The sequence below is a fragment of the Girardinichthys multiradiatus genome, chromosome 6, assembly GCF_021462225.1.
Source record: "Girardinichthys multiradiatus isolate DD_20200921_A chromosome 6, DD_fGirMul_XY1, whole genome shotgun sequence".
NCBI lineage: Eukaryota > Metazoa > Chordata > Actinopteri > Cyprinodontiformes > Goodeidae > Girardinichthys > Girardinichthys multiradiatus.
This window is the reverse complement of record NC_061799.1, coordinates 3,120,923-3,237,300: the sequence shown is the minus strand read 5'-3', so window position 1 is coordinate 3,237,300 and position 116,378 is coordinate 3,120,923. Positions and strand designations below refer to the sequence as shown.

General features: G+C 42.5%; 2 protein-coding genes across 12 annotated transcripts; one reads left to right on the top strand and one right to left on the bottom strand.

The window, feature by feature from the left end:
• Positions 1–18,922: 18,922 nt before the first annotated feature.
• Positions 18,923–77,292, bottom strand: tmem68 (transmembrane protein 68). 11 transcript variants are annotated; one of them, XM_047367880.1, is made up of 10 exons: positions 77,216–77,292; positions 62,481–62,626; positions 61,858–62,007; positions 57,070–57,243; positions 46,176–46,275; positions 39,769–39,936; positions 38,871–39,064; positions 34,047–34,107; positions 31,564–31,703; positions 18,923–20,514 (listed from the first exon to the last, which is right to left on the bottom strand). In XM_047367880.1, exons 3-10 carry the CDS (start codon positions 61,915–61,917, stop codon positions 20,398–20,400), a joined length of 1,014 nt encoding a protein of 337 aa, XP_047223836.1. In that variant the 5' UTR covers positions 61,918–62,007; positions 62,481–62,626; positions 77,216–77,292; the 3' UTR covers positions 18,923–20,397. The 11 variants fall into 11 exon arrangements, with proteins under 11 accessions (XP_047223836.1, XP_047223835.1, XP_047223842.1 ...); XM_047367879.1 differs by lacking the exon at positions 77,216–77,292 and adding an exon at positions 71,079–71,219; XM_047367883.1 differs by lacking the exons at positions 31,564–31,703; positions 77,216–77,292 and adding exons at positions 36,853–37,027; positions 71,079–71,221 and having other exon boundaries at positions 20,326–20,514.
• A 4,874-nt stretch (positions 77,293–82,166) lies between these two features.
• Positions 82,167–97,734, top strand: tyw3 (tRNA-yW synthesizing protein 3 homolog (S. cerevisiae)). Its single transcript, XM_047367891.1, has 6 exons — positions 82,167–82,490; positions 87,107–87,187; positions 87,288–87,386; positions 93,838–93,909; positions 97,062–97,195; positions 97,277–97,734. Exons 1-6 carry the CDS (start codon positions 82,323–82,325, stop codon positions 97,530–97,532), a joined length of 810 nt encoding a protein of 269 aa, XP_047223847.1. The 5' UTR covers positions 82,167–82,322; the 3' UTR covers positions 97,533–97,734.
• Positions 97,735–116,378: the final 18,644 nt, after the last annotated feature.

The following is a 116,378-nucleotide window of genomic DNA, read 5'->3' as shown; positions in this document are numbered from 1 at the left end:
ACCTACACTATAGTCATTATTTTATACAGAAGTCTGTTTTACAAGTTAGTTGAACAAGGTGGTGGTGTTGGTGGGGAGGGTTCTTATCAACTGCTTGCCTGTAAATACATGTATGCAAAGTGTAAATGTTACAAAAACAAAACAAAAAAAACATTCCTGTCTTCTAAAGTTCAGACTGTGAAAAGTGTCTTTAGAGGTTTTATGCCACCATATTTTCTGTAACTATGACAATATATTACAAACAAAACAGATACATGTAATGTATGTGGTAACTAAAAATAAGTCTTGTTAAAGAGAAAAAAGCTTTTATTCCTCTAGGTTGCAGGCTGTGTGAGTAAAGTCAAAAGTGCTGTAACATTCAATAAAAGTATAAAAGCCCTATTGTTTATATTCAATTTTTGTATATTATTGCTTGAATCTAATTAGTCACCCGAAGTCGTTTAATAAAGTTCACTGTGGTCACTTTCTGGCCTTGACATTGCTTGTTCTTTCATTTGCACTGTCAGGTCTGTCAGAGACTGTGGTAAATTGAAGTGGAAAAACAACATTATGCAAAAGTTTTAAATCAGCTATATTTTATGGAGCTCAATTAGTATCAAAAAGATCCACAAGCATACAAGTTTTGCAAGTGTACAACACAATTCACAAATGTGTTAAAAGTTCCTCGAATGTCAACTATTCAAACTGTGCAAGAGGTTATACACTATGCATACAAATAGGCAAATCTCTCTCCCACAACATCTGCTGTTTTAGTTTCTGACAGACTGCTCCAAGAGGGTGAGAATAGGATCCCACCTGTCTTCAGCACTGACCACCAGCACTGGCTCTCCACAGGGCTGTGTGCTAAGCGCCCTACTCTAACCACAACTGTATCCCCACACACCCGAACAACACCATCATACATTTTGCAGATGATACCATGGTGGTGGGGCTACTTACAGCATAGAGGTGGAGTGATTGTCTGTCTGGTGCACTACCAACCACCTCATCTTGAACACCTACAAGTCAAAGGAACTGATTATCGATTTTAGGAGGTGGAAAATGGACATTCAGCCCATCACCATAACTGAGGACAGGGTGCAGATGGTGACAGACTTCAGGTTCCTGGGCACTTACATCAGTGAAGACCTGACCTGGACTACAAACTCCACCTCAATCCTGAAGAAGGCACAGCAGAGACTCTGCTTCATGAGGGTTCTCCAAAAAAACAACCTGAGATGTGAGCTCTTGATGACCTTCTACCGCTGCCCGGTGGAGTTGGTGTTAAGCCACAGCATTTCGCTGTGGTTTCCCAGCTGCACTGCGCCAATGAGGAAGCAAAGGAAGGAGCTCCAGTGGGTCATAAACACTGCCCAGTGATTAGCTGCTCTCTTCCATCTCTGGAGGGGATCTGCAATACCCGCTGCCTCTGGAGAGCCCACAGCATCATCATGGACCCCTCACACCCTGGTTTGAACTCTTACCTTCAGTGAGGCATTCCAGGGCAATAAAGACAAGATCAAACAGACTGAAAAACAGATTTTACCCAAAAGCTGTTGTTGCCCTGAATGCCGCAAATTCATCCAAAACCTAAAAAATTATCATTTGCAATACCAATACATACAAGTGTAATATTCTAACATCTTGAACATGACATTCCGGTTTCTTTATTATTTCCTGTATTATGTGTATGTACAGGAGTTAGACAATGAAACTGAAACACCTGATTTAGACCACAATAATTTATTAGTATGGTGTAGCGCCTCCTTTTGCGGGCAATACAGCATCAATTCGTCGTGGGAATGACATATGCAAGTCCTGCACAGTGGTCAGAGGGATTTTAAGCCATTCTTCTTGCAGGATAGTGGCCAGGTCACTACGTGATACTGGTGGAGGAAAACATTTCCTGATTTGCTCCTCCAAAACACCCCAAAGTGCTTCAATAATATTTAGATCTGGTGACTGTGCAGGCCATGGGAGATGTTCAACTTCACTTTCATGTTCATCAAACCAATCTTTCACCAGTCTTGCTGTGTGTATTGGTGCGTTGTCATCCTGATACACGGCACCGCCTTCAGGATACAATGTTTGGACCATTGGATGCACATGGTTCTCAAGAATGGTTCGGTAGTCCTTGGCAGTGACGCGCCCATCTAGCACAAGTATTGGGCCAAGGGACAGCCCAAACCCTCACTGATCCACCCCCATGCTTCAATCTGGGCATGCGACAGTCTGGGTGGTACGGTTCTTTGGGGCTTCTCCACACCGTAACTCTCCCGGATGTGGGGAAAACAGTAAAGGTGGACTCATCGGAGAACAATACATGTTTCACATTGTCCACAGCTCAAGATTTGCGCTCCTTGCACCATTGAAACCGACGTTTGGCATTGACATGAGTGACCAAAGGTTTGGCTATAGTAGCCCGGCCGTGTATATTGACCCTGTGGAGCTCCCGACGGACAGTTCTGGTGGAAACAGGAGAGTTGAGATGCACATTTAATTCTGCCGTGATTTGGGCAGCCGTGGTTTTATGTTTTTTGGATAAAATCCGGGTTAGCACCCGAACATCCCTTTCAGACAGCTTCCTCTTGCGTCCACAGTTAATCCTGTTGGATGTGGTTTGTCCTTCTTGGTGGTATGCTGACATTACCCTGGATACCATGGCTCTTGATACATCACAAAGACTTGCTGTCTTGGTCACTGATGCGCCAGCAAGACATGCACCAACAATTTGTCCTCTTTTGAACTCTGGTATGTATATATAAATATATGTATATACATTATATACACTCACCGGCCACTTTATTAGCTACACCTGCCCAACTACTCGTTAACGCAAATTTCTAATCAGCCAATCATATGGCAGCAACTCAATGCATTTAGGCATGTAGACATGGTCAAGTCAATTTGCTGCAGTTCACACCGAGCATCAGAATGCGGGAGGAAGGTGATTTAAGTGACTTTAAACGTGGCATGGTTGTTGGTGCCAGACGGGCTGGTCTGAGTATTTCAAAAACTGTTGATCTACTGGGATTTTCACGCACTACCATCTCTAGTGTTTACAGAGAATGGGTCAAAAAAGAGAAAATATCCAGTGAGTTCTGTGGGTGCAAATGCCTTGTTTATACCAGAAGTCAGAGGAGAATGGCCAGACTGATTTGAGCTGATAGAAAGGCAACAGTAACTCAAATAGCCACTTGTTACAACCAAGGCATGCAAAAGAACATCTTTGAATGCACAACACGTCAAACCTTGAGGTGGATGGGCTACAGCAGCAGAAGACCACACCAGATGCCAATCCTGTCAGCTAAGAACAGGAAACTGAGGCTACAATTCACACAGGCTCACCAAAATTGGACAATAGAAGATTGGAAAAACATTGCCACGCCAAATTTCTGCTATGACATTCGGATGGTAGGGTCAAAATTTGGCGTCAGCAACATGAAAGCATGGATCCATCCTACCTTGTATCAACGGTTCAGGCTGGTGGTGGTGGTGTAATGGTGTGGGGGATATTTTCTTGGCACACTTTGGGCTCCTTAGTACCAATTGAGCATTGTGTCAAAGCCACAGCCTACCTAAGTATTGTTGCTGACCATGTCCATCCCTTTATGACCACAGTGTACCCATCTTTTGATGGTTACTGATAACGCGCCATGTCATAAAGCACGAATCATCTCAGACTGGTTTCTTGAACATCACAATGAGTTCACTGTACTCAAATAGCCTCCATAGTCACCAGATCTCAATCCAAAATAGAGAACCTTTGGGATGTGGTGTAATGGGAGATTCCCATCATGGATGTGTAGCCAACAAATCTGCAGCATCTGTGAGATGCTATCATGTTAATATGGACCAAGCTCTCTGAGGAATGTTTCCAGTACCTTGTTGAATCTATGCCACGAACGATTAAGGCAGTTCTGAAGGCAAAAAGGGGTCCAACCCAGTACTAGCAAGGTGTACCTAATAAAGTGGCTGGTGAATGTATATTCATAGCATATGTATACAGTTATAAATAACTGTAATATTAATACTAATAACAGAACAAAAGATGACAGTCCAAGAAAGGTCCAGGATGAGGCTATATCTTGTGTTTCAAACACCATAACCTCAGGAGTGAAACATTTGGATGAGAGTGTAACGTTTAAAAAGGTCATTTACATTGATGAGAAAGGAAGCACATTTATTTGGCCTATGTGTTTAAGAACACATTTTGTCAGCAAAAATTTAGATTAGTTTTTTTTGTAAATACAACAAAATGTGTCATTATCTGCTTCAGCAAAATGTTTTTAATCAATCCTAAACTCTGTTTCTCCTTCAATCAGCTTCTAACAAAAAATAAAAACCAAATCAAATTATTGCAAACCTTCTTTGTTTGATTCACAATAAGTTACATTCAATCAAAACACGGTCTAGACAGAGAACTGGTAAAACATGTCATATGTTATTTTAACTTTAAATGACCAAGAAACTTGGCCGCTCTCTTATAAAAATTCAAATATTTGAGGTCTGGACAAAAGCCTCCAATGTTTGAAGAGCCTAAAAATGCCCCTGATGAGAGCAATATGTTAAAGTTTTAAAGTTTAAAAGTATTGCGTAGAAATGTACTGAAATGGCCTGCAGAAAAATCTTTTCAATTTATATTAAAACTTTTGTCAAACCTCTCTTTTCCCCTGATATTTCAAAGTGTTAAATTAACATGTTTAGTCCACTTGAATGTAGGCTCTATGTAACCACTGTAAATGCAGATAAATGTTAAATAAATCCAGAAGTGCATTTAAAGTAAATCATTCTGATTCAAGTAACAAAGCCTACATCAGCCATTACTACCATTTAATGCCTTGTATACTAAAATATAGATAAATGCTGTCCTTTCAAAAACTGGCAACCAATGCAATATTCAAGGACTACTTTGATGCAATGTCTCTTACAGCAGCATTTTGAACAAGTGATAAATCAGAAGAGAATCTCATATGGAGCAGATTTTTAAATCTCTAAAACACCCCAACAGGAAACATAAAACAAATATATAAAAAGATAAAGAACCAGTTAAAGATTTAAAGTGTTTTTATTCAGCTACTCAGCACATAATCAGTTTGACACTATTACAGCAAACAGCATAGTTTAAATCTATACAAATGTGTATGATTTTTCACAAGAACTTTAGCTTGTCCTTATGTGTGTTAGGATTTATGATTATTGGTTATAAATATTTATCAAAAATTATCTTTAAAAATAATATTCAGAAGAAATACATTTTAACCAAAAATCATTTCTTACAAATAAATATCAGAGATACACTCTGGTGGTGTGATTATTGGACTCACAGCACTTAATAATTACCATAAGTTAATTATCATTAATAATTATTAACCAAAACTACGCCAAATGTCACTGTGTTATCCACCATTTAACTGAATGGTGAAATTCTAACCTTCTCTTGACAGATAATCACTCTTACACAAAAATAAATACAAACACTGTCTCTTTATCTATGTGAAAATTGATTAAACCATTAGTCCCTCTAACAATCAAACTATTTTGGTCCAACAACATTTTGTTGGACCACTTGTTTGCTGAATATTGGACCATTTGCACATTGTTGGACACCACAATGCCTTTCCAACGTCATCAGCCATTCTGTACCACAGGATAGTCTGTCCTACAAAACCCAGCGGCCACTGCGGCTGATATGACGGGGCCGTCCCAGGTCTGATGTCACAGGAGGCGATATAGGAAGGCGAACATTTGAAAGAAGCTGCTTTTCAGCTGGAGACCGGACCAGCAACTGAAGCGCATCACTTCTGGAGAAGAGTCCCAAGTTGATTTCATTTGTTCTCCTTTGTTGGCCAACAAAAAATTCCTGAAAGAGGTTTCTGGAATGAGAAGGCCAGAAATTTTACTTTGCCGATCGAAGACGTGAGTTTAACACGTAACCAAAACCACGGAGTTTCAAGGAGACGCAACTTTCCCTCCTTGCTTGGTTCTAGTGGACTGCTGATGGTCAGATCATATTTTTCCTTTTCGCCAAGGAGGCCAAAGGACGAAGAATGACCGCTCTTCCCGAAGTTAACTGTGGACGCACATTATCTTCCAACTTTCCCCCTCCCCCTCTCTCCCTCTGCTCAGAAGTAAGACTTCAACAAAGTAAAACCCATCCTTTAATTTTATTTCTCTCTTAGAAATAGTCTGGGCAGGGTAGAGGAAATTTTAGTGCGATTAGAGTCGCCATTTAGAGTCTAATGTGTTCTGAATTGTATGTGCATGCCATTGTTTTGAAACTTGCTGGTACTCGGAGGCCGTGTCTCGCAAGTGTGTCTTTACCGTGCGGACACCTGCGCGCAGGTGCGCTGTGAAACTGGACCGCTATAATAACCTTATGGTGAAAACAACCATTTTCTTTGTCTTAAACTTCATGTTTTACTGGTTTGCCGCCAAAGGGGCAATAGGGGAGATAACTTTGTCACCTCTGAACCCGAGGAGGGTCTAGGGCTATAAAACACAGACTCTTTGAAGTTGAGATAACACTGTCATGTTTGGTATAAATACTGTGTGTAAATGTTGATCGGGGCTCTGCTTCACTGACTAACCTCAGTGACAGGGTCTTCAAACGTTTAATGCCTTTGAATAAAACTTATAAAGACAAAGCCCGGATTTTCTCTTGTTGTGAGTCAACTTCTGTCACACTTTGATAAGAAAATTCCACTACAATTTTAGCATCACGAACAGGATCTAACGTGCCAGAGGAAACCGCAGGAGGGGACATGGACGCCTGGCCAGCCTGGAGACTAAGTTGTCCTCAGTCCACCTCCATTTTATGAGGGGAGACCTCGTGCCCGCCTGCGGCTTCTGGCCGATTGGATCCGAACTATTTGTCTTCAAATATATCTGGGTGAGAAGTTGCTCTGTATGATATAATGTATATTATTTTTTATTACACATTAACCATCATCTCCTAACTAATTAATTAGGTCCCGGAGTTGCGAGAGGGAGGACATCAGCTGAGGGCCAGGTCACCCTGCAAGGATACAGGGAGGTTCTTATTGGTAACAATAAGATAAAACACAGGGTTTTGCGGGTGGTTTTTTGCAATTTTCTACACCTCATAAAGGAGAAAAGCCAGACGGCAGACGTGCTGCTGAACGGGTAAAGGAAAAAGAAAATGGGTTCCGGAACCTCAAAGGCATCAGGGTGCCTCCTTCTCCAGACTCTGCAATTTATAAAATAATGAAAGAAAAAAGGTGGAGATGATTGTGTTAAATGTGCTTTAATTTGGGAGGATAAGTTTGAGTGTAAATCAGTTGAATAAAATAAAAGAGTTGATGAATTGTGATTGGGAGAAAATAAAAAAAAATAAAAAAAGGATTACAAAACAAGATTTAGATCAGAGAGAAATATGGGTAAAGTGTTGGAATTAATGGATTACGGAGGCTATGCGTAGGGAAGGAAAGTCCGAATTGAAACAGATGGCAGGGGGAAAAGATTTGTCCGGGGACGTGGGAAACAGGTATGACAATGCTGGTCGTGCCGTTGATCACCCCATGTTTCCACCCCCATATAGACCTAATGATGCTTCACCCTCCTGTCTATATCCATCTTTACAAACGGAGTTGCGGGCTCTCCAAATGGCAGACCTCGATCTAGACTGCCATCTTCCTCCAGAGGCAAGTCAGCCAAGACAACTCGCCAGCCGCTTCGGCATCAGCCCATGAGTCAACCCACACATCCACCTGCAGTGCAGGCTGACTTCACCGAACACAGCGGCCCCAGCGGAGCGGAAGGTGTTATCATGCACCAGCCTACAGATGAGCAGCGACCGGGATCATCAAAGGACCAAAAAATACCTTTCCTCTCCTCTCCTGTTAGCTTCATGAGTTTACATGGCTACGAAGTGGAAGACAACGAGGAGAAGATAAAAAAGAGGAAGAAGAGTAAGTTAAACAACGTCCTGATGAGACTGTCGCTGATTTTCTTTACCAGATGGAAGAAGCGTTCAATAAACATTCAGGTATGGAACGTCCCACTGACTTTACTGTTTTGAGCCCCTGGGAAAAGATGCTGTGTGGATATATTATGGAAGGACTTCTCCCTGAGATCGCAGCACAAACTAAGATTCTTTATGTTGGTTGGAGACACGGGATGCGTTTTGAGGAGCTGAAAAGACATGCTTTACACAGCGATGATGTCATCAACGACAGGAAGAAGAAAAAGTGGACAAAAGAGAAACTGATTTGCATAATGCTGCCTTGACCCTGTACTGCAGTACAAATCAACGTGGTTCTTTTCCTCGAGGACGAGGCCGGGGACGCCGGGGCAGAGGTCGGGGAAGGGGACAGTGGTCCCGCTCCGATTCTTGCCATAACTGTGGAAAGTTGGGACACTGGAGGAATGAATGTCCAGAGAAACTGCAGCGGCCTGACAGCGGTAACTGATGGAGGGAGGACGGGACGCTGGATCTGGCTGTCACTCACATTGAGGAGGGGTCTCTTAAGGAGCGTGAGGTTTCACAAACACACACACAGTTGCATGATGACACTGATTCACATAGGTTGCTTACAGAGGCCATACTACACTTAGAAGGTGCCTCCGTAGTTTTACCAGGCACGTATTTCCATACACAGAACCCTGCTTTTAAAAGAATGCCTATGTTTTCTATGATGGTGATGGGTGAAGAAATTTCTTTTGTTGTAGATTCAGGAGCGACACACTCTGTTTTATCAGCTAAATGTATCAAAGAGCAGCCAAAACTGAGTGGTCGATATGTTCATTCTGTTTCTGCTTCGGGTGAAACAGTTAGGGAAAGTTTTTCTGTTCCTCTAAAGTGTTGCACTAATGGGTAGAGACCTCATTAAAACAGGCTTAGTTCTACTGCACATGGTCTTCATACAGTCTCTGACAGAGTACTTACAATGGAGTGCAGTTTTTGTCCGCAACTGCTAACTTAAGCTTATGGAAAGTACAAATTCATTGTTTTTCACAGCAGCTGCTGGGAAGAGGTTATATTAGTTTTTTCCTTCCCTCTTCTGATTCATGCAGCGTGTTGATTTACACTGTACCTTATATCAGGTCTGGACAAAAACTGTGAAAGGCTTAGTTCTGCAGGTTCTTTTGTCTCCCTTTGGGGAAGGAAAAGAAACCTAATCAGTTCTGTGCTGCACAGGAATATTAAAACACTTGTTGTTTTCTAAGATATCACCAGCTAAAACTTTTAAAACTTTTGAGAGTAATTTGTTTTGTTAAACACATTTTCCTTGGCAAAACAAACCTTTAATGAGAAGAATTGGGTGATTTTTGAAGGTAAGAAAGAATCTGATTGGACAGTGGTACCACACAAAATTAAACTAATCTCATGTTCCCTAAAAGACTCTGCATAGAAAAGGCCTTCAGAACTGTGGAATTATTTCCCACCGCAGTACCAATTTTTTTAAGCATGCTTTTTCTTTATTTTAATACAGATCTGTGTTTTTGTTTTGTTTTTTTTTTGTTTTTTTTAGCATAATGTTTGTCTGAAGCTTCTTATGAACTGGGTTAGGAGCAAATATGATCTGAGGAAAATTAGGGATTGTGAACTAGTGATTTTTAAATCTGATTATTGTCCAAGCAGAAATAACACACTAACAGGTCTGGGGGTATTTAGCCAATCCTCTCTTCAATCTGCAGAAAGTTAACATCATTGTTCAATGCAGTAGTACTCAACCTGTGGTTCCTGGACTCCTGAAGCCTGTAAGCCATAGATTTTGGGTCCATAAAATTATAATACTTAATTAAAGGTATACCGATTACCTATTAAAATAGATCTAAGCCAATGATGGGTGTCAAAATAAGGTGAGATCTTTCCATGTAATCCATGCAACATTTAGTAACTGCTCACAGTTAACTCCATAAAAGTTACAATAAATATCCTTATATCCTTATGTGTAATCCATGCAATAATTAGTAAAACACACAGTAGAGGCAGTGAGGAGGGAAGCAAGCATGTTCTCATATTCTGGAGCTGAGAGACTGGAGAGGCCTGTATGGAGCCACGTATTATCTGCCACATGTTATCTGTATTATCTTTTGCAAAAATATAAACAAGTATATCTAAAGAAATGATGTATGATGATTTTATATTCTTTCACATGTATTGAATAAAATTAGTAGTCTTTGATTAACAAGTTAAAATATGTATGATTGAAATGTGGTTAAGAACTGAGAATTAGAGGAAAAACATTAAGGTTTGACATTCTCAATCAGCTATATATGAAAGAAATATAACATGAATCATTTGTAAAGCATGAATAAAAAGAATGAAGTGATGGTTTTGCAACAGTGTTTTAAAGTGAATGCTGAAAGCTGAAGAATGAAATGTGTAATACTGTGTAAAGTTTAAAACTGAGCAGATTGGGGAAAGAACTGGAGGATGACAAGGAGTGAAGAGAGCCGGCTGCATGCTGACAGCAACGGGAGGATGCGACTACAGACCAGCGTGGCTATTTTTGGCATCTCCAAGGCTGAGAAGCAGAATCAGTAGGTCACAATGACCATGACTAAAGTATTGAGCAATGATCAAGAAGCTGAGCTGAATAGGTTGTGCAATAACTAAGAAGCCTAAGAAGGGCCTGACCGGTGAAGGCATCAAGCGCTATAAAAACAATGCTGAGAGCAGAAACGGGGTTGTTTCCTCGCAGAACACCAGCGAACAAGTCCGGACGGAGAAGATAAGCTTGGATGGAAAAGGAACAGAGACACAGCCCCACTGATCGACTGCATTAAAGAAGAGGATCAACCCGTGAGCCCAGAAAGGACTGTGCCTCAAAATTAAGAATCTGATTTCATCTAAAGCCTTTTTATCCAGACAACAGAAGTGAACTTGATCGGTGAACAGCTGATTGCTCTAAGTTTCAGGCTTCTGGAAGTCCTGAATCAACCTCATTTATGTCTCCGGGTTTCCTTCAACTTTTCAGCCTCTGGAAACTACTGTCTTCGGAGACATATGACAACAAAGATCCTGTTTAACCATCAAAGCCTGGAGCATCAGTGCCTGCCACTTAAAGGAAGAAAACTGAAGATTAAGTCGTATCCCCTTCAAGAAACCACTCGTTGTTACCAGAAGAATTCTTCTCCATCAGGTGCATGGATGAGCCTCCGTCTTCAAAGCCTCTCCAAACCCACTAGTTTCAGCATCAGGGAAAGACAGGTTGAGTTGATTGATTCATTTCTATTATTGAAATTATTTTGTGTTGCCAAATTTAAGCTGTTACTGACCCCTGCAAAAGCATTACTGATTAAAGAAAACATATAAAATTCTAGTTAAATCGTGGACATTCAATTATTTGAGTCACCGTATTTTTGGTTTTTCATTGGTGGTAAAAAGTCTTGTTGCCTGGTTCTAAGACATTTTAGGAGGTTTTTATAGGTTGCCTTAGTCAAGTTTGTTAAAACAGCGCTCTTGGGGCGCGTGCTGAGCTACTAAAATTAACCTAGCCCATATACCAAGAGTCAGTTGTAAAATTAGGGAATGAGCAGCCGTGAACAAAAGTGACTGTCGAAGGTGTGGATGACTGCGAGAGGCTACTCGGTCACCCGGACCTCCAGTTGAAGAAAGGCGAGACTTTTGGATGAAGGCTGTCAGAGGCTAGGCGAGTCATTTCCCGACACCAGCTTAAACAGAACTTTCAGTAAACCTGCTTAGTAAGACCTTTCAGGTTTAGGGAAGTCCGGACCCGTTGGATGGAGAGCTGGATTGAGCAATCCCTTTAGACATGGGGAAGTAGGAGGGAGGGCTTAGCTCATCAGACAACGAAATGGGTTCCAGTCATTTGGTGGCTTTGAAATGCAATAATACTCAGAATTTCTACTCTGGGGAACACAGATTGGGGTTGAAGAGTTTTGTTTTGGAACCAAGGTTAGGATTTTTATAACGGAATAAAGACAAGTAAAATCCTTTATTTTAGAGGGGAAAAAAAAAGACAAAAGAAATAAAGGCCCTCTTAACAGTAAGAGGATGGTCAGCTCAAACTCGAGTCTCCTTGTTTGATTTCTTAGGGTTTAAAGATTAAAAGAATACCTAGGAGTACAAAGGTACACAAGGTAATTTCAGATTACTAAGAGATAAAATATTGGAACATTTATCAGCATTTGGATTGTAAAAGAGGGGTTCTAGTAATAAGTTTCTCCCCAACTCTCAAAATTTAAATAGCCAAATTAAAGAAAATGATATTTGTTCTCCTTTTGAAACACTATGTGGGAACAAAGTCCAGTTTGGAGTCAAGCTTCTTATTTTAATTTCTGATTAAGTCAAAGACTGCAGTTTTTGTTTTGTTTGGGTATACCATAAAAATGTCAACGCCGGCTTAAAATACTTCTTTGCATTTAACCTGAGCAGAGAAATTCTTGAATGCAGCTGTGATCAAATTGAGCCAAACAAAAAGAGAATTATAACAATAACCCTCAGGGTTGTAGTTATTATTACAGTTACAGTACAAAGAATTGGCAAAGGTTTCAGCATCAGTAAATTTGGATTCATGTTAATGAAAACTGTTCCTGTGCTTCTAAATAGTTTGAGATCTCTTTGGATTATGTGCACTCATCTTAAAACGGATCCTCAAGATTGTCATAACAAAATTGATCAATTATAGCATTAAAAGATATGGCTGAGAAAACATATTTTGAAAAGAGATTGTTAAAAAGTTCTTTGAATTCTTGAAGCTTCAAATTTGGCCATTTGTCTGTCTTTGATGTTTTGTGTTTGTTTTGTTGGAATGAATGTTTGTTTATATGTTGCATGACAAAATAATCCATGTTTAGAATAATGTTTCTAAATCCCAGATTGATTAAAACCTTGAGTTTTCAGGAGAGTTAAGAAGCAGCTTGTTTCTGAGGTAGGTGCATATTAACAGTTTTGCAGTTTAAGGTACACTATGATGGGTTGGAATGAAGAAACTGTAGGCTTTTTTTTTTTTTTGGGATGTAGCATGACTTTTAGATTTATGTGTTTTACTATTAAAAGGTTAATTAAATAGTTTAAACTAGTTTGAATAATTAGTTTTGCATGCAGAATCATTGGTGATTTATTAGAATGAAAGTTTTCCCTGGGGCCATTAAGCTAGCTGACAGTTCAAGATATGCCAAAAGTAAGGCATATATTTTTGATAAAGAATCTGAGTCCTGACTTCATACTTGGTGGAATTATTTATTAGATTCAATTTGTAGGGTATATGCATCCGAATTACGTTAGATGTCCATTAATCTAATACTCATCTTCATACAAGACAAATCAGGATGATATGTGACTAATTTCTAAGTGAGACATTGATGAACTGACTAATTAAAGTTTGCGTTTTGTTGTTAATGGAACTGAATTACAGTTGAAAACATCTGGATTTTCTTTATGTTGCTTTCGTTAAATTCATAGTGACACATAGTTATGTCAGAATTCATTTATTTGGTTCTATGTAATGTGATCTTGGTTACTAGACTATTTTTGTACAAACTTTTTGCTGGATTGTCGCATGGGTTGGACCCGGCACCAGAAGAGGGGAATGTCAGAATAAAGTAACATGGGGTTCCAAAGGTTTTAGCACTCATGGGAAAAAAGGGTAGCTCATACCTGCAGTGAGGACTTAGTGACAATGCGAAAGAGACGTTGTACTTTGTTTATATAAATGGTGCATAGCTCCCTGAGACCACATTCTGAAAACCTGTCTGAAAGTATGGTGTTGATTCTTTTGTGAAATTTTACATCTCCACCGATTAGACCATTTTTGAAATTCTCTTTGGGTATTCTGAAACTATGGAAATATTGACCTGTAATCAAACCTTCCACAAACATCATGTCACCCTTTTGGATATTCAGAATATTTAGCTGATTGTCACTGCTAGTATGCTAGGTGGAGTCAGAAGATTAATTCTATTGATTTTGTTGGATGTTTTGATGAAGTTCATGTAGTTAAGCACTTAGGCTTGAGAATGGGACTTTGAATTGAAAATTAGCCAAGCGTTGTGAAGGCCCTGTTGTCACTTATATGAGATTGAGACAAAGGACACAGGCAAATCTCAGTTCTTTTGAAGTGCTGTGTGTCAGGTCTCCTAATTTGGGCATGGGGATATTGCCAAGATCATTTCTTCCACATCTTTGTGTGAAGATAGGATGTTGTTTTATTGTCAAAACCTGTCCACTGTGTTTTCTCAAGTTTCACAGATGGTGAAGGCTGCATTACCAGAAACAGCCACTTCCACCCTCCAGTCCTTTATTCCTGGCAACTGGATTCTGGTCAGAAAATCTAGGAGAAAACACTGGAAGTCCAGGAGCTGGAGTAGCCCATATCAGATCCTACTAGTTACACAGGAAAGCTGCAGGAAGGCTCCAGCTCTTCCAGCTTCATCTGGCTTCCAGGACACAAGTCATCTTCCAACTGGATCATCCACGGCCTGAAAGGTGTGAGGACAGCGGACCACCACAAGACAAAGAACTGTAAGCTGATCACTGGCGAGTGATTGAAGAGGTGGTTGAAGAACACTGTTCTTACAAGGGCACAATAATCCCTTGGGCAGTGCAACGTTATTTCAGAATCTACTTAAGGCCATCGCATTGCCTGAAAGTTAGAAATCATAAGGTCATTTGCCTCACTGCACACACACCACAGTGAGAGACACATAGGAAACATACAGGGAAGACCTCTACACATTGCACATAACCTTTCTCTGGATGATGGACTGGTGACGTCTGCAACAGAGACAGTCAAACATGCGCCATGATGCTTATTCTCCTTAATTTCTTAACATTTGGTGGCTACTAGGCGCTCCTTTGCCTGGACAGCAAGGGTCAGCCAAATTCTTTTCTCCCACTTTGACAGCGAAACTGACTCTGAGGAGGAAATCTTGGATGCTTTTATCTAACTTTCATGTTTATTGCTTGATATCTATTATTATGGTATTATTACAAATTTGAAATGTGTTCATTTCCACCGTTGTTTAGTTGGACTTTGGAAGCCTAACTTCCAGGAGGTTAGAGTTCCTGTTTCTAAACATATTTCTAGAGGAGCTTCCTACGACCGCCCACCTGTACCAGACTGGTAACAGGGCAACTTGAAGCGCAGAAGCCACTCAGGAGAGGCAGCAGGATTTTTGAGTTTTGTTTATGATTTGTTTTCTTTGAAAAAAACTGTTTGCTTTCAGTACCAGAAGAAAGGACATTCCACTTCAAAGTCACGATGCAGTTATATGGAAGATGGTCTGTTCTGATGCTAATGATTGGTATTGCAAGTATTTTATTACGCCTGTGTTCATTTGGGAAAAGGTACAGCAAAGATCATGTGTGGCTAATCTGAGTAATTACGCCAATAATACTCATCAGCTGATTCGAAGAGAGATTCATCACTTTTCTGACTACCATGTTCATACTGATAATGTCTGGTGGCAACTGATGCGTCAAACTGTGAGGAAGATAAGAAATGACCGTTGCTATGTTTGTTGTTTGATTCCACGTGCTATTAATGATCAACCATTTTTAGTACTTGTTCCTATTGATACTACTTTCTTTCCAGATAGGCAACATAACCAGCTGGTGGAGGTTATTTTTCCTTGGGTGAGGAATTATATTGTAAGGCAAAGCAGAAATGCTAGTAGATTTTCTAGTGAGCCTAATTTAATATGTATTACTACAGGAATTCTTTTTTTGGGGTAATAGGAATCAATAAGATATCCAGATATAGAGATATTTGTATTGCACAGGAGGAAAACACACCTTATTTCCTTGGGAAGACAGAAGGTTGCAAAACTATTATATCTGTTTCATGTGCTTTAATCAACAGACATAAATTTGAGTCATGTCCTATCAGTACGGCTGCTTATACTATTTCAGGATCTTTGGTCCCAGATCCCTTTGTGTTAACTCTTAATCTTACAGCCTTACCGAATGGAAGAAAATTGTACGGCCAGGCAGGTAAATTAACCAGGGTTCTTGTTACTTTTCCTAGTAGAGCTGGGTACTCATGTCCTAAGAACATGGTTTGGATATGTGGAAATAGATCATATCTGTATCTGCCTGCTAATTGGTCTGGAGTATGTTATCTAGCTCACTTACTACCTACAGTCACAACTTCTAATTCAATCAGCCCATTATTAGAGAGGAAGGTTTCACTGTTCTGACTAAGGAGCAGCAAGCTCTTAGAATGATGAGTTTGCAAAATAGGATGGCTTTGGATTATCTGTTAGCTGAGAGGGGTGATGGTTTCGAAGAATTTTCCTTTAGTTGTGATTATCTTGTAATCAGAAGAAAGGAGTTGTAATGGAAATTCTTTTAAGTGTTCCAAAGTGTATGACCTTTAGGTTACCTCACTCCTCAGAACATCTGTGTTAGAGGAGGAAACTGTAAAAGCCATTATCAGAAGTTTAATGGTTAAAACCCATCATTTAGGGTGATGCCTCAGGAAGAGCCGATGGTTTGTTCCTAGATAACTTTGTCACCTCTGAACCCGAGGAGGGTCTAGGGCCATAAAACACAGACTCTTTAAAGTTGAGATAACACTGTCATGTTTGGTATAAATACTGTGTGTAAATGTTGATCGGGGCTCTGCTTCACTGACTAACCTCAGTGACAGGGTCTTCAAATGCTTAATGCCTTTGAATAAAACTTATAAAGACAAAGCCAGAGATTTTCTCTTGTTGTGAGTCAACTTCTCTCACACTTTGATAAGAAAATTCCACTACAAGGGTTTATGATCCTTTGTGTGGACTGAGTTTTACAACCTTGCTGGGGTAAGGTTTATGACTGCCCGTGTCCCGCTGAGCTACACTTTGGGAGGGGCGCACCCAAAGCTTAGTTCAACCATATTCCCCTTTTATTTTGCCATAACTGCTGGTTTGATCTCATATACCCCCCACTGCTGTTTTGTTTTATTTTGTTTAGTTAGATATTTTGCCCTTTTGTGTAGAACTTTGCATGTTTGAGTAGGTGAAGTTTATTAAATCGGAAGAGCGGATTGTATCAGGTTGTGATTTAATAAATATTCACATAGATAAGAGAAGGCATTTTGTGTTTATTTTGTGCAACTGTGATTTGTCAGTCAAAATAAGGTTAAAGTTCCCCACGTTTCGGCAGAAACCGTTGATTAAACAGTGACATCTCTGGTAATAGTTATCAATTATTACTGACTATTTAACGGTTGTAATTATCAAAGGCGTTGAGCCACAATTACAACACCAGAGGACATCTCTGGCTTTAATTCATAAATGAGGATTTTGGTTAAGAAATTAATTTTGTAAAATTATGATTGTTAATTATAATTCTTGATAAATATTAATGAATCAATAATCATAATTCCAACAGTTTACCTAACTAAGCATGCAGTATTCTACAAAAAAGGTATATGATAATGATCAAAAATAATATATGTGTTAGGATAGGTGGAGATCAAACCAGCAGTTTATGGACAAATGAGAATAACCCAATTTGGAGTAACTTGGGAAGATGATCAAAAACCACTAAGCTGTGAAGCCTTTCTCCGTGTGTGTTTTGGCAGCAACCATCAGCTGGTAGAACGGTAGAGCCACGCCCCTTAGCCACTAGCAGCTGATGGGCCCAAATCTCAAACAAAGGGTCATAAAAACTCTAAGGCGGGATCTCGGTGGAAAAACGTCAAGGGTAATAAAATGATGGAACGAACAATGGAGTGGCCAGGCCACGAGGTCCAGACTACAGTCTGTTTCGAATGAAAAACTTCCAAAGATTAACTTTTCCAGGCTGATTGGCGATCAGAACACTGGGATCATCACATTCGAGGCAACTTTTTTTGCAAAGATCTGTTTGAGCTTTTTGTTTGTGAAATGAGTAAAATTCTGACCCAGTTATTTATATAAAATCCTTTTAAGAACAGGTTGGCACAAGATGCAGTCAGACTGTCGGTAGAAAACTTAATCCTGTCTCTGAAATTGCTGCATTCACACAGGTGCTGGCTTTACTTACCATCAAAATCAAACTTCCACCTGTGTTGCCAGATTCTATCTCTTGTCAAGTTTTCACAAGCTGGTTAGGGATCAAGACAAAAACAAATTATGAACTCTTACTGTCAGAGACCTGCTGCTTGAGTCTAAAACCCAGCTTCCAAAAGAAAGCAACCCCATAGAAAGCAGCTATGCAGTAGCTAAGTTGTGCCACTGCTAAGGGTGGCACAACTAATTATTAGGTTTAGGGTGTAATTACTGTTTTCCAAGGTGACAGATTAGTTTGTATAGCTTTTTCCCTTAATAAATGAAATCAGAATATCAAAACTACTTTCGGTATTTACTTAGGTTGTCTTCATCCAATATTAAAATTGCTTTGATTATCTGAAAGACTAAAGTGGGATAATGTGAATATAAATTGGATCTGTTGTGAAATGCAGGGGGTTGAAGGCACAATCAATGCCTCAGTCGATTGGTAAATGGCCTGCACTTTTATAGCGCTTTATCAAGTCCGAGGACCCCAAAGTGGTTTATACTACAACCAGTCATCCACCCAGTCATACACGCATTCACACACTGACAGTGGTAGGCTACATCGTGGCCACAGCTACTCTGGGGCAGGCTGCCACACAATCGGTGACACAATCGGTGACGGACGGAGCAGGGGCTCAAACTGGCAACCCACCGGGTACAGGACCAACCCCTACCTGTACCACCGTCACCCAGTCTTCACCTGGTTTCCTGGATTCAATTTGAAGAGTTCAATGGCTGTCCAAACAGGTGAGATAATTTTATTTCTCTTGGTCTGAGTCCTTCAAGTCCAAACTCACCGACATGCACCGTCAACTGTGGGACCGTTTATAGACAACTGTGTGCCTTTCCAAACTCTGTGCAAACTGAATTTACTACAGATGGAATCCAATAAAGCTGCAGAAACATCTCTGGGATGATCAATGGATACAGGATGCAGCAGAGTTCAACTAGCGCTTCATGGCAAAGACCGAGAATACTGATGAACTTGTGATTTCTTAGCATTTTATTTTTAATATATTCACAAAGAACAATTATTTGTAGAACTTTGAGGAAAGCGTGTATTTAATCTATTTTGTAATAAGGTTGCAACATAACAAAATGTGTAAAAAGTGAAGAGCTGTAACGTTCTGTATGTTAAAAGAATGTTCAGAGAGGTTTGCTTAATAGTTTTGCTGTATATTAGGAAAAACTATCTGAATATTCTTTTAAAAGAACTAAGTATTTAATGGGGTTTCCAAATTTTTTCATGACTGTATGTTATTTCCTGTTTGCTTCAGCTAAATTAGAGCTACACTTTCCTCCTCCAAGTCCGGAATTGCTCCAACTGGTCTTAGGGGCCTTACCATAGTCAAAATCAGTGTCAGCAACATGTTTACAATGTATTTTGCAATTATGGCATGCCACAAGGCTAGTAAACTGAATGCATGTTATTCAAATAAATAATAAAAAAACTAAAAGAATGCATAATCTAATGTGCAATACAGACATGTTGTACACAGAAATATATCAAGAAACTGCAAAAACAAATTAACTTTAGGCCTGTGGTATTTTGTAAAACGTGGTTTATAAACAGAACACAAAGAAAGCAATTTACCACATTTAAAGGCAGTTTCCAAAGGTATGTCTGTCGTTTTGCTTAAAACAGTACTATGAACCACAAAAAAATAATAAAATAATGTGAACTCTTAAAGACAACACAGCAGCTAAAAGGTATAAGAAGGAAAAAAGTTGTTATTATGTCTGTACAACATGTTCAGCCAAAGAAAAACAAAATCTGTGCTGTTTTTATAATCCTGGTGCTGAGAATAGAAACCTCGTTTAAAATTTAGGGACAGCTAGTTAAAAAGGATATTAGAAATTGTCTGGATGGTTTGTTCAGTTAGCTGAAATAGGACAGCACCATTGCTAAACAACAGGGTGACAGACGATCATTGTGTACCATCAAATGTAAATACACACGTGTGTGTATAGATATACATATTTTTAGATAGATAGATAGATAGATATAAACACACACGTGTGTGTGTGTGTGTAATATATATATATATATATATATATATATACACACACACACACGCGCACACACACACCAGACACTTATATATTTATTTTTTAAGTAAAACACTACATATAGACATTTCATGCTGACGCATGTACTCTCCATAAATACAATTCTCATATTCTTTCAAGTAATACCACCTTTAATTATATCGCTAATGTTTTTGCAAATAAATTGTATTTTACATCCCATTAGAAGTATAGGTGTTGTAAAAAGTAATATCATTTGCGGAAATCAGCAAATGACAAATACAAACAGCCAACAGTGTGCATGCGGATTGCAGTCAGTTGTGTCTGGGGGCCTCAAAGAAAACTGAAAATACTCCAATATGTAAGGCCACCAAGAATGTATTGAGTCAATCATACGTGCACATTTGGTCAAAAAATGGAAACTTGTCATTTTTAATTCTGATGTTGCTGGCCTTTGTGTTTAGTGTAGAATCTCTCGAACAAGGCCCTCAAGATGCTCCCAGGGATCTGCTGGTGTTTGTCTATCAAAGACTGGACCGCTTGCTGCACCTGCATAACACAAACAGTTGCAAGGCAATAGCTATATTAAACATGCATTTTTTTATTTTTATGAAATGACTTGCATCAATGCAAACATAAAAAAGTCTATACATTCACAGTGGTTGTGACAAACAAATACAGGAAACATTTAATCTGTTTATTCCAGGGCTGCAACGACGAATCGATAAAAATCATTAAAAGTGTTGGCAACAAATTTTATTATCGATTTGTTGTGTCCCGTGATTAATGCATCACTAGCCATGTTGCAACGCTTTTTACAACACCTGCAGAGCTTTGTCAATACTGGCTGACTGAAAGACCAAAAGGTCATGGCTATTGGTGAGGGTAGGAACGTAGACCGACCGTTAAATCGAGAGCTTCGCTTTTCGGGTCAGCTCTCTCTTTACCACAACGGACCGGCACAGCATCCCCAATACTGCGGCAGCCACACTGATCAGTCTGGCAATCTCCCGCTCCATTCTCCCCTCACTCGTAAACAAGACCCCAAGTTACTTGAACTCCACAACTTGAGGTAGGAACTCCCCTACAACCTGTAGAGGGCCAGCTACCCTTTTCCCGTCGAGAACCATGGCCTCGGACTTGGAGGAGCTGATCTTCATCCCAGCCACTTCACACTTGGCTGCGAACAGCCCCAGTCCATGCTGTAGGTTTGAAATACCTTCTAGTAAAATTATCACCATAGTGCAAGACAATGGTGCCAATATTGTGGCTGCAGCAAACATCCTGGTGAAGAAGCATGGGTGGCCCTCTGTGCGTTGCACTGGCCGTACCTTGCAACTTGTGATCAATGCCTTGAAGCATTGAAAAAGGTATGGAACTGCAAGTCTAGTTGATCATTTTAAGAAAATTGAGCTGGCCTGTACGAAGCTAAAAGAGAAACAACAAATGACCACACCTGAGCAAAGCCCTGTTCAAGACATTTGCCCTATGATAATCCGAATGAGGGGTAAAAGGTACCTGGATTTTGAAACCAGAACAGTGGAGCCTGCGAGAAGAGCTTTCAGCAGCTCTCAGACTTTTTGAATGTGCCACTGCGTTCATGAGTTGACAGAGAAACAACATCTGCCATACTTGTGAAGGGGCTATTGAAGTCCACTCATAGTGCAAAATTCCTGAAGAAAGGGAGTGGGTGAGTGCATCTCTGAGTGTGTGTGAGTATGTGTCATTGTGCCATGAAAGGTCACGTTAACTTGTTCTCTACATTTATAGTAATGCAAAGTATTAATTATGAAACAGTTCGTGTTACTGGGTTTTCTGATTGCATTACTTTATTTATCATTTATATACAGTTCCAACAGCTTAGGGCCTTTAAACAAGAAAATGTATTTTTTTGGCATTTTATTAAAAAAAAGTGGCCAACATATTTTGGTGGTATATAGAATACATGTTCTATTTTGGAATAAAGAAGGAGAAATTGAAAGTGGTTGTTTTTGTCCGATTCATTGATTAATCAAAAAAATAATCGACTGATTAATAAATTATTAAAATAATCGTTACTGGCAGCCCTAGTTTATTCTTCTGTCAGGTCAATGTTTTTCTCAATATCAGGCCACCGATAATTACATGAGGTAAACTAACTGACTGCGGCTCCCAGCATGCATTGCAGCTCTGACATCATCGGCAGAGGTGATAAATAGCTAGCTCAAGCTAATCCTAACTGCCATTTCCAGTCGTAGTGTGCCAATACTGTGTGAAGAGGTGATGTCTGGAAAAATAGAAGCTTGTGGGCGGTTTTACTCTTTTCCTTTACACTGGCCATCCCCAGAAGAGCTTGACAAAACTGAAAATCCGTCTGAGAATATAGGAAGATCAAAAGATTCATATTCCTATTGGTTTAATAAATTTTCAAATAGATAAAGAGACATTAGTGTTATTTGTTTGTGTTTATTTTGTGTAAGAGTGATTATCTGCCAAAATTAGGTTAGTGTTCCACACCATTTGGTAAAAATGGTTGATAACACTGACATTTAGCGTGGTTTTGGTTAACAATTATCAATTATTGATGACAATTAACTAACTGTCATTATTAAGTGCTGCAAGCCCAATAATCACAATACCAAAGTGTATCGCTGATTGTAAGAAATTATTTTTGGTTAGAATTTATTACTTCTGAATTATAAATTTGTTATTATAATTTAATAAGTACTTATAATCAATAATCATAAATCCTTACACTCAATGAGAAATCTAGAAGGCCTGAACTAGTTCATCGCTAGCTTTAATCATTAACAATGATAGTGTCACATGTCTATTGGGAATAAATCCATTCATCTACACAGTGAGACTGTTCAAGTGTCCAATTTGACTGATCACACTAATATCTGCTTTAGTGTAACCTAGACAACCTGAAATGCTTGACAGCTGTACCAAGGACATTGGCAGCTTTGTGCCGACTTTCCTTATTTCTCTTATTTAAGGGCTCTGTGGCTCTGTCAGTGAACCAAAAGTGAGATCCAAAGCAGGCACACAGAAGACTCACAAATACGATGCACACACCACCAAAACTGACACCTATCAATAAGAAAGAGCAGAGGCTCAACTTTAAGGCCATACACCACCTTTCACTGACCTGAATGACCAAACTCCTCACCCTATCTCTAAAGGCCCCCACATAGTTGGGCATATTGTAAGGGGCATGGAATCCACACGCAATGTCCACGGATGTCTGAGGTTTCATAGTCTAACCAATTTTCTACATTTCGCACACTTTCTGCTATAGTGCATTGGACAAAGAGGAAGAGCTAATTGGCCTTGTAGCTTTGGAAAAACAAAAGGAAAAGAAGGTGGTATATATAAGGCCATTAAAGCACAATAGGGACAAAGAAAGGGAATACACATGTTAGTGTGGAGCACAGAGTGACAATGACACTGCGTGTCCTCACACCTAGCTAGTCGAAGCAGTTCGACGTGGAGACCTTTTTCCCGTTGAGCACTTTATTGCGTGAAATCTGAGCTTTGCATGGACATGTCTGGAAGACATCTGGTTTGATTCTGCATTGAGTCTGCCTTGAGTATGGGCGGATGTCCGCAAAGTCAAGTACACCTTATTAAGGTTGATTCCGGACCCCCTGTAGTGGAACCTAATTTCAGCTGCTAGTATCTGGGATCTCGTTCTTTTGGACATGATATATACAGGTGTTGGACAATGAAACTGAAACTCCTGTCATTTTAGTGTGGGAGGTTTCATGGTTAAATTGGACCAGCCTGGTAGCCAGTCTTCATTGATTGCACATTGCACCAGTAAGATCAGAGTGTGAAGGTTCAATTAGCAGGGTAAGAGCACAGTTTTGCTCAAAATATTGAAATGCACACAACATTATGGGTGACATACCAGAGTTCAAAAGAGGACAATTTGTTGGTGCACGTCTTGCTGGCGCATCTGTGACCAAGACAGCAAGTCTTTGTGATGTATCAAGAGCCACGTTATCCAGGATAATGTCAGCATATAACCAGGAAGGACGAACCACATCCAACAGGATTAACTGTGGACGCAAGAGGAAGCTGTCTGAAAGGGATGTTCGGGTGCTAACCCGGATTGTATCCAAAAAACATATAACCACGGCTGCCCAAATCACGGCAGAATTAAATGTGCACCTCAACTCTCCTGTTTCCACCAGAACTGTCCGTCGGGAGCTCCACAGGGTCAATATACACAGCCGGGCTGCTACAGCCAAACCTTTGTTCACTCATGCCAATGCCAAGCGTCGGTTTCAATGGTGCAAGGAGCGCAAATCTTGGGCTGTGGACAATGTGAAACATGTATTGTTCTCTAATGAGTCCACCTTTACTGTTTTCCCCACATCCGGGAGAGTTACGGTGTGGAGAAGCCCCAAAGAAGCGTACCACCCAGACTGTTGCATGCCCAGAGTGAAGCATGGGGGTGGATCAGTGATGGTTTGGGCTGCCATATCATGGCATTCCCTTGGCCCAATACTTGTGCTAGATGGACTCATCACTGCCAAGGACTACCGAACCATTCTTGAGGACCATGTGCATCCAATGGTTCAAACATTGTATCCTGAAGGCGGTGCTGTGTATCAGGATGACAATGCACCAATACACACAGCAAGACTGGTGAAAGATTGGTTTGATGAACATGAAAATGAAGTTGAACATCTCCCATGGCCTGCACAGTCACCAGATCTACATATTATTGTGCCACTTTGAGGTGTTTTGGAGGAGCGAGTCAGGAAACGTTTTCCTCCACCATTATCATGTAGTGACCTGGCCACTATCCTACAAGAAGAATGGCTTAAAATCCTTCTGACCACTGTGCAGGACTTGTATATGTCATTCCCAAGACGAATTGACGCTGTATTGGCCGCAAAAGGAAGCTCTACACAATACTAATAAATTATTGTGGTCTAAAACCAGGTGTTTCAGTTTCCTTGTCCAACCCCTGTATATCTCATGAGCATAGGTGATGGTGTAATGGAGTCAGACCAGTAAATTAAGAGCTCAGCTTTTTCAGACTGAAGCAGTGCCTGCATTACTCCATACATGGAGTAATCTATCAATCCCCTGCTACAATATTTCAAGAATCATGAACAGAACTGGCCTCAGCAGATAAAACAGATGAAGCAAGACAGTAAAACAAGTTACAAAGGTGGCAAAGCACCAGCACATGGAGCAGTACAACGCCCAGCCAGAAATGCAGAATGCTATAACTGTGAAAAAAGGTGGATACTATTGTAGAATATGTAGGTCCAACCCAACTGTGAACAAAGTTGCAGATAGTGCAGATCGACTGTTTCTGGGTGTAGTGGATTCTGGTGAGTCTTCTGGAATGACAAGCCTTGAAAGTGTTTCTGCCGCAGATACATTGATTTTGCGTCTCACCACAGCTGACATACTCTCACCCTTACCGCTCACAAACCCACACGGACGCAGATCTTCTGGAAGAAACTAATGTTTATGTTGAATGTGTGCTAGAGGGTCTCCCCAGAAGTCATCCCTCAAGTCATGAAGTACTGCCCAGGAGCCTGGCCAGATCGTAACCAGCTACAGAGACCGGTGAAGCACTACTGGTCTGAAAGAGCTGTCCTGAGTGTGCATAATGGATTACTTTGGAGAGGCACAAGGTTAGTTATCCCTGCTACCTTGAGAAATGCTTTAGAAAAGACACAAGTGTCACCAGAGTGTGGTTAAATCCAGAGAATGTGCCTGCCAGGCCAGGTTTACGCATTCAGATCAGTGAACTTGTCCTCAAATGCAGACAGTGCATACAGGAAAGGGTCAATGTGAGAGAGTCTTTAATGCCCATGGATCTTCCAGAAAGACCCTGGCAGACATTAGGAGCTGATCTGTTCACTCTGAATAACAAACTATTTGCAAGTAGTGGACTATTTCTCTAAGTACATAGCGATTGTCCAGCTCAGCTCAACTCACTCTGCCAGCATCATTGTGCATTTAAAGTCATTATTTGCTCATTATAGAATACCTAATACTGATTACAGACAACGGCCCACAGTTTGCATGTCAGGAAATGCAACAAATACTGCTAACAAATACTGTTTTGAGCATGTGACCAGCAGTCCAAGGTAACCCCAAAGCAACACCAAGACGGAAAGAGTTGTATGAACAGTACAAACCACGGCCCTGTCCAATGGCTATAGCCCGGCTCAGCTCCTCGTGGGGCGTAGACTCCGTACCACCCTGCCCATACTTCCACAGGCCTTGCAGTCATGTGTGCCAAATCTGCAACACATATGTTGCGTGGAGGAGAAGAGAAAGATGAGGCAAACAGAATGTTTCAACAAAAGACACAGGACGAGAGATTTGGACAAACTGGTACCCGGATTACAGATGCAAAAGCACAGGGCAGTGACATCAGTCCACTTGAATCCACGGTCTTATGTCGTCATTGGACCACACGGGACAGTCAGAAGGAACCGCAGCCATCTGTGCCTATGCCAACACCAGAGGCTCAGACTGAACCGACCCAGTCTAGTGAAAAGAACTTACCAGCAGAGAAAGTCTGCCAACACCTGGACAGTCTGTGGTGCAATGTGACATTGGTGGATGGAGCTCAATCAGATTCAGGTCTGGGCAACGGGCGGGCCAGTCCATAGCTTCAATGTCTTCATCTTGCAGGAACTGCTGACACACTCCAACCACATGAGGTCTAGCATTGTCCTGCATTAGAAGGAACCCAGGGCCAACCCCACCAGCATATGGTCTCCCAAGGCGTCTGAGGATCTCATCTCAATACCTAATGGGAGTCAGGCTACCTCTGGCAAGCACATGCAGGGACGTCCTGCCCTCAAAAGAAATGCCACCCCACACCATTACTGACCCACTGCCAAACCGGTCATGCTGAAGGATGTTGCAGGCAGCAGGTCACTCTCCACAGTGTCTCCAGACTCTGTCACATGTGCTCAGTGTGAACCTGCTTTCATCTGTGAAGAGCACAGGGTGCCAGTGGTGAATTTGCCAATCCTGGTGTTCTCTGGCAAATGCCAAGCGTCCTGCACAGTGTTAGGCTGTGAGCCCCACCTCCATTTGTGGACGTCGGACCCTCAAACCATCCTCATAGAGTCGGTTTCTAACCGTTTGTGCAGACACATGCACATTTGTGGCCTGCTGGAGGTCATTTCGCAGGGCTCTGGCAGTGCTCCTGCTGTTCCTCCTTGCACAAAGGCAGAGGTAGCGGTCCTGCTGCTGGGTTGTTGCCCTCCTACGGCCTCCTCCACGTCTCTTGGTGTACTGGCCTGTCTCCTGGTAGCGCCTCCAGGCTCTGGACACTACGCTGACAGACATAGCAAACCTTCTTGCCACAGCTCGCATTGATGTGCCATCCTTGATGAGCTGCACTACCTGAGCCACTTGTGAGGGTTGTAGAGTCCGTCTCATGCTACCACGAGTGTGAAAGCACCACCAACATTCAAAAGTGCCCAAAACATCAGCCAGAAAGCATAGGTACTGGGAAGTGGTCTGTGGTCCCCACCTGCAGAACCACTCCTTTATTGAGTGTGTCTTGCTAATCTCCAAAGATTTCCCCCTGTTGTCTATTCCATTTACACAACGGCATGTGAAATTGATTGTCAATCAGTGTTGCTTCCTAAGTGGACAGTTTGATTTCACAGAAGTTTGATTTACTTGGAATTATATTGTGTTGTTTAAGTGTTCCCTTTATTTTTTTGAGCAGTGTATATTTTATTGGAATTGTATGTGAAAGACAAAGGCAAAGGGGTTTGCCTTGGTTTCTATTTCTTTTTTACAAATAAAACACTGTGTGGTGTACAAAGTGTGTACAAGTGTGATGTACAAAACTATTTAGCCCCCTTTACTCTGAGTGCAACCAACTGCCTTCAGACGTTGCTTGATGATTGCAAATGACTAAATGGAGTCCACCTGTGTGTAATCTCATTACAGTACACAAACAGCTGCTCTGTGATGGCCTCAGAGAACCGAACAGAGAAGCAAACAGCATCATGAAGTCCAAGGAACACACCAAACACTCTCCATCTAATCTGACTGAACTTGAGCTGTTTTACAGCTTTATACATTTTCTGTGCTTCAAATTGTAGCAAAACAAAGCACTAGAGCTGTGAAGGGGTGTTTTCTCCAGACTTTATATTTTTTCATGTATTTGACCAAAGTTTGTTCGTTCGTCGTCTTCCGCTTATCCAGGACCGGGTCGCGGGGGCAGCAGACTCAGCAGAGACGCCCAGACGTCCCTCTCTCCAGACACCTCCTCCAGCTCCTCCAGGGGGAGCCCAAGGCGTTCCCAGGCCAGCCGAGAGACATAGTCCCTCCAGCGTGTCCTGGGCCGTCCCCTGGGCCTCCTCCCGGTGGGACGTGCCTGGAACACCTCCCGAGGAAGGCGTCCAGGAGGCATCCGGTATAGATTCCCGAGCCACCTCAACTGGCTCCTCTCAATGTGGAGGAGCAGCGGCTCTACTCCGAGCTCCTCCCGGATGGCCGAGCTCCTCACCCTATCTCTAAGGGAGTGCCCGGCCACCCTACGGAGGAAGCTCATTTCAGCCGCTTGTATCCGTGATCTCGTTCTTTCGGTCATGACCCAAAGTTCATGGCCATAGGTGAGGGTAGGAACGTAGATCGACCAGTAAATTGAGAGCTTTGCTTTTCGGCTCAGCTCTCTCTTCACCACAATGGACCGGCACAGCACCCCCATTACTGTGGGAGCTGCACCGATCCGTCTGTCGATCTCCCGCTCCATTCTTCCCTCACTCGTGAACAAGACCCCGAGATACTTAAACTCCTCCACTTGAGGCAGGAACTCCCCTCCAACCTGAAGAGGACAAGCCACCATTTTCCGGTCGAGTACCATGGCCTCGGACTTGGAGGAGCTGATCCTCATCCCAGCCGCTTCACACTCGGCTGCGAACCGCCACAGCGCATGCTGTAGGTCTTGGCTAGAGGGGGCCAGCAGGACCACGTCATCCGCAAAAAGAAGAGACGAAATCCACTGGTCCCCAAACCAGACCCCCTCCGGCCCTTGGCTGCGTCTAGAAATCCTGTCCATAAAAGTTATGAACAGGACCGGCGACAAAGGGCAGCCCTGCCGGAGTCCAACATGCACTGGGAACAGGTCCGACTTAGTGCCGGCAATGCGGACCAAACTCCTGCTCCGCTCGTACAGGGACCGGATGGCCCCTAATAAAGGGCCCCCGATTCCATACTCCTGGAGCACCCCCCACAGGGCATCACGAGGGACACAGTCGAATGCCTTCTCCAGGTCCACAAAACACATGTGAACCGGTTGGGCAAACTCCCATGAACCCTCGAGCACCCTGTAGACGGTATAGAGCTGGTCCAGTGTTCCACGGCTGGGACAAAAACCACACTGTTCCTCCTGAAGCCGAGGTTCGACTATCGGTCGGACTCTCCTCTCCAATACCCTGGCGTAGGCCTTACCAGGGAGGCTGAGGAGTGTGATCCCCCTGTAGTTGGAACACACCCTCCGGTCCCCTTTATAAAGGGGACCGCCACCCCAGTCTGCCAGTCCAGAGGCACTGTCCCCAACCGCCACGCAATGTTGAAGAGGCGTGTCAACCATGACAGCCCTACAACATCCAGACACTTGAGGTACTCAGGGCGGATCTCATCCACCCCCGAAGCCTTGCCACCGCGGAGCTTTTTAACCACCTCAGTGACTTCAGCCTGGGTGATGAAAGAGTCCAACCCCGAGTCCCCAGCCTCTGTTTCCACCACGGAATGCGTGATGGCAGGATTGAGGAGATCCTCGAAGTACTCCTTCCACCGCCCGATAATGTCCTCAGTCGAGGTCAGCAGTCTCCCGCCCCCACTATAAACAGTGTTGGCAAAACACTGCTTCCCCCTCCTGAGGCGCCGGACGGTTTGCCAGAATCGCTTTGAGGCCAACCGGTAGTCCTTCTCCATGGCCTCACCGAACTCTTCCCAGGCCCGAGTTTTTGCCTCTGCCACAGCCCGGGCCGCAGCACGCTTGGCCTCACGGTACCCGTCAGCCGCCTCAGGAGTCCCACAAGCCAACCACAGCCGATAGGACTCCTTCAGCTTAACTGCATCCCTTACTGCCGGTGTCCACCACCGGGTTCTGGGATTGCCGCCACGACAGGCACCGCAGACCTTACGGCCGCAGCTATGGGCAGCAGCATCGACAATAGATGCAGAGAACATGGTCCACTCGGACTCTATGTCTCCAACATCCCCCGGGATCTGGTCGAAGCTCTCCCGGAGGTGGGAGTTGAATACATCCCTGGCCGAGGGCTCCGCCAGGCGTTCCCAGCAGACCCTCACTATGCGCTTGGGCCTGCCGAGTCTGTCCGGCTTTCTCCTCCTCCAGCGGATCCAACTCACCACCAGGTGATGATCAGTGGACAGCTCAGCCCCTCTCTTCACCCGAGTATCCAAAACATGCGGCCGAAGGTCTGATGATACGACAACAAAGTCGATCATCGACCTCCTGCCTAGGGTGTCCTGGTGCCAAGTGCACTGATGGACACCCTTATGTTTGAACATGGTGTTTGTTATGGACAATCCGTGACTAGCACAGAAGTCCAATAACAAAACACCACTCGGATTCAGATCGGGGAGGCCATTCCTCCCGATCACGCCTCTCCAGGTGTCACTGTCGTTCCCCACGTGGGCGTTGAAGTCCCCCAGCAGAATAATGGAGTCCCCGGGAGGGGCACTATCCAGCACCCCCGACAGGGACGCCAAGAAGGCAGGGTACTCTGCACTACCACTCGGCCCGTAGGCTGAAATGATAGTCAGAGACCTCTCCCCAACCCGAAGGCGCAGGGATACAACCCTCTCATCCACTGGGGTAAACCCCAACACGAGACGGCTGAGCTGGGGGGCAACAAGCAAACCCACACCAGCCCGCCGCCTCTCCCCGTGGGCCACTCCAGAGTAGAAGAGAGTCCAACCCCTCTCAAGGAGATTGGTTCCAGAGCCCACGCTGTGCGTGGAGGCGAGCCCGACTATTTCTAGTCGATATCTCTCGACCTCCCGCACAAGCTCAGGCTCCTTCCCCCCCAGCGAGGTGACATTCCACATCCCTAGAGCCAGCCTAAGCATCCGGGGATCAGGCCGTTGAGGTCTCCACCTTCGTCCGCCACCCAATCCTCTTTGCACCGGTCCCTCACGGTTGCCCCTGCAGGTGGTGGGCCCACTGGGGGATGGCCTCGCGTCTCTCGTTCGGGCTTGCCCCGGCCGGGTCCCGCGAGGAGCAACCCGGCCACCAGGCGCTCTCCGACGAGTCCCGACCCCAGGCCTGGCTCCAGGGTGGGACCCCGGCTCCGCCGTACCGGGCGACGTCACGTGCCTCGATATTGTGTTTTTCATGAGGGGTTCTTGAACCATTCTTTGTCTGACCCATCACCTAGAACCTGTTTGCCATGGGAGACCCTACCAGGGGCATTTAGGCCCCAGACAACATAGCCTCTAGGATTATTTGAGCACTCAAACCCCTCCACCACGTTAAGGTGACGGTTCAAGGAGGGGTATTTTACCAAAGTATATTTGTCAATTAAAAAAAGAAAGCATGAAAGAAACAAAAATACAAACAAACAGTATATAAAAACTCACTTTTTCTGCTAGTTCAGCAGCATTAATGTTTGGGTCATATGGAATAGGATCACCAAGGAAGGTTCGAAATTTCACAGGAAATCCCCCGTAAACTGGAGCTACAGGGAGACGAAATCTTTCATACAGCCAACGAAATAATCCTGGAGAAAAGTATTATAAAGAGATAACATGTAAGACTGCAAACAAATAAGACAATACAGGGGAAATCAGTCTAAGGATGCATAATTGCAGGAAAATAATAAATTGCCTCAAGTTGTAATAAGGTTTTTAGGGACAGTTCGAGTCCATTCAACTAACCAAACACAGAAGATAACAAACGTATTAAACACATCACCTATTTTCAGTAAATATATTTTTTAAGTTGCTGTTGACATGAAATTCTGACAAGATGTCAGTAACAAGCATTCTAGTCCAAACATGCAAATAAATGAAACCATAGATATCAGTAAATTATGTTATGTGCAATAAAATTGAATAACACTGAGAAATGGTATAAATCATCCATCTATCTAGCTATCTATCGTGTTATCCATGACCGCACGCTAGCATTAAACATGGGAACTTTTTAGTCAACAGTGCTACTGACCATATGACAGAGCAGCCCGGTACAGATCGTGCTTAATGTAATTTTCATACATACAAACAAACAAACAAACAAAAAGTATGTGTATATATAAACACACATACAGATAAGTAGGGCAACGCAAGTATATTTATGTTTTCTGGAAGTTTGCTCCAGATTAGTGGAACATAAAAACTAATTGTTTCTTCTCCATTTTTGATTATGAGGGATGCAGAGTAGACTTGAACAAGAGCACCTGAGTGGGTTGGAAGGTTGATTGAAATAAAAAACTTTAATGTATTTTGGTGCTAAGCCATTCAGTGATTTAAAAACTAACAGAAATATTTTTAAGTTTGTTCTCTGAGATACATGAACCCAGTGAAAGTACTTTAGAACTAGGGTGATGAGTTGTACTTTCATCGTTTTAGTGAGAACACGGGCAGCAGCGTTGTGGATCAGCTGCAGCTGTCTGATTGGCTTTCTAGGCAATTGTATTTATATGCCTTTAAAGGTTTAGGTCCAAGTCCATCACTACACCCAGATTTCGAGCCTGATCAGTGGTTTCTAGCGGTAATAACTGAAGCTGTGTGCTGACTCTTGATCCCTGCTCCTTTGGTCCAAAAATAATTACTTTTTTACAGTTTTTGATTTGTTCTATGTATTTACTCAATACTTGGTTCATAGTGACCTGGGGCCTCATGTACAAGAGTGCGCAGCTTTCATAATAAAAGTTTGCTGTATGGAGAAATTCTGAAACTTGCAGCGCACATAAAAAATTCAGATGTACGAAACTGTGCGTAGACACGTCACCGCACACGTAGCTTCATACATCCCAACTTGCGGTGGATTTGAAGTAGCTGCACGTGGCACTTGAACGGCCTGGTCCCCGCCACAAAATATATATGCAAAGTAGTATAAATAGCCAAAGGTCACCCATCACGTGTCCAAATAACCATAGCAACAGTGGTGTGACAGTCAAAGAACCGGTTTCTGTCGGCGGAAAAACTGCCGGGAACTTTTTATATCTAAGAAATGTATGGAGGAGGCCGTCCCATATGGCTTGAATGGCCCGGTTCAGGGATGACTGTTAAAAACCCGATCTGAAGCATTTTTCCTCATATAAACTTAAAGCTACCTGGGAGGAGAATCTGGGCTCCTCTATTTCAGGGGACTCCTGGACCTCCACACTCAGAATGGAGAGCTCCAGCTCTTTGTGTGCTAAGCATTGTCTAATTAAATTGAAAGTGGTGCACAAAGCTAACATCTCTAAACTGAAGTTTTCCTTTCTGTACCCTGATATGCCGTACTAATATATAACATGCTGAAACGTCCCTCATCCATATGTTTTGCCTTTGTCCATGTCGGAACGAATAGCGGTGGGAAATCTCTCAGACTTTGTCATGTGTACTGGACACACATCTGAGCTCTGATTGTCTTATCGCTCTATTTGGTGTTACAGAGGGAGTAGTGAATCTAAATAAAAACCAACAGCATGTTCTATCTTTCAACTCTCTCCTGATGAGTATGTATTTATTTATAAATATGTATTTATTTTAAATACATATTTCTTATGTTCAATATTTTATGTATTGTTTAAAAATAAATGAGTGTTTTATGGAAGAGCTTTCTTTTTTAGTTTTTAAATACAGACATTTCAAAATAACACATTTTAGAGCTGTCATCATAATACTGTGGTACCTCAAAACCGTGATATTTTTGCCTAAGGTGATCATACTGTCAGAATTTCATACCAGACCAAGCCTAGTCCTTTTTGAAGGTAACCATTAACCCACATAAACCATTTCCCCTTGTGTGGACAAGCAAATGTCCACACAATGTTGGTGTCCACATAATGCTTTATATACATGTACACGTACACGTGCACACACACAAACACAGACACACACTCTTCCTTACTTACTTAGTGTCCCAAGAGATCTAAAACCCTCCCGTAGATTCTGAGTAAACATTGGAATTATTGGCTGAAAAAAAGACAAGAGAACAAGATTAGAGAGGGTGTTATTACACCACAATAAACATAGATTCCTCATGTAGGATGTAGGATGATTTAACTGAATCAAGAATAAAAATCACTCATCAAATCTGATTCCCCTAAAAGATTTTATTAACCAAATAACATAGAACCGTTCTTACATTTTTGGCAAATTGTTATGTTATTGGCCTATGACCTTTAAAATTGCCAAACCTATTAAATTTTTGGCATGTTTTATCTTATGGGCCATTACTATATTTTTTTGTTGTTACACACCTCTATTGGGGCCACAGAAATGTGACAGTTCACACCAGATGTTGACAACCCAAAGTATCCACACATACAAAGAAATCAAAGCAAAATAATCCACAAAAACAGTCATGGGTCAGAAAATGAAATGACAAAGGAAAATAGGTATTGAAAACCTTAAAAGAAAAGGATGTATACATGGGATGGGATAGAAAGCAGCTGAAATCTGTATTTTAAAAAAACCCGTCCTGCTGCTCTGTCCAAATCCATATCAGCAGGTTTAAAATTTGCTGATGGTCTATAAAAGGTTTTCTCATTACCAAAGTCATGCACAGAATGACACAGTTAGTAAAGGCAAAGAGATCTTCACAAAAAAGTCTTACTACTGAAAACATAATAATGACAATGGTAACAGCTGCATTTCTAAACCTCTAGATGTTCTAGTGAGGCTGTTGAAACCATAACCCAGAAGCAAAAAGAAAATCATTTAACCATAAACCATCCACAAACAGGTGCTCGTCGTAAGATCTCCAAGACTAATCAAAAGAGCCAAGTAGCAGTAGCAGAGAAACTCAGAAAGACCCAGAAATAGCATGTACAGTTTTTCTACGAAAACAATAAGTAATCCAACTTAACTGCAATGGCCTCTATGCACACTAACTGTGTACGACAGCTGAAAAAAAAGCATTTCAAAACTTGTTTAAAGTTTGCTGCTGAACATTTGTATAAGGCAATTACTGGGAGAATAAAGCCTGGTCAGGTGAAGCTAAAGCTAAACACACCATGATCAGAGGAAGAATGGTTCTGCTCATAACCCCAAAAACATAACGTCAAAGGGTTTCAGGAAGGATGTGGACTGTCTTGCATCTTATGGTTCTGGCAGGCTTCATATAATCAAAGGAATGATGAATTGAGAAATTAATCGGAAAATATTTGAAAAGAATGTCAAGAGGAACTGAGAGCGGGTTTCCAAGCAAGACAATAGTCCCAAACATACAAACAAAGAAACTCTCGGGTGGATTCATAGAAATTCAGTAAATCTGCTAGAATGGCCCAGTCAATCACCTCACTTGTATCCAAAGGAAAACATGACAAGAACTGAAGATCAAGATGCATAGAAAGGACCCTGAAAAGCCTCAAGATTTGAGGACTGTTCGTGTGGAAGAATGGGTCAAAATCCCACTTTAACAATCCACATGCCAAGTTTTCCCATTAATGAGACATCTTGTAGTTGTCATTACCAAGAAAGGCTATTCTGTCATTCCAATTTTTTACCCATCACTTATCGCTTTGATTTGCAATGAACAATCAAATCGGCAGAGAGGATTATCAGGAATGACCTTCCCTCCATCCTGGACTTATACCTGTCTAGGGTTAGACCAGGCTCCTCCCCACACATTCTGGACACAAACTCTTTAGACTTTTACCTTCGGGTCTTGTTCAACAGAGCACTATTTGCAAAACCAGCCACCAAAGAGACAGGTAATTCCCCCAGGCTGTCTCTCTGTAGTCAGCTACTCTGTTGTGAAACAAATTTAGGATATTTGCACCACCACAACCTCCCTTTCTTTTTTGTTTATATACAAAATAGAACAAAAATGGCTGTGAATACACATACATGTACATACTGTTCCATTATCCTTATTTTTATTTCCTCTAAAGTTTAAATATTTACAGTTAATGTTGGTACACTGTAACTGTTGAAAACCAAAGCCAAATTTTTTGTTTGTGCATACAGCCTTGACCAATAAAGATGATTCTCTTTCTGATTTCTTTGTATTTGTGGATTAGTTAGGTTATTGTCAACATTTTATGTGAATGGGCCAATTGGAAATATTTAAAGTGAGAAAAGCATTGACCTGTTCAATACTTTTACTAGCGGCATATCATTAACAATGTACATGTTTTAAATACTTGAGAGAATGGTAATGATAATTTACAAAATGTGCTTAAAATGTTTACAGTTGAAAAACAAATGTTTAGCATAAATTTAACATGTTTTACTAACAAGAACCTTTTTAAACAAGCAGGGTCACTTTGATATTAGAAGTAGCAGTGAAGTCTTAGGAAAAACAGTGATCAAGTACTTTAAGTTATTGTAATATAACATATGCACTGCACTTTTTTTTTTCTAAAAACTATGAAAAATAAGGAATCTGACATAAGAAACACACATAAATGTGGAAAACGTGCATAGTTGTGAATACTTTCCAGATGCACTGTCCAGTAAAATAAAAGTCCCAGTATTTACATCTTAGATTAACACTAGCGTACGGTTTTAAATGACTGATCATCATTACTCCAGATAATGTGGTATGTTTATAAATATACTTTAAAATATAAATCCAAATTTTTATAGGTTAGATGATTAGAAATTTAAGATCCAGTTCCGCTATGAATCTTAAACAGCAAAGACAAAAGAATCATGAATGTTTTTTTTTCTAAATAAAGCTCACATATACTATTCACTTTTCAGGGTTCTGACCCTGGAGCGAGGCCCAGGGTTGGGGCTTGTTGGCGAGCACCTGGTGGCCGGGTTCCTCCTCGCAGGACCCGGCTGGGCCAAGGACAAGAGATGCGAGACCATCCCCCAGTGGGTCTACCACCTGCAGGAGGGCAGCGGTTGAAGGTGGAGACCGTGACGACCTGATCCCTGGACGCTTAAAGGGGACATTTCATGCTTTTACTTCCTTCCTTTTTACACTTAAAATCCTTCAGTTGTGGTCTATATAAAGTTGAACTGTATGAATTCCTTGGTATTGTAGCCCCATAGGCCCCTCTCACCCCTTTTCTGAGGTGCGTCAGAAAGCAACTCGCTTTTACCAACCCAAACTTATCCTCTTGCAGTGTAGGCATAATTGAGCATGCACTACAAAATTATAGCGAGAAATAAATATGGCCAATATGCAAAATTGATCAGCCTGAAGTCCATGTCATTATTTAGTAGCTCTTTAGCAAACACTGTGACGCAACAGTTTAAAAAACGGAACAGATGATAGAGAAAACTGAATGGACTGAAAAATATGACCCAAACAGAATATAAAGATATTTCTGCAACACCTAGAGACTAAATTCAACTTTTTTGCAGTCCTACAGACTCCAAGTACACAACAAAATTTAAACTGGCTCTAGGGACATGGGATGTCATCTCCCTGGGGGGAAGGGGCTTGAGCTTGTGTGGGAGGTCGAGAGATAACGGCTAGAAAAAGTCTGGCTCGCCTCCGCGCACAGCAAACACTGAAAGAGGTTGGACTTTCTTCTATCTGGACTGGTCCGTGGAGACAGGCGGTAGGTTGTGGTTGGTTTGTTTGTTGGCTCATGTTGGGGTTTATCTCAGTGGATGAGAGGGTCTCATCAATGCGCCTTTGGGTCGGGGGGGAAGTCTCTGACTGTTGTTTTGGTCTACGGGCCAAGCAGAGTTGGACCAAGTGGACCATATTCTCTACTTTTATAGTGGAAGCGGCCACCCGTATCTGTGGCCATAATATCTGCGTTGCCTGTTGCAGTGGCAATCCCCGAACCCATCTGTTGTTGTGAAGAGAGACTTGAGCCAAAAGGCGAAGCTCTCGATTCACTGCTCGGTCTACATTCCTACCCTCACCTATGGGCATGAACTTTGACCGAAAAAACAAGATCTTTGACACAAGCCGATGAAATGAGGTTAGAAGCGGAGTGAAACCGCTGCTGCTAAACATCGAGAGGAGTCAGCTAAGGTGGCTCGGGCATCTGCTCCAGAAGCTCCCTGGACACCTCCTTTGGAAGGTTTTCCAGGCATGTCCCACCGCGATTTCTTAGGCTTCCCCTAGGAGGAGCTGGAGGAGGTGTCTGGGGAGAGGGAAGTCTGGGCGTCTCTTCTGACACTGCGGCCCATGCGACCAAGTCCCGTATAAGCGGAAGACGATGAGTATGAGCAGTTTCAAAATAACACATTGGCCTACACCGTAGATGAAACTTGAATGGTTAGATTTTCCAAATAAAGCTAAGAGTCTTAAAATAATACTCTTGCTTTTCTATTGGTCAGATGACCTTAAAAAAACAACACTAGACAGGCTCAAAATTATACCTGTGGCAAATTTCAGTTTTTTTCCACTGTCGCATATAGCGACAATTGTTCCTAATTTACTGAAACAGATCAAATAAACAGAAAAAGTGCTAAGCAATGGAAATGTATGCTATACAATGTAACGATCAAGCCGGAATTTTCTGTTGTAATTTCCACAAAACTACCTGACTATTAAAATGCTGAAAAAAGTGTAAGCAAGTTAAACATTTTTGACCTTCAAAACAGCAGGATGCTGATAATTCCAAACCCATCGATTACAACCACTTAGTTTCCTCTAGTTTTTTGTATCATTAAAAAATAATCTATTCATTTTTATTTTAGTATGATATATTGTTCTTAAAGATTTTTGAAGCTTGTTGTGTTGCAGTGGTAATAATCTGCACAATGAAATATACTGCCCTAATCCTAGTAGTGTTTTTAGTGAGACTGCCATAACGCACCACTTGAGAGTCAATGGCAACCTGAGCAAATCCTTTGCGTTTGCCCCAAAAAAGAAGGTAGGTCTCATCACTAAACAGAGCTTCTCGCACTCCTCCTGGAGAAATACCAAGCAGGTGACCATTCTTCAGAGCCCGGACACACTCCTCCTGAGGACCATGGATTACTGAGAACACTTCTAACAGCAACTTGAAACCTGGAGGAGGAAAGCAATATGCACAAATTAGATGAAAACAATAGAATATTACTTTAAATATGCCAACAACTATAAATGGTAGGCACCAGGAAGGAAGTACCCTGCACACATTAGAGAACATGTACATCATAACAATTTAAATAATTAGAAACAGAATTTTGTTTTAAATAAAGATAATGAGGACTTTAACTGACTTTTCCCAAAGAATATGTGTACAAATATGCATGAGAAGTAGAACAAAGGTTTGCTCCATATATTGAAAGATCAAAATGAGTGAGGACAATTCAGTGGATTTTAAAGGGGCACGTCGTACGTTGTCTTAGGCCACTACGCCACACAAACCACAAATAATATGCCAAGAATTGCTATATTTCAGGATTGTGAGAATTCTTGGAATTTTCTAGAATTCAATTTGCTTCACAAGAATAGGTAACAATAGGCCGAATGCATCTAAGAATCGGGAAATATTTGAATTTGTTACTATTCTTGATAATTCGTGGGATTTTCCATCAAGATATAACAAAGTGTGATGAGGGTGGACTCAGCTGGCACAACTGGACTGCTGTAGGAAAGATGCTATGAAATTGTCAAGTAGATATGCTTTTCATTTTTGTAGAAATTACTTTAAAACAACATTAGTAATATTTCTGAATGAAAGCTACTGTATGTGCCTTAATTTGCAGAACAACTAAAGGTTGGAGTACCAGGAATCTTGAAGAGGAAGTGGTCAGCTACAGAATGGCAGGTACGTCCCTTTTGAATTATAACACTGGACAGGAAGTAATAGTAGTCAATAGGTATAGCTCCATGATAGTACACAATTAGAGCTGGTCCTCTGTTGGGGATCTTCTCCATTCCATGAATCTCATAACCTGGTATACAAGTCATAACACAAGATGTATTAATATATTATACAGATTTTTATAGTTTAGCAAAAATATGCATTATATATACACACACATACACACACATATAAAGATATACACACATATAGATATATATGTGTGTGTGTGTGTGTGTGTTTGCATATGTCTATACAGTATGTGTATGTATGTTTGTGTGCATGTATATATGCTTATGCAGGTATGTATATATGAATATATGTATATACATTATATACACTCACCGTCCAACTGCTCGTTAATGCAAATTTCTAATCTGCCAATCACATTGGCAGCAACTCAATGCATTTAGGCATGTAGACATGGTCAAGAAGATCTGCTGCAGTTCAAACCGAGCATTAGAATGGGGAAGAAAGGTGATTTAAGTGACTTTAAACGTGGGACGGTTGTTTGGTGCCAGAAGGGCTGGTCTGAGTATTTCAAAAACTGCTGATCTATTGGGATTTTCACACACTACCATCTCTAGGGTTTACAGAGAACGGTCAGAAAAAGAGAAAATATCCAGTGAGCGGCAGTTCTGTGGGCGCAAATGCCTTGTTTATACCAGAGGTCAGAGGAGAATGGCCAGACTGGATTGAGCTGATAGAAAGGCAACAGTAATTCACATAACCACATGTTACAACCAAGGCATGCAAAAGAGCATCTCTGAACGCACAACACGTCGAACCTTGAGGCGGATGGGCTACAGCAGCAGAAGACCACACCGGGTGCCACTCCTGTCAGCTAAGAACAGGAAACTGAGGCTACAATTTGCACCGGCTCAACAAAATTGGACAATAGAAGATTGGAAAAACGTTGCCTGGTCTGATGTGTCTCGATTTTTGCTGTGACATTCGGATGGTAGGGTCAGAATTTAGCATCAGCAACATGAAAGCATGGATCCATCCTGCCTTGTATCAACGGTTCAGGCTGCTGGTGGTAGTGTAATGGTGTAATGGATATTTTGTTGGCGCACTTTGGGCCTCTTAGTACCAATTAAGCATTGTGTCAACACCACGGCCTACCTGAGTATTGTTGCTGACCATGTCCATCCCTTTATGACCACAGTGTACCCATCTTCTGATGGTTACTTCCAGCAGGATAACGCGCCATGTCATAAAGCACGAATCATCTCAGACTGGTTTCTTGAACATCACAATGAGTTCACTGTACTCAAATGGCCTCCATAGTCACCAGATTTCAATCCAAAATAGAGAACCTTTGGGATGTGGTGTAATGGGAGATTCCCATCATGGATGTGTAGCCAACAAATCTGCAGCATCTGTGTGATGCTATCATGTTAATATGGACCAAGCTCTCTGAGGAATGTTCCCAGTACCTTGTTGAATCTATGCCATGAAGGATTAAGGTTGTTCTGAAGGCAAAAGGGGTCCAACCCGGTACTAGCAAGGTGTACCTAATAAAGTGGTCGGTGAAAAAAAAAATATATATATATATACATATATATATATATACAGGTCCTTCTCAAAATATTAGCATATTGTGATAAAGTTAATTATTTTCCATAATGTAATGATGAAAATTTAACATTCATATATTTTAGATTCATTGCACACTAACTGAAATATTTCAGGTCTTTTATTGTCTTAATACGGATGATATTGGCATACAGCTCATGAAAACCCAAAATTCCTATCTCACAAAATTAGCATATTTCATCCGACCAATAAAAGAAAAGTGTTTTTAATACAAAAAACGTCAACCTTCAAATAATCATGTACAGTTATGCACTCAATACTTGGTCGGGAATCCTTTGGCAGAAATGACTGCTTCAATGCGGCGTGGCATGGAGGCAATCAGCCTGTGGCACTGCTGAGGTCTTATGGAGGCCCAGGATGCTTCGATAGCGGCCTTTAGCTCATCCAGAGTGTTGGGTCTTGAGTCTCTCAACGTTCTCTTCACAATATCCCACAGATTCTCTATGGGGTTCAGGTCAGGAGAGTTGGCAGGACAATTGAGCACAGTGATACCATGGTCAGTAAACCATTTACCAGTGGTTTTGGCACTGTGAGCAGGTGCCAGGTCGTGCTGAAAAATGAAATCTTCATCTCCATAAAGCTTTTCAGCAGATGGAAGCATGAAGTGCTCCAAAATCTCCTGATAGCTAACTGCATTGACCCTGCCCTTGATAAAACACAGTGGACCAACACCAGCAGCTGACACGGCACCCCAGACCATCACTGACTGTGGATACTTGACACTGGACTTCTGGCATTTTGGCATTTCCTTCTCCCCAGTCTTCCTCCAGACTCTGGCACCTTGATTTCCGAATGACATGCAGAATTTGCTTTCATCCGAAAAAAGTACTTTGGACCACTGAGCAACAGTCCAGTGCTGCTTCTCTGTAGCCCAGGTCAGGCGCTTCTGCTGCTGTTTCTGGTTCAAAAGTGGCTTGACCTGGGGAATGCGGCACCTGTAGCCCATTTCCTGCACACGCCTGTGCACGGTGGCTCTGGATGGTTCTACTCCAGACTCAGTCCACTGCTTCCGCAGGTCCCCCAAGGTCTAGAATCGGCCCTTCTCCACAATCTTCCTCAGGGTCCGGTCACCTCTTCTCGTTGTGCAGCATTTTGTGCCACACTTTTTCCTTCCCGCAGACTTCCCACTGAGGTGCCTTGATACAGCACTCTGGGAACAGCCTATTTGTTCTGAAATTTCTGTCTGTGTCTTACCCTCTTGCTTGAGGGTGTCAATAGTGGCCTTCTGGACAGCAGTCAGGTCGGCAGTCTTACCCATGATTGGGGTTTTGAGTGATGAACCAGGCTGGGAGTTTTAAAGGCCTCAGGAATCTTTTGCAGGTGTTTAGAGTTAACTCGTTGATTCAGATGATTAGGTTCATAGCTCGTTTAGAGACCCTTTTAATGATATGCTAATTTTGTGAGATAGGAATTTTGGGTTTTCATGAGCTGTATGCCAAAATCATCCGTATTAAGACAATAAAAGACCTGAAATATTTCAGTTAGTGTGCAATGAATCTAAAATATATGAATGTTAAATTTTCATCATGACATTGTGGAAAATAATGAACTTTATCACAATATGCTAATATTTTGAGAAGGACCTGTATATATATATATATATATATATATATATATATATATATATATATATATATATATACACACACACATATATACAGGGGTTGGACAATGAAACTGAAACACCTGTCATTTTAGTGTGGGAGATTTCATGGCTAAATTGGACCAGCCTAGTAGCCAGTCTTCATTGATTGCACATTGCACCAGTAAGAGCAGAGTGTGAAGGTTCAATTAGCAGGGTAAGAGCACAGTTTTACTCAAAATATTGAAATGCACACAACATTATGGGTGACATACCAGAGTTCAAAAGAGGACAAATTGTTGGTGCACGTCTTGCTGGCGCATTTGTGACAAAGACAGCAAGTCTTTGTGATGTATCAAGAGCCACAGTATCTAGGGTAATTTCAGCATACCACCAAGAAGGACGAACCACATCCAACAGGATTAACTGTGGATGCAAGAGGAAGCTGTCTGAAAGGGATGTTCGGGTGCTAACCCCGATTGTATCCAAAAAACATAAAACCACAGCTGACCAAATCACAGCAGTGCCCAATAATCACACCACCAGAGTGTATCTCTGATCTCTTTTCGTACTCGTCGTCTTCCGCTTTATCCAGGACTGGGTCGCAGGGGCAGCAGATTCAGCAAAGGCACCCAGACACCTCCTCCAGGGGGAGCCCAAGGCGTTCTCAGGCCAGCCGAGAGACATAGTCCCTCCAGCATGTCCTGGGCCGTCCCCTTGGCCTCCTCCCAGTGGGACATGCCTGGAACACCTCCTGTGGAAGGTGTCCAGGAGGCATCCGATATAGATGCCCGAGCCACCTCAATTGGCTCCTTTCGATGTGGAGGAGCAGTGGCTCTACTCCGAGCCCCTCCCGGATGGCCGAGCTCCTCACCCTATCTCTAAGGGAGTGCCCAGCCACCCTACGGAGGAAGCTCATTTCCGTCACTTGTATACGGGATCTCATTCTTGCGGTCATGACCATAGGTGAGGGTAGGAACGTAGACCGACCAGTAAATCAAGAACTTCGCTTTTTGGGTCAGCTCTCTCCACCACAACGGACCGGAACAGCGCCCCCATTACTGCAGCAGCCGCACCGATCCGTCTGTCAATCTCCTGCTCCATTCTTCCCTCACTCGTGAACAAGACCCTGAGATACTTGAACTCCTCCACTTGAGGCAGGAACTCCCCTCTAACCTGAAGAGGACAAGCCACCCTTTTCTGGTCGAGAACCATGGCCTCGGACTTGGAGCAGTTGATCTTCATCCCAACCGCTACACACTCGGCTGCGAACCACCCCAGTGCATGTTGTAGGTCTTGGCTAGAGGGGGCCAGCAGGACCACGTCATCTGCAAAAAGAAGAGACGAAATCCACTGGCTTTACGGCTGCAGCTACAGGCAGCAGCATCGACAATAATCGTGGAGAACATGGTCCACTCGGACTCTATGTCTCCAACATCCCCCGGAATCTGGTCAAAGCTCTCCCGGAGGTGGGAGTTGAAAACATCCCTGGCCGAGGACTATGCCAGACATTCCCAGCAGACCCTCACTATGTGCTTGGGCCTGCCAAGTCTGCCCGGCTTTCTCCTCTTCCAGCGGATCCAACTCACCACCGGGTGGTGATCAGTGGACAGCTCAGCCCCTCTCTTCACCCGAGTGTCTAAAACATGCGGCCGAAGGTCTGATGATACGACAACAAAGTCAATCATCGACCTCCTTCCAGGGTGTCCTGGTGCCAAGTGCACTGATGGACACCCTTATGCTTGAACATGGTGTTCATTATGGACAATCCGTGACTAGCACAGAAGTCCAATAACGAAACACCGCTCGGATTCAGATCGGGGAGGCCATTCCTCCCGATCACGCATCTCCAGGTGTCACTGTTGTTTCCCACGTGGGCGTTGGAGTCCCCCAGCAGAATAATGGAGTCCCTGGGAGGGGCACTATCCAGCACCCTTGACAGGGACGCCTGTAATAAATGATTTTTGGTTAGAATTTATTTCTTCAAAATTATGATTTTTAATTATAATTGTTTATAAATATTTATAATCAATAATCATAATCCCTTACATCAGGCATCATCGTCTTGCATGGACAAGGGTGCATATACATTGGACGTGGGACCAATGGGCCTCAGCGCTATTCTCTGATGAGCTGATTCTTGTTTATCAGAAATGATGGCCGACAACGATGTTGGAGAACAGAGCACTATGCATCAACCACTTTTGTCATCATATCAGCCTTAGGTAGTGGTTGTGTTACAGCATGGGCAGATGTGTCTAGTCAATACAAAACTGTCCTACACTTTGTGAATGGTACGGTGGCAATTCTATTTGAATAACAACACAGGTCTAATTTCATCTTCATGGACGACAATGCTCCAGCTCATCGAGGTCACATCCTTAGGTAACAGCCGGTGGAGACTTGGGCACCTGGAATGGAGTGGCCTGCTCTTTTTCTAGATCTGAATCCCATTACGATTTCTCACACAGCTACAGAGGAGAAAGAAAGGTGGACCACAACTTTATGATGCATCTCGCAAAAGCAACAATGTATCCAGCTTGCTCTGCACTTATCTGACTTACTTGGAACAATGCTAAGCTGAATGTACATATCACAGATAATGTAGAAAAATAAGCTATAGTCCAACACCTGCTGCCTTCAACATGCAACCAATCCATGGAGTGTGACTCACCATGGCCCAACTCAGTCCTATTTTCTGCGTCAGCCCACAGTTGCTCTGATCATCCCGATCAACCACAGGCCGCCGGCCAGGAGCACACCACGCTGCGACATGGTTTCTCACAAACTCCACCACACCAGTGGGGCAGTCATTTTTTATTCTCAAACATCAGCACAGTATTGCTTATTTATTCAGGTATTGACTATACCTGATCCAACAAAAAACCTGTCAGTTCTTTTCTAGCTATTCTAAAGTTCTAAAATATAGTGAAACACAATATTTTCACAAATGTTAATTATTCTTTGTTCACTGCTGAATAAAGTAAAACAAAAACATAAAATCTATTGAAATGTCCCGAAATCGACTTTAAAACTGCACGATTGTGTAGTATACTAAGTCAATATTTCACTCCACAGTAAAACTGAAATGCTATAAATAAATACACTTCATATGCATGGGGATTATCTTACATTACCGTAGGTCTTACCATGCCATATGGCTCCATGTCCATCCCACAGGGTTGCCAATGTTTTTCTGGCTCCATCCCACAAGTTGTTGCTGTAAGCTTCCTTTAGCTGATTCTTCCTCTGATAAAAGGAAGCATGAACAAATAAATACATGCTTCAACATACCTCAATGCTTTGTTCACAAACTCCAAATCCTCTTAATATGGTAATATTTCTGGTCAGGCTAGCAATGGATTTCATTAGGATTTAATGATAATTAATACTGATATAAATATTGTTTATTTTTCAAAAACAATTACAGGTTGTGTTATAAATGAAAATTATGTCTGCACTGCAAAGTGAGTTAAGTACTCCATCTCCAGCCATTCTGCCTGCAGCTAATCCCAAGTTGGTTAACGTTTAACTCTTCAGAGTTGTCTCGTTTGTCTATTTAACGTAGTTGAGCGTTTGCTTGCATGCAAACTTTCGGTTCTGAACTGAAAAATCTGCATGTACCAGTGCAACTTGTTAGTCTGGAGCCCTGTTCAAGGCTAGCTAATATACAGGTCCTTCTCAAAAAATTAGCATATTGTGATAAAGTTCATTATTTTCCATAATATCATGATGAAAATTTAACATTCATATATTTTAGATTCATTGCACAGTAATTGAAATATTTCAGGTCTTTTATTGTCTTAATACAGATGATTGTGGCATACAGCTCATGAAAACCCAAAATTCCTATCTCACAGAATTAGCATATTTCATCCGACCAATAAAAGAAAAGTGTTTTTAATACAAAAAACGTCAACCTTCAAATAATCATGTACAGTTATGCACTCAATACTTGGTCGGGAATCCTTTTGCAGAAATGACTGCTTCAATGCGGCATGGCATGGAGGCAATTAGCCTGTGGCACTGCTGAGGTATTATGGAGGCCCAGGATGCTTCGATAGCGGCCTTTAGCTCATCCAGAGTGTTGGGTCTTGAGTCTCTCAACGTTCTCTTCACAATATCCCACAGATTCTCTATGGGGTTCAGGTCAGGAGAGTTGGCAGGCCAATTGAGCACAGTGATACCATGGTCAGTAAACCATTTACCAGTGGTTTTGGCACTGTGAGCAGGTGCCAGGTCATACAAAAAAATGAAATTTTCATCTCCATAAAGCTTTTCAGCAGATGGAAGCATGAAGTGCTCCAAAATCTCCTGATAGCTAGCTGCATTGACCCTGCCCTTGATAAAATACAGTGGACCAACACCAGCAGCTGACATGGCACCCCAGACCATCACTGACTGTGGGTACTTGACACTGGACTTCTGGCATTTTGGCATTTCCTTCTCCCCAGTCTTCCTCCAGACTCTGGCACCTTGATTTCTGAATGACATGCAGAATTTGTTTTCATCCGAAAAAAGTACTTTGGACCACTGAGCAACAGTCCAGTGCTGCTTCTCTGTAGCCCAGGTCTTGGGAATGTGGCACCTGTAGCCCATTTCCTGCACACGCCTGTGCACGGTGGCTCTGGATGTTTCTACTCCAGACTCAGTCCACTGCTTCCGCAGGTCCCCCAAGGTCTGGAATCGGCCCTTCTCCACAATCTTCCTCAGGGTCCGGTCACCTCTTCTCGTTGTGCAGCGTTTTCTGCCACACTTTTTCCTTCCCACAGACTTCCTACTGAGGTGCCTTGATACAGCACTCTGGGAACAGCCTATTTGTACAGAAATTTCTTTCTGTGTCTTACCCTCTTGCTTGAGGGTGTCAATAGTGGCCTTCTGGACAGCAGTCAGGTCAGCAGTCTTACCCATGATTGGGGTTTTGAGTGATGAACCAGGCTGGGAGTTTTAAAGGCCTCAGGAATCTTTTGCAGGTGTTTAGAGTTAACTCGTTGATTCAGATGATTAGGTTCATAGCTCGTTTAGAGACCCTTTTAATGATATGCTAATTTTGTGAGATAGGAATTTTGGGTTTTCATGAGCTGTATGCCAAAATCATCCGTATTAAGACAATAAAAGACCTGAAATATGTCAGTTAGTGTGCAATGAATCTAAAATATATGAATGTTAAATTTTCATCATGACATTATGGAAAATAATGAACTTTATCACAATATGCTAATATTTTGAGAAGGACCAGTATGCTCACTGTTGTGCTGTAAAAGACCATATGTTTCCGTCCATTCATCTTCAAATGTGTGATTTTCATTGTCCACTTTACGTATTTTTGATGAAGCCATCTTCTTTTACTCACTCATCTGTGCACCACCAAGTCATTGTATTACGAGCAAGCGTGAGCTACCAAGCTAGTAACTTGCAGAACCCTAGCAATCCACGTTAAAGGACCCACATAGCTTCTTTGTTGTTTTCTGGTGGTTGCCATACAATGATGTGGTGCATTACTGCCAACAGCTGGCTTGGAGTGTGGACCACAAAGTCACTGACCTACATAGCTGTCCATCGCACCTGTTCAAATGTTAGACGCGGCAGCCGACAGGAATGAAATGTTTATATCTATCAGCTCATTGCCCGACTTGCATCATGTGTAGCCCGGGGCCAGACGCTCCGCAGGGCAATAGCATATTAACATGAGAGTAAAGTTAGACCACAAGTAAAGTTAGACACAGTTGGACAACATGCAGTAATATATAAATGTTTAAAATCAGGTTGGACGGCACTTGGGTCTGGATCCAGACCCTGGTCCGCTAACCTCTGTTTTAGATGTAGTTCTGGGTTAATTTGTGACCTTCAGGATGAGGCATAAATGCGCAATTGGAGTAATTTTGGTAGGGAATTTGTTTCTTGTCTGTTAGTGATTTTTTTTTCACCTTAATCATTTCATGATGTGTTGCTTTTTGAAATGTATTTAGCCTATTCGATCTTGCCAGATAGGTTTTGAAAGTGATGAGGGTTCAGGAGAACCTTTTCACATAGGGGCAGGTTGGTTTGAATAATTTGTGTCCCCGTGTTTCTAACAGATACATTTCTAATTTGTTAATTTATTACATTACCCCAATACGTTTGTGGCAATTTCTGGTGATTTTAACCATGCTTCACTCTCTGCTACACTTCCAACGTTTCAACAGTTTGTCAGCTGCTCCACCAGAGAAAACAAAACATTGGATTTGTTTTATGCAAATGTCAAGGACTCATACATCTCTACAGCAAGACCTCCTCTAGGCAAATCAGATCACAATCTTGTTTTTCTTTGCTCGAAATATAAGCCCCTTGTTCAGAGGCAACCTGTAATAAAGAGGACTGTGAGAAAATGGTCACAGGAAGCTGAAGAAGCTCTGCAAGGTTGCTTTGAGGCTACAGACTGGGACGCACTGTGCCAGCCACATGGAGAGGACATCAATGCCATGACTGAGTGTGTAACCGACTATATAAACTTCTGTGTGGATAACATAATCCCCACCAGAACTGTGAGATGCTTCCCCAATAACAAACCTTGAATCACCAGTGACCTGAAGGACCTGCTTAACAAGAAAAAAAGAGCCTTCAGAGAGGGAGACAGAGAATTATTGAGGAGTATACAGAAGCAACTTAAAGTCAAAATAAGAAACAGCAATGAGGTGTACAAGAAGAAGCTGGAGAGCAAGCTCCAGCAAAACAATATCAGAGATGTGTGGACAGGGATGAAGAAGATCACAGGCTTCAAGCAGAAGGATGATCAGACCGATGGACGTCTGGACAGAGCCAATGAACTGAACACATTCTTCAATAGGTTCAGTTCAGAAACAAGCTTCGCATCCTCCTCTCCTGCTCACAGCCAAACAGACATTCCACCTTCCTTTGACCCACAGGACCCACAGCTGTCCAGTAACATCTCACATTTTTTATCTTCCACCTCAGCCCCAGACCCTTCTGCTTCTACATGTTTGCCTTCAACGATATCAGAAGATGCTGATACTTCCTTTGCTTTCCCCTTCCACCTGTGTGTCTCAAGAAGTCAGGTGAAGAGACAACTGGAGAGACTGAATAGCAATAAAGCTGCAGGTCCAGATCATGTCAGCCCTAGAGTCCTGAAGGCCTGTGGCAGAGCAGCTCTGTGGGATTCTGCAGCACCTCTTCAACCTTAGCCTGGCCCAGAAGAAGGTTCGGGTGTTGTGGAAGACCTCCTGTCTTGTTCCGGTACCAAAGAAAACTCACCCATCAGTTCTCAATGACTATAGACCTGTTGCCCTGACATCCCACATCATGAAGGTCCTAGAGAGACTCCTGTTGGCCCACCTGAGTAAGTAAACAGTAAACCATCAGGACCCCCTTCAGTTTGCTTATCGCTGTGGAGTTGGAGTTGAAGATGCCATCATACACCTGCTTCAACAAACACACTGTCATCTGGACACAGCCAGCAGCACTGTGAGGATCATGTTCTTTGATTTCTCGAGTGCATTTAATACAATCCAACCTGATTTGCTTTGTCAGAAACTCCAGAAGACTCAGGTGGAGGCCTCAACAATCTCCTGGATCAAAGACTACCTGACAAACAGACCACAGTTTGTGAGACTGAAGGGTTGTGAGTCTAACCAGGTAGTCAGCAGCACAGGAGCACCACAGGGGACTGTACTCTCACCATTCCTTTTCACTCTGTACACCTCAGACTTCCAGTACAAGACAGACTCCTGTCATCTGCAGAAATACTCGGATGATTCTGCAGTCGTGGGGTGGATCAGACATGGACAAGAAGATGAGTACAGGAAGGTGGTGGACCGCTTTGTGGCATGGTGTGGAATCATCTCATTTTGAACGTGACTAAAACAAAGGAGATGATTGTAGATTTTAAGAGAAACAGGAATAGGTCAAAAACTATTTCTATCATGGGAGAAGAAGTGGAGGTGGTGGAGGAGTATAAATACCTCGGTGCTCACCTGGACAACAGACTAGAGTGGAGATGCAACTGTGAAGCCATCTACAAGAAGGGACAGAGCAGGCTGTACTTCTTGACAAAGCTTAGGTCCTTTGGTCCTTTGCAGCAAGATGCTGCATATCTTCTATAAGTCTGTTGTGGAGAGTTTGATCTCTTCTGCCATCATCTGCTGGGGAAGCAGCATCCGAGCCAGGGACTTAAAAAAGCTCAACAAGCTGATAAAGAAGGCTGGCTCTGTTCTGAGGACTCCTCTGGAACCTCTGGAGATCATTGTGGAAAGATGGATTCTTCATAAAATGAAGAACATTATGGAGAACCCTGAGCATCCTCTTCATCAGACTGTCCTACAACAACAGTGTGTCTTCAGTCAGAGGCTTCTTCAGATCTGCTGTAAGACAGAGTGCTACAGGAGATCCTTCCTGCCCACAGCCATCAGCATCTACAACGGCTCTTTGAGGAAACCTTCATAATATGAGCTATAACAACATTTAATTTCCCTTTGGGATTAATAAAGTATTTTTGAATTGAATTAACAATTTGTTTCGTTCCCAAAGCTCTTTTTAAAACTAACAATAATTGTATAATCGCTCCTTAAATAAAGTACCAATAAGTTCATAATTTTTCTACTTTCAAGTTTCTGAGTGGTAATACATTTTGCATTAGAAAATATTTAGTAGTAGTAGTAGTATTAAGTAACCTCTGTGTTCCTGCAAACCTACAAAATTCTTAAAGTAAAATTCAAACTAGTCCGCTGGATGTTCCCGGATTTAAATGCTTTTGAAAAGATAGGAGAACAGGTAAAGGCCAGGGAGTGGTCATATATTTGCACTATTAAATGTAATTAAATGTAAAGGAATTAACCTTTGACTGTGAAGTATTAAAATAATAACTTTGTGTTAATGTTTCCCGGTCGCCCTAAATGCCGCAGTAATAAGAACAATATACTGGTCCATTGTGGTGAAGAGAGAGCTGAGCCGAAAAGCAAAACTCTCTACTTACCGGTCGGTCTATGTTGGTAACCTCACCTATGGGCATGAACCAAATGAACGAGATCTCGGATACAAGCGGCTGAAAATGAGCTTCCTCTGCAGGGTGGCCAGGCACTACCTTAGAGATAGGGTGCGGAGCTCGGCCATCCGGAAGGAGCTCAAAGTAGAGTGGCTGCTCCTCCAGATTGAGAGGAGTCAGGCATCTGTATCGCATGCCTCCTGGACGTGTCCCCCGCGAGGTGTCCCATTTACATCTCACCGGGAGGAGGCCCAGGGGATGGCCCAGGAAAACACTGCAGGGACTATGTCTTCAGACTGGCCTTGGAACACCTTTGGTACCCCCCGGAGGAGCTGGAGGAGGTGTCTGGGGAGAGGGAAGTCTGGACATGTCTACCAAGTCTGCTGCCCCCGCGACCCGGTCTTGGATAAAGCGGAAGACGATGAGTACAAGGATTAGTGAGCCCATTAAAAACATTATGAAGCAAAGAGACCAAGCTTTAAAGCAAGCACTCAATAATAAGTTATCCACTGATAGAACTATAAACAAAAAAAGTGTGTTTGAAGATTTAAGAAATTTAAAAGGAAATGTTTATATTTCAGTGATTACCAAAACTAGAAGGAATTAATCTGCACTGTGAAAAACAATTAACAATGTTAAACCTCGAGGAAAAGTCCCTCAATCTGCAAGAACTCAAAATAGAAGAACTTGTAAATGACAGCAAACAGATTTCTTTTTAATTTAATTAATGTTTTGTCAGCTCAGTTAAAGCTCTCACAACTTGATCACAACTTAAATATCAATATATAGCATCAGAGCATCATTAGTTAATTGATAGTTCCTTCTCACTCCAACAAACTACAGAGTCTGAGGTATTAGCGGTTATAAATCAAATCAAGAAGGTACTCTAAAGATCTTTTGCACCTTGACACTTCCTTTCTAAAAAGCAATAAATACTAGTAAAACCTCTAACTCACTTGAAAAATCTTTGATAAATGATTGGAGACAGTCGAGGGAAATACCAGTTTTTAAACTGGAAAAAGCGGACCAGGCATGTAACGATTAGTATTCTCCCAGTGTTGTCCAAGGTGATAAAAGATTGTGTCAACCCAGTTGATATCTTTTTTTACAGCTTCATGACATATTGCATCCCCTGAAATTTCTGCTCACAATATTCTATTGACTGCCAATTGCTACTTTATTGAACATAAATCAATAAAGGCCAATTAGTTGGAGCAGTCTTTTAAGTTTTAAAAAAGGCATTTCATAAATTTTTGTTAAACATGACCTTATTCACAAATTACCCAGGCTGAACTTTGACGAAACAACACTAAAGTGGTTAAAAACGAACTTGGAAAAGATACAACAATGTGTAATAATAAATAACAACAAATCACCCTTCTCGACATCACAAACAGGGGTCCAACAGGGATCAATACTCAGACCACTTCTTTTTACATTAAATGATTAACCAAAAAGCTGTTCAGTGCAATGTGTTATGGGTGGCAGCCGAAGGCGGAGACCTTGGCGGTCTGATCCTCGGCTGCAGAACCTGGCTCTTGGGACGTCAAATGTCACGTCTTTGGTGGGGAAAGAGTCTGAGTTGGTGTGCAAGGTAGAGAGGTTCCGGCTAGAAATAGACGGGCTCACTTCGACGCACGGCTCTGGCTCTGGAACCAGTCTCCTTGAGAGGAGTTGGACACGCTTCCTCTCTGGAGTTGCACTTGGTGAGAGGCATCGAGCTGGGGTGGGCATAATTGTTGCCCCCCATCTCGGCACCTGTACGTTGGGGTTCACCCCAGTGAACGAGAGGGTAGCCTCCCTCTGCCTACAGGTGGGGGACGGGTTCTGACTGTTGCTTGTGCTTATGCGCCGAGCAGCAATTCAGACTACCCACCCTTTTTGGAGTCCTTGGAGGGGGTGTTGGAGAGCACCCCTCCTGGGGACTCCCTTGTTCTGCTAGGGGACTTCAACGCTCATGTTGGCAATGACAGTGAGACCTGGAGGGGTGTGGTTGGGAGAAATGGCCCTCCCGTTCTGAACCCGAGTGGTGTTTTGTTAATGGACTTCTGTGCTCATCATGGATTGTCCATAACTAACACCATGTTCAAGCATAAGGGTGCCCATATGTGCTCTTGGCACCAGGACACCCTAGGCCGCAGTTCGATGATCGATTTTGTTGACATGTCATCTGATCTGTGGCCACATGTCTTGGACACTCGGGTGAAGAGGGGAGCGGAGCTTTCCACTGACCACTACCTGGTGGTGAACTGGCTCCGATAGTGGGGGAGGATGCCGGTCAGTCCTGGCAGACCCAAATGAAACTTGAGGGTCTGCTGGGAACGCGTGGTCTCCCGTGAGGCGGAGCTTCAACTCCCACCTTCAAACACAAGCTTCAAACACGTTCCGAGGGAGATGGGGGACATTGAGTGCAAGTGGGCCATGTTCCACGCCTCCATTCCGGAGGCGGCTTACTGGAGCTGTGGTTGCAAAGTTGTTGGTGCCTGTCGTGGCAGCAATCCTCGAACCCGCTGGTGGACTCCGGCGGTAAAGGATGCTGTCAGGCTGAAGAAGGAGTCCTATCGGGTCTTTTTGGCTTGCGGAAGCAGCTGATGGGTACCTGAGGCAAAACAGTAGGGGGGTGGGGGGGTACACTGTTGGTGCTACACCACCAACACTGTCAACACTGTTTAAATTGGGGAGGGTGTGCTGTTGATCTCAACTCAGGATGCTGTGGGTCAGTGGGCAGAGTGCTTCAAAGACCTCCTCAATCCCACCAGCACGTCTTCCACTGAGGAAGCGGAGCCTGGGGACCTTGGGGCGGGCTGTCCAATCTCCGGTGCTGAGTTCACCGAGGTGATTAAAAAGCTCCCCGGTGGTAAGGCCCCGGGGGTAGATGAGATTCGCCCAAAGTTCCTTAAGGCTCTGGATGTTGTAGGGTTGTGTTGGCTAACGAGACTCTGCAGCATCGCGTGGACATTGTGGGCAGTTCCACTGGATTTGCAGACCGGGGTGGTGGTCCCCCTATTCAAAAAGTGGGACCATAGAGTGTGTTCCAACTATAGGGGAGTCACACTCTTAAGCCTCCCTGGTAAGGTCTATTCGGAGGTTCTGGAGAGGAGGGTCTGTCGGATAGTCGCACAGGAAGAGCAGTGTAGTTTTTATCCTGGCCGTGGAACACTGGACCAACTCTACACCCTCAGCAGAGTTCTGGAGGGTGCATGGGAGTTCGCCCAACCGGTCTCCATGTGCTTTGTGGACTTGGAGAAGGCATTCGACTGGGTCCCTCTGAGAATCCTGTGGGGGGTACTCCAGGAGTATGAGATACCAGGCCCTCTGATACGGGCTGTTAAGTCCCTGCATGACCGGTGTCAGAGCTTGGTCCACATTGCTGGCAGTAAGTCGGACTCGTTTCCTGTGAGGGTTGGACTCCGCCAAGGTTGCCTTTGTCACAGATTCTGTTCATAACTTTTATGGACAGAAATTCTAGGCGCAGCCAAGGTGTTGAGGGGATCCATTTTGGTGGCCTTAGGATTGCGCATCTACTTTTTGCGGATGATGTGGTCCTAATGGCTTCATCAGCTCATGATTTACAGCTCTCACTGGAGCAGTTCGCAGCCAAGTGTCAAGCAGCTGGGATGAGAATCAGTGCCTCCAAGTCCGAGGCCATGGAAAAGGGTAGAGTGCCTCCTCCGGGTCGGGGGGGGGAGGTCTAGCCTCAAGTGGAGGAGTTCTAGTATCTTGGGGTCTTGTTCACGAATGAGAGAAAAATGGAGCACGAGATCGATAGACGGATCGGTTCTGCGTCAGCAGTGATGCGGATGCTGTACCAGTCTGTCGTGCTGAAGAGAGAGCCGAGTCAGAAAGCGAAGCTCTCGATTTACCGGTTGATCTACATTCCTATCCTATGGTCATGAACTTTAGGTCATGACCGAAAGAACGAGATCACGGATACAAGCATCCGAAATGAGTTTACTCCGCAGGGTGTCTGTGCTCTCCCTTAGAGATAGGGTGAGAAGTTCGGTCATCCTGGAGGGACTCAGAGTAGAGCCGCTGCTTCTCCACATCGAGAGGAGCCAGTGGCTCGGGCATCTGGTTAGGATGCCTCTTGGACGCCTCCCTGGTGAGGTGTTCCGGGCACGTCCCACCAGGAGGCCCAGAGGAAGACCCAGGACACATGGAGGGACTATGTTTCTCGGCTGGCCTAGGAAGGCCATGGGATTCCCCCGGACAGGCTGGCCCAAGTGGCTGTGGAGAGGGATATCTGGGTCTCTCTGCTTAGGCTGCTGCCCCACAACCCAAGCCCAGGAAAGCGGTAGACAATGGATGTATGGAATGATGGATGGATGATTTACATATAAATATATAATATAAATTTATATTCTAAATAGAAAACCCACTCAAACATGTTCTGCAAAAATTAAATGCACCACGTTTTACATAATTCAAAGTCATTTAAAATTAATGTATGCACAAGCAAGCCCCTCCTCATCTCAATGAGCTTGTAGTTCTACTTAGAGCAGTGGGCTCCATCACACAAGGATTCTCCATTGGAAACATTAAAGTGCCTCTAAGAAAAACATCTTTTGGACAGCTTTTACGGTCTAGGGCTGAGCTCAAATGGATTCAGACTGGGGACATTTCAAATATGAAGTCATGTGATCATAACTAATTTATTATGAAATGTTTATTTGCCTTTGGTTAGATGTTTTGTAAGGTAGTTTTTGTATGGCGTTTTCCTCTCCACTGTCGCTACATGCATGAGGGTATGAGGGATTGCTGCAAAGTCAATGCAAGCTACTGTCCACTGTCTCTACATGCTCATTCAGGAGGAGTGAATGCTGCAAGTCACTGATTCGATGCAATCTGCTGGGTTTCCTTAGATAGATAAACTTTTAACCAATTGGAATAATAAACTGAATCTGACTGCACTGTTTGACATATAGTGTATGTAATGCAAAATGTATATACTTATCCCTATCGAATAAATAAATAAATATAATCTCCAAATTTTGATAACCTAAAATCCAAAGGTATATCTTAAAGTTGACTGTTTATACTGTGGGCAATATGGAATCTTTACATACCTTATATACATGAAGGAAGAGTATTGAGAGGTAAAGAAGAATAACAATAAGGAATGGCACAAGGAAAACAACAGCAAGAGGCGTGAAGACCCACAACAGGTATTCGAGAAAACTCAGGTAGTCCTCCAGCTGATCAAGGCCTGCCCATTCTTCCCACACATGAAACAAACACACCTGTGGGCAAAGAAAAAAGCTAAAAAACCAACAAGAAAAAGACGGTTTGCTGTTTTAGTTTAGACACAAAACATTTTAAATACTTAAAATAGTAACTGCATAAATATAATTTAAAATAATCAGCAGCCTCATTTGCCAGATCTGACAGATGCCATCAACTTTAAAAACATGCTTCTGAATAGATTAATAAATCAAAACAAAATCTTTTAAAGAGAACTACACAACAGAGCTCAAATAGTTGAGAGGCAGTAACGACCACTAGACAGGTCCAAGAACTCTCCAAGAGCTGTGGGATGTCCCAGTTAAGCCCAAATGTATTTATACCCATAGTAGATCTAGATTTCTGACTGAAAACGAGACAGGCACCTCTAGAAAAGATAATAAAACACTGCAAAAAAGTAGCAAAAAATAATTTATCTCTTTTTACCCTTAGTAACTACATACTTGATCAGATCCAGCTATTTCAGGCTATACAGAGGTACATGACTAGGATGTTGTCTCTCACCATTCCTATTCAATTTAGCCATTAAACCACTAGCTAGATTCTTAAGAATACAACAGTGTGATGCAGGTATCATTTGAAACAAAAACAAAAAACATATAAAGTATTGCTATATGCTGATGACCTATTATGGTCATGCTGATGACCATAATAGGGCATCAGCTAGATTTGACATGTCAAATCCAGCTGAATCAATATCAAAACTGATTTACACACTTCAACAATTTGGAAGGTTATCAGGTTATAGTCTCAATCCTTTAAAAAGTATGCTTGTCCCCGTAAACCAAATAGCAAAATCTATGGATTTTAGCAGCTTTCCGTTTAGGTTAGAGGAACAGTATTTTGCCTACCTCGGTGTAAACGTTACTTGACAATATAAGAACCTCTATGATTACAATTTTGAAGCACTACTAGAATGCAGCAAACAGGACTTTCAGAGATGGCCAGCTCTTCCCATCACACTAGCAGGTTGAGTTAATATAATTAAAATGACAGTACCACTACTTTTTCTCTACCTGTTTCAAATTACGACTCTACTAAGTAAATCATGGTTTACACATGCACAACAGCCACATCACTTACTTTATCAGGGGGAAACAACTCACCACAAATTAAAAGAACTTCTCTAGAAATGTGAGTGTTTGGGACAGCTGGGCTAGAGTTTGGGAGGCCGGGCTAGCCTAACTTTGTGTTTGACTAGTAGGCAAATTGAACTACTGGACATCAATGCATAAAAACAAACAAGGACCAATATAGGTCGATATGGAACAGTATTGCAGTTTGCAATGTGGCCTTGGCAACTTCTGCTAAGTGGCTATTGACAAAATATCTCCTGGATGTTATATAAACACAACGCTCTTCCCCAGCACTCCCCTACCAGCTGTGTGCTGATAGGACTATGCGGCCGATTGATAAAAATTCCAACTCTCTTCTCAAGGACAATGGCACTTCTATCCGTGTTGACAGTCTAATTCTTGCAAACACACTCAGACTTATATATTCGCACCCTCAAGATTCCACCGTACCCTTGCTAAATCTTTACTTATGTGTGTGTTGCTTACCCCTGCTGAGATATTTTGCGCTACTTCAGACTGTATTCTGCTAAGAATAGAGTCAAGTCTGAAATATGATTTTTTTCGTTCTATCTTACTTCACCTAAAGGTGTGATTTCATTTCTTTTCATAGATTTTCAGATTTCTCAGAAGGATTACCAGCAAAAGCCAAATATTAGTATTTGAAAATTTGGACTAAAGCTGTTTTTACACCAATGACCATAGATTTTTAGATTTCTTAGAAGGATTGTATTACATCTATCTCATACCAGTGAAAGCCAAACATTATTAGTATTTTATTAAGTTTGGACCTTTCTTCTAGCAGAGGATGAATTCCTGACCACAGAGGACTTAAAGATCTAATTACCTCTATTAGAAAGTGTTGGGGTTCGACATTTTGGACTTTGTTTGTGGTTTTGTGTTTGTTTACTTTTCGTCTAGGTCTTTTCTAGTTTGGGTTTTGTAGTCATGTTTGTTTGTTTGTTTATTTCCTTTTGCCCCCTGATAGCTTTGTTCTCTCTCGTGCCTCCTAGTGTTTGTTTTCTCTCCCCTCGCTCTTAGTTCCTTTCTTATTACTTTGTATGGTTTTCTTATGATTATTATTATTATAGTTCTTTGGCTTCCTTGGGTTCTTTAGTTTCCCGTTTAGTATCTCTGTGTTTATTTATGGTTAGGTATTTGTTCTCTTTGCACTCTTTTAGTTTATTTTTCCTGTTCCTCCTGTCTTTTGGATCCCCTTCTGTGGTTGTTTGCTCAGTGTTCGTTTCTCTTTTTATTTGGAGTTCTTTCCAAGTTCAGTTCCTCAGTTTAGTCTATATTGTTACAGTCCCTCCTTATAGGTTAGCTTTAGTTATTGTTTAAGTTTGGTTTATTATTTATTCTAGTCCTCACCTTCTCTCCTTCCTTCCCAGTTAGTTCAGTCAGTGTTGGTTTAGGTTTGTTTACTTTTGTGGTTAGGGTTTCTTTTGTTAATTCATATTTTGTCAGTATCTTAGATCTTAGGTCGTTTTTCTTCTGTTCCCTCCAGTTTCTCAGTTTCCTTTAGTTCAGGTTATTCCTGATTCTTATGCTTCATTCTTATGTTTGGTTATTAATCAGTGTCTGTAGTTTTGCTTAGGTCTGTTCTCTGTATTGTTTATTAGTCCCTTCTCCCATGCTTTAGTCTTTGTATTAGTTTCACCTGTTCCTTTAGCCTCCCTGCTTCCATGTCACACCTGTTCCTAGTTCTTTTGATTACCTGCCCTTTGTTACCCTCTGTATATTAGTTGTTCTGGTTTCATTGTTCTTCGCTGGTTCCTCTCGTTCACTACCCTGATTATGTTCAGTTTATGCTACGCTACCTGCTCAGGAAAATCATGTAAGTTTTGGGCTCAACTCATGTCTATAGCTGCTGTGACTTATGCTACGTTTTTGCTACGTTTTTGGAAAAACCTTTTAAATAAAGACAAAGCCTTCCTTTAACATTCTGCTGCCCAGCTCTTGTCTACACTTTGGTCCACTTCAACCGCAGAATGTGACAGAAAGATTGGATTAGAACCAGCTCTTACCAGTAAACTCCCAAGGATTATTAATGTCATTTGATTTGTTTTTCTGTGTTTGATTTTCTGTATCATTGTAATGTTTTTCCTCATGTACAGCGCTTTAAGTGCCTTGTTGCTGAAAAGCGCTATATAAATAAACTTGACTTGACTTGACTTAGCAAAACCACAGACTGATCACCTCCAGATATTAAGCCAGATATTTCTGCTTAAAACATCCTTTTCTGCTTATCTTATGTAATAACGTTTTTGTGTCAGTAAGCAACTTTACATCAGAGACCACAAAAATCACATTTGGCGTTCCCCAAAGGTCCATCTTGGGGCCCTCCTATTCAACATCTACATGCTCCCCATAACTCAGATTTTAATAAACAACAACGTAAGTTATCATAACTATGCAAAATTTTCTTCAGCTGAATCAAAACAACACTGATGTAATAATCTTTGGACAAAAGGAAGGGCGTTCAAAAGTTAGCACACAGCTTCAGTTAATACAGCTAGAAACCACCAATCAGGTTCGAAATCTGGGTGTAATAATGGACTCAGACCTGAACCTTCAGAGGCACATAAAGACAGTAACAGGGTCAGCCTTCTATCACCTAAAGAACATCTTCAGGATTAAAGGACTAATGTCTCAGCAGGACCTTGAAAAACAAATTCATGCATTCATCTTTAGTCGAATTGATTACTGCAACGGTGTCTTCACAGGTCTGCCTAAAAAGACAATCAGACAGCTGCAGTTGATCCAGAATGTTGCTGCCCGTGTCCTCACTAAAACAAAGAAAGTGGAGCACATCACCTCAGTTCTAAAATCCTTACACTGGCTCCCTGTAGCTAAGAGAACAGACTTTAAAATACTCCAGACCTCTCAGGTCTTTTGGCTCAAATCTACTCTGAATACCCAGAACCAGAACCAAACATGGAGAAGTAGCTTTTTGTTCTTATGCTCCACTAATCTGGAATAAACTCCCAGAAAACTTTAAAAGCGCTGAAACCCTAAGTTGCTTCAAATCAAGATTAAAAACGTACCTGTTTAGAATGGCCTTTGACTGTGCTATCTAAACTTTATAAGTTTTCAGTCCAACTTTCCTTTCATTTTCTTATCCATCATTCTATTCTCTTTATTTTTTAATTACCTTTATGTCACTGTAATGTACTTTGCCTATTATGTTTCTTTTTTTTCCCTTCATGTGAAGCACTTTGAATTGTCTTGCTACTGAAATGTGCTATATAAATAAACTTGCCTTGCCTTAATACTCTGATTTTCCAAGGCACTGAAATTTGGGCTTTCATTGTCAGAAAGCTATAATCATCAAAATTACAAAAAAGATAAAGGCTTGAAATATTTCACTCTATGTGTAATGAGTCTATGCAATATATTAGTTTTACTTTCTTAAATGATGGACAAAAAATATTTAACTTTCATATTTAAAATTTTTAAATGTACCTGTACCTGAGTGTACCTGAGTTATTTGTTATCAAATTGTATATGTGAGTATTAAATTAAAGACAGTACTCATACCAAGAAGGACACAGTGTCTTGTGCTTCCATTAGGCAGGACTGGTTTCCACTGTCTGCCATTCTGCTGAGTGGAAGTTCCAGTAGCTGATGACCAGATCAGCAAAACTTCCAACCTATGAAGGTAGATCTCACTGTGGCTACATTTGTTATCTGAAGCAGAGTAGAGCAGAATAGCATTAAGATTGTTGAACAGCATTTCAGTCAGGTCAAATGTACAGTAGGGCTGCACAATATATTGAAAAATGTATTGTCATCCCGATAAAGCCTGTGTGTATAGGCATATCGCCCAAAACGGCGTAAACCGTGATAAATGGTTTGCTCAAATGTTTACATTGATAATTTACATAAATTCTTCTTAAAGTACTGCGCTTTGTCAATCATGCTTTGGGTATTTGACCAATCAAATGGAGCCCTTCACGTGTTTGGCCAATTGCATGGATCTCTTTTCATTAGATGCCCGCCCCACACGCAGACGCGAGTGGATAGTAAAGAACTAAGTGATTTTAGTGAGAGTCGAAATAGCTGAGAGCAACGAAGGGTCAAAAAATTCTGTGACAATTTGAAAATGAAAACATGGTAATTATTAATGTTATAAATATTAAGGTTATAAAATTTAACCTTGCCTGTTTTCATTTACGGCCTTGAGTTTAGCACCTCCATTTTTACCACTTCGGTTTCATCATTCATCGCGTTCAGGGTAATTTTTGTTACCTCCGGTAGATCGGAAAACGACAGCAGCCCCGGTGTATCAGTTTTGCAAGTTGCACTCCTTAGAAAACATCGAAGCGGTACAAAGACATAACATGTTATACATTGCACGTTATTTAGCTAAGGACATGATGCTCATGAATACAGTGAGCCATGAGGGCTTTGTCAGTCTGATAAACACACTGAACCGAAGATGCCACATCCCGTCATGGGATTACTTTTCCCAGAGAGACAGCGAGGTCAATTTGTGGCAGTGGCAGGTAGTAAGGGTGCCAGATCGTCTCCCACGTCTACTGCCGCTGTTTTGCGGGATGCAAAAGCTGGTTTTAACGGTTTAGTTATATTGCCTGTTAGTACATTTTTGTTTTGAAACGATGATGTTATTGCTTATTAAACCATGTAAAACCTGAAATAAAGTGACATTTACTTGATGGAAAGAAGTGGTTCACTGCTTTAGTGGCACCTGCCAATAAGTGGCCAGTGGCAGCTGCCACCTAGTCTGGCCGTGGCCCTGTCCCAATACCCACACTACGCCTCTCTATGAAGTGTTTACTTTGTACAAGTGCACATAGTGGTTGAAGTGCGCAGGTTACAAGCGTGCAAAATTGGAGAATTGGGACAGTAGGGGTTACGTCATCGACTTGCACCTCTGCACCGTAACTGCAACATCAGAAAGGGTGGGAACCAGCACTGTTTTCACAGTCTTGCTGCTAAAATAATCTATTTAAAACTGCAACAAGTAATTGTTTTGAGGAGAAGAAAGTGCAGGAAGCAAAGGAGGCTTTTACACCAGACTCTTGTGTTATGGCCTACTGACTGCCCAGAGTCACTCTGAACCCAGTGGTATCTTACAATGTTGAGCCTGGAAAACCAGTAAAAAAATATATTTGTCGGCTTGCTGTCTAAAGTTTACGCAGTTCTTATTATTCTGATTTGATGGCTCGTTACGTTGTGATTGATTTTTGCTCAGAACGTCATCTGCAGCAGTGAATTGTGGGTAATATACTTCGGCGAAGTATATTACATCAACGGGATGTAAGTATATCCATCAATGGGAACGCGCAATTCAGGGACACAAGGGTGGAAGTGCGGGTATTGGGGCCTGTCCCAATACTCAATGGGTTCAAGTAGGCGTAGTGTGTCCCAATTCTCCACAGTGGTCCTTAGTCCCGCCCCCTTTGTGCCCCACATCCGCCCTTCAGCGAAGCCCGCATCTAGGGTGTAGTGTGGGTATTGGGACAGGGCCTCTGACTGAGGTGCCACGTCCCAGGTCAGCTGCCATGGCAGATGCCGGTTTTTTGGGGGATGCAAAAGCTGGTTTTTGGCAAACGGTTTAGATATATTGCCTATTAGTACATTTTTGTTTCGAAACGATGATGTTATTGCTTATTAAAGTAAAATCTGTAATAAAGTGACATTTACTTGATGGAAAGAAGTGGTTCACTGCTTTAGCCACCAGGTAGCCAGAGTCTTGCTGAGGAGCCACTCCCGTCCTAGATCAGCTGCCACGGCAGATGCCGCTGTTTCAGGGGATGCCAGTGCCAATTCTCGGCAAAGGGGTTACTTATATTGCCCATCAGTAAATTACGGTTTTGAAATGATGATGTTATTGCTTATTAAACCATGTACGGTTTATCCATATTTATTAAGCACGTTAGCACTATGTTGTCCCTGGCCACAAGGGTGCCACAGAATGCCAGGGGTGACATGAGGTTTCCACAGGAGGGTCCAATTTAGGTGCCATATATGATACCTGAAGGTGTCAGAGAGAAAAGATAGCTGCCACTGTTTGTAAATGCTGTTAATCCGAAAAGAGGTTGCCATTCTTCATATTTGTTCCTCCAGTCTGTTAGCCAGTTGTAACTTTCAGATGATGACACAGTAATAAACAGTCATAAATCTAAATTATGTCACTGCTTTTAGGTATGAAGAAAATATATACTGACATATAGTGACCACTATTGCTCCAGAGTAGTTAATTGTCATTCAATATACTTTCTAAATGGCACAAAGGTGTTCCACTTTTCTTGGAGAAATGTTTCAAAATTTCTTTCATGGGTAGTATCGATAGCAAATGGTTGCCAGATATGTTTTAATTCTGACCCTTGTTTAAAGTTTCAGTAACATACAATGTGCATAGTAATTGGTTTGTAACCCTTGATTATCCAAGGCAGTTAAGTAGTTTTAACAGCCAAACCACATATATATCAAGGTTTTGACGAAAACTCTCCAGTGGAGCAATTTACATTTGTTTTTGAACAGAAGGAGGACTATAAAAAGTTCTGCAGCAAAATTGTAGGTGAAAAGCAACTGAAGGTTTTTGCTAGATTTGAGTAGCTTTTGTAAATAGATTTATTTACAAGTAACCATATGTTTTCATTGCTGCAGCCTCTCCCCATCTGAGGCCCCGACCCCACGCCAAAACAGGGCCAAGAGTTTGAAGCCGAAAAAAAAACCTGAATCCGTATGGAGTTAAATTTGTCTCAATATTATTCAATCAAACAAAAAACTAATCTCAATACAAAAAAAAACCTAATCTCAAATAAAAAAAAAACTAATCTCAAATAAAAAAAAAACTAACCTCAATCAAAAAATATTAAGTTGTGATCAAAACTTTCAGAGTTGTAACGATTTCTTTTTTTTTTATTGAATATTTTATTTTGGGGAGAAAAAAAATTGTTTGATAAAACTTTTTTTGATTAAAATGACTCATTTTTTCTCACAAAGAGAAAAAAGTTATTTGCAAAACAAACTTTTATTTGCGCATGTCAAAAATCTTTGGTTACGAGTCTCGCTTTTTTGGTTTTGACGCTCTCTGTTTATGGTTGAACTCAAAGAATTTTGAGTTCTGGAAACATGAACATCCTGGGCGGGGCCTAAAGACGAACGCTGTAAGACGTTTCCCTATTGGTTAGCGCTGACTAAAGCAGCAGACTCTGATCCCCCGCATCTCTGAACTTCTGCTCGAACTGCAGGGCTTGCAGCATCGCTTCAGTGAGGAGATATCAACTGTACAGAAGAAAACTGCGGTCAAGTGAGCCGACAGTCAGAAATACGCGGTCACGCCAGCCGACACTAGCTCTCTCTTAAAGATTAGCGTCGGGCATACAAGGCGCATTACGGTAATGGAGCAGAAAGGACGCCGATCCTGGCAACGGTTGAGAAAATAAGAGGAAAACAGAAAAGTAACCTACAGAACATTTATATTAATTACGTTTTTACAACTTTCACATTCATGTTTTATGTAAAAGAATAAATATTTAATATTTTACTGTACAGTTTTGGAGAAATATCTTGTCAAAATACCTCAAAATGCTCAACCATTATATGCATTTGTCCCACCTTCAGGAATTTATTTCTCCAAAACCATGAGAGGTGACAACACAATCATTCAGATTTTATCAGAGGGTCATCTACGCTATAACCAGAATTAGTATTTCATAATTTTACTGTAAAGGTTTGGAGAAATACACAACTACCCCAACAAAGTACCACAAACGCTTCTTTTTGGTGAGGTCGATGAGGTCCTGGGAAGTAAATTATTACAGGTTTTACACGGTTTAATAAGCAATAACATCATCGTTTCAAAACAACAATTTACTAACAGGCAATATAACTAAACCGTTTGCCGAAAACCAGCTATTGCATCCCCCAAAACGACGGCAGTAGACGTGGGAGACGATCTGTCACCCTAGCAGCCACTCAGCCAGACTGTCACCCTAGTCATCCTAGCAGCATAACGCTGTGCCAGTGGCAGCTGCCACCGGAAGTGCCATTACTACCTGCCACGAATTGAGCTCGGCCCTGCTGTTTTCCCATGCCGTAAAACGATAAAATCTGAACTACTACTGACCTTTGGTCAAGTCGCACAACAGAACCATACATGAGTTTTATTGTGCACGTCCTTATCGAAGAGTTTAAGCTAAAAACACGGTCTCTATAGACTGTGTATTTCTCTATAAAGTCACACACCAGTTTATATCCCTTGGATTATGTGAGGTGGTATCCAGCTGGGTTCTTCAAGACAATCAACAAGTATGCATCATCACGGACAACGGTGCCAATGTTGTGAAAGCTACAGAAAACTGGCTCAAGCTTCAGTGTTTTGGAAACAGACTGCACCTTGCAATCGTTAAGTTTAATAATGGCTGTGGCAATAAGCACATCTGTTCAGCACTGTAAATGTGTTCTATATCATCAAATCATTTTGAATAGTTTTAATAGATTTAAATTAACATTTTATTATATTATTGATAAAGACATTGCTCATTTTGTCATGATTTTATTTTATTTTATTATTGCATTGAAATTAATGTGAGAATGGAGTGGAGAGACTACAATGCATATACATGGATACATTTACTTAGATTGAACTGAATTTGACATCAATTGTTTTTGTTTTAATTCGAATTAGTTGTGTTTTTAAAGATAGAACTACAACTATATACAGGTCCTTCTCAAAATATTAGCATATTTTGATAAAGTTCATTATTTTCCATAATGTCATGATGAAAATTTAACATTCATATATTTTAGATTTATTGCACACTAACTGAAATATTTCAGGTCTTTTATTGTCTTAATACGGATGATTTTGGCATACAGCTCATGAAAACCCAAAATTCCTATCTCACAAAATTAGCATATCATTAAAAGGGTCTCTAAACGAGCTATGAACCTAATCATCTGAATCAACGAGTTAACTCTAAACACCTGCAAAAGATTCCTGAGGCCTTTAAAACTCCCAGCCTGGTTCATCACTCAAAACCCCAATCATGGGTAAGACTGCCGACCTGACTGCTGTCCAGAAGGCCACTATTGACACCCTCAAGCAAAAGGGTAAGACACAGAAAGACATTTCTGAACGAATAGGCTGTTCCCAGAGTACTGTATCAAGGCACCTCAGTGGGAAGTCTGTGGGAAGGAAAAAGTGTGGCCGAAAATGCCGCACAACGAGAAGAGGTGACCGGACCCGGAGGAAAATTGTGGAGAAGGGCCGATTCCAGACCTTGGGGGACTTGCGGAAGCAGTGGACTGAGTCTGGAGTAGAAACATCCAGAGCCACCGTGCACAGGTGTGTGCAGGAAATGGACTACAGGTGCCGCATTCCCCAGGTCAAGCCACTTTTGAACCAGAAACAGCGGCAGAAGCGCCTGACCTGGGCTACAGAGAAGCAGCACTGGACTGCATGTCATTCGGAAATCACGGTGCCAGAGTCTGGAGGAAGACTGGGGAGAAGGAAATGCCAAAATGCCAGAAGTCCAATGTCAAGTACCCACAGTCAGTGATGGTCTGGGGTGCTGTGTCAGCTGCTGGTGTTGGTCCACTGTGTTTTATCAAGGGCAGGGTCAATGCAGCTAGCTATCAGGAGATTTTGGAGCACTTCATGCTTCCATCTGCTGAAAAGCTTTATGGAGATGAAGATTTCATTTTTCAGCACGACCTGGCACCTGCTCACAGTGCCAAAACCACTGGTAAATGGTTTACTGACCATGGTATCACTGTGCTCAATTGGCCTGCCAACTCTCCTGACCTGAACCCCATAGATAATCTGTGGAATATTGTGAAGAGAATGTTGAGAGACTCAAGACCCAACACTTTGGATGAGCTAAAGGCCGCTATCGAAGCATCCTGGGCCTCCATAAGACCTCAGCAGTGCCACAGGCTGATTGCCTCCATGCCACGCCGCATTGAAGCAGTCATTTCTGCCAAAGGATTCCCGACCAAGTATTGAGTGCATAACTGTACATGATTATTTGAAGGTTGACGTTTTTTGTATTAAAAACACTTTTATTTTATTGGTCAGATGAAATATGCTAATTTTGTGAGATAGGAATTTTGGGTTTTCATGAGCTGTATGCCAAAATCATCTGTATTAAGACAATAAAAGACCTGAAATATTTCAGTTAGTGTGCAATGAATCTAAAATATATGAATGTTAAATTTTCATCATGACATTATGGAAAATAATGAACTTTATCACAATATGCTAATATTTTGAGAAGGACCTGTATACAGTACAGACCAAAAGTTTGGACACACCTCATTCAAAGAGTTTTTTTTATTTTCATGACTATGAATATTGTAGCTTCACACTGAAGGCATCAAAACTATGAATTAACACATGTGGAATTATATACTGAACAAAAAAGTGTGAAACAACTGAAAATATGTCTTATATTCTAGGTTCTATTCTAGGTACAAAGTAGCCACCTTTTGCTTTTATTACTGCTCCGCACACTCTTGGCATTCTGTTGATGGGCTTCAAGAGGTAGTCACCTGAAATGGTTTTCCAACAGTCTTGAAGGAGTTCCAAGAGATGCTTAGTACTTATTGGCCCTTTTGCCTTCACTCTGCGGTCCAGCTCACCCCAAACCATCTCGATTGGGTTCAGGTCTGGTGACCGTGGAGGCCAGGTCATCTGGCGCAGCACCCCATCACTCTCCTTCTTGGTCAAATAGCCCTTACACAGCCTGGAGGTGTGTTTGGGGTCATTGTCCTGTTGAAAAATAAATGATGGTCCAACTAAACGCAAACCGGATGGAATAGCATGCCGCTGCAAGATGGTGTGGTAGCCATGCTAGTTCAGTATGCCTTTTTGAATAAATCCCCAACAGTGTCACCAGCAGAGCACCCCACACCATCACACCTCCTCCTCCATGCTTCACAGTGGGAACCAGGCATGTGGAGTCCATCCTTTCACCTCTTCTGCACCTCACAAAGACACGGTGGTTAGAACCAAAGATCTCAAACTTGGACTCATCAGACCAAAGCACAGATTTCCAATGGTCTAATGTCCATTCCTTGTGTTTTTTAGCCCAAACAAGTCTCTTCAGCTTCTTGCCTGTCCTCAGCAGTGGTTTCCTAGCAGCTATTTTACCATGACGGCCTGATTCAAACAGTCTCCTCTTAACAGTTATTCTAGAGATGTGTCTGCTGCTAGAACTCTGTGTGGCATTGACCTGTTCTCTAATCTGAGCCGCTGTTAACCTGCGATTTCTGAGGCTGGTGACTCAGATGAACTTATCGTCCGCAGCAGAGGTGACTCTTGGTCTTCCTTTCCTGGGGTGGTCCTCATGTGAGCCAGTTTCTTTGTAGTGCTTGATGGTTTTTGCGACTGCACTTGGGGACACTTTCAAAGTTTTCCAAATTGTTCGGACTGACTGACCTTCATTTCTTAAAGTAATGATGGTCACTCGTTTTTCTTTACTTAGCTGCTTTTTTCTTGCCATAATACAAATTCTAAGTCTAATCAGTAGAACTATCAGCTGTGTACTGTATCCACCTCCTGCACAACACAACTGATGGTCCCAACCCCATTTATAAGGCTTGAAATCCCACTTATTAAACCTGACAGGGCACACCTGTGAAGTGAAAACCATTTCAGGTGACTACCTCTTGAAGCTCATCAACAGAATGCCAAGAGTGTGCATAGCAGTAATCAAAGCAAAAGGTGGCGACTTTGAAGAACCTAGAATATAAGACATATTTTCAGTTATTTCACACTTTTTTGTTCAGTATATAATTCCACATGTGTTAATTCATAGTTTTGATGCCTTCAGTGTGAAGCTACAATATTCATAGTCATGAAAATAAAGAAAACTCTTTGAATGAGAAGTTGTCCAAACTTTTATTCTGTACTGTATATATATATAGTTGTAATTCTATCTTTAAAAACATAGCTGTCGTTTGAATCAACACATCAGAAAAGTTGGCTGTATCATTGACAAACTGATCCATATAACATATATTAATGATACACAGTCATAGTCAATTAATGAGAATATTATTGAAAATTTCATGTATTTCAATAACTCAGTTCAATAAATTTGAATCTGCGTTCAGATAAGGCTCGCTTGTGAGATTAAAAATACCTTTTGAAAATAACAACCTTTAAGAAGGTATTAAACATACTTTACATTAAGCCCAGATTTCTGTATTTTTTTATATGTCTGATTTAATATTCTAATCTTAATGTCATGTTTTCATTAGCTGGAAACAGAAAATCATCGTGATTAAAAGAAGTAAAGGGTTGAAAACATCAGTCTGTGTGGAATTCATCTACATAATGGTTTTCACTTAGTGAACTGAGTTACTGAAATACTTGAAATTTTCAATAATATCATTTATTGGCTATGACTGTATGTTATATGAAAGAACAAATCAATTACTTATCTGTGAAGTAACGATTAATAATTGTTTTTTAAAGCAGCAGTTTTGGATCAATTTGTTATGGACCAGCTTTTCTGATGTACTGATTCAAACGACAGCTATGTTTTCAAAGATGGAACTACAACATGACATCCTCGTTTCATTCATGCATGTGGTTGCATGCAACCTGCGATTTGTGTGGCGGAAGAGAACTCGTTAAAAAAGCCGAACATTTTAAAAGAAAACTGGATGGAGATGGTCTGCTGTTATTAGCAGAGCTGGAAACTGAAAGGTGGCTACATCTTTCAGTGGCTACATCTAACGATCAAAAATAATAACAAAAAAAAATTGTAAAACAATACCTTGATGTTTTATTGTGTTACGCTGTGAAAAGACGGACCAAATGGCCACTGCACTGCAATTATGCGATCATAACCAACATATCGGAAAGTTTACATCCATTTTCCTTCTTCTTCTTCGTATTTATTGGCGGTTGGGAAAAGACGATTTGGTGCATTACCGCCACCAAGTCTTATGGAGTGTGGAGCAGAATATGGATTCGATCCGACCATAGAAATTCGACTAAGACAATAGTGCCTGATAACTTTTACTTTTGAGTTATATCTATGTAAATTAAATAAATCTAGTTTCAATTTAATTTTACACATGTTTTCAATCAATTGTCTTTTTCCTTCCTCATAGCATATAATAACATGCTCTATGGGGTGACCAGATCTCAAAAAACCGATTCAGGGACAAGAAGGATCCAATCATTCTCTTCCTTGCTTGTTAATGTACATTAAATTAGCCCGTTTATAAAAATAAAAAAAATGGTAAAAAACGTGTAAAAGTTTGTCAGAAAAAAAATTAACAAACATTGTTTAAAGTTGAACATTTTTTAGGTTAATCAGAAAGAAAAGAAAAACCTCTTTATAACTATGAAACACAAAACCACATCTAGGTCTACACTTGCAGCCTTGGAGAGGACCTGGGTGAACCATAAAAAAATGCTTAGACTAAAATTTTGCATCACTAAAGGCCATCATTTACCTATACAGCTTACTCTACACAACATGTTGTGTTTGTACTTTCTGCTGGATCTTGTAGCTTCCAAAAGGGCCTTCTCCTTCAGTGCATGGGTGCAGAATCCCTTACAACTATATCCAAAGGTAGTCTTGACTTGAATTTCACACTTAAGCCCAATAGAGCAACAGTTCCCTCGCTTACAGTTCATCCATGTCCAGTTTTCCTCTAATCTGGAGGACTACTCCACTACTGCATAAGTGAGATGGGAGAAGGTGACCCTGCTCTTCAGTGCCAAGCTTGCAACATTCTTTAGTAGTAATTGTCATCTAAAAAGTTATACCACTTTGCCAGGTAGGTAAACACAGTCTTGGATATTTCACACTTAAATGTAGTTGCTTCTTGCTCTGGAAACTGCTGAACGAAAGGACTAGTTGCCTTTCCAAAGAAGGAATCCATCCGTCGTTGCTAGAGCTTTATCTTTCGTGTGAGCATGATCTCATAGAGCTAACAGACAGTCCATCTCCTCTCTCTGAGCCCTGTATGGCATATGGGATAGCTGTAGGTGTCCAGGCCATGGAGCTGAGTACTGGTTTGTTGTGTTGTGTTATGTGCAGTTCTCTCCACAGGGTTTGACAGGCAGAAGCAGCTGCAGAGCTGTTCTGCATCAGCAACAATCAAGGGAGAACCCGATATGCTGTCAGGACCTTGGAGGAGGCATTGGATTGTTTGCTCACCTAGAGTGGTAATCAGGCCAATAGACCCTATGGCTCTTGTTTATGTTCTGAACAAGCCCAAGTCTTATCTGACTGTGCTTCCCTTCCTCAAGGTTGCTGTCAGAAAGATCCAGTCCTGGATTACCCATTGTGGTTCTGCCTTCTGTCTGGTTCGTAAATGCTTAGAGGAATTTACCTCAGTTATATGACCTCCCTGGATTTACTGTACCTACTGGTAGTGTTGCTGCTCGTTTCCACGTCCTGCCTGTCCACCCTCCTACACCACTCAACATCTGGAAGAACTGCTCACAAAGCACAGTGACCTGTCATCCTCAGTTGCCATGGCTTGCTCACTTAATTCTCCACTAGAGGCGACTGTGGCTCAGTAGGAAGAGTAGTTGTCTTGCAATCAGAAGGTTGTGGGTTTGATTCCAGCTTCCTCCTGCCATAGGTTGATGTGCCCCGGGGCAAGGCACTTAACCTGAAGTTGCCTACCGATCTGCGTATTGGTGTATGAATGTGTGAGTGTTAGTGAGTGCAATTGGGTGAATGTGGCTCTAGCATAAAGCGCTTTGAGCGGTCTGTATGACTGGAAAAGTGCTATATAAGTTCAGTCCATTTACCACTACCATGTAAGAGTTCAATTCTATCAGCAACAGTCAGTTATCATCTCCTTTACTCACCGTCCTCTCCCTCCTAGTGCACTGACCCGACAAGTTTTCAATAAACTTGTTCAAACTTTATCCCTGTTTCTGTGATTGTGCCTGCACTAGAGTCCTCTGGTTCTGATAGAATACGACAGAAAAGTCTGACCAACCAGACTCTGCGGCACAATTCCGGTTGGCACTATCTCAACAGGGCATCCTGCTTGGACAACATAACTTTCTCCTTCAGTCTCCAGATCAAAAACAAGCTGCAACCAATCAAGCCCTCTACAGAATACTCCCTCCAGGTGTGCCTGAACAACCAACTTTACCTCTTCCTAGTTCCAATCTGCTTTCTGCCCACTTCACCTATCAAAGTGTTCCCTCTACGACACCCAAACCTTTTTTGGCAGACATAGAGAAATTTGTTTTTTGCTACAGTGCACTCGTTTTTCAACAGTCCAAAAATGTTTTTCCCAGATGATACCAGCCACATCGCTTATATCGTTGGATTGCTCCAGGGACAAGCGTTAAGGTGGACAGAAACTTTGATTGATGAAACAATTATCTATTTATTCTCATTAAAGGAATTCCTCAAACTATTTAATCAAACTTTTTTCCTCAGACACAGCGACGAAGCCCTGGCCCGAAAGTTGTGGAACTTCAGACAAAGCAAACTGTCAATTCTGAAATGACGATAGAATTTTGCACTTGAGCTGCTAAATCTGGATCAAATCAACTGGCTCTTGTGGAGATATATTATGTTTGTGCATCATTATTATTACTATGTTCATAACCAGTGTGGGAAATAAAATGTATAACCTGTGTTAGTATAAGACATTGTGGCCTGCAGAATTGTTATTGCACAAACCTGGCCTTGAGTGTGATGAAGCAGAAAAATACTGAGAACTGAAGGAGTATGTGAAAAGTAGAGACTGACTTACTCCCTGCTTATATCAGTAGATACGGGGTGCAGCTGGTGGACAATGACTGTCTAAATATGGCAAAGCCGGAAAAGTGTGTACGTGACTACATGTGAGAAAAAACTGTAAACAGGGCGCTGCCCATTTTAATGTGTGTTTTAATAAAAGCAATGTGCCCAGTGAGAAGCTTCGAAGTCGTCTTGGTGTGTGTCCTGATCACATGAGAGCTTCCCCTGGTCCAGGTATTTTGAATTGCATACAGTTGTCTCCATGTGATTTATTCTAATGTGTTGTGAATTCCTCCAGGTTACGGTGAATAAACGAACGTGCAGAAGGCCTCTTTAAAGAGGTACTTCAACACTCTTAAAGGGGTTTTCTAAAACCCCCTAAACCAAAATATTAAGGATGAATTGGCCAGCCTGAGGATCTTATAAATTTAGCAATCCGAACTGATAATAGAATCAGAGAAAGACCACGTGAAAAAAGAAACCAAGGAAAAAAATGGGTCTGTAAGCCATCTACCTGTTATGAAGGCATCAGAGACCAGGACTAAACCAACTGTTTATTCTCCTAAGATTGAACCCATGCAACTAGGCCGAACCAGTCTCACTTCAGAAGAAAGAAACAGACGCTTATCTTCTAGACAGTGTCTGTATTGTGGAGACTTGGGGCGTTTTCATCAACACTGTCCTGTGAGGCCAAACGGGAGAGCCCCCCAGTTAAAAAAAAGGGGGTACTGACAGGCACATCTAATCATTCTTATCACCCCCGATTTCATCTCCATTCTCTTATGCCTCGAACAAAACCAGCATCCGGTTCTGGCTCTCATAGATTCTGGTGGTGAGCAAAATTTAATCAATTCCGATTTGGTGAAAGAGCTTAACATGTGACTCTAAAAGCAGGGATATTTCGTCCATACTCCTCTTCTGACGGTGCAGAGTTCTTCTTTTTGGAAAAGAAAGGCGTAACTTTGAGACTTTGCATCGACTTTAGAGGACTGCACTGAATTACTATAAAAAACAAACTTCCACTTCCTCTCCTGGCCTCCCAACTGTCCGAGGAGCTACCTTCTTCACCAAGCTCGACCTACGCAACTCCTACCACCTGGTCCGAATCCGTGAAGGAGACGAGTGGAAGACTGCTTTCAAAACACCGGTAGGCCATTTTGAAAACTTGGTCATGCCCTTTGGTTTAACTAATTGTGCAAAAGACTCCCCCAACACCAGGAAGGAACTACAACAGGTCTTGGGGTTCATTAACTTTTACCGGAGGTTTATTAGAGGCTTCAGTCTTCTCATATCTCCCCTCACAGCACTCACCTCCACCAAGACCACTTTCAGTTGGTCCCTGGAAGCTTTGGTGGAATGGTGGCACTGGTTGGAGGGCACACCACCCATAATGATCTGGCCAGATCATTATGGGTGATCAAAAATCTGGCTTTTCTCCAGTCAGCTAAGTGTCTCAATTCACGTCAGTCCAGATGGTCCCTTTTCTTTTCTTGATTCTGCTTCACCATAACTTACCGGCCTGGATCAAAATATATCAAACCAGACTCTCTCTCCAGACAGTTTGCTTCAGATGAAGAGGATCCCAAACCTGAGTCTTGGGGACCCAGTCTTATCAGGTCTCTCTCATGGTACATTGAGGATCAAGTACAAAAGCAACTGAAGAAGAATTGATCCTGGAGGGGGACCTCCGATTGCCATTATGCCCCCTCTTTTATGAGGTCACAAGTTATTCATTGGGCTCATGCATCCATCTTCTCTGGACATTCTAGTTCTAGTCAAACTATTGCCTCTAAATGGAGGTACTTCTGGTGGCCAATGCTGAACAGAGACGTTGTGGATTACGTGGATGCATGCTTCATCTGTGCCTGGAGCAAAAACTCAACCTCCTGTAGGTTTCCTCCAGCCTTTGTCTATCCCCAGTCGACCCTGGTCTCATATCGCACTAGACTTTGTCACAGGTTTGCCTCCTTCACATCATAAAACAGTCATTCTCACCATTATTAATAGATTCTCCAAAGCATGTCATTTAAACTAATCTGCCTTCCACTGCTGTAACTGCTAAACTGCTGATTAATCACGTTTTCAGGATTCATGGACTCAATGTTGAAATCATCTCTGACCGAGGTCCCCAGTTCATATCCCAGGTATGGGTGGATTTTTGTTCTATTTTGGCACTGTTACGGCCCCCCCTCAAGTTGAAGGAGGGAGAACACACAGGACAACCATAATAAAATGTCAGAGTCTTTGGCCCTGTTCCAATACTCGCACTGCCGTTGATGGGCTCGAGTGCATAGTGTGTCCCAATTCTCCGGAGTGGTCCTTAGCCAGTGTGCCCTCAATCCACACTTCGGCAAAGCCCGCATTTAAGCGGACTTCGCCGAAGTATATTACTCACAATTCACCGCTGCAGATGACGTTCTGAGCAAAAACCAATCATAACCGTTAACGTAATCAGCCATCAAATCTGAATAATAAGAACTGCGTAAACTTTAGACAACAAGCCGACAAATATTTTTTATTACTGGTTTTCAGGCTCAACATTGTAAGAAACCACTGGGTTCAGACTGAGTCGGGGCAGTCAGTAGGCCATAACACAAGAGTCTGGTGTAAAAGCCTCCTTTGCTTCCTGCACTTTCTTCTCCTCAAAACAATTACTTGTTGCAGTTTTAAATAGATTATTTTAGCAGCAAGACTGTGAAAACAGCGCTGGTTCCCACCCTTTTTGATGTTGCAGTTACAGTGCAGAGGTGCAAGTCAATGACGTAACCCCTACTGTCCCAATTCTCCAATTTTGCACGCTTGTAACCTGCACACTTCAACCCCTACATGCACTTGTACAAAGTACACACTTCATAGAGGGGCATAGGGTGTAGTGTGGGTATTGAGACAAGGCCTTTGTAAGTGTGGTATTTTTCTCTTTTCAAAAAACAGACCCCAAAAGTGTTGAACAACCTGTGGGGGGGAAGGGGTGGTTAGGTTGTGCCAAATCAAAGAAATAAATAAAACAAAACAGGGCTTAACTGTCACCTAAACTAAGCCAGAAGAAATAAAGAAAAAGAAAGCTCTGCTATTCAAGACTAACAAAACAAGCCAAAAACATTACATGGGTTGCTCCAACCTACATACCTAGTGTGTATAACAGAAAAAACTAGGTGATGGAAATGTAAAGGGTACCCCAAACTTACCTAGCCCACAAACACCCACCACAAACCTTGAAACAATGCTGGAGTACAAAGCATGTGCCAAATAGCCAGCCAGGTGAAGCCACAACCCCTGCCCTACAGGTGAGCAGTTTATGTAGAGCTGCCTGATCGGCACCCTCAAGCCAATCAAGGCAAATTGGCATCACCCTGCACTCTGAACCTGTGAGAGACAGGAGACACAAGGGGGTGGGGAAGAAACACACACAGTCCAGCAGACATGTAACAGGCACATAGTCTAAACTTCTGGTTTCCACCTCCAGACCAACGGCCAGTATGAGCAGTTGAACCAAGAGACGGAGAACACCTTTAGGTGCCTCTGCAACAATAACCCTCGATCCTGGAGCCATCATCTCATTTGGGCAGAATACGCACATAACTCCCACATCTCTGCAGCTACTGGTATGTCACCATTTGAGTGACCCTTGGGATTTCAACCGTCACTTCTCCCTTCTTCTTTTCCTGAACCTGTTCTCCCATCAGTCCAAGCGCATTTCCCCCATTGCAAGAGAATCTGGAACCAGACAAAAACAGCACTTCAATAATCATCTTTTCACACCAAAAAATATGCTGACCAGAGGAGAAAGCTGGCACCCACTTATTCACCCAGACAGGAAGTTTGGCTTTCAGCCTGAAACTTTCCTCTTCAAGCCTATCCCCAAATACTGGCTCCCAGGTCCCTTGGTCCTTTCCGGATTGAGGAAGTCATCAGTCCTACTTTGGTGGGCCTCAAACGCCCATCTCATCTCCGTGTTCATCCAACTTTCCACGTATCCCAAATCAAACCAGTCCTTGTCAGTCCTTTGTGCCCTTTGACCAGACTCACACCACCTGCCCAGGAAATGGACAGCCATCTGGCCTATGACGTCCGCTGGATCGTGGTCTTCCGTCGGAGAGGTCATGGTCTACAGTGCCTGGTGGATTGGGAGGAATATGGTCCTGAGGATCTCTAGTGGGTCTCCGGACGATTCATTTTGGAACCAGCTCTCATCACGGAATTCCAGGCTGCCTCTCCATCCACTTCTGATCAACCACCAGGAGGGTGATGTCAGGCCACGGAGCTGAGCACAGGTTTGTTTTGTTGGGTGCAGTTCTCATGCTTCTCATGCTCTCTGGGGCTGCCTGGAGCTGGCTCCTTGGGAGAGCATTTTACCCCTCAGTCTCTGCTCACTTCCTCACACTACCACCCATGTAGGGCCTTGGGGCACGTGTGCGTCATTGGAGTGCTGCAAGGTTTTTCCATCTCTGCGGTTCCATGGCAGCCTGTGCCCCAATTTTATTGTACAACTTAGACACTCTCACTTATAACATTTTCATGACATTTACATGTAGGGCCTTGGGGCTGGGCTCAGGGGCATCATGAGGGAGTGTATTTTATTAACCTAACCTCTGGTGCCTGCGTTCACCTCTAATGGTTAAGTTACATGTAGACATTGAGGGACTGGGTGGGGAGTTGGCGTGGCAGACCCTCTTCTCCTCTTGTTTTTCTTTTTTAAATGCACACTACAACAACACGCATTAACACCACATTGAGCAGGTGGAGGTAGGTTTGGGATCTTTTCGCACCCCCGCTCGCAGTTTGCCATCTGGGATCAGAAGCCGGGAGAGGGAGCAGGCCTTCTAGTCGGGATCTGGGCTGGGGTTGGGATTCGGGTCTTGGGGGTTCTCTGGTGCTTGGGCTGGCTTTTTGGCTCTCTCAGGATTGTGAGGGGGTCTTGGCCGGACGGTAAACCCTGCTTGGTGCGGCACGGTGTACCGTGCGAGAGTTTGGGTGGCCAGCATGCTGGGGCACCTCTGGGGTTTGGGTGAAGGGGGGTTGGCAGGGTGCCCGGTCCTTGGCGTACTGTGGTGGCCTTCCTCCAATGCTTCTTTCTGTTTTATCCTGTGGCGGCTCTAGTTGGCATGTTAGTTAGGACCATGTAGACCCCTCTTTTGTACATGGCGCCCTCTCCAGATGAGGATGGGGGTTGTTGGGGGTGGGACGGGGAGGTCGGGGCGTGGACCGGGGTCGCTCAGGTTCGGGCACTAGCCTCGGCTAGCCCAGCCTGGGTTCGAGATGCTTTGGCCGTCTTCCTGTCTCCACCCCCGGCGGGAAGGGGACCACCTCCTGGGTCCGGGGCTGATTGCCCCTATGAGGTGTGTGCCTGTTTTTTGTGCCTTTCCCTGTGCTCTGGGGGGCCTTTTGATGTCTATGGCATGGATCTCCTCCGTATCTGTCCCACCACCCACGGGGGCAGGTCTGTGGCTTCTCACACTCGCTATTGCATAATTTCATGGAGAAACCTTGTATACGCAAGTGCACTCACACTCAGACACGCAGGTGTTTAGATTCAAGTGTTAAAAGATACACAAAAGTTCTATATTGAGCCACGTTTACGACTACATACATCTTGCATTCATAAGTACCATGCACTTTTTGGTAAAAAAGCTGTTAATATGAATGTTTCTCCAGGTGTAGGAGCAAGCAGGGTGTTATCTTCTATTCTCTTCATCCTTCTTTCTTTCCTCAATTCTTTTCTCCTTCTCTCCCCTTTTCCTTTTGCCCCACCTCTCTCTCTTTTGTGCTTCTTATTTTTTTCCTTTTTATTTCTGTCTCAGTGTCCGTTATAATTGAAAATAATCCTAAAATGGTTTCTAATAAAGTTTCTTTTATAAAAATCAAGCAGAGCTTTAAAGCGTTAGCTGTAATGCTCCACTTGTGAAAGTAAATCTGTTTGGCTTTTTCTTGGCACTCAGACAACAATTCTGAGCGCTACTCTGCTAGACAGGACATGGTAAAAAAAGAAAAAGAAGCGGCTGCACAGCTATTTCGCATAAGCAGCAATCAAGGGAGAGCTTCATATGCTGTTAGACCTTGGAGGTGGCGTCAGATTATTTGCTCACCTAGAGTGGTAATCGGACCAACAGACTCTGCTTTGTATCTACCTGTGCTCAGAACATTCTGGTTCTTAACCTGGATGTGTTTCCCCTTCTAAGGTTGTTGTCAGTGAGATCCAGTCATGGATTACCCATTGTGGTTCTGTCTCCTGCATGGTTGATGAATATTTAAATGAATTTACCTCAGCTTAATGACTTCTCTGGATTTCCCAGATCAACCAGCAGATTCGCTGCTCATGCTCCGTGTCCTGCCTGTCCACCCTCAAACACAACTCACCTTCTGGAGGAGCCCGGTCAGACAGCACATTGGCCTGTCAACCTCAGTCTCCATGGCTTGCTCACCTCTTCCCGGAACATTTACATTCACCTCCAAGTAAGAGTTCAGTTCTCTCTACATGATCTACGTAATTCACCTACTCCATTACTTACCGTAATCTCCTCCCCAGTTTGCCGACTTGTTGAGACCAGACTCCTGCTGGATCCTGAATCAGCCAATATTCTCAATAAACTTGTTAAACTTTATCCTGTCTGCATGCCTGCACTAGAGTCTCCTGGTTGTGACCCATTATGACACTGTTCGTGTTTGGACCTTCAATGTCTCCTTGGCTGGTCCAATAACCTTGCTGCAGTTGGTGTAGTCTGACTACATCCTGCTAATGGAAGAGAGCTCGCACCTGGAAAGAAGGCTTGATCCACAGTTGCAGGAAAAACGTCTATAGAGGTCCTCCTCCCTTTTAACAATTTGAGGCAGGGAAGCTCTTCCCAGATTGGTTGAGACCCTCCTTTTGTCATTTTGTGGATGTCCTCTGAAGAAATTGTCAAGGAATCCTGCAGACAATGGCAATTGTTGTGGAAAAGGTTTTTTTTACCAAGACGGAGACCAGTGATTGTCACCCAGAATCAGCTTTATTATAATCTTGCAAGAGAGAAGGGTTTTTTGCAGCATTGGACATGTGCTCAGGATTGCTGCCAAATCATTCTGACTAAACAAAACAAATATTCTCCTTATAACAACTTCAACAGCTTTCAAGGTGACTCCCATAAGACCCAGACTCACAGAGGAGGAACGAGGTGAAACCTGTTGTAAATCTCTCCTACACATGTTGGCAGTGGAAATTGAACCTTACACAATGTGGCATACATTTTTTTTCTAATATACATGTGCTGGTCATAAAATAAAATATCATGAAAAAAATGTATTTATTTGAGTAATTCCATTCAAAGTTAAACTTGTATATTATATTTATTCATTACACACAGACTGATATATTTCAAATGTTTATTTCTTTTAATTTAGCTGATTATGACTGACAACCAAGGAAAACCCCAAATTCAGTATCTCAGAAAATTAGAATATTAAGACCAATACAAAAAAAGGATTTTTAGAAATGTTGGCCAACTGAAAAGTATGAGCATGTACAGCACTCAATACTTAGTTGGGGCTCCTTTTGCCTGGATAACTGCAGCAATGTGGCCTAGCATGGAGTCAATTAGTCGGTGGCACTGCTCAGGTGTTATGAGAGCCCAGGTGCTCTGATGGTGTCCTTCAGCTCTTCTGAATTGTTGGGTCTGGCATATTGCATATTCCTCTTCACAATTAAGGTCGGAATAGTTTGGTGGCCAATTAAGAACAGGGATACCATGGTCCTTGACAACATATTCATGAAACATGATACAGATAAGTGATGTAGGTAAGGCATTTAGAAAATCCAGTAATCAGAGTAACATTAAAATAACAAGCAACTACATTAATGGGAAGAAAATAAAAATTAGGTTTGTTTTCTATTACTTAAATGAAGCCAGAGAAGTGGGAGAACATGTAAGGATAAAACGTGCTGAAAATGCTGAGCAAATAATGGGAAACATGACACATGTGATTGTTCTTCTCCACAAGGTAAAGGACAAAGTTAAAAATAGTTCATTTAAAAATGTTGAAAAACTAAAAGTGCTCTTTATTTCTAGAGATTTATTGGTGAGAAGATCAGAACGATGTGTGACCTTATTTTTTCCCTTTTTCTCTCCTTACCAGCCGGGGGCGGTAATGCGACAGTTAATAAAATACCGCCAATAAACCCCTGAAGAAGAAATATGGGGAAGACAAGTGATGCTGCAAGAAATAGACCGTGATCTGGATGTAAACATAAATAAGAGCTGACTGTTTGGGTGTGTGACTAACTGACCGGATTTCTGATCGGCAGCGGCGTGCTCATCAGCTATGGAGAGGACATTCAGTCGGTGGAAGACACAGTGTCTGAGCAGGTTGGATTTGAGTAAGAAAGGGAGCGTGGATGAAGACATTGAGCATGTGGTGTCTCTGCTCAACAGCTGTGAGCAGTTCTTCACCACCAGTTCATGCTCCGGCAGGATCATCCTCATCGATGGGGTCAGACAGCCTTTTACACCGAGTACAGTTTCTACTCAGCTGCTTTGTTAGACAACATGTCAGAAAGCCTTCTGTAAGGAAGAAGGGATGGTAGAATGGGGGGTTTTCATTGACATCACTGTTATATACAGGGGTTGGACAATGAAACTGAAACACCTGGTTTTAGACCACAATAATTTATTAGTATGGTGTAGGGCCTCCTTTTGCGGCCAATACAACGTCAATTCGTTTTGGGAATGACATATACAAGTCCTGCACAGTGGTCGGAGGGATTTGAAGCCATTCTTCTTGCAGGATAGTGGCCAGGTCACTACGTGATACTGGTGGAGGAAAACGTTTCCCGACTCGCTCCTCCAAAAAACCCCAAAGTGGCTCAATAATATGTAGATCTGGTGACTGTGCAGGCCATGGGAGATGTTCACCTTCACTTTCATGTTCATCAAACCAATCTTTCACCAGTCTTGCTGTGTGTATTGGGGCATTGTCATCCTGACACACGGCACCGCCTTCAGGATACAATGTTTGAACCATTGGATACACATGGTCCTCAAGAATGGTTCGGTAGTCCTTGGCAGTGACGCGCCCATCTAGCACAAGTATTGGGCCAAGGGAATCACTGATCCACCCCCATGCTTCACTCTGTGCATGCAACAGTTTAGGTGGTACGCTTCTTTGGGGCTTCTCCACACCGTAACTCTCCCGGATGTGGGGAAAACAGTAAAGGTGGACTCATCAGAGAACAATACATGTTTCACATTGTCCACAGCCCAAGATTTGCGCTCCTTTCACCATTGAAACGTTTGGCATTGGGATGAGTGACCAAAGGTTTGGCAAAAGCAGCCCAGCCATGTATATTGACCCTGTGGAACACCCGACAGACAGTTATGGTGGAAACAGGAGAGTTGAGGTGCACATTTAATTCTGCCGTGATTTGGGCAGCCGTGGTTTTATGTTTTTTGGATACAATCCGGGTTAGCACCCGAACATCCCTTTCAGATAGCTTCCTCTTGCGTCCACAGTTAATCCTGTTGGATGTGGTTCGTCCTTCTTGTTGGTATGCAGACATTACCCTGGACACTGTGGCTCTTGATACATCACAAAGACTTGCTCTCTTGGTCACAGATGCACCAGCAAGATGTGCACCAACAATTTGTCCTCTTTTGAACTCTGGTATGTCACCCATAATGTTGTGTGCATTTCAATATTTTGAGCAAAACTGTGCTCTTACCCTGCTAATTGAACCTTCACACTGTGCTCTTACTGGTGCAATGTGCAATCAATGAAGACTGGCTACCAGGCTGGTCCAATTTAGCCATGAAACCTCCCACACTAAAATGACAGGTGTTTCAGTTTCATTGTCCAACCCCTGTATATATGTTTGTGTATATATATATATATATATATATATATATATATATATATATATATATATATATATATATATATATACATATATATATATATATATATATATATATATATATAAAATGACTGACTGATGACTGACTGACTATATATATATATACAGGTCCTTCTCAAAATATTAGCATATTGTGATAAAGTTCATTATTTTCCATAATGTCATGATGAAAATTTAACATTCATATATTTTAGATTCATTGCACACTAACTGAAATATTTCAGGTCTTTTATTGTCTTAATACGGATGATTTTGGCATACAGCTCATGAAAACCCAAAATTCCTATCTCACAAAATTAGCATATCATTAAAAGGGTCTCTAAACGAGCCATGAACCTAATCATCTGAATCAACGAGTTAATTCTAAACACTTGCAAAAGATTCCTGAGGCCTTTAAAACTCCCAGCCTGGTTCATCACTCAAAACTCCAATCATGGGTAAGACTGCCGACCTGACTGCTGTCCAGAAGGCCACTATTGACACCCTCAAGCAAGAGGGTAAGACACAGAAAGAAATTTCTGAACGAATAGGCTGTTCCCAGAGTGCTGTATCAAGGCACCTCAGTGGGAAGTCTGTGGGAAGGAAAAAGTGTGGCAGAAAACGCTGCACAACGAGAAGAGGTGACCGGACCCTGAGGAAGATTGTGGAGAATGGCCGATTCCAGACCTTGGGGGACCTGCGGAAGCAGTGGACTGAGTCTGGAGTAGAAACATCCAGAGCCACCGTGCACAGGCGTGTGCAGGAAATGGGCTACAGGTGCCGCATTCCCCAGGTCAAGCCACTTTTGAACCAGAAACAGCGGCAGAAGCGCCTGACCTGGGCTACAGAGAAGCAGCACTGGACTGTTGCTCAGTGGTCCAAAGTACTTTTTTCGGATGAAAGCAAATTCTGCATGTCATTCGGAAATCAAGGTGCCAGAGTCTGGAGGAAGACTGGGGAGAAGGAAATGCCAAAATGCCAGAAGTCCAGTGTCAAGTACCCACAGTCAGTGATGGTCTGGGGTGCTGTGTCAGCTGCTGGTGTTGGTCCACTGTGTTTTATCAAGGGCAGGGTCAATGCAGCTAGCTATCAGGAGATTTTGGAGCACTTCATGCTTCCATCAGCTGAAAAGCTTAATGGAGATGAAGATTTCATTTTTCAGCACGACCTGGCACCTGCTCACAGTGCCAAAACCACTGGTAAATGGTTTACTGACCATGGTATCACTGTGCTCAATTGGCCTGCCAACTCTCCTGACCTGAACCCCATAGAGAATCTGTGGGATATTGTGAAGAGAACGTTGAGAGACTCAAGACCCAACACTCTGGATGAGCTAAAGGCCGCTATCGAAGCATCCTGGGCCTCCATAAGACCTCAGCAGTGCCACAGGCTGATTGCCTCCATGCCACGCCGCATTGAAGCAGTCATTTCTGCAAAAGGATTCCCGACCAAGTATTGAGTGCATAACTGTGCATGATTATTTGAAGGTTGACGTTTTTTGTATTAAAAACACTTTTCTTTTATTGGTCGGATGAAATATGCTAATTTTGTGAGACACCATGTCTGGTCAAAAAAACACTCTTATTTAGTTTGCCTCTGGTCTCTTATACCATCACCATATGAATGCCACCAACTGGCAACACCAAGCAACTACATTTTCATCCTAATACATCACAGTCACAGACGTCGCTGGTCTGCCATCTTGGGTGCTTCCGTATCAGCCATTTCACAACATTGCAAAATTGTATACTTTTTCGACTCCATGGTCGAAAAAGTATCTAGAGTCGTTAGAGCCTCCTGATTACCCCACGTACCTCAAGAAAATTGCGGTCATCAACAAGGTGGATCCATATGTTGGTTTGTTTAGTGCAAATCCGGATGATTGGCCGCACATAATTTGTAGACCAATAAGTATGCAACTATTTTTTCATAGCCACAGCATAGGCAAAAATCCATGGTAAGTTCAATATTGTCTTTATAAGATAATTACATAGTAGTTATATTACTAGACAATACATTTACAGTATAACAGTAAAGGTATATTGCAGGCTACATCTAGCTGATCAAGGAGTGAGAGTGCAGCTTACTGAAGTAGGTTACAGCACTTAGCGCTACCACCCAGCTCAGAATCAACGGATCAACTCACAGTCTTGGCAGACTACTTTCCAGAATATTATGACAATAAATGTAGATGAACATTATTTATTTACCTGTCACAAAATGTGCACTGCACACTCAGGCGTGAGTGAGGTTCAAACCGTCCAAAACTGCCCTGGATATTCGATTCAACAACAGTAGTCAATGTGTACTCGGTGTTTTTGTTTTCTCACACAGATTTTCTATCACGGCTGGCAGACAATAGAATGAATGCTTGTCTTGACCACCATGCGTGGCACAACCCACAATTAAGCAGGTTTTTCCCATAGTTAAATGAATGGTCTGGAGTTTTACTTCACTGGTCATGCGAAAACGATGAAAACAGGCTGCAGCTGCCATACAAGATGGCGATTGCGAAGTACGGTCACATGACCGTGATGTCATGGGAAAACCCCTACTCCACTTAGGATTAGTGACTAGAGGTCCTCAAGGCAAATTTCGTTTGTGCTTCAAATTGTCACTAGCATGTATGGATGAAATCCGATAAGTCCGTATTACCACAAACTGTAAAACATGGTGGAGGCTGTGTCATGGCATTTCCTGCCTTTGAGTTAAATTTCTTGGAATCCTGTCAAATAGGTGAAGTTATAAAGGCCAAAAAAGCTAAACAACAATGGTCATTGTCATCTGGAGAGCATGTGATTGGTTCCAGATCAAAGGTTCATCTTGGATACAATCCCAAACTCACAATGATAGAAGTGATTCACTACATCTTTGTAGTCTTTTTGGACAACTGTGTGACTTTGACTGCATGCCGCTTCAGTCAAAGCATCACAAATACAGCTCTTAGAAAAAGTACCTATTTTGAAATGGGCTTCTTCAGCACACCAGTTACATAAAAAAGTGTATTTCTATCACTATACTATACACAGTAACTGCATAACTCGTGTTTTGAACTTTGTCGATGTTGATTGATGCTCTCGTGCAACCAACATTGTAGAAAAGCGCTATCCTAAATATACTGTTTTGGGGTTTTCAGATGTCATTAATAGAAATGTATTGCTGTGACAAGACTGAGCTAAAAATATTTCTACAATAAACTCTACTTGTTCCTCTGTAGATGGGAGACAGCTGTGACGTCCAAAAACAGAACTGTGTCTGGCTGTTTGTCTCACACAAGAAATGCACCTCTGATGACCTGGTGAGATATATCAGACTTGTGGCCTTGATCACATAGGATAATATTTTGATGCAGACTAAAGACTGATATCACATGAGAGTGTTTTGTTTATGTTTTCCAGATGTTAGGTCTGAGTAGGTCCAGTGGAGATGCTGTGTTGAAGTTTGAGCCCTTTGTTCTCCACGTTCAGTGCCGGAGGCTAGAGGATGCACAGCTAGTGGTGAGGACAACACACAATGGTTATAGGGGGACAAGTCAAGAATGTGCTTCACAGTTGTTCTTATCAAAATCCAAAACACAATTTAAAAATCGATTCACTTCACAGCGATATATTTAAAGGATAATTTCTCTTGTATAATAAACCCAAAATTCAGTTTCTAAACAACTAAAATATTACAGGAGCAAAACATATCAGCTGCTGAATCGTCCGAAATGTTCAGATTATTCAGCAGTCGTTAGTTGTGTCATGGGTGGATGTGATGAGGAAGCATGATGGCTGACTATGTTGATTGGAGTATCCTCAAACACCTTCAGACTTAAGGCTTTTTGACCTTATGCGCAGACAGAGATGTTACTGCTAAGTGTCGTTTCTCCAGCCCAGTTATTGAACTGTTAGCAGTAAGTATTTTTCCATATTATTTACCCGGAGAGTTCACCAGTGTTATATTAGCAACAGTTTGTTTCACCTTTAGCTGTTGCAGACATTTCATGTGATTCCATCACCTTAGTTGTTGCTTAGCTACAGACACAATTCCCCAATGCGTTTGTGGCAATATCTGGTAATTTTAACCATGCTTCACTCTCTGTTACACTATCAAAGTTTCAACAGTTTGTCAGCTGCTCTACCAGAGAAAACAAAATGTTGGATTTGTTTTATGCAAATTTCAAGGCCTCATACATCTCTAAGCAAGACCTCCTCTATTCAAATCAGATCACAATCTTGTTTTTCTCTGCTCGAAATATAAGCCCCTTGTTCAGAGACAACCTGTAATAAAGAGGACTGTAAGAAAATGGTCACAGGAAGCTGAAGAAGCTCTGCGAGGTTGCTTTGATGCTACAGACTGGGACGCACTGTGCCAGCCACATGGAGAGGACATCAATGCCATGACTGACTGTGTAACCTCTCAGCATCCTTCTCTCCTGCTCACAGGCAAACAGACATCTCACCCTCCTTTGACCCACAGCTTTCCTGTCACACCTCAAATATCGAATCTTCCACCTGCTTCTACATGTTTGTCTTCAACCAAATCAGAAGATGTGTGTGTCTCAATACGTAAGGTGTAGAGGCAAATGGAGAGACTGATACGGAATAAGTCTGCAGGTCCAGATCATTTCAACCACAGAGCCTGAAGGCCTGTGCAGAGGAGCTATGTGGAATTCTGCAGCACGTCTCTAACCTTAGGCTGGCCCAGGAAGGTTCCAGTGTTGTGGAAGACCTTCTGTTGTGTTCCAGTACTGTGTACAAAAAGGAGATTGTACTGTTTAAAAAAGGTTAAAATCCTTCAACATCAGAATAACCACCTTTTACCAAACCATGGTTGCCAGTGCACTGTTTTGGTGTGGTGTGCAGGGGAGAGGGAGCTTGCTGCCTGGACAAGAACACACTTAATAACACACTGGGATTCCCCCAACGGGGCTGACCTGTACCAAGTTCAGCATGTGGCTGGGGTGAGGATGCTCTGATCTGTGTTCTGAGGAATGACTCACACCCACTGCATGACCTGGATGAGTTTAGGGAGAGCACATTCAGTCACAAACTGATACCACCTCAGTGCAGGACTGAATGCAGCAGGAAGATTGTTAAATCTACTTCTGAAACTTTTCTGTAGGTTTTGGAAAGTAACTGTGGGGGTTGAAGTTTAAAGAAGCTAGTTATTGCTAGAGGAAGTTCTATGTTAATTTGTTTAATCTTAAATTTGGACTGAATAATAGTTGGTGATATTCAAATAATTAATTTTTATCAGTGCCATATGAGTCTTCTAAAACAAAACTACTAAAGGGTGTGAAATATTTCCATCATCCAGCTGTCAGAAATGTACAGATGTTTATATGATAAAATCTAAGCTTTTGAACCAAGTCTGGGAGAAGGTATAGTTTATTTTAGGGAGGGTCATCATTATAGTTGCAGACACTCTTCCGATGAGAGAGGAAGCAAGTCTTCTTTTATTAATTGGAGCAGTGGGGTATGATTTAATTGTCAGCTCATTTAGCCCGTTAGAAATATTGATGTCCAGGTACCGGATGTTCCCAATTTGTAAAGGAATGGTTGGAGATAAATTAATATTATAATAATAATTTTTTTTTGTCATTGCAATTTTGGGGGAACATTTGAAGCTAATAGTCCTCCTCAGGGCTCCAAAGTGGCAGTTTGTGGGATTTGAAAGCAAGCGCGCTGCTGTAACTACTAGACCACAAGGTTAGCACAGATAGAAAGGGACTTTGATTTGTTTCAATTTAAAGAGTAGTCTGAAACTGTTAAAAACATACTTTTTAGGGTAAGTGTCTCTAAGACAGGGCTTTGCATTTTCAAAAAAGAGCATCACATCATCAGCATATAACCAAATTTTGTGGGTTCTATAGCTTTGACTAATTATAGCCAGCAGTGGTTAAATAAATATAGTGATCAATGAGGGGGAGAGTGAACAGTCCTGTCTGATGATTCTCTCTACACTGAAGCTTGGACAAATCCAGTCATTTGTTTTTACAAAAGCATTAGGGGAGGTACATAGTAGTTTGATTCATGACAAAAAAGTATGTCTAAATTCAAATTAATGTAAGGTAGCAAATAGAAATTTCCAATTAACCTTGTACAAGCCTTCTCTGAATCTAATTAAACAATTAAACGGCTTTTATTTTTAAATATTAAATACAGGATTTTAATAAACACATCCTGGTCAGGATGTAAAATATAGGTTTTCTTTTTTTTCAGGCCTTGTGGCCAACCTCCTGCAGATGGTTTTAAGATTTGCATTCTTGTTATGTTGGACGGTAGCTAGATGGAAGTGTCCCTCATCTGTCTTGAGAATAAGATTTATGTTAGCCCAATGCATGTTTGGAAAGAGTATCGAGGTTTCCTGAATTTTTGTGGCCACCCGGTGGAAGGTGGGGGCCAGCAGTGGCCAGAACTCTGCGGGGAAGCCATCAGGTACTGGAGCTTTGCCATTAGACATACTTTTAACTGCTTCCCTTCCCTCCATCCTGGAGTTTACTTGCTGCTAAAGTAACTCCATAACCCTTTTCTATTCCTCGTTTAATGTAGAATGATTGGTATCATCTAAAAAAAACTATATTAATTGAATCAGTATTATTTAAAGGGAGAGTTTCATAAAAAAAAAAAAAAAGAAATGTCTTTTAATTTCTCTATGATCATTAATTGATATACAGTTACTGGAAATTGTCAAAATTGTGACCTTTTTATTCTTTTTGACTTGCAACGATCTTTCTAGATTTGTTAGTATGATCAAAGTTCACCAACCACAATCTCTGTTTGAAATTGTATTTTTGCCTCTAGTATTCTATTAAGTTCTGATTTTAGATTTCATTATACAGACTTTCTTCTTGGAACGTAGCATAGGTTATCTCTAAGTCTAAGACCTCCTCCTTGTTGAACACGCCAGTGACTTATCTATTTTAATGTGATTGAATTTTAGTGTTAATTGGGTGAAAGCCACAATCACCCAAATAAACAGTACTAAGTACTTAAAACACACTGCTCAAAAAAATAAAGGAAAGACTCAAATAACATATCCTAGATCTGAATGAATGAAATATTCTCATTGAATACTTTGTTCTGTACAAAGTTGAATGTGCTGACAACAAAATCGCACAAAAATCATCAATGGAAATCAAATTTATTAATCAGTGGAGGCCTGGATTTGGAGTCAGACACAAAATTAAAGTGGAAAAACACACTTACAGGCTGATCCAACTTTGATGTAATGTCCTTAAAACAGGTCAAAATGAGGCTCAGTATTGTGTGTGGCCTCCACATGCCTGTATGACCTCCCTACAATGCCTGGCCATGCTCCTGATGAGACGGCGGATAGTCTCCTGAGGGATCTCCTCCCGGACTTGGACTAAAGGATCCGCCAGCTTCTGGACAGTCTGTGGTGCAACGTGACGTTGGTGGATGGAGCGAGACATGATGTCCCTGATGTGCCCAATTGAATTCAGGTCTGGAGAACGGGCGGGCCAGTCCATAGCTTCAATGTCTTCATCTTGCAGGAACTGCTGACACACTCCAGCCACATGAGGTCTAGCAATGTCCTGCATTAGGAGGAACCCAGGGCCAAACGCACCAGCATATGGTCTCACAGGGGGTCTGAGGATCTCATCCCGGTACCTAATGGCAGTCAGGCTACCTCAGGCGAGCACATGGAGGGTCGTGCAGCCCTCCAAAGAAATGCCACCCCACACCATTACTGACCCACTGCCAAACCGGTCATGCTGAAGGATGTTGCAGGCAGCCAATCGCTCTCCACGGTGTCTCCAGACTCTGTCACATCTGTCACATGTGCTCAGTGTGAACCTGCTTTCTCTGAAGAGCAGAGGGCACCAGTGGCGAATTTGCCAATCCTGGTGTTTTCTGGCAAATGCCAAGCGTCCTGCACGGTGTTGGGCTGTGAGCACAACCCCCATTTGTGGACGTCGGGCCCTCATACCATCCTCATGGATTCGGTTTCTAACCGTTTGTGCTGATACATGCACATTTGTGGCCTACAGAAGGTCATTTTGCAGGGCTCTGGCAGTGCTCCTCCTGTTCCTCCTTACACAAAGGCTTAGGTAGTGGTCCAGCTGCTGTGTTGTTGGCCTCCTCCACGTCTCCTGGTGTACTGGCCTGTCTCCTGGTAGCGTCTCCAGGCTCTGGACACTATGCTGACAGACACAGCAAACCTACTTGCCACAGCTCGCATTGATGTGCCATCCTGGATGAGCTGCACTACCTGAGCCACTTGTGTGGGTTGTAGAATCCATCTCATGCTACCACGAGCGTGAAAGCACCACCAACATTCAAAAGTGACCAAAACATCAGCCAGAAAGCATAGGTACTGAGAAGTGGTCTGTGGTCCCCACCTGCAGAACCACTCCTTTATTGAGTGTGTCTTGCTAATCTCCAAAGCTTTCCCCCTGTTGTTTATTCCATTTGCACAACATCATGTGAAATTGATTGTCAATCAGTGTTGCTTCCTAAGTGGACAATTTGATTTCACAGAAGTTTGATTTACTTGGAGTTATATTGTGTTGTTTAGGTGTTCCCTTTATTTTTTTGAGCAGTGTATATTACCCCATATGTGCTGGGGTTGTGATGTCACAATGTTACAGAAGACATTTGGTCCTCAGACCCCTAACTAGACTTAAGATCTCTGAGGAAGATGTAAATAGGCTCTTTCAGCATCAGAAGACCAAGAAAGCTCTAGGACCTGACGAGGTCTCCCCCTCATGCCTGTGAACTTGCACACCTGGCCCACCATCTTCATTCAAATCTTCAATAAGTCTCTGGAGCTCTGTTCCCTCCTGCTTCAAGCATTACACCATCATCCCGGTCTCTAAGAAATGCACCATCACAGGGTTAAATGATTACAGCCTTGTTGCGTCGTCTGTGGGCATGAAATCTCTTGAGCGACTGGTATTGAAGCATCTGAAGGACATGGCAGGCCCGCTGTTGGGCTTCCCGCAGTTTGCTTACCGGGCAAACAAATGGGAAGATGACAGAGTCAGCTTGGGACTACACTTCATCTTGTCACACCTCGAATACCCCGGACATACACCAGGATCCTGTTTTTGGACTTCAACTCGGCCTTCAGCACCATCAACCCAGACACCCTCAACCAGAAGCTCACCTAGCTCACAGTGCCGGCCCATACCTGTCGATGGATTACCTGCTTCCTGACTGACTGGCGGCAACAGGTGAGACTAAAGAGGATCTTGTCCCGCATGGGGACCATCAGCACCGGTGCTCCACAGGGGTGTGTTCTCTCCCTACTCTTCTTCTCTGTGTACACAAATGACTGCACCTCAGCGCACCTGTCTGTGAAACTCAAGTTTGTAAGATAACACAACTGTTATTGGTCTAATACAGGACAGGGATGAGTACAGACAGGAAGTGGATCGGTTGGTCCACTGGTGCAGTCTGTACCATCTGGAGATTTACCTGCTCAAGACACTAAAGATGATGGTGGACCTCTGGAGAACAACCCCCACCATGGCTCCTCTCACCATCCACAACAACACTTTCTCTATTATTTTTTTCCTTTTCTATATATTTATATTTTAAATGTCTACACGGAGAGCAACCGGAACCATAGTCAGATCACTTATTTGTGTGCAGAAACTTGGCAAATAAAGCTGATTCTAAAATATTTTAATGAGTGGTGCTAAAGGTCCTAGAAGGTACTGCCTAACAATTTATTTTGGTGATCATGGTTGGCTCCAACTGCTAGTTGGGGAGAATAATTTTTACTATTATTTTCACTGTGACTGTTGGTATTGTTCAGAAAAATAAGCCAAGAAATTAGCTGGTCTTCATATATAGAAAGCCTTAAAATATTTTCTCATTGGAAGCAAGTAAAAAAATTTGGCAGTTGGGTCAGAACGTTACATCACTGTATTTACTGTATTTTTGAACAAAGTGATTCTTCCAGTGTAGGTTTAACATGCATTTTGCCTTTCAGCACTCTTTGGCTATCAACTCAGGCTTCAGGAACTCTGGGCTTACTGTTGGCAAGACAGGGAAGATCATCTTGGTAAGCTGAGAAACAAAGTTTGTATGGTTTTTCTGTCATCTTTATGCCACTGAGAATGAAATGTGGAAACATTCAAGGCACGGATTAGACCTATTTTATATATATTCTTAATAGTACTCATATACAGGGGTTGGACAATGAAACTGAAACACCTGTCATTTTAGTGTGGGAGGATTCATGGCTAAACTAGACCAGCCTGGTAGCCAGTCTTCAATGATTGCACATTGCACCAGTAAGAGCAGAGTGTGAAGGTTCAATTAGCAGGGTAAGAGTACAGTTTTGCTCAAAATATTGAAAAGCACACAACATTATGGGTGACATACCAGAGTTCAAAAGAGGGCAAATTGTTGGTGCACGTCTTGCTGGCGCATCTGTGACCAAGACAGCAAGTCTTTGTGATGTATCAAGAGCCACGGTATCCAGGGTAATGTCAGCATATCACCAAGAAGGACGAACCACATCCAACAGGATTAACTGTGGACGCAAGAGAAAGCTGTCTGAAAGGAATGTTTGGGTGCTAACCCAGATTGTATCCAAAAAACATAAAACCACGGCTGCCCAAATCACGGCAGAATTAAATGTGCACCTCAACTCTCCTGTTTCCACCAGAACTGTCCGTCGGGAGCTCCACAGGGTCAATATACATGGCCGGGCTGCTATAGCCAAACCTTTGGTCACTCATGCCAGTGCCAAACGTCGGTTTCAATGGTGCAAGGAGGAAATCTTGGGGTGTGGACAATGTGAAACATGTATTGTTCTCTGATGAGTCCACCTTTACTGTTTTCCCCACATCTGGGAGAGTTAAGGTGTGGAGAAGCCCCAAAGAAGCGTACCACCCAGACTGTTGCATGCCCAGAGTGAAGCATGGGGGTGGATCAGTGATGGTTTGGGCTGCCATATCATGGCATTCCCTTGGCCCAATACTTGTGCTAGATGGGCACGTCACTGCCAAGGACTACCAAACCATTCTTGAGGACCATGTGCATCCAATGGTTCAAACATTGTATCCTGAAGGTGGTGCTGTCTATCATGATGACAATGCACCAATACACACAGCAAGACTGGTGAAAGATTGGTTTGATGAACATGAAAGTGAAGTTGAACATCTCCCATGGCCTGCACAGTCACCAGATCTAAATATTATTGAGCCACTTTGGGGTGTTTTGGAGGAGCGAGTCAGGAAACGTTTTCCTCCACCAGAATCACGTAGTGACCTGGCCACTATCCTGCAAGAAGAATGGCTTAAAATCCCTCTGACCACTGTGCAGGACTGGTATATGTCATTCCCGAGACGAATTGTATTGGCCGCAAAAGGAGGCCCTATACCATACTAATAAATTATTGTGGTCTAAAACCAGGTGTTTCAGTTTCATTGTCCAACCCCTGTATATATATTTTAACTAGACCTTAAATTCTTATTTTAGGCAAAGTTCTTATTATCAATCTGATCTGAGTTAGGTAAAATGCAAGGCAGTCCTGGTGTGTTAACATTCAACGTTTTAGTATTCATAGTCAGGAGTCAAAATATATCTTTAGGAGTTCTTAAAATTACACCAAGTACCCTCAAAATAAACACAACATATTACATAAACAATAAAGCCAAAATTTGGACATTGTGTAAGAAAACCAAGCGAACATTACATTTAATTTTGGCACCCAAGCGCATTGATTAACATAGTGGTTTCTGGGGGTGGGGCGGGGGCGGACACGACAGGTAACTGAAGCAAGTGAGGTCTGTAGAGCCATGGATGATTTTCTGGGTTATTTTGTGACCTACTGGATAAATCATCAATGGCCTCTTGGAGTAATTTTGGAAGCCTGTCCACTCCTGGGAAGCTTCACCACTGTTGTAAATTTTGCTGCCACTCAATCTGGGATTGGTTATAGGAATATTTGTAGACAATTTCATTTTTCCTTCAACAAAGATAAAAAACGTGGAAAACATTTAGGAGAGCTCAGTAAACCCATGTAGTAAATGTAAGTATTAATTATAAGGATGAATAAATACAAGAAAGTATGTCTTGTTGCAAGACTTGCCAAAAGAAAAGGATTCTTTTCTCTAAAATGAACATGGCAGTATGAGGCAAAGCTGCAACACAGTGAACCACAAGACATTTTGGAAAGATGTCATTTGGACAGATGAGACTAAACTTGGGGATATTTGGCAGTAATGTACAACACCAGGTTTTGAGAAAACTACACAGCAAATCAGCACATCACCCTACCAACTATCAATCATAGTGGAGATGGACTGCTGATTTGGGGTTGTTTTGAAGCCACAGGACCTGGATACCTTTCAGTCAATGACTCGACCACAAACCCCTTCTGTATACCAAAGTTCTCCCAGCTGTCTCCTGGACAAAATCTGAGGATGGAGGTCTGATGATTTGGACCTGGGCGTCTTTCAGTGACTGATCCAACCACAAATTCTTCCTTATCTCAGTAGTCTTCAGTCAAACCTGAGGCCATCTGTCCAACAACTGAAGCTTGACATCTGCTAATCCTTGAACTGTGCAATGATCCATAAAGACAAACTGACTGAAAATAAAAATCAGTATATTGGGTCCCTGACCTAATTGAAGAAAAGCATTTAAAGAAGTCAAAGACTGATGATGTCAGGATGCAGGATGATTCATGCAATTATTTGTTTGAAAAAGTTTAAAAGCTATTTAATAATGAGGTGGACTCAAACTATTATGAAATAACAAAACAATGATGTCTGACTTAGAATTTGTCTCATTTAGAGAACGTTTAACAAACAAAATTTAATTGTAAGGATGTTTTCAATTTTTAGCAAATCTAAATATTTTCCATTGCTCCTATCGTTTATTAGGTTTGATTTCAGAATAATAAGACATCCCTAGATTTTTTCACAGCCCTGTTATATTTAATGTATCAAGCAAAGCAAAATTCTTTATAGATTTTAAAACCAAATATTTGCAAGATATTTGCTGAAGCAAATTTGACCTGCATTCATTTTAAAGCTGTATAGTCAGCAGTTTAATTCACTTCTCAATGTTTGTAAGTCCCAAACATTTAGACTTCACCTCTCATTTCCAACATTCTACTGAAATTCTTTGTTATACTTTTGTTTCTGTCTTTTGTTTTTTTGGGGGTCGGTAATCTATCTTTACTCTGTTGTGCCCCTGCAGGCGGTTCGCAGCACCCACAGCCTGGAGGTTCCTCTGAGCCATGATGGAAAACCTCTAGTAGATGGAGAATACATCCAGTTCCTTACACAAATAGCTAAACAGAAGATGGAGCAGAACCTAAGACGAATACACAGGTCAGTCTTTTGCTTGCTGTGAGGTAAGAATCACCGTCTAATCTGAGTCCATGTCAAACTCTTTTAATGTGTCCTCTCCAGGTTCTTCCAGAATCTCCAGGCAGTCTTGTCAACAGAAAGACTCCACATCCCTGACAGTGCCAGCACACAGGAATTCCAAGATTCCCAACAAAAGCACAAGACAGACAGGGGAGGGGGGCAAGGAACAAATGAACAGAACCAACTACATGTGTATAAACGAAGGCAGAGGAGACAACAGCACAAGAGTGACAGTTGCCCTGGTGATGGAGACAGCAACCTGCCCGACCTGGATGACTGTCTGGATCTGTTTGCATAAACAACTGCTTTATTTAGAAAAGTTCTGGGTTAACCTTTGATCTTCACATTAAGATCACTGTCGCAACTGAGTCCACTTGCTTCTCCAGGAGCAGTTTTAAATCATATGCAAACCTGTTGTGTAAAATGTCTGCAGAAGGGAGCAGGTATCTGGAGATGTCTGTGGAGATACTGATGTTACTAATAAAACAAAATGTTCTGTATGTTTGTTTTCTGTCTGTAAATTTGTTTCACTTGGACTTAATTGAGACTCTACTGTCTTAGGTCTGGGTTGTAATTATGCATGAACATGGACTACATGCCTCAGCCACTGACGGGATTACAGTCAGTTCAGTTGTACCGGGCCCGTGATAGAGAAGGCCCAGAACTGGACCCTCCAACCATCAAGTTACTGTTAAGTTTTTTTTAATTGGCCTGTTTATGAAGAAAATATAAACCTAATATTTAAGTTACATATTACCATTTCTATTTTTTTTCTTTCCAACTGTCCTTGCAGTTCAATTCAGTTTTATTTATATAGCGCCAATTCACAACACATGTTTTCTCAAGTCACCTCACAACAGTCAGGTACAAAAAGTTTTTCTGTCTAAGGAATCCCAGAAGATTGCATCCAGTCAGTGACTTGCACCAATCCCTCCTCCTGGATGAGCATGTAGAGACATGGCAATTTGTCAAGTTTCAAAAACTGAGGACATTTTTATTTTAACATTATTATTTTGGCTAACACTAGCAGGTTGGCTAACATTAATTCAATCCATTCAATATGTTAATTTAGGCTTATAGCTGAATTTTAGCCAAAATGCTAAACTGAGCTTAAATGCTAGCATTAGCATGTTGGCCAAGTGAAAATTAGCCTAAAACTTAACGTCAGCTTAAATACAAACATTGGCATGTGGGCTGATGTAACCCAGCTGCACTTTTGTTTGTGTTTTGTTTTGTTTATAGGTCTATGTGGTATGAGGGTTTACTGTCATACTAGTATTGTTTCGGTTTTGTAGGTAGTGTCCCTTTAAGGGTTAAGCGCAACGTCACTTTACGGCAGCTTTTACGACTGCTGTTCCTAAGGGAACCCGCGGGCTTTACAGTATCAGAACTGCTGCGGAGTTGAGACGTGTGTGTCTCTGTTCACATTCTGCACTGCAGCTGATTTTTATGCCTGCTAATATGCTTTCCTGCTAGGTAAGCAATATTGTTAATGTGTTGTCATCTGTATTATTTTACGTATTAGGTCAATCATAATTTGGTAGAGTTTTAGATACCAAACTTATGTTTTTACCGTGGTCATTGCATGCTAAAATAATTGTTTGCTGGTCACGTGTTAAGTGAATTTTCATGTCTTTCGATTTCTAAGATGTGTTGTGTTGGATGGAATGCATCTTATGCTGACAGAAAGTTGTTCATTATTTTATGTGGTTATATTTCTGTGATGGAGGTTCGTTCGTTCGTTCGTCGTCTTCCGCTTATCCAGGACTGGGTCGCGGGGGCAGCAGACTCAGCAGAGACGCCCAGACGTCCCTCTCTCCAGACACCTCCTCCAGTTCTTCCAGGGGGAGCCCAAGGCGTTCCCAGGCCAGCCGAGAGACATAGTCCCTCCAGCGTGTCCCGGGCCTTCCCCTGGGCCTCCTCCCGGTGGGACGTGCCTGGAACACCTCCCGAGGAAGGTGTCCAGGAGGCATCCGATATAGATGCCCGAGCCACCTCAACTGGCTCCTCTCGATGTGGAGGAGCAGTGGCTCTACTCCGAGCCCCTCCCGGATGGCCGAGCTCCTCACCCTATCTCTAAGGGAGTGCCCGGCCACCCTACGGAGGAAGCTCATTTCAGCCGCTTGTATCCGTGATCTCGTTCTTTCGGTCATGACCCAAAGTTCATGGCCATAGGTGAGTGTAGGAATGTAGACCGACCAGTAAATTGAGAGCTTTGCTTTTCGGCTCAGCTCTCTCTTCACCACAATGGACCGGCACAGCGCCCCCATTACTGTGGCAGCCGCACCGATCCGTCTGTCGATCTCCCACTCCATTCTTCCCTCACTCGTGAACAAGACCCCGAGATACTTAAACTCCTCCACTTGAGGCAGGAACTCCCCTCCAACCTGAAGAGGACAAGCCACCCTTTTCCGGTCGAGTACCATGGCCTCGGACTTGGAGGAGCTGATCCTCATCCCAGCCGCTTCACACTCGGCTGCGAACCGCCACAGCGCATGCTGTAGGTCTTGGCTAGAGGGGGCCAGCAGGACCACGTCATCCGCAAAAAGAAGAGATGAAATCCACTGGTCCCCAAACCAGTCCCCTTCCGGCCCTTGGCTGCGTCTAGAAATCCTGTCCATAAAAGTTATGAACAGGACTGGTGACAAAGGGCAGCCCTGCCGGAGTCCAACATGCACTGGGAACAGGTCCGACTTAGTGCCGACAATGCGGACCAAACTCCTGCTCCGCTCGTACAGGGACCGGATGGCCCTTAATAATGGGCCCCCGATTCCATACTCCTGGAGCACCCCCCACAGGGCATCACGAGGGACACAGTCGAATGCCTTCTCCAGGTCCACAAAACACATGTGAACCGGTTGGGCAAACTCCCATGAACCCTCGAGCACCCTGTAGAGGGTATAGAGCTGGTCCAGTGTTCCACGGCTGGGACGAAAACCACACTGTTCCTCCTGAAGCCGAGGTTCGACTATCGGTCGGACTCTCCTCTCCAATACCCTGGCGTAGGCCTTACCAGGGAGGCTGAGGAGTGTGATCCCCTGTAGTTGGAACACACCCTTCTTATAAAGGGGGACCACCACCCCAATCTGCCAGTCCAGAGACACTGTCCCCGACCGCCACGCAATGTTGAAGAGGCGTGTCAACCATGACAGCCCTACAACATCCAGAGACTTGAGGTACTCAGGGCGGATCTCATCCACCCCCGAAGCCTTGTGTTGTAAATATGAATCTGAGAATATTATTTAATATTTTAATATTAATATTTTACAAAATAATATTCCGGTCTGTTAAGGATTGTCCTGTGAATACCAGCCCCATTACGGCGATGGTATTAGGACAGAATAGAAAGGTGTGAGACGAGCTCAGGCATTATTGAACAGCATAAACTCTGCACACATATGGAATGAATTCACACAATTTCTTAAAATACAAGAATTTATTAACAAAAATAAGTCAACTCAAAGTCAAACATATTTCAATCAACAAACTCTTTACTATGCTAAAACAATCCAACTAAACTTCCAAGCAGAATTAAAGAATAATGACAACTAATGGACTACGGTGTCTAATTAGCTGCCTTCATTTATTAAAATAATATTTGAAGAAATATTATTGAGTATTTTGGAAAAGAGCCAAATCTTTCTGGAGAAATGGGGCTTAATGGTGTTTACTTAGTTATCAACTTTAGTAAATGATGTTCGGGGACTATTATTCACTAGTTTGAAAACTAACAACCTTTCTGTTGACTAGCCTTAATGCTAGCACATGTGTTCTTACCGGCTGGCCGTTGGGCTAACAAAGAAGCTAGCTAAAGTGCTAAGCTAGAGATAGCTTAGCGCCAGAATCAACACATACCTTTAAAATACCAGGGTTAAAATGCATAAGCGCTGACGGCGCGTTATGAGCAATGTTCTGGTTAAAACCACCCTTTAAATAAAGTTTATCTTAGCTTTAAAACATACAAAGAACCCGAACCGGCCTGGGTGCAACAGGTAGCATGCTAGCACCAAGATAGCGGAGTTCCACAAAACAAACTTCATAACATGAAAACGTTTAGATCATTTCATCCTAAACCAATCTGTTAATCTGCCCAAAACCCAACCTCTGAAGCTGTTGAGGGAATGTCGTCCCAAGGCGAAGTTTGAAGAAGATATCCGTCGTGAACAAAGAGTTAGCTTCCCGCTAACTTCCTCAGTTTCTCCCGATCAGAAGGTGACCAGCTGTTCGTTACCGTAAACACGGTTGCGGCCGTCGTCTTTCCTCCAGACTCGGCTTGTCAAAACAGCTTCTCTCGGAACACCGTTTGCTTCTGTGGGGCCTCGAAGAGAAAATGTAAGCAACTCTTACACCTTAATTTCTCCGTTCATGAATGAAAATACCGGATACACAGACAGTATTTCATTCTACTTAACTTTTGCAAATGATCGGTTCTTGGATCCAGTTGAATTTATGTCCTTTTGCCAGCAAAAGACATTCAGCGCGCTGTGTTCCCTCCTGACCCGATGGTCATCGGTGTGGAAGAGAAAGACTTGTGGAAAGGTGGGGCTTTTATTTGGGTATTGGCGCCACAGGAAGTCCGCAGTTACCCCATTTCCTGGCTGTGCTGGAAGAAGGTTAATGCACTTTATTTTGAAAGGTTCCAGGAAAGTATGTACTGGAGTTTTAGTGTTGAACACCCATGGCTGTGTGGTCCCAACATCCCCCCTTTTAGTTCCGAAGAATGGGACGAAATCCAGTCTTTGGGGCTAACAATCCGTCCTCAGCCATGTGAAAAGAGTCACTGGGTTCCTGTAGCAAGGCAGAGTTCAACAGTTCATTTTGGTTCAGAGGTTAGTGTTTGGACAGGAGTGAGGCAGGCTTGGGCAGAGACTAATACTAATAAAATGTTTTAAAGAAAAAACAAAAATAAAAGTCACGTAATAATTTTCACACCATAATAATACTGCTTTTAAACCTTACTTTCTGAAGTTCAAACCATAAGAAAGAAAAAGATTAAAACAGAATATAGGGTGTTGGAAATTATTTACCATCTTCATACCTTGTCTGATAGATTTACAGGGTTGATTCTGGCCTGCAACGGCTTGCCAGGTCTTTTAGGAACGCCGTTACCTCAGTTATAACACGCCTGCAGATCATCTCAAACTCCTCCTCTGTGATGACATCTTTGGAGTGGCTCCACTCTGTACCACCAACCTTACAGTTTGATGTTGCACTGTGAAAAGGTGTTTGTCTTTTAACTGGTGGCTTGTCTTTTGGCTGACGCCAGTTACCACCCCCCTGGTTCTGTTGCATCACTTGGGAAGTTACTTTGCGCCTCTTCTTAGGCCTGTTCTCAGTTTGAATGTTTAACACTCTAACTTTGCCTTTTCCTGCTCTGTCTGAACTGACACGTGTTTCCCACACAAGCTGAGCATATCTACGAGTCTTCTGCATAGAGAGATTCTCTGTTATGCACTGCATGGTCACGTCATACTGCACGCTAACGTGGAGGTTGTGAAGAAACAAAGACTTAAAAGTGTGGTCTTCTTCAAGATCTGGAGCATAACATCCCTGAAAATAAGCTGTCTTCAAACGGTGGAAATATTCTCTGGGAGGTTCGAACTGTTTTTGCAAAACTGTCAAAGCATTAATAGTGGCAGCGGCTTCATCTCTGTAAACATAGTACTCTTCTCTAAGAGCCTGGCAGAGAGCTGGATAGCTGTCACTAATTTCTGGAGGAAGAGTTTTTATGAACACATGAACACTCTTAGCTGTTGTTTTCCAAATAAGCCTCAGCTTCTCACGATCAGAAGGAAAACGCAAGTCAAGAAGACAATGTTCAAACTCAAACAGGTAAGCATCAATATTTGACTCCTGGCTACCTGGATCAAAAACTTCTATGTCTTTAGCAAGGGATTCAAGCTGTTTGAAACGGACACCATGCTCCCAAGGTGGACCACGTCCATCTGAGAAGTCATGCTGGTTAAGTTCATGAAATGGTGGAAGATCATGATAAAACCTCTGGGGACGGAAACAAGTTTTCTCATGATTTAAATGAGAGCTTTGTAATGAATGGACTCGTGCAAGTGGTGCTGGGTCAGGTTGGATTGAGTCACCTGAGAACCATGTGCTTCTCTCCTGGTCCCTAGGGTTTGACACAGATTCAGAAAGGAGAGGGGTGCCGATCAGGCTGGAAGGGTGCTCCTCCCACTGAATTGGGCCACTTATGCACGCTGAGTCCGGCACTTGGTCATCTTGGTGGTTGTTCACTGCAATGGGATTTGGCAGGACACCACTGGAGACCATCTGACCTCCAACACTTCTGTTAAGGTCTGTGGAAGTAAGTTGGACACTTTGGCTAAATTTAGGAGGGGGAGACTCTGACCTAGGTGCAGGATGCCTGCTGTCTGAGTCTCCCCCCTGCTGTGGCTGCTGCAGCTGCTGTGAGTGAAAATGCAAATTGGGTGCCTGAGAGGTGGGGGTCTGTCCCCCCTTTAGGGATGAAGCTTTTTTGAGCTCATCTGCCTTCAGGTCCACTAACTTTGCTTCAGCTTTCTTGGTCCTCTCCTCAGCTTTTGAGAGCTCAAGCTTTGCAGCATTCTCTCTTTGAAGGGCCATCTGATGGTCAGCCTGTAACTGAGAATATCTTTTAGCTTCCAGTTGTGATTTCTGCTGATACAACAAGGTAAGCTGACAAAGAACATCTGAAATTAGAGCATCTCCAGTCGGATACTTAATGAAGTTTACCAACTCCTGAATCCTCTGATCACATGTGGCAAGGTCAAACTGATTTAAAACATCCGGCTCATCTGGAGACAATCAGAATCAGAATCAGAAAAGCTTTATTGCCAAGTACGTTTTTGGACATACAAGGAATTTGTTTTGGCGTAGTCGGTGCAATACAGTACAAATTAAACAGTACAAACATATCTACAATATAATATAAATATAAGTGCACAGTTTTAAGTGAGTGAGAGTAAATATAGAGCAGTATAAGATGCAAGAGCAATACAACAGTGCAGGTGATCATTGTGCAAGTAAAGCAGTGCAAGTAAGCAGGAGTCCAAGCTGAGCGTTAATGTAACGCATAGAGTTACAGGTTACAGGTGTCCTGTCAGCAAAAAAAGGGGGGGTGTGGGGGAAAGGGAGAGTGTCAGTGTGGTTTCCGGGCTTTGTTAACCAGGCTGGTGGCAGATGGGAAAAAACTGTTCTTGTGGCGTGAGGTTTTGGTCCGGATGGACCGCAGCCTCCTGCCAAACGGATGAGATCAGCAACCACCACCTTCTGCATCTCCACGTCTGCTGAATTCATAACGGAGTTTAATTCTATTATTCTGGCAGACACTACAAAACAACAACAAAGTTATGAGAATGTTGCTAAAAGCAACAACATCTAACAAATGTATGTCCAGCTATATATGTATATCTGACTATACATATATTGGAAACATTTGATTGTAAAATGGGTGCACCAGTTGATCATTCAACCTGTGACTTATGATAACACTATGCTCCAAGTGTTATAATGCTACTCCTTTCTCTAAGGATATTTGTGATTTTAGAGTTAATTTTTCACCTTTCTTTGGGAGAACTAGTGATTAGACACTACTCTTAACCTTTAAGGGAATTTTGTTTAAAATGCAAAGGGAAAAGAAAATTGCTACACCTCCTAAGTGTAATAATTGCAATTTGACTTTTGATTCACCCCCCTTTATGGCAGGATGATTAGTTTAAATTTGGGATTTAATCTGTCAAAAGTCATGTTTTTTCAAACCATAAAACAAACTATAAAGTTCCTGAATGGATACATGCATCAAATTAGGTCAGATACTAAACTGACTGCAAAGTTAATTTAGTTTCAAATTGTGGTCTCACACAAAATACGGCCTCTGGGCGCCGGACGGTTTGCCAGAATCGCTTCGAGGCCAACCGGTAGTCCTTCTCCATGGCCTCACCGAACTCTTCCCAGGCCCCAGTTTTTGCCTCTGCCACAGCCCGGGCCGCAGCACGCTTGGCCCCACTGGTGGCACCTAGTGTTGGAAAAGTGTTAGCAGCAGGCAGCAGATGACTCCAGATCCTGACAAATACAAAATCCTTAAATTTCATTCAATTCAATTCAATTCAATTCAGCGCTCAGTCTTACAGCAGATCTGAAGAAGCCTCTGACTGAAGACACTCTGTTGCTGTAGGACAGTCTCATGAAGAGGATGCTCAGAGTTCTCCATAATGTTCTTCATTTTATGAAGAATCCATCTTTCCACAATGATCTCCAGAGGTTCCAGAGGAGTCCCCAGAACAGAGCCAGCCTTTTTTATCAGCTTGTTAAGCTTTTTTAAGTCCCTGGTTCTGATGCGGCTTCCCCAGGAGATGATGGTAGAAGAGATCACACTTTCCACAACAGATTTATAGAAGATATGCAGCATCTTGCTGCAAACACCAAAGGGCCTAAGCTTCCTCAAGAAGTACAGTCTGCTCTGTCCCTTCTTGTAGATGGCTTCACAGTTGCATCTCCACTCTAGTCTGTTGTCCAGGTGAACACCGAGGTATTTATACTCCTCCACCACCTCCACTTCTTCTCCCATGATAGAAATAGTGTTTGACTTATTCCTGTTTCTCTTAAAATCTACAATCATCTCCTTTGTTTTAGTTACGTTCAACATGAGATGATTGTTTCCACACCATGCCACAAAGCGGTCCACCACCATCCTGTACTCAGCTTCTTGTCCATCTCTGATCCACCCCACGACTGCAGAATCATCCGAGTATTTCTGCAGATGACAGGAGTCTGTCTTGTACTGGAAGTCTGAGGTGTACAGAGTGAAAAGGAATGGTGAGAGTACAGTCCCCTGTGGTGCCCCTGTGCTGCTGACTACCTGGTTAGACTCACAACCCTTCAGTCTCACAAACTGTGGTCTGTTTGTCAGGTAGTCTTTAATCCAGGAGATTGTTGAGGCCTCCACCTGAGTCTTCTGGAGTTTCTGACAAAGCAAATCAGGTTGGATTGTATTAAATGCACTGGAGAAATCAAAGAACATGATCCTCAGTGCTGCTGGCTTTGTCCAGATGACAATGGGTTTGTTGAAGCAGGTGTATGATGGCATCTTCAACTCCAACTCCACAGCGATACGCAAACTGAAGGGGGTCCTGATGGTTTACTGTTTACTTACTCAGGTGGGCCAACAGGAGTTTCTCTATGACCTTTATGATGTGAGATGTCAGGGCAACAGGTCTATAGTCATTGAGGACTGATGGGTGAGTTTTCTTTGATACCGGAACAAGACAGGAGGTCTTCCACAACACCGGAACCTTCTTCTGGGCCAGGCTAAGGTTGAAGAGGTGCTGCAGAATCCCACAGAGCTGCTCTGCACAGGCCTTCAGGACTCTAGGGCTGACATGATCTGGACCTGCAGCCTTATTCCTATTCAGTCTCTCCAGTTGTCTCTTCACCTGACTTCTTGAGACACACAGGTGGAAGGGGGAAGCAAAGGAAGCATCAGCATCTTCTGATATGGTTGATGGCAAACATGTAGAAGGGTCTAGGGCTGAGGTGGAAGATAAAAAATGTGAGGTGTTACTGGACAGCTGTGGGTCCTGTGGGTCAAAGGAGGGTGGGATGTCTGTTTGGCTGTGAGCAGGAGAGGAGGATGCTGAGCTTCTTTCTGAACTGAACCTATTGAAGAATAGGTTCAGTTCATTGACTCTGTCCAGACGTCCATCGGTCTGATCATCATTCGGCTTGAAGCCTGTGATCTTCTTCATCCCTGTCCACACATCTCTGATATTGTTTTGCTGGAGCTTGCTCTCCAGCTTCTTCTTGTACACCTCCTTGCTGTCTCTTATCTTGACTTTAAGTTGCTTCTGTAAACTCCTCAATAATTCTCTGTCTCCCTCTCTGAAGGCTCTTTTTTTCTTGTTAAGCAGGTCCTTCAGGTCACTGGTGATCCAAGGGTTGTTATTGGGGAAGCATCTCACGGTTCTGGTGGGGATGATGTTATCCACACAGAAGTTTATATAGTCGGTTACACACTCAGTCATGGCATTGATGTCCTCTCCATGTGGCTGACACAGTGCGTCCCAGTCTGTAGCCTCAAAGCAACCTTGCAGAGCGTCTTCAGCTTCCTGTGACCATTATCTCACAGTCCTCTTTATTATAAGTTGCCTCTGAACAAGGGGCTTATATTTCGAGCAGAGAAAAACAAGATTGTGATCTGATTTGCCTAGCGGAGGTCTTGCTGTAGAGATGTATGAGTCCTTGACATTTGCATAAAACAAATCCAATGTTTTGTTTTCTCTGGTAGAGCAGCTGACAAACTGTTGAAACGTGGAAGTGTAGCAGAGAGTGAAGCATGGTTAAAATCACCAGAAATTGCCACAAAAGCATTGGGGTTTTGTGTCTGTAGCTTAGCAACAACTGAGCTGATGGCAACACATGCAGTGTCGGCAACAGCGGAAGGTGGAACGTAAACTGTTGCCAAAATAACACTGGTGAACTCTCTGGGTAAATAATATGGATGAAAACTTACTGCCAACAGTTCAATATCTGGACTGCAGAGTTAACACTTCACAGTAACATGTCCTGGATGACACCATCTGTTGTTCACAAATACTGCCAGTCCACCTCCTTTACATTTGCCGCTCCTCTTTAAGTCTCTGTCTGCTCGTATGGTTAAAAAGCCCGGCAGAGAGACGCTGGAGTCGGGGATATGATCCTGCAGCCATGTCTCAGTAAAACACATGATACTACATGCCCGGTACTCTGGCTGGGTCCTTTGTAGGGCTTGGAGTTCATTCAACTTGTTTCCCAACGATCTCACATTGCCCATCATAATCGACGGAAGAGATGGTTTGAACTTCCTCCTTCTCTCTCTTCTCTTAGCTCCTGCTCTGCATCCACGGCGTCTCCTTTTCAACTCATCAGGGATTTGGGGTTGTAGTTGAAGTATTATTTGAGCTTTTGAGATATTAATCAGCTGCTCCTGGTTGTAAGAAACAACCCCGTTGCCATGGCAATGCATCATAACAAATGTCCAAAAATAGAAAGTATCAAGAAAAATCCTCCAAGCTGCACAGCATCCGACACCGGAGTGGACAGTAGTCCAAACAAAATCAACTGTATCCACCACAAGAGGAATAGTTCCCAAAAAAGAATAAATCAGAATCAAAAGTAACAGAGCTACTCCAACCTGCTGCCACCTTGAGCGGCGCAATTCTAGAATCAGTGTCCCTGATTGGGAATGAATGGGTGATAAATATTGTTTTTTGTATTATTGTATTTTTATTTATATAGGAAATTAAAAATATTGATATTCAAATATTTTTATATAACAGTGTCCTGGGCTTCTGGCTTGCCCTCCCCAACAAGACAATTTGTGATTTTTCATAATTTTGTTTTTCTTATTCCTTAAAATGGGGGAGTGAATTTTAATTCTTGCATTTCTTTTATCCCCTTCCCTTTGTCTGTTGGTTAGCCTTGAGAACATAAATTTGTATACTTCCTTAAGAGTTATGACTAAATTAACTTACATGTTACAGAGCTTTGGGTGAAATCCATTTATCATAGCGATTGGTCATTTAATCTTAATGTAGTTTACGTAAATCTTTTTCTTAAACTTTTTTAGACTGCATCACCCAGTCTGAGTGCTGTATCATAATTAAAAATGGGGGAGAAATTAAACGAAAAACAGAAAACTCTGAATCAGAGAAAACTGCTACCATTGTGACACTGTCAGGATCACATGTAATCTTTAGCAGTTGCAGGTGTGTCCTCTCACTGTGTTAGGATGTCCCATGTCACCAAATGTATTTTTCTGGCTTTAGGTTTCAGTATTAGTGTTCTGCTGTAATAAATGGCCATCGTTACTTTAAAATCAGAGTGCCACTTTACTCACATCTCATTTTAGAGGTGGAGCATGTCTCCCAAGCCTGGTATGCCGGCTCAATCCTTGGTCACAACAAATTATGCATGACCCCACTGCCCCAATAAATTATCTTAATACTATAAAGGGCAACAGTTATTGGAGGCATCAGATACGTGTGATAATAAGCTGTGTATGGTTGGGGTCATGTGTTCCAAGGTGCAGCACCCATTTTAATCATGTTATAGTCAGACTAGTCATTTAGGTGTTAACCTATTTTCCTTGTTATGTATCTTTTCATTACACAGGCAGTTATTTGAAAAGTGTCACTTTAGGTGAAAACACCTACTGAATATAAATATGTATATATGTCTTCTTCTTTGTATCTATCCAGGTTGTATTTGTGATCCAAACTTCAAATAGAGACATGTGGTTCTTCCTGTGAGCCCCTCAGATGTAGGAACAGCTAACATAGAAGAGACATCAGCCCAGAAGAATCACTATGTCAACACCACTGATAAATGTGTAAAGTTGCAGGTGAAGCTCATGTATTACACTTCCACATATGGAGTTTTTAGTTGATCACAATATCTAATTTAGCACATGGTATTTATCAAATAGAATACAAATAAAAATATTCTTTACGATCCCTTAGTGGGGAAACTCAGGAGGGTCAAGTTAGGGTTACCTACATCCACTTTTTGGTTTTAGGTTCCTATTGAGAAGTTAATATCTTGCCTGCCATTGATAACCCTGTTTGCATTTTCAGTTTTTATGAATACATGATTATGTATGGGTGCAAAGCTGATATGCTCATCTTACTCAGCCTTTTTGAGATGTTCCTGGAACACCTCGCGGGCGACGACGCGTCCAGGAGGCATGCGATACAGATGCCTGAGCCACCTCAACTGACTCCTCTCAATCTGGAGATGCAGCCACTCTACTTTGAGCTCCTTCCGGATGGCCAAGCTACTCACCCTATCCCTATGGTGGTGCCTGGCCACCCTGCGGAGGAAGCTTATTTCAGCCGCTTGCATCCGAGATCATGTTCATACGGTTCATGCCCATAGGTGAGGGTAAGAACGTAGACCAACCAGCAAATGAAGAGCTTTGCTTTTCGGCTTAGCTCTCTCTTCACCACAATGTCTGTCGATCTCCCTCTCCATTCTCCCCTCACTCGTGAACAAGACCTCAAGATACTTAAACTCCTCCACTTGAGGCAGGAACTCACCTCCAGCCAGGAGAGGACAAGCCACCCTTATTCGGTCGAGAACCATGGCCTAGGACATCTCTGGCTTCTGACTTCTCATCCCAACTGCTTCACACTCGGCTGTGAACTGCCCCAATGCATACTGGGGAACCATGGCCTTGGAGGAGCTGATCTTCATCCCAGCTGCTTCACACTTGACTGCGAACTGCCCCAGTGCATGCTGTAGGTCTTGGCTAGAGGGGGATAGCAGGACCACTTCATCTGCAAAAAGAAGTGACGAGATCCACTGGTCCCCAAACCAGACCCCCTTTGGCCCTTGGCTGCGCCTAGAAATCCTGTCCATAAAAGTTATGAACAGGACCGGTGACAAAGGGCAGCCCTACCGGAGTCCAACAGGCACTGGGAACAGGTCCGACTTTGTGCCGGCAAAGTGGACAAAACTTCTGCTCCGCTTCTACAGAGACAGAATGGCCCCTAATAAAGGGCCCCCGACTCCGTACTCCTGGAACATCCCCCACAGGGCACCAGTTGAATGCCTTCTCCAGATCCCCAAAACACATGTGGACCGGTTGGGCAAACTCCCATGAACCCTCGTGTACCCTGCAGAGGGGGTGAAGGTGGTCCAGTGTTCCATGGCCAGAACGACAACCACAATGCTCCTCTGAAGCCGAGGTTCGACTATTGGCCGGACTCTCCAATACCCTGGCATAGGCCTTACCAGGGAGGCTGAGGAGTGTGACCCCTTGTAGTTGAAACACACCCTCCGGTCACCCTTCTTATGAAGGGTGATCGCCAGCCCGGCCTGCCAGTCCAGAGGCACTGCCCCCGACCGATACACTATGTTGAAGAGGCATGTCAACCATGAAAGCCCCTCAACATCCAGAGATTTGAAGTACTCAGGGTGAATCTCATCCACCGAGGATAAGATCCGCAGGATTGAGGATATCCTCGAAGCACTCCTTCCACCGTCCGATAATATATAATAATAATAATAATTATATAATAATATATTATGTATTTTATGTATTATATATATATATATAGTACTGTGCAAAAGTTTTAGGCAGGTGTGAAAAATGGCTGTAAACATGGAATGCTTTCATAAATGTAAGTGTAAATCATTTATTTTCATCAATCAACAATGTTAGAGTTAAAAAGCTGATAAACACAGACAAGTGTAAAATAAGGCACAAGTTGAACCAAGTAAGTTTGACTTGCAAGGGTGAGCTAGTCCTCTGCCAAACAGCGACTTCCTTCTCACAAAGAATAAATCCTTGCACCAGCCTTTTATTTACAACTCACATTCTTACTAGCAAAAAGCTGGAATCGATTCAGCCAATTCTTACACAGAATAAAACATAAAAAGCTGTCATTCCCATATATGGTATGAGCATGTCATGTCCAGAGAATGATCCACTCCAGACCACATTCCTTAAGTTTCCACTCCCTTTGTCCACACTAAAACCAATCACAGGAATCATCTTCACTATAGTAGAAAGTCAAACATAAACCTTGTTTAAACTAAACAATGATCATTTTTATAAATTTTTCCAACAACTCCCTCCTGTTTATTATTGATTAGTTTAATAACACATTCATGTATACACTTCCAAAAAGCTTTTTGCATACACCTCATTAAACATTAAACTATTGTTAAGTTTAGTGACTTCTTCTCCAAAATGTCATCATAGTCCTGGTCCTCGTCAAGAAGTTGGTAATCCTGGGACAACATTGTATCAACAATTCCCCCAACCATCCTTAATATCATTGCTCTGATACAGGGAATAACACACAGAGTAAAAAACAACAATAACACAGCGATGACAGGGGTCATGATTTTCAAAAGCAGTTGCCACCACGGTCCAGAAGTAAGCCACAACAAAAAAGCTTCCCCCACCGGGATGGACATCCTGCTGCATACCTCTTTTAATTTCATTTAATTGGCATATAGCATCGCTCACTGTGTGTCCATCTTGCCGTTGGTTTCATCAGGGATGTAGGTGCAGCAGGTCTCGTTCAGGAGAGTGCAAACTCCCCCAAATGAGGCCATTAGCAGGTCCAACACCATCCTGTTCTGCAACACCACGGTTCGAAGAGCTGTGACATCTGTGGACAGTCCTGTAAGAGCTTTTGTGGTTGCATTAACAAACAGTCCCAGTCGATAATCTATTGTTTCTAATCTAAGCATGTTCTTTCCTACTCCCAACCATGGGAATAAACTTAGCAAAATTTTTATTTCCTGTTGATCTATGCTTGAATTTCTCTTGCGGCTTCACACGGATGAGTTCCCTCTTTAGGGAAGGTTGAACTGAAATGACATAAGTGTGATCAGTGACATAAACAGGTGCACATATATCACTCCAACTTAGAGGCAACTGCAAATAAATGGCAGTTCCACACATCCAGTGAAATCCATCTATTACGTAAGTGCCTTTTAGATCATGGACCTTTCTCCCTGGTCCAGCTTGGTGTAAAGAATAATAGTAAGTTGTGTTACACATGCGCATTGGAATAATCCCCACTGGGATGAACCGGTGCCCACAGCCCAATGAGAAAAATAGGAACCTGCAAGAAGCTCCACATAATTGGACACAGGAGTTGTAACATTAAACTGTTTAAACTTTGTAATATCACAGTTATAAAATGTTACATTACCCATTACCACGCAGAAACTGGTACTGGCACCAGAAACGCTGTTTCTGATAAACACTCATCTCTTGGCGCTGGTACTGGTCTAGCTGTTGACCTGGGCTGGTTGGAAGAGATAGAAAGTTCAGTGCATACATAACAACCAGAAATGTTTCTGGACTTGGTTACAATTTTGGTACCAGCTGTTTGTCTCAAACAAGTAATTTATATCTTGTATAAACATTCCATGGAAATGTTCATTTATCCACCTCTTTAATTTCTGGAGATTATGAGATTGTAGAAATATCTGGCATATTATTAACACAATCAGGACACACATGAAAAACAAAATTAAATGTTTCAACCACATCTTTCCTTTAGATTTACCTATCAGTCTCTCTCTCACTGCTAAAAGGTTAGGAAAGATCGTTGGTTTCTTCACTGACATTGAGACTAAGCCTCCACTAGATGGTGACAACCCCTTTGTAGTCAGGCATTATCATTTCCAGCCTGAGTGGAAAGACTGAAAGGCTCACCTCACCTCAATGTGTGTTTATAAGTAGCCCTTCTTGGATTTTCACAGCGGTAGGAGTTGTCAATAACTCTTGGAATGGACCCTCCCACTTTGGATCAGACCACGCTTTCTTCTTAATGGTCTTAATCAGCACTCAGTCACCTTCTTTCACGTCACCAAGAACCTGTAGGGCTTCAGAAACATCATTTGGCAGATTATTAACATTTTATATGTCTCTAAACTGTAATGCCTTCATCATATAATCTGCTAACATTGCCTCTTGTTGTGGATCTTTTAGGTCTTTTTTGTAGATCAGGGATATAATAAGGTCTGCCATGTATTATTTCAAATGGTGTTAATTCACCCTGAGCTGATGGGGTTATCCTCATATTAAGTTTTACTATATATATAGATATTCAACCCAATTTCTTTCTGTTTCTTCCATTGTCTTCCTAAGCTTCCTTTTAACTGTCCCATTTGTTCTTTCTACCAACCCTGCACTTTGGGCATAATAGCTACATTATATTTTCAGGTCAATCTTGAAACATTTACCAAGTTCTTGTATGACTTTGTTAACAAAAATGTGTATTCCATTATCACTATAAATCCTTCTTGGAATTCCAAATGTAGGTAGTCCTTTTTGCCACTGTTATAGCATCTGGTCCTTTGCAAGGAAAGATTTCCATGGGGGTAATGTTTCAGACATGTCAAACAAGATGCACAAAAAAGATTTTTATAAATAGTCAGTCATTTTCTACTGCTTATTCCATAGTGGGTTGCAGGGGAGCTGGTGCCTATCTCCAGCAATCTATGGGCAAGAGGCAGGATACACCCTGGACAGGTCACCAGTCCATCACAGGGCAACACACAAACAACCATGCACACACCTAAGGGCAATTTAGATTGACCAATTAACCTAACAGGCATGTCTTTGGGAAGAAGCCAGAGTACCTGGTGAGAACCCACGCATGCATGGGGAGGACATTCAAACTCCATGCAGAAAGATCCCCAGCTGGGAATCGAACCCAGGACCTTCTTGCTGCAAGGCAACAGTGCTACCAACTGCGCCACTGTGTTTTTATAAATATTAATTATTAAATCCATATGTAGTAAACTACCACCCTCCTGTTGAGACATGGCTCTGCACATGGTTCACAATTCATTGAAACATTGATTTAAGTAATATAAGCTTTCCTTCAGGGCATCTAGTAATCCCTTCACATATCCACTCAACTAATTTAGGTAACCTTCCAAACCCAAGGTTCACACTGTTAAGAAGTGGACTGAGGAATCAAAGCAGATGCTACAGGCCTGCTTTGAATGCACAGACTGGACTGTTTTTGGAACTTCAGCCACTGACCTAAACCAACTAACTGATGTGGTGACATCATACATCCGTTTCTGTGAGGACATGTGTGTGCAGATCAAGACCTTCTGCACCTTTGGGAACAACAAGCCATGGTTTACTCCACACCTCAGGAATCTGCGCAGGGATAAGGAAGAAGCTCACAGCAGTGGAGATTGGGCGCGGTACAGGCAGGCCAGGAACAGACTAACAAAGGAGATCAAAGCAGCCAAGAAAAGCTACAGTGAGAAGCTTAAGAACAGCCTTTCTACTGGTGACGCTTCAGCTGTATGGACTCGTCTGAGAAACCTGACTGCCTCTAGGAGCCCCCCCACCCATCCTGAACAGAGTCGTCTCCAGGCCAACCGTCTGAATGGCTTCCACTGCGGACATGACAAGAAGCCATTCACACCTCAAATCATCCCCTCCACATCCCATTCAGGAACAAATCTGACCCGTAAAACAACCAACCCACTACCTTCAGATCCTCTGCCTGCACTAAAGATCTCCGAGGAAGATGTAAACACGCTCTTTCATGAAAACAAAGAAAGCTGGAGGACCTGATAACGTCTCCCCATCATGCCTGAAAGCCTGTGAAAATCAACTCGCTCTGATCTTCACAAGGATCTTCAACAAGTCATTGGAGAAATGTGAGGTCCCCTCCTGCCTCAAACGATCCACCATCATCCCGGTTCCCAAGAAACCCACCATCGTAGGATTAAATGACTACAGGCCTGTTGCCCTGACGTCTGTGGTCATGAAATCCTTTGAACGGCTGGTGTTGAAGCACCTGAAAGACATAACAGGCCCCCTGCTGGACCCCCTGCAGTTTGCTTATGGAGCAAACAGGTCGGCAGATGATGCTGTTAACTTAGGTCTACACTTCATCCTGCAACACCTCGACCACCCAGGGACGTACGCCAGGATCCTGTTTGTAGACTTCAGCTCCACTTCAGGTTCTTAGGAACCACCATCTCTGAGGCCCTGAGATGGTCTTCACACATAGACACTGTTCGAAAGAAGGCCCAGCAGAGACTGTACTTCCTGAGGCAACTCAAGAAGTTCAACCTTCCACAGGAGCTGCTGGTCATCTTCTACACTGCCCTCATTCAGTCTGTCCTGTCTTCATCCATCTCAGTGTGGTTTGGCTCATCCACAAAACAGGACAAGTCCAGACTGCAACGAATAATCAGGAATGCAGAGAGAATATTCAGGGCTGACCTTCCCTCCATCCAGGACTTATACAGGTCTAGGGTCAGGAAAAGAGCTGCCAAAATCTCTGCAGACCCCACACACCCTGCACATAAACTGTTCAGAGCTTTACCTTCAGGCCGCCGCTACAGAGCACTGTTCACTAAAACCAGCCGCCACAGAGACAGTTTCTTCCCCCAGGCTGTTTCTCTGATGAACATTCAATAAAGTACAAAACAACAGCATACAGATGTTGCAAATGCACCTTTTTATTATATATGTGTATATTGTACATTGTAAATTTGTATATTCTGTAATGCAAAAACAGAACAAAAGAGCAAAGTGTACCTGAGTCAAATTCCTTGTTTGTATGTACGAACTTGGCAATAAAGCTGATTCTGATTCTGGTAACAGCACAGCATC

What these genes read in the sequence shown, in the direction of transcription:
- tmem68 (XM_047367880.1), bottom strand. Translation starts at nt 61,917, where the DNA reads ATGGCAGACAGTGGAAACCAGTCCTGCCTAATGGAAGCACAAGACACT. An exon ending in TCTTCCTTCATGTATATAAG is followed by an intron (nt 46,276 to 57,069) that starts GTATGTAAAGAT and finishes TCCTTTTATCAG; the next exon opens with AGGAAGAATCAGCTAAAGGA. An exon ending in CTGCTGAACTAGCAGAAAAA is followed by an intron (nt 20,515 to 31,563) that starts GTGAGTTTTTAT and finishes TGTGTTATGCAG; the next exon opens with GTGCAGCAAGCGGTCCAGTC.
- tyw3 (XM_047367891.1), top strand. Translation starts at nt 82,323, where the DNA reads ATGGAGAGGACATTCAGTCGGTGGAAGACACAGTGTCTGAGCAGGTTG. An exon ending in TAGAGGATGCACAGCTAGTG is followed by an intron (nt 87,387 to 93,837) that starts GTGAGGACAACA and finishes TTTGCCTTTCAG; the next exon opens with CACTCTTTGGCTATCAACTC. An exon ending in AACCTAAGACGAATACACAG is followed by an intron (nt 97,196 to 97,276) that starts GTCAGTCTTTTG and finishes TGTCCTCTCCAG; the next exon opens with GTTCTTCCAGAATCTCCAGG.